Source organism: Erythrolamprus reginae, chromosome Z (genome assembly GCF_031021105.1).
Source record: "Erythrolamprus reginae isolate rEryReg1 chromosome Z, rEryReg1.hap1, whole genome shotgun sequence".
NCBI classification, from domain to species: domain Eukaryota; kingdom Metazoa; phylum Chordata; class Lepidosauria; order Squamata; family Dipsadidae; genus Erythrolamprus; species Erythrolamprus reginae.
This window is the reverse complement of record NC_091963.1, coordinates 106992648-107108287: the sequence shown is the minus strand read 5'-3', so window position 1 is coordinate 107108287 and position 115640 is coordinate 106992648. Positions and strand designations below refer to the sequence as shown.

Sequence of the window (115640 nt, the reverse complement as noted above, 5' to 3'; positions counted from 1 at the left end):
TTTACCTCAAAAAGGTGCTTTAAAAATTGGGTGCGTTTTATATACCGAATGTTGCCGAGGCCGCCTGGCAGACCCCGGCGGGAAGCCGGCAGCTCAGCCCCGGGATGAGTGGTAGCCTGCTTTTCCATGGCAGGACCGGCGGCGGCGCTCCAGAGCCTGAACAAGCCCGTCCCCCAGGACCTGCCCCTCCTGCCATGGAAAGGCAGCCAAGGGGGAAAATCTGGCAGGTCTTGGAGGACGGGCTCATCTTACTCCAGAGCACCGCCGCCGCCACTCCCGCCATGGAAAGACAGCTGAGGGGGAAAGGCAGGAGTTTAGCTGAATCTTTAGTGCTCTAAAACGGGGGTCTCCAACCTTGGCAACTTTAAGATTTGTGGACTTCAACTACTAGAGTTCCTCAGCCACCAAAGATGGCTGAGGAACTCTGGGAATTGTAGTCCACAACTCTTAAAAGTTGCCAAGGTTGGAGATCCCTGTTCTAGAAACACTCCTCTAAGGAGTATTTCTAGGTTTATCATCATCACCATCTATTTCCATGCACTTCATTTGTGAAAATGTCAAGAGAGGGGTCTTTGAAAACCTCATGGTATAGTACTAATATTATGGCAACCTCAGCAGGGAACTGTAATTGTAAATGATTCTATCCCTAGCCATTTCTGTGACTAAAGGAACAAGAAACAAAATGAATTGTCCTAGTTTGTTTTGTTTATTTGTTTGAGTTAGGGGTTAGGAGTGCAAGAGTCTTCAAACCTGGCAAGTTTAAGGCTTGTGGACTTCCATTCCCATTTCTGAGCTAGCATGACTGGTGGAGGAATTCTGGGAGTTAAAGTCCACAAGTCTTGAAGCTGTCAAGTTTGAAGTTTGTAAAAAGTGTACATGGTTTTAAAAAGTATACATGGTTGTAAAAAGTATCCTGCTACACTGGTATTTTATTAAACAATATAATACTACACCATTTGGTTCAGAATACTTTTTTCCTTGTTTCCCCCCTCTAAAATACGGTACCTCTCTCATTGTGAATGGCCAGCTGCCATCTCTCCTGGGACTAGACTGGTTTTCTGCCCTCGGCCTCACTGTTACTAGCATCCATGCTATCAGCGATGACACCTTGGACACCTTCACCTCTGACTTCACCAACGTTTTCAACCCTGGGTTGGGTAAATAAATGGGGCACCCCATTTCTTTTAATTTGGAACCCCAGATAGCCCCATCCATCTAAATTCAAGGCACGTTCTCCTGGTTCTGAAGTCTAAGGTAGACCTAGATCTATCACCCAAGCCATGTTAGAATCTATTGATCACTCAAAATGGGAGACCCCAATAGTAATCCCCTTGAAATCCAATTATAAAGCAACCCTTAGCAGGGCACTGCAGTCCAATTCATATCCAGTCCCTATTGTCCAACACTTCTTGTACTCCTTGGGCTGGAGCTCCGTTTTCACTAAGCTGGACCTTGCACAGGCCTATTAACAGCTGCCAGTGGATGACGCCACTGCCATGGCTCAAACTATTGTTATCCACTAGAGAGCTTTTAAGTGCAAGTGCCTCTAGTTTTGTTGAGTGTAGCCCCTGCCATATTTCAAAGCCTTATGGAGTGATTTCTCCAAGATTTGTAGGAGGGTGTGCCCTACTTTGATGATGTCCTCATCTCCTCCTCCAACCACTTTGACTTCATAGGCAAAGTGACGGCTGTGCTTGTCCATTTCTGAAAGGCTGGTCACAGACTGTGAAGGGACAAATGTCACATTGGGATGCCCAAGGTAGAGTTCTTGTGGTTCCTTAATGATTCTGAGAGTATTCACCCAACTCCCTTCAAAATTGAGGCCATTTGTCTTACCCCTCTCCCTTCCTCCAAGACCCAGCTTGAGGTTTTCCTGGGTTTACTAAATTTTTATTCAGTATTCTTCCTGCATGAGCCCCTGCATCATTTACTTGATACTAAATCTGCTTGGTACTGGGGACATTGCAAGGCTAATGCCTTCCAGGCTGTCAAAGACCTTCTTACTTTCAAGACCAACTCAGTTCAATATAGGATAGCCTTCCCTTCCTCTTAGCTTGCGATGCATCCCCTTATGTGGTGGGCACAGTCCTGAGCCATGTTTTGCCCAATGACTCATAGGCCCTGCTAGCATACTATTCTTGCACTCTTTCCATGGCTGAATTTAATTATAGCCAACTTGATAGAGAGGCCCTCGCTTGTGTTGCTGGCATCCGTAAATTTCATGACTATCTTTATTTTTTCCACTTGGTCACTGACCAATCAACTTCTCCTTGGGCTAACTGCCAACGACAAACAAAGGTCATACATCCTCTCCCCCTGCATATCCCGGTGGATTAATTTTTTTGCTTCCTATTCCTACCAACGGCACTATCGCCCCGGTCACATGATGGGCCATGCTCTGAGCCACTGCCCCTTGCCCCTTCCCATCATTGACCCTGCTTCTACAGCTCCTGTTTTGCTTGTTGGTGAACTCCATCTCCTAGTCACCCCAGCTGGTCTCATTGCTTCTCAATCAGCCTAACAACCCCATAATCTCTCAGGTTTTAGACTGGGTACGCAGGGGATGGCTCTCAGCATCCCGTTCTCCAGATTTCCATCCCTTCATGAGTTGACAGTCATGAAGGTTGTGTGTTGTGAGACCATAGAATTGCAGTGCCACCAGGACACATACTCCATACTCCACTGCTTACACAGGGGCCACCCAGGCATAGATCGCATGAAATTACTTGGCCATAGCTGATGGCTCAAAATGGACCAGCAAATTGAGGCCTAGTAGCTAAGTGCCAGGTTTGCCAACAGTCTAGGCCAGCACCATCTCCTGCATCCATATTAGACTGTGAGGATCCAAAAGCCCGCTGGTCCAGGCTCCAACTTGATTTGGCTGGCCCCTTTCATGGCCAGATGTTTCTAGTATTAGTGGAAGCCTACTAGAACTGGGTTGAGTTGGCTCACATGCCTATCACTTCTTCTGAGGCCATAATAAACCCCTAGCAGCTCTATTTGCCACCTATTGCCTGCTTGACACCCTAGTCACCAACAACAGGCTCCAGTTCACATCTGCCACCTTCCAGGTCTTCTTGGCACAACTAGGGGTTGACCATGCCACCACAGCCCCAGCACACCTGGCTGCTAACAGCTTGAGCATCCACTAAGAGCATGGTTTAAACTACATACCTCCTGGCACAACATACCACCTCATGCCAGGCAACTGGCTTCATCCCCGTGGAATTGCTTATGGGTCACCACCTCAGAATCCAGCTTGACCATTTACATCCTGGCTATGCCTTAGAAAAACAACCCCAAACTGCGACCACCAGTAGACAATTCCTGCCAGCAACCCTATCTTTGCATTAAATTTTGGGACTGGTCAGAAGTGGGTTCCAGTGCATGTGGCCCAACTAACTGGCCTATACTCTTATACGCTACGCCTGGAGGATGGTCAACTATGGCGGCGCCACATCAACCAGGTGCGCCATTGAGTTCCTTCTGATAATGCACCTCACCCATATGACCACCTAGAGGCTTCAAGTTATCTCACTCCACCTCAACCCGTCTCTCCACCCCACAATGTTAACGTTCCACCGCTTCACTCACCTGATGCTAGGACGTCTCCAGTGTCGGGCGGATCTCCTAACATGGTGGCATCCATGTTTCTGGTGGTTCCAGGGAGCTTTACTCTGCCTCCTCCTCCTCCTCCTCCTTTTTCAGCCACCATCCATCCTCCTACACTGCAGAAACAGAAACATAGAAGATTGATGGCAGAAAAAGACCTCATGGTCCATCCAGTCTGCCCTTATACTATTTCCTGTATTTTATCTTAAGATGGATATATGTTTATCCCTGGCATGTTTAAATTCAGTTACTGTGGATTTACCAACCACATCTGCTGGAAGTTTGTTCCAAAGATCTACTACTTTTTCAGTAAAATAATATTTTCTCATGATGCTTTTTATCTTTCCCCCAACTAACCTCAGATTGTGTCTCTTTGTTCTTGTGTTCACTTTTCTATTAAAAACATTTCCCTCCTGAACCTTATTTAACCTTTTAGCATATTTAAATGTTTCGATCATGTCCCACCTTTTCCTTCTGTCCTCCAGATTATACTTCATTAAGTCTTTCCTGATACGTTTTATGCTTAAGACCATTCTTGTAGCCTGTCTTTGGACCAGTTCAATTTTGTCAATATCTTTTTGTAGATGAGGTCTCCAGAACTGAACACAGTATTCCAAATGTGGTCTCACCAGTGCTCTATATAGTGGGATCACAATTTCCCTCTTCCTGCTTGTTATACCTCTAGCTATGCAGCCAAGCATCCTACTTGCTTTTCCTACCGCCCGACCACACTGTTCACCCATTTTGAGACTGACAGAAATCACTACCCCTAAATCCTTCTCTTCTGAAGTTTTTGCTAACTGCCAATACAATACTCAGATTGAGGATTCCTTTTCCCCAAATGCATTATTTTATATTTGGAAACATTAAACTGCAGTTTCCATTGCTTTGACCATTTATCTAGTAAAGCTAAATCATTTACCATATTTCAGACACCTCCAAGAATATCAACCCTATTGCACACTTTAGAGTCATCGGCAAATAGGCAAACCTTCCCTACCAAACCTTCCCCTATGTCACTCACAAACATATTAAAAAGAATAGGACCCAGAACAGACCCTTGTGGCACACTGCTTGTAACCAGTCGCTGCTCAGAATACTCGCCATTAACAACAACTCTGTGATGTCTACGCTTCAGTCAGCTGCAAATCCACTGAACTATCAAGGGATTAAGTCCAATCTTCACTAACTTATCTATGAGCTCTTTATGTGGAACCGTCAAAGGCTTTGCTGAAGTCCAGATAGACAATATCCACGGCATCACCTTCATCCAATACCTTTGTGACATAGTCAAAGAAATCAATAAGATTAGTCTGACATAATTTGCCTTCAGTAAAGCCATGCTGATTTGGGTCCAATAAGTTATTGTTTTTAGGTGCTGATTTATCCTCTTTTTGAGTAGAGTCTCCATCATTTTAACTACAACTGATGTCAAGCTAACTGGCCTGTAGTTACCAGCTTCTCCTCTACTGCCCTTCTTGTGGATAGGCACAATACTGGCCATTCTCCAATCCTCAAGAACATCTCCTGTTAACAGGGACTGGTTAAACAAATCAGTCAAGGGGGTAGCAATGACAAATCTGAGTTCTTTAAGAACTCTGTTCTTAAAGGACCCATCTGGACCCATTGCCTTATTTATCTTTAATTGTTCAAGTTCTTCTAAGACATCGGCCTCTAAGATCACTGGAATCCATACAACTGGAAGCAATCTATAGTATTATATTGTAATGTGTCTTTTGAGAAAACTGAACAGAGGTAGCTATTGAAATGTTCAGTGACCTCCTCATTCCCATCAATGTATGTATTATTCCCAATACTAAGCTTCATGATGCTGCAGTTTTTCTTCTTCCTATCACAAATATATCTGAAGAAGGTTTTATCCCTCTTCTTTACAGATTTGCAATTTCTTTCTCTTTTGAGGCTTTAGCAGCATATAATTATCTGTTTCGCCTCCTTCTATCTCATTTTATACACCTCTCTGTCAGCTATACTTCCAGACTCTTTATACCTCCTATAGGCAGGCTTTTTCTCATTGACTATAGACATTACATCATTGCTAAACCACAGCGGTTTTTTCTTCCTTTTACCTTTAGTTATTTGCCTTACATACAGCCCAGTGGCTTTTAAGATGGCCTTTTTTAATACAGTCCACTGGGTGCTCGCTCCTGTCATTTTATCCCTCCCCTTTAATTCATTATTTAAATATTCCCCCATTGCATTAAAATTTGTTTTTCTAAAATCCAATACTTCGGTTGCAGTGTAGGATTGCTCACAATCAGTTTTTACATCAGACCATTGGCTCTGACACAAGCAGCTGGCAAGTGGGAAAACAAAGCCCTGCTATTGGCTTAGAGACTGAAAAGGAGTTGTCAAACTGCTTGTTCTGTTCTGTTCCATTGGTGCTGAAATAAAGGTTGCTGTTACAGTTTATTTCTGAGACCTTATCCCTTCTTGTCAGCTGCTCCTTGCCCATTTAACATGTTTCCTTCAAGCAGTACAATGTTCCCCAGATCTAATCCCTTAAATCCGGGGTCCCCATCCCTTGTCAATGGACTGGGTCTGCAGTATGCCAGAAACCAGTCCACGCAAACAAGTGAAGCTCCATCAGCGGGATGCTGGCAGCACATGCCCCCTCTGGTCCACAAAATACCTCTCCCCACTCAACCAGTTCCTGGTGCCTTAAATCATCATCTCAATTCTCCTCTCTCTCCCTCCCTCTTCCTCTCTGTCTCCCTCCCTTCTTTCTCTCTCTTCCCATATGTGCATGTGTGTGTACAGTACTAGCCTCTGTAATATGTAGATAATTTTTGATTCCTGTTATGAGAGAATGTTATTTATCGTCAATATTGCAAACCAGAAAGGAAAGTGGGGCCAAAACTTTCCATATCCAGTCCACAGAAGCTAATTCTGCCTCAATTTTGTCAGAGGGGACAGATGAATGGGGCTGTTTTTCAGATGCTATTTATCAATGGATGTATCCAGATTGTGAAAGAGGCTACTCCACATTCTGTAACTTCTAAGCAGATAGTCCTCAACTTAGACCACAATTTGAACTCAAGATTTATGTTAAGTGAGACATTTGTTAAAGTTTTGCCCCATTTTACAACTTTTCTTGCCACCGTTAAGTAAACCACTGCAGTTGTTAAATGAGTAAAATGATTGCTAAGTGAATCTGGCTTCCCCATTGACATTGCTCGTCAGACCTTCACAAAAGGTGACCATATGACCGCAGGACACTGCAACCGTCATAAACAGGAACCAATTGCCAAGCATCCGAATGCATGCCAATGGGGATGCTGCAATGGCCATAAGTGTGAAAAATGCTCATAATAAGTAACTTTTTTCAACGAACTGTTGTTAAACCGAGGAATTACCTGTACTGTAAGCTGTTTTTTTTATAACCAGAGGAGGATAACATGTTACCATCGGTTTGTTATCGTTGCTTGAGTTCATTTTATTTAACCAGTTTTAAGATGCATGTTATATATGTTGAGCCAGCTTTGTTGATGGCTCTATAGCTGGTGCTAAACACAGATAACAATACGATACATAGCAAATAAATAGACTTCCGGAGATTCCCCCCCCCCCCCAAACGTCACCTCCCCTGCACGTGAACTAACGCGCAAATGCGTTTCTCCTGCTCCCCTTTTTCCCTGCAAAGACTGGCCTGCCTTCCTGCCTGCCTGTAGGGGGAGAGATGCCATACGAATTCGCAGTTTCGTAGGAATGGGAACCCAGACCCTTTAAATAAAAAGGGGAGAAGGTTACAGAAAAATCCAACTCTTTTTACCAGGAGAGAAATTATATATAGATATATTTAAATTTTACCTCGAAGGTTTGAGGCAACCTGCAAGATCTGAAGAATTCTATGGAATATGCCGAAGCGGAAACGGAAGCTGCGATCTTTATCTACCTGGTTTCTTTCTTGGTCTGAGAGAAAGGAGAGAAAAAGAGGCCGGGAGGTCTGAAGAGAAGCTGGTGAGTCTGCAGAGGCCGGACTATCTCCCTTTAAAGAGTGTGAGGCAGAAATTCCCCCCACGCACGCACGCCCTCCCCCATTTAAGGGTGACCTTCCCACTGCAGTGAATCGTTTAAAGATGTTTCTCCTTAGCTCTACTTCCTTCAGTCAGCCGAGATAATGAACAATTAATTGCAAGGCCAGCGGGGAGGGGGGCGAGGGGAGGAGTCTGTTGTTTTCTGCAAAAACGTCGGTTAGATCATTTAACGTCAGAGCCCTTGGTTTGGGAGACTGAGATATAGGCTAATCCCTTTGGCTTTATCTTTTATTTTTTTGCTTCTTACGGTATTGATTCAGATCCAATAAGCGGGTAGTGGACTGCGAGCTACTATCCCCCTGGTTCCTCGTTGGCAATATAATGTTTGAGTTATAGGTATGGTAAAGTTACTAGTGTAATCGAGCAGAACGCATCTTGGGTACCTTTAACTCGTTTTGAAAAGTTTTAAAGAGTTACCTGTTTTTATCCTATGCCAGCAAGCCAAAGGAACCGGGATACACAAGGAGGTTTCAATAGGTAGCATCTGAAGAATTAAGAACAGTGAAGAAGAATTGAAGTATTGAAGACCATCCAGTCTTATTTCTGCTATGACCTTTTTACTTTTTATGGTATTTTAAATTATAAAGTTTATAAACGTATATGATGTAGAGAGGGTTCACAAATCACCTAAGCCTAAAAGTAGTTGGCTTGGTTGCAGTTTAATGTGTTCGGTGTGTCTACATATCACAGTGTGTAAACATTATAGGTAGGTTTATTCATTAGCATATTTTTTTAAGTAGGTGTGGTTATCATGTTAATAAAGTTTAAGTGTCATCCAAATTCATTATGATTTGTAAAATCCAAAAGACCTGATCTTTGGCATGAGTAGCATGTAAATACCAAAACATGAGAGAGGAAAGTAAATGAAGCCATGAATAAACATTTTATTTTTAAGACTAACTATGGAATAGGAGGGGGATATTATTTTAAATATTATATATCCACATCATACAGTTTCTTTCAAATTAAACATTTCTGCATGGAGCAGAAAAAGTGTAAAAATACTAAACTGAAAAAGAAAAATGGCTAAAACTAGTTTAAATAAACTATCTCCTATTCTACTATGTCAGTATATACAACTTCATGCGTAACCTTTTGTTTTTCAAGTTTATCACTTCCCCCTCTGAAAATCTTATCAAGTTCAATCACAACTTTCCTGGTCTTTCCTTTCTTCATGACTTATTCTCTGTGCTACCTTTTGTTTATTGTGTATATTGTGTATATTGTCCTACACTCTTTCTACTGTTATTCATAGCACTCCATCATTCAGCATTCATGCATTCCGTATACAGTGATCCCCCGAGTTTCGCGATCTCGATCATTGCAAAACGCTATATCGCGATTTTTCCACCCGATGACGTCACTCCCTTCCTTTCTCATCTTTCTTTCTCTCTCTCTTTATCTTGCTTCTTCCTCTCTCACACTCTCTTCCTCCCTCTCTCATCTCTTTCTTTCCTTCTCTCTCTTTCTCTATCTCTCCCCCTCTTGCTCTCGAGCGGCAAGCGAGCAGCCGGGCGGGCGGGTGAACGGGCAAGCGAGCAGCCGGGCGGGCGAACGGGCAAGCGGGCGGGTGAACGGGCAAGCGGAGCGGGCGGGCGGGTGAACGGGCAAGCGAGCGGCCAGGCGGGCGGGCGAACGGGCAAGCGAGCGGCCAGGCGGGCGGGGTGAACGGGCAAGCGAAGCGGGGCGAACGGGCAAGCGGAACGGGCGGGCGGGCGAACGGGCAAGCGGAGCGGCCGGGTGGGCGGGTAAACGGGCAAGCAAGCAGCCGGGCGGGCGAACGGGCAAGCGAGCGGCCGGGCGGGCGGGGCGAACGGGCAAGCGAAGCGGCCGGGCGGGCGAACGGGCAAGCGGAGCGGCCGGGCGGGCGGGGTGAACGGGCAAGTGAGCAGGCGGGCGAACGGGCAAGCGGAGCGGCCGGGCGGGCGGGTGAATGGGCAAGCGAGCAGCCGGGCGGGCGGGCAAACGGGCAAGCGGAGCGGCCGGGCAAGCGGAGCGGCCGGGCGGGCGGGTGAACGGGCAAGCGGCAAGCGATCTTGGGGTTTCCCCTTTGCCTGGGCGGCGGGAAGACCCAGGGAAGGTTCCTTCGGCCGCCCAACAGCTGATCTGCTCCGCAGCGCAGCAGCAGCGAGGAGCCGAAGATGGGGTTTCCCCGTTGCCTGGGCAACGGGGAAACCCCATCTTCGGCTCCTCGCTGCTGCCGCACTGCGGAGCAGATCAGCTGTTGGGCGGCCGAAGGAACCTTCCCCGGGTCTTCCCCGCCGCTCACACGCAAACTCCACCATCTGCGCATGTGCGGCCATGGAAAAAGGGGCGCGCATGCGCAGATGGTGTTTTTACTTCCGCACCACTACATCCCGAAAAATCGATTATCGCGAGGGGTCTTGGAACGGAACCCTCGCGATAATCGGGGGATCACTGCTGCGCTCTTACTCTAGCACACAGACTTCTTAAGAATCCCACATTTCCACTGTGCTTAATGAGACTTATATGTCCCAGTCTAACAAAAGGAGTAAAAGCAAGTCATATACACAATCATAACATATACTATGTTTCTATATTTTGCACATCTTAAAATTTCTCCCTTTATTTTCCCATCTTTAAGAAAGCATTCACAAAGTACACAAATGCATTAGTATGTTTACATATAAGTTGCAATTTTCCTTAGTTAAATGCAACATTGTTTTGCCTTTAACCCTGGTATTCCCCTCAGGTCTAAAAGGACCAGAAATGAAGTTTGAGACCCTGTAAAAAAAATTTCCCTGCATGTCTGAAATTTGAAATTAGAAACATAGAAGACTGACGGCAGAAAAAAAAACCTCATGATCCATCTAGTCTGCCCTTATACTACTTTCTGTATTTTATCTTAGGATGGATATATGTTTATCCCAGGCATGTTTAAATTCAGTTACTGTGGATTTATCAACCACGTCTGCTGGAAGTTTGTTCCAAGGATCCACTACTCTTTCAGTAAAATAATATTTTCTCACATTACTTTTGATCTTTCCCCCAACTAACTTCAGATTGTGTCCCCTTGTTCTTGTGTTCACTTTCCTATTAAAAACACTTCCTTCCTGGACCTTATTTAACCCTTTAACATATTTAAATGTTTCGATCATTTCCCCCCTTTTCCTTCTGTCCTCCAGACTTTACAGATTGAGTTCATTAAGTCTTTCCTGATACGTTTTATGCTTAAGACCTTCCACCATTCTTGTAGCCCGTCTTTGGACCCATTCAATTTTGTCAATATCTTTTTGTAGGTGAGGTCTCCAGAACTGAACATAGTATTCCAAATGTGGTCTCACCAGCACTCTATATAGCGGGATCATAATCTCCCTCTTCCTGCTTGTTATACCTCTAGCTATGCAGCCACGCATCCTACTTGCTTTCCCTACCGCCTGACTGCACCTTTTTCACTAGTATACTAATTTGAACAGTTCTGAACACAATGATATGAAAATTGAAATGAAAAAATTAATGTTTATTTGTTTATTTTGCTCATCAACAACCCCCCCCCTTCGTTTTTGTGAAATTTTGTTCATTTTCATCTAGATTAGGCTGCAAAATCTTACTTTTTTTGACCATCACCATTATCTAAAATTCTAGCCGTCTATTTTTATTCTGATTTTCATTATTAGATTTTTTAAATGGTGAAAAAAGTAAGGTTCTATATTTAGGCAAGAAAAACAAAATGCACAGGTACAGTATATGTCAGTGATGGCGAACCTATGGCACAGGTGCCACAGGTGGCACGCGGAACCATATCTGCTGGCACGCGAACTGTTTCCCTAGCTCAGCCCCAGTGTGCACGTGTGTGGCAGCCAGCTGATTTTTGGCTCACACGGAGGCTCTGAGATAGCACTTTTGGCTTCCAGAGAGCCTCCAGGGAAGCCTTTGGAGCCTGGGGTTGGCAAAACACAAGCCTACTGGACCCACCAGAAGTTGAGAAAGAGGCTGTTTCTGGCCTCCAGAGGGCTTCCAGGACTGTTTTCGCCCTCCCCAGGCACTGAATTATGGGTGTGGGCACGCACTCTCTTTTGGCACTCAAGGAAAAAAAGGTTTGCCATCACTGGTATATGTGGTACATTGCTCAACAGTGGTAACTGTAAGAGGGATCTTGGAGTCCTAGTGGACAACCAGTTAAATATGAGCCAGCAGTGTGCAACAGCTGCCAAAAAAGCCAACAAAGTTCTAGGCTGCATTAACAGAGGGATAGAATCAAGATCACATGAAGTGTTAATACCACTTTATAAGGCCTTGGTAAGGCCACACTTGGAATACTGCATTCAGTTTTGGTTGACACAATGCAAAAAGGAAATTGAGACTCTAGAAAAAGTGCAGAGGGGAGCAACAAAGATGTTTAGGGTACTGGAGGCTAAAACATTTGAAAAACGGTTGCAGGAACTGGGCATGGCTAGTTTAATGAAAAGAAGGACCAGAGGAGACATGATAGCAGTGTTCCATTATCTCAGGAATGATCAGAAAGAAGAAGGAGTCAACCTATTATCCAAAGCTACCTGAGGGTAGAACAAGAAGCAATGGGTGGAAACTAAACAAGGAGAGAAGTAACTTAGAACTAAGGAGAAATTTCCTGACAGTCAGAATGGTTGATCAGTGGAACAACTTGCCTCCAGAAGTTGTGAATGCCCCAACACTGGAAGTTTTTAATCCAGTGTTGGATAACCATCTGTTTGAAATAGGGTTTCCTGCCTAAACAGAGGGTTGGACTAGAAGACCTCCAAGCTCCCTTCCTGTTGTTGTTGTTGTTGTTGTTGTTATTATTATTATTATTATTATTATTTTGCCGTTCATTTGCATTTTCACCTATCACAGTAATGTTATGAGCATTTTCTATTGTGACTTGATTTTAATGCTCCAATCCTTCCCCGCAGGGAGGCAGAACCAATTAGGAGGTTCTGCCCCAGATGCCTGATGGATTCAGAAGGTTTTCAAAGGGCGCTTGGGGTTTTACCAGATTCGCTTGTACACAGTTCAGCAGAGTCCCTTGCTGCAGCCTGGAATACGGTTGCGACAGAGGCTCTAGACCGAATTGCGCCTTTGCGACCTCTCTGTGGCAACAGACCCTGGAGATCTCCTTGGTTTACCGAAGAGCTCCAGAGAATGAAATGCCAGAAGAGAAGTCTAGAGAAGCATTGGAAGAAAACCAGATCCGAATTTGACTGAATACTTGTTGTTCTGTCTGGGTTCCCCCAGACGCCAACACCAACTAAAAAGAGTAGCCAGACACGCTGGTAAAAAGCAAAGTCATTTTATATCTTTGAAAACAAACACAGATAACAAAAACTGTTCTTACAAACTGGAAGGCTGTGAAGCTTCACAGAAGAGTCACGACGGCCAGACAATACAACAGGCTTCTTGCTGGCACACACACTACTGTAGATAATAAAAACCCACGCCTCCCCCAAGTTTTCAGCCTTCGAGGCCACAAGCCAGAATCAGAGACGCCAAGGATCGAAGCAAGGTCACAGGACTCCCAAAAGATAACTCTCCACAATACAGGAAGGGCGGGCCTGCCTTTTCAACCTTTCTCAGGAGAACCACACCCAAACCCAGCTGTTGCCTATTAGGGATGGAAATACCTGGCTAATTGTCCTCTTCGTTGTGCTGCCCTTCTCTGCCTCATATCTATGATGGCTTGTGCGTTCTCATCTAATGATTCCAGGCTACTCGCTGGGGAGAGCTCCCCCCCGGGGGGTCTCAGGCTGTTCTCCCTCCTCCTCGTCCTGACATTCCTCTTCCCCGTCTGCCTGGTCCTCCTCCTCCTCCTGTTCCTCATCCTCCCCCTCTGAGCATGGAGCCAGCAGAGTTCCAGCCGTTCCCTGAGGAGCCTCAGACTGAATCACAACACCTTGTAAAAGCTCATATTAAGATTTATGAAGTGGCAATCAGGTTGACAAGACTTGCATACAATGTCGGCCTGATTGCGTCTGCGGAATCCCTCCCAGCTGCCCTGTTTAGGGTGACTCATTCCCTCCTTAATCAGGAAAATCCTAGCAGGGTAGTGCTGCATTTAACAAGTTTTTCACAGATAAAATTGCTCAGATCTGGACTGATGTTGACTACAATTTGAACGCAGAGTCGGCTGACAACGAGTCAGTCGAGGTGACGGGCCTGTCTTTAGTTCACCTGTTTGGAGCGAGTTTGACCTGGTGACACCTGATTAAGTGGACAAGGTGGAGCTGTGAGTTCCACCACCTGCTTATCTCAGCCGGCAGGGAGGTGACACGGAGCTGGATCCAAGGGATTATCAATGCTTCTCCGTACTGAAAGAGCGGGTCCAGCAGTCACATGGGTTGCTTGCTGTCCAATCCGCATAGGACCAAGCCTTGTCTTTAAAAAGATTGCTGGATTCGCCCCTTCCCCAGAATTCACTCGGTCCTGCTACCGGCAGGACATGTGGTGGCTCAGCTCCTCTCAATAACACCTTCCCTCTTCGTTCTTCTTCACTTGGAAATAAGTAAATATTTCAATTGCCTTTATTTAGAAGCTTGCCTTCTCGTGCCAGCTCTACTGGGCTCGGCGCCAAGGGGAGAAGCCACGGTGTGGCTACAGCCAAGAATTTTGCAATCGCCCTGCTCGCGCTGCTGTCAGATTGTATTTATATATAAATCTACTCACCTAGGAGGTTATTACTGGCAAGTTAAATAAAGAAAAAGGGCTCTTTTTTCCTCCGGCAGTGTGGGACACTTAAACAAGCGCTCTTGTTCTTCTCCTGGACTTTAGTTGCCCCTCCATTTCCGTAAATTCAGTGGAGCGGTTTTTTCTTGGCGCGAAGACCCTCAGCGCCCAGTAATTCCGGCAGTTGCAGATCGCACACGTGCAAGCCTCTTGACGCCATTAAGACCACCGTGTGGCCCTAGAGTAGACTGAGACTCTCAGGCTTTTTCTCCTTGGCTAGGCCTCAAAACCAGCGTGCCTTGGTTTATTACTTATAATTAGTGAGGCCTGGCCCCTCTGTACTCATTGGCACGAACTCTGGTTTTGTCCAGATTGTCTTTGAGCTGCAGACGCTCCTGGGCCTAGGAGCTTGGGCCCCCCTTCCTCTTGGGAATTCTTCCCATTCATAGCTTCTCCTACCTTTTGGCTCAAGTCTTGTACCTGTAATTTGTTCAGGCCATGACTTCGTTTCCCAAGAGAGGCACTTCTTCCAAAGGTCGCAGGAAGAGCAGGCCTACTGGTGATGATATTGATACCATCCCCCAGTCCTCTTCCTCCTCTTCCTCGGGAGCCCCCCAATGGCTAGGGCCACTAGGGCTGAGAAGAGACGGGACCAAGCTCTTCATGAGGTCCCAAGTGCACGTTAGCCCTTCTGACCCTCCAGAGGCTTCTAAATTGCCTCCCTCAGGTGTCCTTGTGCTTTCCCTGGATGAGCCAAACCTAAATAGACCCCAACCTAATCTATGGGGCTTAGGTCCAGAGGAGCCAGATATTATGATGGAAGATCCCCCCGAGCCAAATCCAACCCAGGCCTTCAGGGTATCTCCCTTGCTACCTGCTCCTATTACTAGCCTTCCCCCAGAGCTCCAAACTATGTATTCTGCTTTATCTCAAGCCATTGATGCCAAGCTCTCGGCTATCAATGTGCCCTCTCACTCGTCCCCCTTCACACGCCCCCAGGCCTGTGAGTTCCTTCTCAACCTACACAATTCCATTTCAAGAACCAGACTCAGATTCCTCACAGGATGAGAACGAAGATGAGGACGTAGAGGACAGGGATGACCCTTTCCAATGCCTGTCAGAGGATGAGGAATCAGAAATCAAGATTCCCTCTCCTGCTACCATCTTTCTTTTTCAACTGTTCAAATCCCTTTTATTCAAGGCAAGAACAGCCACAGGCCTAGCTGGTCAGGACAAACCAGCTGATCCTTCAACAGCTCCGCCAGAGGAGAACCTCCCATATTTCATGGAGGAACAAGAAGATACTGAGGTCATTCCCATGCCTAAACTGTTCAGAGATGCTCTGCTTACGGTTTTAACCCCACTTCTAAAGACAAGAAGTTATATAAGTTTTCTCCATTTTATGAAGACCTTCTTGTCTGTCCCAAAGCGGATGAACCAGTAAAGATTCTACACTCTGTGGCAGCTATGCCTGGCGAAGCAGAAGAAGTGTTAAAACCCAAAAATAAACGCTTAGAGCAAATGCTCAAAAAGAGTTTCTTCGCTGATAACTGGGCTATTAGAAGTGCAGCAGCAGCATCATTCTTTTCCAGAGCCATTCTTTTGTGGCTTAAACAGCTTCAACAGCACATTCCTCCTGACGACCTACAGGGTCAACAGGACTTCAATAAAGTATTTGCAGCGGCCCAATATGTAGCAGACGCCACTTTGCAATCATCAAGATTTGCAGCAAAGTCGGTGGCTGCCTCCACAACCACCAGAAGACTTCTATGGCTTCGCCCCTGTCAGGCGGGAGTGAGGCAGAAGTGGCAGCTTGCCATGGGTCCTTTGAAGCGCGATCTTTTATTTGGTGACCTCTTGGACCCCCTACTCACAGAGACTGCTGATAGAAAGAAAGTTCTGGGGCCCACTACCAAGAAGGCCATCAAAACACAGCAGCCTTTTCGACGTCCCAATCGTCAACAAGATCAGGGGTTCACTTTCCAGAGGAACTCAGGTCAGTATACCTCTCGTTTTCACTCTCAAGCAGACAGGAACACTGGGGCAGAGGATCTTGTTTTCAAAGAGGCTCCTCCTCTTCCAGAGCCTCTAGAAAGTCCAGATGGTAATCTCCATTCTACTCCCATTGGGGGGCGTCTGGCTTGGTTTGCTTTCAGCTGGCGCCGTTCCTGTAAGGACCCCTGGGTTATCTCCACAGTGGAATGGGGGCTTTAGTTAGAGCTTATCTCCATGCCCCCTAAGCACTTCATATCCTGTCCATTCCCTAGATCTCCTTCCTCTCGCCTTAAAATGGAGGAAGCAATTCAACACCTTTTGTCCCTCAGGGCTATCCAGCCAGTTCCTTCTTCCCAAAGAGGTCTCAGTTTCTACTCCATCCTCTTCATGGTCCCTAAGACCTCTGGAGGATGGAGGGCCATTCTAGACCTTAAGAGATTAGATCAATATATAAAATATAGAAAATTTAAGATGCATTCTCTGTCATCCATCCTAGCCTCCATTCATCCTGGAGATTTCATGTCTTCCTTGGATCTTACGGAAGCTTATCTCCACATTCCTATCGTTAAAGGCCACAGACAATTCCTTCGCTTTACCCTCCAGGGCAAGCATTATAAGTATAGGGCCATGCCCTTTGGTCTGTCCCCGGCTCCTCGAGTCTTTACTAAGCTCCTGGGTGCCTTGGCGGCCCATATTCAGGCCACTCCCATCCACATTTTGTGCTATATGGATGACGTATTAATTCACGGTCCCTCTAAGGAGGGCACCCGTTCAGACCTCCAGATTAACTTCAAGAAAAGTCAGCTCCATCCTTCTACTTCTATTCAACACTTGGGAGCAATCATAGATTCTGATCTCTCTCCCAGGTCTTCCTTTCTACTGAGGGGAACATCAGTATCAAAGAGCTTATTTCTCAGGTTAAATCTCAAAGAAGGACTACCATCGTCACCCTGTCTTCCCTACTGGGAAAGATGGTGTCCTGCATTGGCATTATCCCATGGGCTCGCCTCCACCCCAGGGATCTCCAATGGCTTCTGTTGCCGTTCCAGAGATCGGAGAACAGCAACTCGGCACGTCTCATCTCCATCCCGACCACCATATTGAGATCCCTCTCTTGGTGGACCTCCTCTGCCCTGGACAAAGGATCTCCCTTCAGGATTCCAGACCAGTTCACCATCACCATAGATGCCAGCCTGACGGGCTGGGGGGCCCACACTCGGGGTCTGATAGCCCAAGGCACATGGTCAATGGAGGAGTCATCCAGACTCATCAACTGGTTGGAATTGAGAGCAGTGTTGTTAGCCCTCAAACAGTTCAAACCACACATCATCTATCAACATGTACTGATTCCCACCAACAATATGGCCTCAAAGAGCCACATCTGCAGACAAGGGGGCACCCGGTCCAAGGCCCTGATGCAGGAAGCCCTGAAGCTGGGTCTCTGGGCAGAGAAACATCTTCAATCCTTATGGGCCGACCATATTTCAGGAGTTCTCAGTGTGCAGGCAGACTGGCTCTCCCGGTCAACTCTGGATCCAGGAGAGTGGAACCTCCATCCGGACCTATTCCAACAGATCTGCTTCAGATTTGGTCACCCATCGCTAGACCTATTTGTGATCACGACCAATACTCAAATCCCTCGGTTCTATTCCAGGTTCCCATCCCAGGGAGCAGAGGCAGCAAGTGCACTCAGAAACCCTTGGCCTTGGGTTCTGCTTTACGCATTTCCTCCAATACCAATTCTCCCAGACATAATCCACAAGGTCATCCTCGAAAAGGCCCAGGTGATTCTGATAGCCCCTCACTGGCCTCGCCATCCCTGGTTCGCAGACCTGTAGCGGCTGTCCCTCCAGGACTCCTGGCGACTCCCCGTTTCAGAGAATATGTTGCAGCAGGGGGTCTCTCACCATCCAGACCCGGAATGGTTCCACCTCACTGCTTGGCTGTTATCCGGCGTGACCTAGACCTTCGGGGTTATGACCAGGATGCTGTAGAAGTAATCCTCAAATCCAGAAGAGTCTACCAACAGGATCTACGACCATACCTGGTCCAAATTTCACCAGTGGTGCACACAGGAAGGTCTCTCACCTCTATGTATTCCCATTCACAGAATCGTATCCTTCCTCATGAAAGGTTTTCATCAAGGCCTTTCAACCAGCACCATTCGACGTCATCTAGCGGCCTTATCTTTGGTCCTGCCAGGGCCACACAGACAACAACTTCGTTCTTTCCCTGAAATACAAGAATTTCTAAGAGGCATCTCAAACCTCAGGCCTCCCACTGTCCACAGATATCCATCCTGGGACTTACCTCGGGTTCTGCATTCTCTCACTCAAGCGCCATACGAACCCTTAATGTCATCATCCTTCAGGTACCTATCTTACAAGGTAGCCTTTCTGGTGGCAATCACGTTTGCCCGACGCATTTCAGAACTGGCGGCCCTTTCCATCCAGCAGGACCTATGCCAGTTCCATACGGACAAAGTAGTCCTTCGCCTGGACCCCACCTTTCTCCCAAAGGTCAGTTCCATGTTTCACAGATCCCAGGATATTGTGTTGCCCTCATTCTGCTCCAATCAGAACCATCATCTTTCCGTCAGGTGGCACACCTAGATCTCACCAGAGCTCTACAGATCTATATCCAACGAACGAGACCTGTTCGTAGGTCTGAAGCCTTATTATTCATTATTTTCCCCCTATTGTGCTATTTATATATTTCCGTATCTCCATTTCTTCATATATATAAAATGACTAAAAATGCCTAATAGAATACTTCTGTGATCAAAATTGGTCATTATAATAGTAGTAATAAAAAAAATTGATCTGTAGACTAGAAGCAGGATCTGAACATCAGTAATTTTGCCTCTCAATATTAATTTTATAAGATGCTTCTAATTTTTCTGAGAAAGAAGATATTTGATATATTTCATACTAACAATTCTTGGTTATAAATTATTCAGAGCTCAGAAACTACAAATAAGTTTACAGTTGTTTAAAATTATTTAAACTTTAAAATTTCAGTAAAGACTTGTTTGTACTTATGCATTATTTTCAATGTATATATTTTAACTATAGGAATTATTAATGAACTGCATTGGACCAACAGTGTAATAGATTAAGATAGACTTTATTTTACAGCATTTTGTTATTGCTCTTTTTCAGATCTAATTTCTTCTGGTTGAAACCTATACCTACCAAAATGTCAAGTAAGTTGTTGTTATTGTTTTTTAGTGTAACTAAGAATTCACATTTGAAATGATATAGAAGTTATTATTTGATAGTTCAGCATAGGTTATACCTGTGGGCAATCCTATATAAGAATAAGCTCCATTTAACACATTTGTATTCAACATATCACAATACATTGTAATGTGGCTTTTTTGGTTTTGTTTTAACCCCCAATTTATAACCTCAATTTGTTAATCCTCAATTTACAACCATTCATTTAGTGATATGGTTATAACAGCATTGAAAAAAATGACTTGTGATCATTTTTCAAACAACCATTTCAGCTCCCATAGTCATATGATAAAAAATCAAACACTTGTCAACTAGCGTATATTTATCATGGTAGCCATGCCCCAAGATCACATGATCACCTTCTGACAAGCCACGTCAATGGGGAAGCCAGATTCATTTAACACTTCAATGATTTACTTAACATTTGTGGCAAGAAAGATTATAAAATGGGGCAAAACTCACTAACAATTTAATAATGGGAATTTGGGCTCAATTTTGGTTGAAAGTCCAAGACTACCTATTTTTATTTATCAAATTTGTATACCATACATCTTGCCAAAGGCAATTAGTACGTGAAATTAATTTTTATGGACTATTCAGCAAATCAAGTTTTAATAAGCCTTTGTTTCAGACTATACAAGTAGTACTAAACTTACCGTACAACAATTCATTTAATTCAAAGTTACAATTGAACTGGGGGGGAAATGAATTCTGACAATTTTTTATACTTACAATCGTTGGAACATCCGAATGGTCATGTGATCAAAATTTGAATGCCTGTCAACTGGTTCATATTTATGATGGTTACAGTGCGCTGGGATCATGTCACCTTTTGCAGTCAATAGGGAAGCTGGATTCACTTAACAACTGGCAATAAAAGTCATGAAATGGAACAAAATACACTTAACAAATATCTCACTTAGCAACATACATTTTGGACTCAAGTGGTCATCATTAGTCAAGGGCTACCTGTATGTGAGCCTATTATTTCTAAAGAAGATGAATGCATGTAGTTCAGATTTAAATGTCAAATACACATCTAGCTCTCTGATTCTCCATATGCATAAGAATAGTCATAATGCTGTGACACATTTGGTAATTTTAAGTACAAAAAATGAGCTGATGTAATAACTAAATAACAGCAATAAATATGTAAATATGTAAAATCGTTATTTCAGTCATTAATTTTCATTTGGTCTATTGTATGCTTAAGTCTGGATTCAAGCTAGTTTAATGGGTTGGCTCTAGACATCAAAATAGATCTCCGACTTAGTCATCTCTAAACATTGTTATATCCATGCCATTCTTTTTCTGAAATCCATATATTGTTTTAGGATTTATTTATGTGGGCCTTGATGTGGACCACCATTTAAATAATCCTTTGTTTAATTACCCAATCTTTTCTTTTCTTTTTTGCAATCTTCCTTGAAATTTAAAAGTGTATTTGTACTTTTGCAAATATTTTGCAAAATAAAAGTTTGAACATTGTTGTTGTCATAGGCAGGCACTTGTGCAAAAATATTTGAACATTAATTTTTTGCTACCTATTAAATGAAGAATAAAGACAGAGGTTTAGAACTACAGTGGTACCTCTACTTACGAATTTAATTCATTCCATGACCAGTTTCTTAAGTAGAAAAGTTTGTAAGTAGAAACAATTTTTCCCATAGGAATCAATGTAAAATCAAATAATGCGTGCAAACCCATTAGAAAAGAAATAAAAGCTCAGAATTTGGGTGTGAGGAGGAGGTGAGGTGAGGGGAATAAAAAAAAATCCAAAACTTTAAGGCTTTTAAAAAAGGGGGGGGCTCTGATGTGATGAGGAGGAGCATGCGCCTCCCATACACCCAGCGTGAGGCTGCCTCCCATACACTGCGCCAGAGAGAGAAACCCAGGCGGGCGAGAGGGGGGAACCTCCCACTCCTTTCACCGAAAGGCAGCTGCTGCTGCTGCTACCTGCTTTCTCTTCCTTCCCATGCTGAAGGGCTCCCCTCTTCTCTCGCTCGCTTGCTTTGTAGCCGGCGCCTTTCCTTCACTGTGGTGACGCCTCAGTTTGGCTGAAGCTGAGTTGATCCAGCCGGAGTGAAGTGCCCCCTTTTGCCTTTCCGTGCCCAGACGCTCCAGGAGGCAATCTCACGCTGGGTGTGTGGTAGGCAGCATGAGGGAGTTACCACAGCAAAGTGGTTTATTCCCTCTCCAAGCGCCCAGAGAAAGGAAAACGCTCTGTTTGCTCTGGGCTGCCCAGAGCGAAGGGAGGGTTTCTTTTCTCTGGGCACTGGCAGAGGTTTATTCCCTCTTCAAGCGCCCAGAGAAAGGAAAATGCTTTGTTCGCTCTGGACTGCCAAAGCCTCCTTAAGTGCCACCGAAAGGCTCCTCTGGCAGCCCAGAAAAGCCCGAGATTGCCAGGATTAAAGAGGGAATGGCAGGAAACTAGCCGGGCCTTCCTGCCGCTCTCAAATTTCCTGGCAAATTTTTCTGGGCCCGGGTTCTTCAGTAGAAAATGGTTCTTAAGAAGAGGCAAAAAAAAATCTTGAACATCTGGTTCTTATCTAGAAAAGTTATTAAGTAGAGGCATTCTGAAGTAGAGGTACCACTGTATTCTACCTCAGAGGTTCAGAATATCTCTCCAAGGGCAAAGGAAAATAAATCATACCCTGTGTAAAAACTAAACATGTCCAATTACATGAGAAAAGAAGTGAGCGGAAGAAGACTAAGGTCTAGCAAGGATAATAAGTCCTGCATGTTTTTAATATTCTTGAATTTGTTTCATTCACTTCTCTAGACTTCAAGAATTGCACATGAATGTGAAATTCACAGCTTGGGCATTCCTATAGCAATGTCAGAATAATATGTTCTAGAATTGCATAGGTTTTTTTTAATTCATTTTGATTTGCTTTACAAAACCTAATTGGAAGCCCTGTGTTACAGTCCTCTACATAGTCATTTTCCCCACTTCTTTTTAAAACAGAACGGCCATCTTATGCTCCACCACCCACCCCAGCCCCCACAACTGTAAGTATGGAAGTATTTTTCCTTATTTTGCACACTCTGATTCCTGCTTTCATTTTCGCTCCACAGAGGCAATACAGGTGAGACATTTTATGGATCCTATCATCCAGTAAGTTAAAACTTTTCTTGAAATCAATACCAAGATGTTTTTGGAATCCTGCATTTTTAAAGAATAAAGATTTGACATTTCCATTTGTACAGAATTCAATCTCCATCTTAGGACATAGCTCCATTTGATATGATGTTTAAAGTTTAATTTTTAGAATTAGGTTATACTTTTAATTAAAATGAATTCAATGTTGACATAGCTCTAAAAAATATTAAATATAAATATATTGTAAAAAGTTGTGGCTACACTAATTGGAAACCAGAAAAAAATATTGTCTAAATAAGAAGCATGTATATTGGTAATAATAGGTCAGTTTTTTCCACTTACTTTTATCTTGTGTTTATTTCTAAAGGCTGAGAAATACGGGTTTTGTGAAAAAAATGTTTTATAACTGTTAGATAAAAGCAAAAAACACAAAATGGTATATAAAGTTTTCAGTCTTTAATTGAAATGTGATAGTTTTGTTCTAAACAAATAAGATAAAATTATTGAGTTAAAATGTTCAAATTTGCACCTACTGAGGAAAAGATGATAAAACAAGTAACCTGAAAAATAAAAAGCTACAATTAAATCGGGTTTAAAAATTCTCTTGTTTGTAGTTATCTTTGGGATGAATGGAATGGAGAAATTGTGACATACATGTAAACAATGTTTGCAGATTTGTTTTTCACCTGTATTTCTAAAGCAGTTTTCTTGAATAATGATTTAGGTATTCGTCACCTGATTCTTTTTCTGCATCATTTTGTTGTTAGTTGCAAAGTCATGTCTGACCCATCGTGACTCCATGAACAATGTTCCTCCAGGCCTTCCTATCCTCTACCATTCTCTGGAGTCCATTTAATCTCACACCGACTGTTTCAGTGACTTCATCCAGCCACCTCATTGCCTGTCACCCTGTTCTTTTGCCCTCAATCTTTCCCAGCATTAGGCTCTTCTCCAGTGAGTCCTTCCTTCTCATTAGGTGGCCAGAGTATTTGAGTTTCATCTTCAGGATCTGGCCTTCTAAAGAGCAGTCAGGGTTGATCTCCTCTGGGACTGACTGGTTTGATCGCCTTGCGGTCCAAGAGACTTGCAGAAGTGTTCTCTAACACCATAGTTCAAAGGCCTTAATTCTTTGACGCTCAGCCTTTCTTATGGTCCAACTTTCACAGCCGTAAATTGCAACTGGGAAAAACGTAGCCATGACTACATGCCCTTTTGTTGACAGGGTGATATCTCTGTTTTTTAATATGCTGTTTATTTTTGCCTTAGCTTTCCTTTCCAGGAGCAAGCGTCTTTTAATTTCTTGACTGTGGTCTCCATCTGCAGTGATCTTGGAGCCTGGAAAAATAAAATCTGTAATTACCTCCATTTCCCCCCATCTATTTGCCGGGAATTGGGAGGGCCAGATGCCATGATATTAGTTTTCTTACTGTTGAGTTTCACGCCAACTTTTGCACTCTCGTTCTTCAACCCATCAAGAGACTCTTTAATTCCTCTTCATTTTCTGCCATTAGAGTATTACCATCTGCATATCTGAGGCTGTTGATATTTCTCCAGGCAATCTTAATTCCAACTTGTGATTCATGTTTCATTTTAGAATAGTTAAAAAAACTCACTAGAACAGAAGCATATACAGTGGTACCTCGTGATACGAACCCCTCGCCATACGAACAATCCGAGATATGAACCCAGGGTTTGAAAAATTTTTGCCTCTTCTTCCGAGCTTTTTCCGTCTTACGAACCCGCCGCCGCTGCTGAGAAGCCCCGCCGCCTGGCTGTCGCTTTTTGAAACAGCCGGGGGGCTTCTCAGCGTCCTCCTGAACCCAAACGCCAAACCCGAACTTTATTTATTTATTTAATTTATTTTATTATTTAGATTTGTATGCCGCCCCTCTCCGCAGACTCGGGGCGGCTCACAACAAAGTGAAACAATTTACAACAAATCTAAATTACAGTTTAAAAATATTTTAAAAACCCCATTTTCTAAACAAACATACATACAGACATACCATTCATAAATTGTATATGCCCGGGGGAGATGTCTCAGTTCCCCCATGCCTGACAACAAAGGTGGGTCTTAAGGAGCTTATGAAAGGCAAGGAGAGTAGGGGAAGTTCTAATCTCCGGGGGGAGTTGGTTCCAGAGGGTCGGGGCCGCCACAGAGAAGGTTCTTCCCCTGGGGCCCACAAACCGACATTGTTTAGTTGACGGGACCCGGAGAAGGCCCACTCTGTGGGACCTAATCGGTCGCTGGGATTCGTGTGGCAGCAGGCGGTCTCGGAGATATTCTGGTCCAGTGCCATGAAGGGCTTTAAAGGTCATAACCAACACTTTGAATTGTGACCGGAAATTGATCGGCAACCAATGCAGACTGCGGAGTGTTGGTGAAACATGGGCATACCTAGGTAAGCCCATGACTGCTCTCGCAGCTGCATTCTGCATGATCTGGAGTTTCCGAACACTTTTCAAAGGTAGCCCCATGTAGAGAGCATTACAGTAGTCGAACCTCGAGGTGATGAGGGCATGAGTGACTGTGAGCAGTGAGTCCTGGTCCAGATAGGGCCGCAACTGGTGCACCAGGCGAACCTGGGCAAACGCCCCCCTTGCCACAGCTGAAAGATGGTTCTCTAATGTGAGCTGTGGATCGAGGAGGACGTCCAAGTTGCAGACCCTCTCCGAGGGGGTCAATAATCCCCCCCCAGGGTAATGGAAGGACAGATGGAATTGTCCTTGGGAGGCAAAACCTACAGCCACTCCTTCTTATCCGGGTTGAGTTTGAGTCTGTTGACACCCATCCAGGCCCCAGCAGCCTCCAGACTCCAGCACATCACTTCCACTGCTTCGTTGACTGGACATGGGGTGGAGATGTAAAGCTGGGTATCATCAGCGTACTGATGATACCTCACCCCATGCCCTTGGATGATCTCACTCAGCGGTTTCATGTAGATATTAAATAGCAGGGGGGGGAGGACCGACCCCTGAGGCACCCCACAAGGGAGAGACCTCAGGGTCGACCTCTGGCCCCCCACTAACACCGACTGCGACCGACCGGAGAGGTAGGAGGAGAACCACTGGAGAACAGTGCCTTCCACCCCCAACCCCTCCAGCCGGTGCAGAAGGATACCATGGTCGATGGTATCAAAAGCCGCTGAGAGGTCAAGAAGCACCAGGACAGAGGATAAACCCCTGTCCCGGGCCCGCCAGAGATCATCCATCAATGCGACCAAAGCAGTTTCCGTGCTGTAACCGGACCTGAAACCCGACTGCTGGGGACCTAGATAATCGGCTTCTTCCAATGACCGTTAGAGCTGGAGTGCCACCACCTTCTCAACAACCTTTCCCATAAAGGGAAGGTTGGAGACTGGACGGTAGTTATTGAGTACGGCTGGGTCCAGGGAAGGCTTCTTGAGGAGGGGGCGCACGAGCACCTCTTTATAGGATGATGGAAAGGATCTCCTCCCCAAGGAAGCGTTGACAATCTCCTGGACCCAGCTCCGTGTCACCTCCCTGCTGGCCGAAACCAGCCAGGAGGGACACGGATCCAGTAAACAGGTGGCGGAACTCACAGCTCCAATGGCCTTGTCCACTTCATCAGGTGTCACCAGATCAAACTCTTCCCAGACAGGTGGACAAGTACGGGCCCCAATCACCTCGACTGACTCGTTGTCAGCCGACTCTGTTTTCCAATTGGAGTCGAGGTCCGTCCGGATCTGAGCGATTTCATCAGCGAAAAATGTGTTAAAGTCCTCGGCACTACTCTGTAAGGGCTCCCCAACTCCCCCCTGGTTAAGAAGGGAGCGGGTCACCCTAAACCAGTGATGGGCAACCTTTTGAGCTTGGTGTGTCAAAATTCGCCAAAAAACCAAGCATAACTCGGGTGGTGTGTCACCTTGAGAAAAAAACACTCTCACTCTCTCTCACTCTCTTCCTTCCTCTCTCCTCTCTCACTCTTTCTTTCTTGCTCTCTCTCACTCTCTCTTCCTTCCTATCTTCTCTCTTTCTCTCTCCCTCTCTCTCTCTCCCTTCCTTTCTTTCCTTCTCTCTTCCTTCCACTTTTTTCTCTTTCTCTCTCTCTTTTCCTTCCTTCTCCTCTTCCCCTCCCTCTCCCTCTCTCGCTTTATATTTATCTCTTCCTTCCTTCCTCTCTTCCTCTCTGTCTCTCTCCCTCTTGTTCACTTTTCTCTTCCTTCCCTCCCTCCCTCCTTCTTTCCTCTCCTCTTTTCCTCCCTCGCTTTCCCTTCTTTCTCTCCACATCTCCGGCGGGCAGCCGGCTTTGCTGACCGGCACAAGGCTCAAGCCAGCTGCCCGGGAAAGCCCTGTGCCGGCCAGGAAAGCCGGCTTTCCGGGAAAGCAGCGCACTTTTCAAATGCGCTGCTTTCCTGCTGCAACTCTTTCCTGGGCAGATTCAAGAAAACTGGTCTGATTCAAGAAAAAGCTTATCAAGGGGGGGGTGGGGGTTGTAAAAATCTAGATACGAGCCGCCAAAGGAGGAAGCAAACGGCGCGACATCCACACAGTTCTTTTTTCGGACTCTCTTTTTTGCGAGCGCGGCATGATTTTTTTTATTACAAATTAATAACCCCTCATCCTTTACGTTTAAACCGGTAAGGGTTTACCTTAGCACCGGATCCTGTAACAGCTATAAGAGGAAACGGCAATTAAGTTATTCCTCCCTCCCCGATGCGATCGACCCAAGGGGAGGGACACCGTGCGCTGCTTGTGGAGGGAAAGAAGCGAAGGAGGGGAGGGGAGGTTGGAGTAGATTTCCTGGCGGAGCGATATTTGTTTACGGGATGAGCAGTTTAATGTAAGCAAAGTAGGACCCCCGGGTAAATAGCCCTGGGAGTGAAATTAAAATTGCAACTGGCACAATTTTTTTAAAAGCGGTGCAAAGCAAAATTAAGGGGAGAGGAAAAATAATAATAATAATTGCGCTTGCTGTACCTGCTTGCAGTCGGTGGGAAATTGGAAAGCGGGGAGATTTGCATCTTGGCCACTCCCTAAAGCTCCCCGTTTCTCGGCGGCTGCGTGTCACCGAAAATGGCTATGCGTGTCAGTGCTGACACACGTGTCATAGGTTCGCCATCACTGCCCTAAACAGAGCGGCCGGGCGGGATTCCGCTGATGCAATCAAGGCGGCATAATACGCGCATCTTGCCGCCTTGAGCACCACTTTGTAAGTCTTAATAAAAGCTCTTGCAAGTGTTCGATCGGATTCAGACTTACTCTTCCTCCATCACTTCTCTAGACGTCTCTTCTGGCGTTTCAACTCCCGGAGCTCCTCGTTGAACCATGGAGCTCTACGGGGTCTAGCGCCACGGAGAGGTCGCAAAGGCGCAATCCGATCAAGAGCCTCCGCTGCAGCCTTGTTCCGGGCTTCCGCAAGAGACTCCGCCGAACTGTGGACTAGTGCATCTGGAATAACCCCAAGCGCCGTCTGAAAGCCCTCTGGGTCCATCAGGCGTCTCGGGTGGAACATCTTAATTGGTTCCGTCTCCCTGCGGGGAAGGATTGGAGCCAGGAAGTCAAGCCGTAGTAGAAAATGGTCTGACCATGACAAAGGCAATACTTCTAAGCCCCTTAGTCTCAGACCATTGCTCAATTGCTCAGAGAGGAATACCATGTCGGGTGCGTGTCCTCTCTCGTGAGTCGGACCCTGTATTACTTGAGTCAGGTCCATGGCTGTCATGGTGGCCATGAACTCCTGTGCCAGTCCAGAGGCTTCGCCGAGTGACGGCAGGTTGAAGTCCCCCAAGACAATAAGTCCGGGGAACTCCACCGCCAACCCGGCTACCTCCTCGAGCAGCACAGGCAGGGCTTTTGACACGCAGCTGGGAGGCAGGTACGTGAGAAACAAGCCCACCTGCACCCGCAATCTCTGGAGCAATGAGTCCACATAGGCAAAAGCTCTCCCTGGCTATAATAGCCACTCCTCCCCCCCTTCCCTGAGGTCAAGGTTGATGCCATATCTGAAACCCAGCTGGGCAAATTTCAGAGAGAGGAACTCCTCCCTCTGGGCCCAGCCAGGTTTCAGTAATAAATGCCAGGTCGGCCTCCTCATCCAGGATTAAATCCCAGATGAGGAGAGCTTTACTTACCACCGACCTGGCATTAAGCAGCAGCAACCGGGTTTGGCATTCAGGAGGCCGCCGAGAAGCCCCCCCAGCTGTTTCAAAAGGTGACAGCCGGGCGGCGGGGCTTCTCGGCGGCCTCTCGAACGCCGAACCCGGAAGTTCGGCAAAAGTTCGGGGTCAGCATTCAGGTTCAGGAGGACGCTGAGAAGCCCCGCCACCCGGCTGTTAGCTTTTCAAAAGAGCCACGGAGCTGTCAGGCTCTTTTGAAAAGCTAACAGCCGGGCGGCGGGGCTTCTCGGCGGTCACCCAAACCTTTGCCGAACTTCCGGGTTCGGCGTTCGGGAGGCTGCCGAGAAGCCCCCCGGCTGTTTAAAAGTTCGGATTTGGGTGGCCGCCAAGAAGCCCCATCGCCCGGCTGTCGCTTTTTGAAACAGCCGGGGGGCTTCTTGGCATCCTCCCGAATGCCAAACTCGAACTTCCGGGTTCGGCGTTCAGGAGGCCGCCGAGAAGCCCCCCAGTTGTTTCAAAAGGTGACAGCCGGGCGACGGGGCTTCTCGGCGGCCTCTTGAACGCCGAACCCGGAAGTTCGGCAAAAGTTCGGGGTCAGCATTCAGGTTCAGGAGGACGCTGAGAAGCCCCGCCGCCCGGCTGTTAGCTTTTCAAAAGAGCCGCGGAGTTGTCGGGCCGGTCAGGAGGCTGGAAAGGCGGTGTAGAATCCCAATAGGGAATTCCATGGGCGGAGCTTTGACATCACAAAGACGTCCTTCCTGGCCAGCCAAAACGTGGACTCCAGGAAGGACGAATTCTGGGTTCGGCGTTTGGAAGGCTGCCGAGAAGCCCCCCGGCTGTTTAAAAGACGACAGCCGGGCGGCGGGGCTTCTCGGCGGCCTCCCAAACGCCAAACCTGGAAGTTCGCCAAAAGTTCGGGTTTGGGTGGCCGCCGAGAAGCTTTTTGAAACGGCCGGGGGGCTTCTGTGCATCCTCCCGAACCCGAACGCCAATCCCGAACTTCCGGGTTCGGCGTTCAGGAGGCCGCCGAGAAGCCCCCCTGCTGTTTCAAAAGACGACAGCCAGGCGGCGGGGCTTCTCGGCGTCCTCCCGAACGCCGAACCCGGAAGTTCGGCAAAGTTCGGGTTTGGCGTTCGGGTTCGGGAGGATGCCAAAAAGCCCCCCGGCTGTTTCAAAAGGTGACAGCTGGGCGGCGGGGCTTCCCGGTGGTCACCCAAACCCGAACTTTTGCCAAACTCCTGGGTTCGGCATTGGGAGAACGCTGAGAAGCGCCCGGCTGTTTCAAAAGGTGACAGCCGGGCGGCGGCATTTTTTTGCTTTAATTCATTTTACATTGTTTCCTATGGGAAACACTGTTTCATCTTACGAACTTTTCGCCTTACGAACCTCCCCCAGGAACCAATTAGGTTCGTAAGACGAGGTATTACTGTGCTTAATACCAGATATTGGGACAAGAATCTTAAATTTGCCCATTTAAAAATATTTCACTTTGTCTTCACCAAAGAAACTTGTTTTTGAAATTAATGAAATTTGAAATATAGTGAGATAAACAATATGTATCATATCTGTAGATTATATTTAAATTGTCAGTGATAATAATTTCTAATGTCATATATTCTTCCTGCAGCTGTGTTAAAACTGTAGCTCACCTAAGTAAAGATAGTCTTCAACTTACAATAGTTCATTTAGTGACATTGGAAGTTACAACTGCACTAAAAACATGATTTATGACCATTTTTCATCCTTACCAGCATTGCAACTTCTCCTTGGTCACGTGATCAAATTTCAGACACTTGGCAACTGGCTCATATTTATGATGGTGTCCCAGGATCATGTGATCCCCATTTATAACTTTCCGATAAGCAAAGTCAATCGGAAAGCCAGATTCACTTAACAAGCATGTTATTAATTTAGTAACTGCAGTGATTCACTTAACTTTGGCAAGAAAGGTTGTAAAACGAAGCAATGTTCGCTTAACCAATGCAACATAAATTTTGTGTTCAATTGTGGTCATGAGCTGAGGACTACCTGTATCATTTTACCAGTGCTGCAGCCTCAGAAAATTTAGCATATACTTCATTATTTATTATTCAGAATTTCCTATCGCTTGCGTGATTTTCATTCTTTTGATAAAGAATAGTGAAGCAGTAGGTAGTATTATTGAGCAGCTGAAATATTCTAATGCTGAGGATTCTAATCCTGTAACATTTATAGACTTTAGGAGATATCTCAGAAAAAGATCTCTGTGATTTTCCTTTTTCAATCACTTTCTGCTTTGGTTTTTGAGAAGCACCCAGACTGATCTCTTTGATGGACTTGAATTGTACAAGCAAGTTCATGTGAAAGAGAGTGATGGTTTTATTTATTTTTAATAAGACAATCTGCAGGTCCCATGTGATCTATCTGTCTATAGAGATAAATTATTATAGAACAGAATTCTTTATTGGCCAAGTGTGATTGGACACACAAGGAATTTGTCTGGTGCATAAGCTCACAATGTACATATAAATAGCAAGTAATAGGTCATAGATCATAAGAAACCAATAGGGAAGGTATTACTGGAGAATATATATTTTATTGCTGCTCCTATTGAATAGTTTAACAAACTAATCACACAATATTTTTCTCTGGATATAGGTACTATTGACTTGATATCTATTTGAGCTTTTGTCACATTACTGATATAAATGTAGTAAGTAACTAAAAGGAAGGGCTTTTTTCTTTACAGAGTCTTTCCCCAATAAGCTTAACTAAATATTTTAAATATTTTTACCAGAAAATAAATAAAATTAATTCTCTTTTGCCTTTTGGTTGCTCAATTGAATTTTTTTTCCTATGCTATGGGATTTTAATTAGGTTTCCACCCCAAATACAGATAGGCAATTTGGAGGAGGAGGCGGAGCTACTACTAAGATGGCAGAGAAGCAGCAACTACTCTAAATAGTTTCTCTGGAAAAATTTTCTTTATCATTATATTTTTATTTCTTATCACTTTAAAATTATTGTTTTGAATACCACCTTCCGTTGCCTTATTGGATGCCTCAGCACTTAGAAGGAGTTGAGAAAACTCCAGGATATTCTTAATCATGGGGAAAAGTAAGAAGAAACATCCTACCCATTCTGCTACACGAGCTGTGTCGAACGGTAAAAAACAGCAGAAAGCCAAAAAGAAAAAGAAACCAACTCGTGTAAGTATTCTTATTCCCTCAAACTCCTCCATTGGATATGATATTTTAGAATGGGATTTACAAGCAGAGTTCAAAAGTCAACAGCTTGAAAACCTCTCCTCCTCAATGGAACAGAATTCTCCCTCCTTTGAATATATGCTGCAATCTGTTCTGCAGCTGCACAGTTATTGCAGGATGAGGGAGGATGTGAATATTAACCTGATAAACCTAAAGAATGAAAGCGTAACTAACTTTATAACCCAACAAAACAGTGCTTTCTGCCTTTCTGTCTACAGTTAAAATCAAAGTGAACTCCTTAAAAGAGATTTTTCTAAAACAATCCTGCTGAAGCACAGATATTCTACCCCAAGTATTCCAAAAAGCAGCCAGAAGGAAAAACATGGGCAACCTTACCCCAAGGAAAAGAGAAAGGAATTATCAGAGAGCTGATTACTCCTGCGGGAAATAGTGAGAAACAAGTATCTGGTGGGCTTGTAACTAAAAGAGAGAGAAAATTAAATTGTAATACCATCCACAACTTAAACAAATCACCTTACAAATATTAAATAATGGGCTAAAAAGTTTGCTGGGGAACAAAGAAACCAATTAAAGCCAGTTACATGCTGTGAAAAGTAACTGATTAATTTTACAGAGGGCTGAGAGGTTTTCATCTATAAAAGCTTAGAGAAAGTTTTACTTACCTTTATGGAGATCACAATTCTCAATATGTTGTTTAAAATGAAGTGTTTTCTTCATACTTTTTCAGTCTTTCTAAAACGTGCTCAGAGGAACTTGGCCCACTCCTAAGCAAATCTGGACAAGAGAGTATTGCCACTTTAAAGAATAAATGTGACCACTGACATGAGATAACCTCAAGGACACTTTAGTGCTCTCCACACTCCCCCTCCCCAAAGAGATCACTGCCTATGCAAAAGCTGTTTTACCTACAGCAAGACACAGGTTACATTTGGGAGAGAATAAATATAAATATATAAAAATAAATATATAAATATATAAAAATAATTAACTCTTTATATAAAATTAACTCTTTCCAGAGTTAATTGAATCTGAACCTCCCAGATTCAGAACAAGTTGATATTGAAGACTAGACAATTTGAGAGAACCTCTAGTGGCAACATGTAAAATAATCACACCTCTAATTGATTCTGTTCGGTCAACAAATTATCTCTTTATTTGTGATATAAATCATTATCACTCTCAGCGGTTCCTAGCATTGATTGAGGAAGACATCGTGCTGGTGTGAACATCCATATTTCAACCACTTTAAATACTAAGATTATGTCAATAGACCTATCTTATAACCTTTTACAAATAACTATTGGCAACTTAACTGGAGAGAAATTGCTTCTCATTAATTTTTATATATTTCCAAACATCCATTCACCATGTGCTTTGGAAATTTGGGGAAAAGTGAAAAATTACATTAGGGTATTCAATTACATTTTTCCACTGTCCATATCATCATTTCAGAAGACTTCAATATCAGACTAGGCCCAAATTGACAATCATTCTCCAAAATTCCATGCAGACCACCCACCCACCCCCAGCCTAATTAGAGAATCTAAAAACTACAACAAAGACTTCAGGGGTTTTCAGATATTGTAGATGTTTTATAAGCTGTACCTGTAAATTTTGAATAGCACTATTACCGATTACTGGCAGAACGCTTGTATTGTCAGGAATAAGTCCCTCCTTGCTTCAATATATTCCGACATCAAGAAATATATCTTCCCCAGTTCTCTTATTTCATATTGACAGTTGTCTTGGGAATCAACATTGTCCTGTCCTCTTTGTTGCCCCTTTTCTGATTTCTCCCATTCTGTCTAAAGATATCACTAAAAAACAAATATGAACAAAAAAACCCAGTTTGTTCTAGTGGTTAGTTAGAAAGTGGGAGATTGTGAGTTCAAATCCTGCCTTAGCCATGAAAGCCAGCTGGGTGTTCTTCAGCCAGTCACACTCTCAGCTCAACACATCTCATGGGGTTGTTTTAGAGAAAACAGGAGGAGAAAGGTATGTTTAATATATTCTTACTGCTTTGGGTTACTTGTAAAAATAAGAAAACCAGGATACAAATAAATAAACAGGTCAGACAAGGAAATCCAAATGCTCTCTATCAATGAGGTACTTCAATTCCACTTCAACTACATACAATTATTCTGGATGACAAGTCCACTGACTAGACTTTGCTACCTTATATGCAGCTATTGTACAGTAGTTCAACTTCTTCAGCTACTGTAATTCTCTTTACACATCCATCTGGCAGTAATAGGAACAAGAGCTCCTTTAATTATTTGATAGTGTTTACCATGCAGCCAGAAAACAACAAATTTCCTGTTTTGAAGAATATAAAAAGAATCCTCTCTCTAACTCAACTCAAGATTTGTCCCTTTTAAAGAGAAAATATAAAAAGGCGAAGAAGCAGGCCGTGATACAGTATTGGAACCAACTAATTTCTGGTACTGTTCTAATAATTCATCTCTATTCTGAAAATGTATAGGTCTTCAATCTGCTTGAATTATCATCTTTTATTCCTGCATCAGTTTGGGAAGATCATTTCAAATTGTTGTACACAGAGGAAAAACAGTCTTACTCAAAGAGGGAACTAAAAATACTTTCTTGAGCCACTGGGCAATCTTCTCTAAGCTAGATATCTCAAGTCATAGAACCATCTGAAAATTCAAAAGTGTCTTATCCTTAACTACAGATTCAATACTCTCCATACAGCCATTACTGAAAGAAAATATCACAAAATTATCTACAGAGACTGTTTTCCTGCAGTGAAATGATAATTAAATCAACGGAACTTGTTAATTTTTATTGCCCTCTCTGTGCAAGTGCTTATCAGGAATTATTTCCATTCTTTACTGAATATTCTGATTTTTTTTATTTGTTTATCGGAAAGATGTTATTGGATCAATCTGATTTATTTCCTTGACTACAGCCAAGTATTGATCTATCTATAGTATACAGTGCACTGTAATATTAACACTAACTCTTTTGAGATATTTTAAGATAACAGTATTTTTCTTTTTATGATAATTAATTGTGATTCTTGTGTTTTAATTGCAGGTCTATTGCTGAATAAAGATTTTACTTGATTTTGTTACAGCTTACAACATTATATATATAATGCTGCTGTATTAATTGTGTTTTAAAAAGAGTAAAATGTGCCTCAAAAATTGTTTAAAAGTGTAAAAAGTTGAACAAGTAAACTGAATTCTATTAATATAAATAGCATGAAAATGTTTTATGCTTAACCACTTTATTTCTTATGATATCATATTTTCTAAATATGAAAAAAACCCTCTGAGCATTTCATCCCTTTGGATATGTGGATGTGTGCTGCAGGGAGGTTGGCACAGGAGTTGCCAGATGCTACATTATAGATTTGAAATATATGGATCAAAGATTAGGTTTCCTTATTTTCTAATGTATTGAAAGCATTTTCATTTGGCTTAGGTGAAAATCTCCTAGGAGTTTAATTAATATGACTCTAAGATTAGAGTAATTAGTAAAAGGGCAGACTAGATGGACCAAGAGGTCTTTTTCTGCCGTCAGTCTTCTATGTTTCTATGTTTCTATGTAATAATTGTTAATGTATTGTATACTACCTTGTCTCCCCCAAAATAACCATCATTTGTAATAAGCCCAATCATGCTTTTGAGTTCATGGCAATAAGGCCAAGCACTTATTTCAGGGTTCAAAAAATATAAGACAGGATCTTATTTTTGGAGAAACACTGTAAATGTAAATTTTTCTACTCAGAGAGAAGAGCAGCCATTAGAGTGTTGTTGATGACACTTTATATAACCTAACACATTATTCGACTTACAAAGTAATTTAGTATTCTTTGTTCCTACTCTGGATATATTTCTTCCTATTCAAATTGGGAAGAAAACTTTTTGTCCAAACCTGTGGGCTACAAATCCAGCTGGTAGAAGGAAATGGTAGACACAAGAAAAATCATGTGACTCCAAGGTTGTTAATACCATAAAAACTGTTAGCTAACCATGCCTTCATCTTTCCTGCAATGTTGTGCTTTGTATCATATTGTTTTTACAACACAGTTCAGTATTTGTACTACATTGTATGTTTTAATATATATACATTATTTTCAATTTTTAACAAACATTGAATGTTACAGTGTGATATAGCAATTAATATTTAATTATAGGCATATAATTATAGGCATATTTTATAGAGGGTTTTCTTTTTAATTTAGATATTCTTGGGTTCTGTTGAATTTTCTAAACAAGGTAGCATGTTACACAGAGATCTGATCTGAACATAATACCCAACTATATCTCAGAACTCTGTAAACTCCTCCCCATTCCCTAATCTGATCTTTGAAGAAAAACAGTATTTATTTTAACATTAAGTAAATCTGAAACCAAGACACTCTTCTTTATTCCTAACTATGCTTATGAACAGATTAGTTTTAAGTTGTTTCCTTTTTTTAAGAAACAGTTTATTTAGGTTCAAATATAATAATAAATTATTAATTATTGAAAGCAAAGAGGACAGGGTGCTTATTGCTGAGGCTCATTTTCGTAATAGATTTGTATTCTAAACCAGAAACTACTCCTTCATTTTTGTCTTCTAATTTCTTTGATTCAGTTCTGTTTTGTATAATTCCTATTTCCCTTTTTTCCCCAATATATGTTAAGCTTCAGATAGCTTTTAGCTCAATATGTATCGACAAATTATGTAGCACTGAGAAAAAGCTACATTTTAACAGTTCTTTTTATAAATATTTTTCTCTTTGAGCCAGTGAATCTTTATTCTTCCCTCTTTTTTGCTCAACCATCAGCACCATCTTTGTATTAACTGGTTGCTCTATTATTACCAGTTTGTTATCCATAGAGCAATATGGGACTATTTCCCTTTTTTTTTTCAAATTTATCGTTTCTTTCATAATTTTTACATATCTAGTTTAAGGCAAGCCAGCATGGCATATATAAGAATAAAGAGCTGCAACAGAATGGGAAATAATACGAGGTGAAACTATATACTGTGGTACCTCATGATACAAACCCCTCGTGATACGAACCTGGGGTTTGGAAATTTTTTGCCTCTTACGAACTTTTTTCGGCTTACGAACCCACCGCAGATTGCAAAATGGTGCTCCGCTGGGCGCCGCCGCCTGGCTGTCACCTTTTAAAACAGCCAGGGGGCTTCTCGGCGTTCTCCCGAACACGGACCCGAACTTTTCGGGTTCGGGTTCGGGTTCGGGAGGCCACCGAGAAGCGCCGCCACCCGGCTGTCACCTGAAACAGCCGGGGGACTTCTTGGCGTTCTCCTAAACGCCGAACCCGGAAGTTCGGGTTCCGGAGGCCGCCGAGAAGCGCCTGGCTGTTTCAGAAGGTTACAGCTGGGTGCCGCCGCTCGGTGGAGCGCCGTTTTTGCGATCGGTGGCGGCGTTTTCGGCTGATCTGGAGGCTGGAAAGGAGGTGGGGAATCCCAATAGGGAATTCCATGGGCGGAGCTTTGATGTCATGAAGACATCCATCCGGACGTCTTCGTGATGTCAAAGCTCCGCCCATGGAATTCCCTATTGGGATTCCCAACCTCCTTTCCAGCCTCCAGATCAGCTGGAAACGCTGCCGCCGATCGCAAAAATGGTGCTCCACCGAGTGGTGCCGCCCAGCTGTAACCTTCTGAAACAACCAGGCACTTCTCGGCGGCCTCCGGAACCAGAGCCCGAACCTCTGGGTTCGGCATTCGGGAGAACGCCAAGAAGCCCCCCGGCTGTTTCAGAAGGTGACAGCCGGGCGGTGGGGCTTCTCGGTGGCCTCCCGAACCCGAAAAGTTCGGCTTCAGGTTCGGGAGTGCGCCGAGAAGCCCCCCGGCTGTTTTAAAAGGTGACAGCCGGGCGGCGGCGCCCAGTAGAGCGCCATTTTGCGATTTTTTTCTTTTTGCACGCATTAAGCACTTTTACATTGTTTCCTATGGGAAACAATGTTTTGTCTTACGAACTTTTCACCTTACAAACCTACTTCCAGAACCAATTAAGTTTGTAAGATGAGGTATTACTGTACAGTGATCCCCCGACCATTGCGAGGGTTCCGTTCCAGGACCCCTAGCAATGATCGGGTTTTAGCGAAGTAGCGCTACGGAAGTAAAAACACCATCTGCGCATGCGCAGATGGTGTTTTTACTTCCGCAGCGCTAGCGAGGAGCCGAAGATTGGGGGCCGCGCGGCTGTTTTAAAACATCGCCGCCGGCATGGGGGGCTTCCTAGCAGCCCCCCAAACCCGGGTTGGGGGTCCGGGGGGTGCTGGCAAGCCCCCCATGCCGGCGGCGACGTTTTAAAACAGCCGCGCGGCTTCCCAATGAGTCCCGAAGACAAACGCGGAAGTTCGCCTTTGACGTTTGTCTTCGGGACTCATTGGGAAGCCGCGCGGCTGTTTTAAAATGTCGCTGCCGGCATGGGGGGCTTGCCAGCACCCCCCGGACCCCCAACCCGGGTTTGGGGGGCTGCTAGGAAGCCCCCCATGCCGGCGGCGACGTTTTAAAACAGCCGCGCGGCTTCCCAACTGAGTCCCGAAGACAAACATCAAAGGCGAACTTCCGCGTTTGTCTTCGGGACTCATTGGGAAGCCGCGCGGCTGTTTTAAAACGTCGCCGCCGGCATGGGGGGCTTGCCAGCACCCCCCCGAACCCGGGTGGCCGGGCGAGCAGCGAGCGAACGGCGGGTGGCCGGGCGAAGGGTGGGCGAGCGGCGACGGGCGGGCGAGCGGGTGCTGGGGGGGGGCTTCTCGCCCTCCCGCCAGCAAGAGGGGGAGCGAACGGCGTGGGCGGGCGAAGGGCGGGCGAGCGGCGGACGCGCGGGCAGGCAGGCGGCGGACAAGCTGTTCGCTCGCGGCGCGAGCGAACGGCGTGGGCGGGCGAAGGGCAGGCGAGCGGCAGCGAGGAGTTTCCGTGGGCGGTGGGGAAACTCCTCGCTGATGCCCGCCGCTCGCCCTCCCGCCAGCAAGAGGGGGAAGACCCAGGGAAGCCGCCCAGCAGCTGATCTGCCCGGCGCCATCTACGCATGCGTGGCCATAAAAAAAGGGCGCGCATGCGCAGATGGTGTTTTGACTTCCGGGTTGAAAAATCGCGATTTAGCCCGTTCGCAATGATCGGGATCGCGATACCCGGGGGATCACTGTATTTAGATATGGAAACAAGCCTTAATCACAGTTGCAGATTCTGGAAAATTCAATAATATGCTGACCCCTGCAAATATAAAATATAACTGTTACAAAATAAAAGGAACAGATAAAATTACTCATGTCATTGACCTTAGAAATAATTTGTTGTTCATAATTATGGTATATGACATGGATGCTAGATATATGAAACACCAAATGGAATAAGTTTAAATAAACATAAATGATAGTGACAGAGGTGTTTTGTCACAGCAAAAAAATCTGTTAAATTGTTAAAGTAACTATATTTTTTGAAGTGTTCACATAGCTGCTTTGAAAGTGATTTCTGGTTTTCTGTGCATGCTGTACAAAGATAACATACCCACTGGCTTCATCAACAAAACAAAGTATCAGCCATCAGGAATCAGGAGAATAAGTTGATTATTCCATTTAATGTATAATTAAATTTAGCTAACTTTAAGAGGAGCCAGCCTCATATTCTGATGGTATCTTCATAGAATTCAAGAACAGAAATAATGGCCTTTTGCAGTGGAAGTATTGATTTTGTGGACTATGATGGCCAATGGATGGATGGATGGATGGGCGCAGACAGACAGATAGACAATCTTTTTTGCTTTAGTCAAATTGGGAAGAGATTCTCATTAAGTATATATTAAATATTCCAGTTCCTTGTTGAAATACCTTTAATATAACAGAAAGAGCCAGCTTGACATAGTGTTTAAGGTGATGGACTGGTACTAGAGGAACTTGGTACCAGTGTACTTGCATCCATGGACATCACTCATCGTCTATGTAGATTCTCAATCATCCAAGTCACGGTTGTCCCAAAGGTGCTTTTTTGAAATGGCCATCCTTGAAGATGTTTCACTTGTCACTCAAGAATCTTCTTAAATTTCAAAGAACAGAACTGAAGACGCTTCAGAAGTTGTCCTTTGGAGGAAAAATACCTTTGGGACCTGTCACTTGTTGATTGGATCAGTCCGTATCTCTCAGCCCAACCTGCCTCTCAGAGGGGGGCCCTGTTGTGGGGCCAAATGGGAGGAGGAGAATGGAATGTAAATGAAACATAGTTCCTGTATATGTATGGGGTATTTAAAAGAGCCAATGAAAGGCATCTGAGAGGAGGAACTGAACAGTATCAAAACAGAAGGCATAACTGGGCGAACAAGCCTCATTTTAACATGGGTGATGTGTAAAAAAAGAGATAAGGCTTTGTTCATACCAATCTTTTTGATACTGTTGGCCCCTTGAGAGTGCCTCTGATTTTATCTCTGTCCCCCCCCCGCCCCATCCATTAAATAATTCTGTCATTTTATTTTATTTTTTGCCTTTCCGAAATGTGTCACAACACTGGCATTAAGTCACCTATTTGTACATAAATTATTAATAACTTTTTATCAGTATCTGCGATAAATGAATTTTTATGCAATTGCTTTCTCTTAGGAATATACTGTATTTTTTGAAGTATAAGATGCACCTAGGTTTTAGAGATAGAAAACAAGGAAAAAAGTATTCTGAACCAAATGATGTAATAATATATTATTTAATAAAATACCAGTTAGCAGAATACTTTTTACAACCATGTACACTTTTTACAAACTTCAAACTTGACAGCTTTAAGACTTGTGGACTTCAACTCCCAGAATTCCTCCTCCAGTCATGCTAGATGAAGAAATTAGAAGGCCAAAAAAGCCCATTTTTTGTGAGAAACAGGCCATTTTTCACCTGTTTTTTTCACAAAAATGGGATGGGCAAGGGCCCTGCAGACAGCTCTTGGGGACTGGAGGAAGGCAAAAATTGAGGCATTTTTGCTTTCCCCCAGTCCCTAAGAGCTGTCTGCCGTTTCCCCAGACCCCTTCCTCATACCATTTTTGCAAAAAAACAGATGAAAAACAACCTGTTTTTCGCAAAAACAGTGGTATTTTTGCCAGTATCCAGGGACTCTCTGCAGACAGGAGGGTGGGGCTTCAGGACAGCAAAAATGGCTGCATTCGGTATATAAGTTGCACTGACATTTCCACCCTCTTTTAGAGGGGTAAAGGGTGCATCTTATACTCTGAAAAATACGGTACTTAGAAAATTATGCAAATAAGAAAAATCTATGTATGGCAGAACTGATAGGATTCTAAGATACATTCCTACAAGTCAGAATAAGTACATCATGCTGAGTTCTGGATTGACCCTTTTAACTCACCTTGGGTAATAACCAATAACCAATAAATTAGTTTGCTACTGGTTCGCTCACATGTGCACAACACTTCTGCACATAGACAGAAGCATCCTAGGTGGGTGGGTAGAGCCTCCTGCCATTTCTGGTTTGCAGTTTTCTAACTTTGAGAACAGTATCAAATATTGTTTCACATTGGCTCTCAGATGTAAGAGCAGGGGTCCCCAAACTTGGCAACTTTAAGACTTGTGGACTTCAACTCCCAGAATTCTCCAGGCAGCAAAGCTGGCTGGAGAATTCTGGGAGTTGAAGTCCACAAGTCTTAAAGTTGCCAAGTTTGAAGATCTCTGCGTAAGAGAAACTGAAATATTTACCAGCCTCTATGCAATGTGACATTTGTGGCACAGTATACTTGCCTTAGAGATTTCATATACTAATTAGTGTGTCTCTTGGAATCATTGTCTAACTGATTGTTCTGTGTCAGATCTCCTTTTTTGAGATGTTTAAGATAAGAGTTCTTTTGATCAGACCCTTAACTCTTAGAGGGAGCAAAACCTATTCATGGACAGAATTATTTTCTAAATGCTGTGGAAGAGAAACTGGCCTGCTTCCTTCCTGCACAGTAAATGTTAAAATCATATTATGTGTAATTGTGTACGTGTGCTGAACACAAACTAGCTTCCTCTAGAATTGGTTATACATTGTTTAACTTTTAATTGCTAGAGATAAAACAGTGTGTTCATGTTGGAAGCTTTGAAGTTATGACTCTAGAATTCGTAGTGGCAAAATATTAAAGAAAAAAATTCTTGTTTTCTTGGCAGATTTCATGAAAATTTACTATCTTTGAAGAGGGATCTAGCTGCTGCAACACCTCATTTTGCTTGTTTAAATTTCTGATTGTTTTGCATGCTGTACTGCAAACCATTTTCATTTTTATGTGTTCTCCTCGTTGGGACTCATTTCTCATTCGTGTTTTTGTCTCATTTGTTTCCATCAGCAAATGCCCAGCACACCAGGGTTTGTGGGATACAATCCATACAGCCATCTGGCGTACAACAACTACAGGCTGGGAGGGAACCCGGGCACCAACAGCCGGGCCACGGTAGGAGAATCAACTATTACATCATCCGGCAAACAGCAGGAAGTGACCAGAAATGGCTTTAGAATTAGGTTTTTTAAGTCTTAGCAAAAAAATAACTGGTGGTTTCTTTCCATTTGTCCCCAATCTTTTTCTTTTCACTAACTTTTTGATAGCAGCCTTTTTATTAGTCAGTCGGAATGGGCATCAAGTCAGTTCATTTGTCAGAAGGAACACAAACAAAAACATTTTTAAAAACTGTTTTTATTGACCACCTACCATTGGCAAGATTTTTTTCCTCTGATCATGAAAGCAGCTTATGCGTCAACCAGCAAGTAGTTAAATTTGGAAATCGGGTGAGAAGGTAACATGATGCAAAGACCTGTGTAAATCTTTAGATGAAATAGAGCAAGAAGGAGCTGTGTATGTGAGTATATAAGGAAAGTCACACACAAAGATTAATGAAAGAAACAAGTCTAGAACCAAAGAGAAGAGTTACAGTAGTTCAGTAGTTACAGAATGGATTTTTGAAACTTGAAAATTGCAAAATTTTGTCCAAGATTAAGTTTGTTGAAGTTGATGTCTTCTCTATCCAAACAGTTTGGAAGTTGACAGTGTTCTAATATGGGCAGAGAAAACCATCCCTCTTTGGCATGGAAACAAGTTGGATTTTTCCTATTATTAGTTCAGTCAAATACTGATATATTAGTCTGCAATATGTCTGACTGGGCATGTTCTCAATTGAAAGTTTTCTCATAAGAAACTCTGTTCAGAAGACACCATAGAGTGTTACATTCTGCCAGGTATTCTCTTAGTGTTCAATCAATAGGTGAAGCATACTACTGCCTATCCTTAGTTATTGCTTCAGTTTCAGACATAGTGGCTGGATTAATTGTTTGGTGCTTCCTCCTGTAATTAATGTTCAGAAGGATAGTTATATTAGTATTTGTTTAAAAAAAGTATACCTCATCAACTAGCAAATTTATTATTGCATAAACCCTTTTTCTTTTTCCATTTTTTGGTTTTTTTGCTGCAAAAACAATAACATTACAAACTTACAAAAATAAACAGTATAAAAATGCATAACAAAAACAAAGCAATTATTTAAATTCTGAAAACATTTAATAAATGACAAAAATAGAAAAAAAATCAAATTGTGTAAACCTCTATGGATCAGAGTCCACTGTCAGATACATATAGATTGTTAATAAAATGTGCTCTGATTTATGGCAGGAATAAAGGTATTAATCTTTAAGATGCTTCACAACTCAACCCTGACAAGGCGGAGTGGCTATGGGTTTTGCCTCCCAAGGACAATCCCATCTGTCTGTCCATTACCCTGTGCGGGGGAATTATTGATCCCCTCGGAGAGAGTCCACAACTTGGGCATCCTCCTTGATCCACAGCTGACTTTAGAACATCATCTTTCGGCTGTGGTGAGGGGGGCATTTGCCCAGGGTCGCCTGGTGCAGCAGTTGCGGCCCTATTTGGACAGGGAGTCACTGCTCACAGTCACTCACGTCCTTATCACCTCGAGGTTCGACTACTGCAACGCTCTCTACATGGGGCTACCTCTGAAGAGTGTTCGGAAACTTCAGATCGTGCAGAATGCGGCCGCGGGAGCAGTCATGGATCGTCCAAGATACACCCATGTTTCGTAAACACTCTGTGGGCTGCACTGGTTGCCGATTAGTTTCCGGACACAATTCAAAGTGTTGGTGATAAACTATAAGGCCCTGCATGGCATCGGACCAGAATACCTACAGGACTGCCTTCTGCTGCACAAATCCCAGTGGGTTAGGTTAGGTTAGGTTTATTGGATTTATATGCCGCCCCTCTCCGCAAACTCGAGGCGGCTCAGTGGCCGATTATGTCTCTCAGAGTTGGCCTTTCCAGGTCCCGTCGACTAAATAATGTCATCTGGCAGGGTCTAGGGGAAGAGCCTTCTATGTGGTGGCCCCGTCCCTCTGGAATCAACTCCCCCCAGAGATTCAAACTGCCCCCACCCTCCTCGCTTTCCGCAAGACCATAACGACCTATCTATGTCGCCAGGCATGGGACAATTAATGTATCCCCTTTTCTGACTATTAAGAGTTATGTGTGGTTGTGACTGTATTGTAGTGATAGTTTTTAATGATAGCAGGTTTTTAGTCATAGCTTTTAATTATTAGACTTGAATTGTATTGTTTTTTGCTGTTGTGAGCCACCCCGAGTCTTCGGAAAGGGGCAGCATACAAGTCTAATAAATTATTATTATTATTATTATTATTATTAACTGTATGGAATTTCTTAATACCATAAACAGCAAACAGAGGATAGAATCCTGTTAACAAATGCATTCATGTAGTTCCTTCATATCTCCTTATAAGAACTGTATACATTTGGATTTAATTAAAAACCAGTAAATATGTATTATGTTAGACACTAAGAGAAAAAAGTATACAATTTTTGTTAGTATCTGCAGTAGTGTAGCTTGGTCATAATTTGACTGTGTCCATTGGAAAAAGTCTACAAATTAGCAAAGGATCACTATTGATACCATTATATAAGTTATATTCCTTACTTGAGGAGAAACTTTAATTCTGATTCTTTTTTTTACCTGTAAAGGATATTACTTTCAAACTGTTCATGTCCAAAAATAACAGATTGTGGTAATTCATTAACCATTTTTCAAAGTAAAAGACTCAGGCTGAAATTCTAATATTTCACCTTTAATAAATAAATAACAAAAAGATCCAGTTTAGACCTGTGAGTCAGACCTTCTCTGGTAGTTATTTTCAAGGAAATTGAAAAACTCTAATTTACTAATATGGAAGAGCCTTCTTTATATTCTTCATGACCAGAAAAGAACATTTATATTCAGAAATAACAGATTCAGAGGTTGCACATAATAATCATGAGTACTCCCTTTCATGTGTTAACTGTAGCCTCATGTGTTCTTACCTGGTTCATTACTATAAAGATGAATGAATTAGGATTTTTTTAAAAAAAATTCTGATCCAAATTATTTTAATATCAGGTTCATATTGGAAGACGGTTTTATTTCTTTCACAAATTTTCATTGTATATACATATAGTAAACATTCTGAGCTTTTTCTACAATGTGTGTTTCAATTTGGGTTTATGCTTTTATAAATTCCTATTGCTGCTTAATTATTAAGTTGATTTTCTTGAATGTTTTCAGGTCCATCTTTATATATTTGTGTGTGTAACTGTACATTTGCTAATGCATACATCTCATAAACATGTTTGTGTTTCATTAGATATGATCTATGCCCCACAGCTTAGTTCATGGAGAAAAGCTTGTCCTTTTATTTTAAAAATGAGCTTCTCAAATATTGTAGGCATATACATGCAAAATATTTTTTGCATTTGTATTATCACAACGGAGTCATAAATGACTAGATCATTCAAAACCTAAGATCAGTGCGGTGATCTATGTCTGCATGTTTAAATCTTGATCTTAGTCTCTATAGACTCCTCCCAAAAGAGCTTCATGTATTTTGAAGTATGGTTAGAATTTTGTGTATATATGCTACCTCATTAATCTCTATGTGGAAGGTAACATTGAGTCTAAAAAATGCAGGCATGTATCTGTTTCCTTTGTTAAAGTGAATAAGAATCCTTGACTTACTGTTACTGTTAAGGATCTCATTTTATAGTGAATACATTTTCCAGAGTAGAGGTATTCCATTACTATAAAAAAAAATTGGAAAAATGATCTAGGTGAATGGATTTTGCCTAGAAATCCATACACCATTCTCATATACAGACAATTGTACTGCAGCCAATGCCAATGCTGCAAATACATTATTTTCGTATTAGATATCTTATGATGTTTAAAAGGGGATATTATCTATTATCCATTAAGACGTACATATTTCTTTTAGCTATTCTTTTTCCTTATTGAGTGCAGTGAAAAAACTTGATGTTTCTACAGATCTTTTAGCAACATTAAGTTGCTGAAGTTTACTCATTATGTAAAATTTCCACTTGGATAATGCAATTTGGACTAACAAAATATTCAAGGGAGCAACCTTGAAGAAATATCTTGCTCTGATAAATATTTTAAAGGTTTCTCCAGTAATGGAATAAGGATAATTTAGGTGATCTTGGATGGAAGTGTTGTATGAGTAACCATAATTGGGACCAGTACTATCACTAAGCAATGCCATCATTAAGTGAGCTTTATAACCTTTCTTGTCATGACTTAGCAAATCAGCATAGTTGTTAACAGAATATGACTTCCCTCATTGATTTCTCTTTTTTTGATCGCCCTGGGAGGTTTTAGATGGCAACTATGAGATCTTGGTATGCTGAATCACCATAAATACAAAGCAGTTATTAAGCACCTGAATTTTGATCACTTTACTGTTGGGATATGATAGTTGTGTGAAAATTGGTTGTAAGTCACCTTTTTCAGTACCATCGTAACTGCAAACATTAGTTAAATGAATGACCATAAATCGAGGGATCCTTGTATTCAGAAATACCAAGGAACATTCATTCGACATAGAAGGTCAAAATATTATTTATGCCTGGGAAGTAAGATAATATTCAGAAGAAACTCAGGTAAACTCCTTCCAAATCTAGTGAGTTATAAACTTAGGGGAAGTAAAACACAGATTTGTCAGATTCTGTTACTATGGCTATCTCAATAAAGTACAGCTCTAATCTTCCTGTGAAGTTGATCTGATACGGTCTACCTAATGGGACTGAGATTAGTTTTCCAAATCTGATTCCTCTTCCCTTCCCTTCCACCTTTCTTATGTCCAAGTACAACAGGGGGCATTTACTTGATTCATTTCCTAATATTATCATGTTTCCTATGGTGTAAAAAATATTTCAATCCTCTACATAATAGTTCTTGCATATTTCTGTCAAGAACATTTCCCCTTATTCTTTACAATTCCATTTCAGTCCTTTTTACTGTCCTTAATCTATCTTTTTTCTTTACCCTGAGGTTGCATTCACTCTTGATCATTTTCTGTGCTACCCTGACTATTCCATAAAATACTTTTAATATTCTAAAGTAAGAATGGCAACTAGATGGCCTAAAATGTTGCTGGGTCAGAGTAATTTCAATATTGAAAAGTGGTGCAAATTGAAGTTTAGCAACATATGCAGGCTATAGATTTCTCACTGTATTCAATATTTTTTTATTTTCCTGTATTTACTGCAAAATCCATATCATATTATCCAACAATGATTCCAGTTATTTTCAGAAGATGGTATAGTAGGCATAAAATTAGACAAGTCAGAAATTCATATCAATTGCAGCTGTTCACCGAGACAATAATGATTATCTGAAAACCTCCTTCTAGAGGATTGCAAGATGTCTATGTCTATCAGGACACAAGGCCACAGCAATTGAGCTTGAAGAGGACATTAGAACTAATTAATCTGCTGTGCACATGGACATATAGAAACACTGAAATAATACAGACTAAAGTTGCTATTGGAATTCAAACTAGAGTTAAAAATGGAGGTATGGATATAACCTTAGGTATTTAGTACAAGTATAATAACAACTGCTCTCATTAGGACAGAAAATTGGACATTTTGAGTTATGGAAGGTAATTGGGCTATTGAAAATTGCTGTTTTAATGCAGAATCTTTGTCAAGCCATATATTTATTGAAAGTTCAAAGAGAAATATTATAGCATTTTTTACTCTGCATATATGAAAATATATTTGTTCTGGTGAGAGTTAATAAGTGTTAACCTGGACCTCTGATATCTATATATTATATAAGCAAATGCCTCTTTTGCAGTAATTTGAAATGATATAACCTGTTCATTTTATTTGGTTGTTCCTTAGGCATCATCGGGTATTACAATCCCCAAACCCCCAAAACCTCCAGATAAGCCACTCATGCCATATATGAGGTACAGCAGGAAGGTGGGTACAAAATATTTGGTCCTGAATAAAGGTCTGCCTCATCTTAATCTATTTTATTATTGTTTTAAAACGTGTTTGAATTAAAAAAGCAAACCTGTTACTATAGCTTTGCTTATGTTTTTTTTCCTTAAGGAATATATCATTGGCTCTTCCTTTCACAGTGAAGGCAATAGCAACCTACCCAAAATGGAGGGGAAAAAATAAGTTTCACCACAGAATGAAACATGGCCACCATACTCTCGGGGAGAATGAAGACCCTTTTTTATTGACTATTTTTAAAAATGCTTAAAGCATACTACTGCTTCTTCTGCTAACAAGAATGCATCGGGTGCCTTATTGACAAAATTTTCTTTATTAAAAGTATCCACTTTCTGTGGCAAAGCAGGATTGGTGCAACCCTATAACGGGACTTTGCAATAGTGACAGTAGGATCTATAATGTCTTTAAAAGATGTTTTTGTTTTGAGATTCTCTTCTTTTGTTTTAGGAAGAGGAAATAAGGGTGTAGTGTCACGCCCCTTCTTTTTCCTTTTCTTGTTTTTAATTCGCTGGCTTTTTTTTTCCTGATAAAAGAGCTTAGGTCTTACGGACAGCACTTTATCCAGTCCAGTGTCAAGGAGGGACTAAGTCCAAAGGAGGACTGTGGTGTTACCTGCTTTTCTGTCTCTGGTTCTTTAAAAAAAAAAGTTCCATCCATCACCTGTCTTAAGACAAAAGAGAAGAATCATGTGCAGGATTTAAGGGAGAGGATGCTGTGACAAGGATGCTGTCAATAAAACCAGGCAGTGGATGATAAATGTACCTCTTGCCTTCCCACCCCAGAGAGAAATAATGAAACAGTGGACATAGCCCAAAATAACTGTCTAGTATAGCCTTGCTTTGAAAGGACCGTGGTGGTGATATTAACAAAAGATGTGTTTATTTTGTAAGTAGTTAGCAGGAGCTTTATTACAGATGTTTTTATTAAGGTCTGGGACCAAGTGAAGGCGTCCAACCCTGACTTGAAGTTATGGGAAATTGGGAAGATCATTGGAGGTATGTGGCGTGACCTCACTGATGAAGAGAAGCAAGAATACTTAAATGAATATGAAGCAGAAAAGGTACACAGAAGAAATCTCCCTCTCACTCCCAAATGACCCTGGAAGTCTGTCTTTCTCTTTCATACACATAAACCTATAGTAAAATAAAATTTAAAAAGACTGGTTCTGGAGGAGGTCACTTACAGGCTCATGTACAGGAGCATTATTGAGGAAAGAAAACCTGAATCAACTTTTGCTGTGCAAGGCCAGATCCACTAAATAATTTTAAGGAGAGAGTGATAGAATCACGATACTTTGGATGATTTGAAAAGAGCCCAGCTTGAGTCAAAGTTGCCTACTCTCCCTCTCTGTCCCCAACTGAACATCTAAGCATAAAGGCACCTGGAAATAAAGCACAGCTAATGAGACTCCCATCTTCCAGTTCCTCCCAACGTCATATTCCCCTGTATTTCCCTTTGCTGTTCATTAAATATGGACACGTTTCCGAAATGTTTAAATGCAACCCTACCCTGCTTTTGGCCGTGAGACCCTTGCAGAAGAGAGCAGTTGAGTATCAGTAAACAGCCCTGAGGTATCTGTCCCTTGCTTCGTGTGAAGTTGTCCTTGTGTACTGTGAGGATTTCTTAATAATTTGAAATTCCTGCAGTTAAGGGAGATGGGATTTGTTGTATTTTTTTTTGTTTAAAAAAATTGTGTCTGTCAACCTGTAGATAGAGTACAACGAATCAATGAAGGCCTATCATAATTCACCTGCTTACCTTGCCTATATCAATGCCAAAAGTCGTGCTGAAGCTGCACTGGAAGAGGAAAGCCGGCAAAGGCAATCCCGAATGGAGAAAGGTGAACCTTATATGAGCATCCAGCCTGCTGAGGATCCAGATGGTAAGCAAGAGCAGAAGAAATAGTGTTTCTGGCCACAAAGAACAGCTTCTTTTTACTTGGCAATGGAATTTTTCAGGATTCAGAAATCAATATTTTATTCTCTTCTTAAAACAACGTGCTAGGGAACCCTTTGTGGTTTGGGGGGGGGAATCTATAAATATTACAATTCTTAGTTTGGGATCTGCACATAAATAGGATGAAGCTGCATAAAACAAAAGTAAAGGTATTAAACTTTCATCAAGTATTGTTTAGCAATCTGTTACATATTTATTTTTATCCCATCTTTATTATTGCTTTATATAACTCAAGGAAGCAAAGATTCATAAAACTGAAGTCAGTTTTCATGCTTAAAGCAGGACCAGAACTCAGCGTGCTTTCTAGCCTAGTACCTTAACTATTAGACTAAATAGTTCTTACATGAAAGAACATAGTTCTATCATCAAAGGTTGAAAATTTAAGATGTCTTCTTGCATGAATATTTGTCCCCAGCTGGATTTAATTAATGTACTGCTTAGAAAAATACTTATTCTAAGCATCTTGGTTTTTGCAAATTTTTGCAGACTGGACATTTTTGAAAAATAAACTTTTTCACTGGCAGCTACAAAGGAAGTTGCCTATTGAATAGAGATTTGTAAAATTGTCCCAAGGGATTGTACAAGAGAATAAACTATGTATTCACTTATTTAAAGACCTTGAGTCTTTTTCATAAGAATTTGAGAACAGAATTGAAATGTACCACAAAAATAGCCAGATCAGGTCAAGAAATCAGAATATTCAAAGAAGTAAGGAGAAAGTAATTGAATTATTAAGTATTTTTTAGTTAATTTTTTCAGTCCCCTAGATTCTTTGTCCAAGCCAGTTAAGGTCAGATGAATTGTTTGAAACTTTAATAAATGTTTTATTTTTGTATTTCAGATTGGGGTGAAAGTTGAAACTGATACAGTATAGCTTGCCTAAGCCACCCACTGAGTTCTCACAGTTGACTAGCAAGCCTTCCAAATTACAGCTCTTGCCCTAAATATAAAATGGAAGTTCTTCATTTACATTTTAAGATATATTTGAAATAAGATACCCAGATTTATATTGGATCAGTCATCTATGAATGTCTGAGTAGAATTGCTTTTTAAAGTTTTCTCTGTATAGATCCAGCAGCTCTGCTTCTAGATGTCATCTTTAGTAGTTTTTCTCATTTTCATGCCTTACAAAAAGAAGTTGAGTCCCAGAATTCTTTGCTTTAAAAAGCAGTACCTAGTTGTAAGAGGAGCTGTTCATCTGCAAAGATATGAATCTCTTAACCCCATCTTTCCTTTTCTGTTAGACAAGGTTAGGATCATTGTCTTTCTTTTTTAAATCACATTTTGGAATAAGTTCAACACTGAGGGTAAAAATCAGGGAGACAGATTTATTTACCTTTATGCTGAGTCATATAACCATGGTATATTCCTATCTAAAGCAGCAGTTCTCATCATGGAAGATTCAGAAAAATAAGTAACCATACATAGCTTATGAGAGATATTATAAGCAGTCATTGAGTAGTAACTCAGTGATCATATATCTCCTTATACTTTCCAACCTTTCATTGACTTCATCTTTTGCTATACACTACCAGAAGTTCAAAGGCTGCACATCTCTGCCCCAAGTATTTATTGTGTGACTCCCAGAAGCTGCTGGTTTTCAACAGTTATCATGATTGTTCATGCAATCAGCCAGATGTTTAGATAGGATGTAGCATTTATATCGTCCTATCAAATATTTCCTAAAAATCTGGGTAGACAAATATTTTTTTTTACTAAAGATATCATTGCAGATAAATATACTTCTGTCAAAGTAAAGCTGCCATTTGCTGGTGATGATTTTCTGTTTCCAGATATTTTATATTTTGCAATTCTCCGTACTGAAGGAGCGGGTCCAGCAGTCACATGGGGTTGCTCATGTCCAATCCGGTGGAACTGAGCCTAGTATTAAAAAAGCTTGCCGGATCCGCCCCTTCCCCAGAATTCGCTCAGTTCGCATATCCTGCGGTTGTATTGTGATAGCTCGTTCAACATTCTAACACCTTCCCTTCGATCTTTCCTTCAAAAAGTAGTAAGATTTATTGTCTTTATTTAATTACTTGCACTAATTGCGCCAGCCGTTTAAAAGAAAAAAAGCGGCTCGGCTTTTTTCCTTGGGAGAAGTTGCGGTTTCGTTTTCCCCCGGCGGTTTTGCCGGTTACGATTCCTGCGGCCGCTTGTGGATTCTTCTAATCCTTTGGCCTGGAGGTCCTGGTGCAAGTATTTATCATTGAATTATTGATTATTTATTGTATACAAATATTTAAGGGCTTATAAAATACCTCCTGCGGAGTGAGACGCCTTCTAGTCTCCTGGACTTAGTCGATCGCTTTCCCTTAAGAAATTCTACGGAGCGATTTTTTCGGCGCGAAGGCCTTCGCGCCCTTTTTTAAAATCTAGGCCTCTCGTGTTGGCCTTCTGCCAGCCGCGTAGGCCTCAGTCCACCGCGTGGATCCGGGAGCGGGCCTTGGGGGTCCCAGGCTAAATTCTCCACCGGCTAAGCCTCCAACCAGAGTGCCTTGGTTTACTTAATTACAAAGTTTAGGGAGGCTGGCCCCGCTGGATTTGGGGGCACGAACTCTGGGTTTGCCCAGATTGTCCTCACGTTTCAGCAGCTTCGAGGCCTCGAAGCAGGATCCATTCCTCTTGGGAAGTCCTTGAAATCTTCTCCTTATAATTCAGTTATTGGCTCAGCCTTGTCTTCTGTTAATTGTCAGACTATGGCTACTTTTCCCAAGAGAGGCACAACTAAAGGTCCCAGAGAGGCCAGGCCTACAGGCGATGAGATTACTAGTATCCCCCAGGCCTCTTCCTCCTCTTCTCCAGGGGCCCGCCCCTCGACCAAGGTCACCAGGGCCGAGAAGAGAAGGGACCTAGCCCTACAAAAAATTCATGACAAATCAGCAAAACGTTTGAAAGTGCAGGCCCAAGTAATCAGTAGTCAAGACCCACCAGAGGCCTCTAGTCTGCCTCCTTCTGGGGTCCCTGTGTTATCTCTGGATGAGCCAAACCTAGACAGACCCCAACCTAACCTATGGGGCATAGGTCCAGAGGAACCAGATATTATTGAAGATTCTCCCCAGCCAGGATCCTCCCAGGCCTTTAGGGATTCTTCTGCCATTTCTGCTGATATTTTCCAGTTTACCTCCTGAGTTCCAATCTATTTTTGCTGTGTTGTCCAAAGCCATTGATGCCAAACTCTCCACCATCAATGAGCTTCCTTTACCTCTTCCTCCTTCTCGTTCCTCCCGCCCCTTGGGTTCTTCCCCAGCGGTCAGAGCTCCTATTCAGGATGATTCAGAATCCTCCCAGGATGAATATGAGGATGTAGAGGAGGATGAAGACCCTTTTCAGGGCTTATCAGAGGATGAGGAATCCCAAATAAAGGTCCCTCCTCCAATTACTATTTTTCCTTCTCAACTATTCAAATCTCTCCTCCTCAAAGCTAGAATTTCTACGGGATTAGCGGCCCAGGAGAAACAAGCCTCCACTTCCACTGATCCCCCGGAGGAGAATTTACCTTACTTCACAGAGGAACAGGAGGATAACGAGGTAATTCCTATGCCTAAATTGTTTAAGGATGCCTTACTCAAACAGTGGGATTTTCCAGCCTCTGGCCTTAATCCCTCCACCAAGGACAGAAAGTTGTATAAACTCTCCTCTTCCTATGAAGAGCTTCTATCTTTTCCCAAACCAGATGAACCTGTCAAGATTCTTCACTCGGCAGCGGCTGTGCCAGGCGAGGCGGAGGAAGTCCTCCGCCCAGAGGACAAGCGCATCGAGCAAATGCTCAAAAGAGGATTCGCCGCTGATTCCTGGGCCATTAAAAGTTCTGCAGCGGCCTCCTTCTTCTCCAGAGCCATGCTGCTGTGGCTTCGCCAACTTCAACAGCACATTCCTCCCGATGACTTGAGAGGTCAACAAGACTTCAACAAGGTCTTTGCAGCTGCCCAGTACGTGGCTGATGCCACCTTGCAATCTACTAGATTTTCTGCTAAGTCTATTGCAGCTTCTACAACGGCAAGAAGACTCCTATGGATTCGCCCTTGGCAAGCGGGAGTTCGCCAAAAGTGGCAGTTATCCCAGGGCCCCTTAAAGCGCGACCTTCTCTTCGGTGATCTTCTGGATCCACTCCTCACGGAGACCACGGACAAGAAGAAGGTTTTGGGTCCAACCACGAAAAAGGTTACCAAAACGCAGTCCTTTCGTCGCCCAGGGCGCCAGCAAGATCAAGCGGCTTCCTATCAGAGATCTCCAGGTCAGTATTCCCCCCGCTTTCGTTCCCAAGGTAGGAACTCCAGGGGTAGAGGTTTTCGTTTCCAAAGGGGAGCTTCCTCTAACAGGGCTTCAAAAAAACCTAGATGGTAATCTTACCTCCATTCCCATAGGGGGTCGCCTAGCTCATTTCGCCTCTAATTGGCGTCTCACCTCCAAGGACCCTTGGGTCATTGACACTGTTCAAACAGGCCTTCTTTTAGAATTTATTTCTCCTCCCCCTAAACGTTTTATTTCCTGCCCTTCTCCCAGGTCATCCTCAGATTGTAACCGTATGGAGGAGGCCATTTCTCATCTATTATCCATCAGAGCCATTCAACCGGTTCCTTCCGGTCAGAAGGGCCTAGGTTTTTACTCCATCCTATTTATGGTTCCAAAGTCCTCCGGAGGTTGGAGAGCCATTTTGGATTTAAAGAAACTAAACCTATTCATCAAATATAGGAAGTTTAAGATGCACTCCTTGTCTTCTATTTTGGCCGCCATTCACTCGGGAGATTTCATGGTCTCCTTAGACCTCACTGAGGCCTACCTTCACATTCCTATAGCCAAGTGCCACAGAAAATTTTTACGTTTTTCCTTTCAAGGCAGGCATTTCCAGTATAGGGCGATGCCATTTGGCCTTTCCTCGGCCCCTCGGGTCTTTACAAAGCTCTTGGGGTCCCTGGCGGCCTATATCCGGGCGTCTCCCATCCACATTTTATGTTATCTTGATGATATTTTAATTCATGGGAACTCCCTAGAGAGAGTGAAAACAGACCTTTCGGTCACCATGTCAGTCCTTCAGGACCATGGGTTTTCCATCAACTTTGATAAAAGTCACCTCCAACCTTCCACTTCCATTTCTCACCTGGGATCCATTATTGATTCAAAATCCTCCCAGGTTTTTCTCTCTCCCGAGAGAAAACTCAGTATAGTGGAGTTAATTTCTAACATTTTATCTAATCCTTCTGTATCCATAGTTACTCTATCTTCCCTTTTGGGGAAGATGGTGTCATGCATAGGCATCATTCCCTGGGCTCGCCTTCATGCTAGGGAACTCCAGTGGCTACTGTTGCCTTTTCAGAGATCGGGGCACAGCAACTCAAATCGACGCATTGTCATCCCACTGAGTGTTCGCAGATCCTTCAAGTGGTGGAAGTCTCCGGCCATGGACAGAGGATCCCCGTTCAGGTGCCCGGATCAATTTGTCATCACCACAGATGCCAGTCTATCGGGATGGGGCGCCCACGCCCAGGGGATGATAGCCCAGGGCACGTGGTCCCCGGAGGAAGCTTCCAGGCCAATCAATTGGCTAGAGTTAAGAGCCGTTTCCCTGGCTCTGAAGCATTTCTCTCCTCGCATTCCCAACCGGCACGTTCTCATTCTCACCGACAACATTGCCACAAAAAGCCATATCTGCAGACAGGGGGGCACGAGATCCAAGGCTCTCATGAGGGAGGCCCTCAAGTTGGGCCTTTGGGCGGAAAAACATCTCCAGTCGCTCCTAGCCGATCACATCTCGGGGAGTCTCAACGTCCAGGCGGATTGGCTATCCCGAGCAACGATAGACCCAGGAGAGTGGAACCTCCATCAAGACCTGTTCCATCAAATCACCCTCAGATTCGGCCTACCAGTCCTGGATCTCTTCGCGACCAATGCGAACGCCCAACTCCCTCGCTTCTATTCCAGATTTCCATCCCCGGGAGCGGAAGCAATCAATGCCCTCCGGAGTCCATGGCCTCCAGGCCTACTCTACGCATTTCCTCCAATTCCAATCCTCCCGGACGTGATTCACAAGGTCCTCACCGAGAGGGCCCGAGTAATCTTAATCGCCCCTCATTGGCCCCGCCGGCCCTGGTTCGCGGATCTCCAACAGCTGTCCGTCCAGGACCCTTGGCGACTCCCCGTTTCGGGGGATATGCTGCGGCAGGGGGCCTCTTTCCATCCAGACCCGGAGTGGTTCCACCTCACCGCCTGGCTGTTATCAGGAGAGATTTAGAACTGCGTGGGCATGACCCCGATTCAGTGGAGGTCATTTTAAAGGCCAGGAGGGGCTCGACCAATCGAATCTACGACCACACGTGGTCCAAGTTTCACCAGTGGTGTCTACAGGAAGGTCTCTCCCCTCTGTGCATCCCCATACACAGAATTATTTCCTTCCTTATGCAAGGCTTCCATAAAGGACTTTCCACCAGCACCCTCCGGCGTCATCTGGCAGCCTTTTCATCTGTCCTAGGGGGTCCCCGCAGACAGCCTCTCCGATCCCTCCCTGAAGTTCAGGAATTCCTCAAGGGCATAGCCAACCTCAGACCTTCCAAGGTCCACAGGTATCCATCCTGGGATTTGCCACGGGTTCTCCATTCCCTCACGCAGGCACCATACGAACCCCTAAAATCGGCGTCCCTCAGGTACCTATCCTTTAAGGTAGCTTTCCTGGTGGCTATTACCTCTGCCCGACGCATTTCGGAGCTGGCTGCCCTCTCAATCAGGCAGGACCTTTGTCAATTCCATCAGGACAAGGTAGTCTTGCGACTGGACCCCACCTTCTTACCCAAGGTCAGTTCCATGTTCCACAGATCTCAGGATATTGTCCTACCTTCCTTCTGCCTCCAACGAGACCATCCCTTGGCAATTAGATGGCACACCCTGGATCTCACCAGAGCGCTGAGAATATATATCCAACGCACAGGACCCTTTCGGAGGTCAGAAGCACTTTTTGTAGCCTATCATCCCAGAGTCATGGGGGCCAAAGTGTCTTCAACAGTAATAGGCCGTTGGATCAGAGGGACTATATCTAAGGCCTATGAGTCGGCCTCCCTCTCAGTTCCAAGGAACATCACTGCGCATTCCACCAGGAGCGCAGCCACCTCGGCCGCTTGGGCGACTCAAGCCCCGTTGGAGGAGGTCTGCAAAGCAGCCACTTGGGCCTCGCCAAATTCCTTCATCAGGCACTACAAAATTGATTCTTACGCTTCAGCGGACGCTGCCTTCGGCAGAAGGGTACTCCAATCCGTTATCTCACACGATAGCAAGCTAATCCCACCCTAGGGACCATCTATTGGGTATGTCCCATGTGACTGCTGGACCCGCTCCTTCAGTACGGAGAATAGGCGTTGATTGCTTACCTGAACGCCTCTTCTCGTACGGTGAGCGGGTACAGCAGTCACTTCCCGCCCTTGTATGTGTCTTCTTTACCTTTCTATATCTTTCTTCCTCTAACAATGAGAGTTGAACACTACAGAGCTTCACAACTGAGCCTAGTCTATGGATTCGCGAATTCTGGGGAAGGGGCGGATCCGGCAAGCTTTTTTAATACTAGGCTCAGTTCCACCGGATTGGACATGAGCAACCCCATGTGACTGCTGTACCCGCTCACCGTACGAGAAGAGGCGTTCAGGTAAGCAATCAACGCCTATTTTCTCCAGTTTTTTATCTTCTGCTGTACTGCAACATCCACTATATAGATTTTTTTTCTTTACTATCAACTTTTTTTTAAAGTTTCAGATGTTATGTAGCAGATGTTTGTCTATTTGATTATGTTGAATTCTAAAGCCCCATTATTTTCATTCTTTTATTCTTTTATCTATTTTGTGGTTCTTGCTTTCAGGCAAATGGTATTTTTGCAAATATTCCAATACAGTAATACAGCCTCATGATACGAACCTAATTGGTGCAAGGAGGAGGTTCGTAAGACGAAAAGTTCGTAAGATGAAACATTGTTTCCCATAGGAAACAATGTAAAGTCAATTAATCCGTGCAACCAAAAAAACCCCCACAAAAAAAAAGGCTTTCGGCGACTGCTGGGAAGCCGCGCGGCTGTTTTAAAAGGTCGCAGCCGGCCTGGGGGGCTTCCCAGCACCCCCCCGAACCCGGGTTCGGGGGGGTGCTGGCAAGCCCCCCAGGCCGGCTGCGACCTTTTAAAACAGCCGCGCTGCTTCCCAGCTGTCTCCTGAAGCCGAACGCCAAAGCCGAACTTCCGCGTTCGGCTTCGGGAGACAGCTGGGAAGCGGCGCGGCTGTTTTAAAAGGTGACAGCCGGACTGGGGGGCTTCCCAGCAACCTCCCGAACCGAACCCGGGGTTCAGAAAATTTTTGCCTCTTCTTACGAACTTTGTTCGAGTTACGAACCGGCGTTCGGGAGGCTTCTGGGAAGCCCCGCCGCCCGGCTGTCACCTTTTAAAACAGCCGCGCCGCTTCCCAGCAGTCTCCGAACGCCGGTTCGTAACTCGAAAAAAGTTCGTAAGAAGAGGCAAAATTTTTCTGAACCCCGGGTTCGTATCACGAGTTGTTCGTAAGACGAGGGGTTCGTATCTTGAGGTACCACTGTACATCATTTTGTCATTTTTTTTCTAGTTAGTCTATGTGATTTTCTTATACCAGCTAACTAGGTCCAGTATTTCTTTTGCTTCTTTGCAGATGTAATATTTGTTTTCTGTTTCTTCCTTCTTAATTCTGGCTTTGTATACATGTTATCTTAAGGTGCAGTTGTGCATATCCAGAATTAGCTCCTCTTCTCAGTTTTCCTTCTCTTAATCATTACCAGCTCTTGTTATCTTCTTTGCCTGCTTTTTTAATGTACTGGACATATTACACTTTGCTTAACCATGTGCCTTTTCTATTGTCACTTGGATTCTCTTGCAGGTTTGCTCGATCTTTCTAGTACTGTAGTAAGTCTCTATAGTATAATAGCTTCAGTGCATCGTCATTGTCATTCAGATATTCTTTAATGCCCCCCTTTTTTTCAACTGTCTAATGTACTTATAACATTCCATACCTATCTAATTCCCTTGGTAAGCAGAGTCTGTCAACGTTGCTGTATGACGAAGGACATGATTCAACATTGCTGAATGATGAAAGAAAAATTCTAGTCTTCCTATCCAAGATTTTTAGTTTAGGTCACTATTCCAGCTGTGTATCTAAATGACTGGAATTGTCTTGTGCCTTGATGGGATTTTTTCCACTGAATTTGACTTAAAGATCTTTACTTTTTGTATTCAACACTAACCTTCTTTACTTTGTTATGCTTGATGTTGTCAGCCTGAAGGATGCCCAGATATTTGTAGGGATCATTTTCATCCAAACTTTAGTTAGTATTTCAGTAAGTCATCTTGATCCCTTCAGTTTTTTGTAGTTTTCCCTGTTGATGGTAAGAGTGGCACTTTTGGTCAAACCCAATTTTTTAATTGTATACTTGGACTTGTTGAGCAGCAATTCCATTTCAGATGGGTTTTTTTTCCATACAACATCAGATTGTCCGTATAAAGTAGCCAGATTAGCCTAGCCTATGTTTTTGAAATTTTATAGCCATGGCATGACTTGTTTTGTATTGTTAACAGAGGAATCAGTATAATGACAAACAGTTATGATTCACTTGAAAGATTCATATATTAATTTTAACGTCTCTCAATCTTTAACTATTGATCAGCAACTGTGTCTTTCACTGAGCCATTGAGCTTTATGATTATATCTACGAATAGGCCAATTTGCTTTCAGCACTGAATTAGTAGAGCTGCTTGGTGTCTTCTCTTAAGGTTCTTCCCCAATTGTCTTTCTTTTATTAGACTTTTACTATCAGCAGAATTTTTACTATATTCTAATCCTACCAAGAGTTCATTATCGCCTGCATGAAAAATCCTTTTTATTGAAGATTTTTAAATGAGTCATTTTCTTCAGTTACTACATAGAATCCAGATATCTTGCCTTAGAAACAATTTGTTTAGAGAAAGATTCTCCCCCCACCCCAGTTTTGTGATAAATGTCATGGGTATCTTAATTCTAAAACTTATAATCTTGCTGCCAGGATTCAGAACTCCAGTTTCTGGGTGAGAGAATCCTTGAATTGTATGCTCATTTAGAATTATTACGATGGGCTGTGAGGGCATATAAATATGATTTGCCCTCCCAGATATCATTTCAAAAGTTAAATTTAAGTAAAATATAATGTGGATTAGCAGATATAGTATCCCCAGATATAAATATCTCTAGCGTAGTTAGCTTTTCAGTTCTTTTTTTAAAACATGGGGTTCATTGGCTGGAGGGATAAACTAAAAATTCAAGATTGCTGCTCTGAGACACTTTTTCAAAAATAGTTTTGGAAAAGACCAAGCCCATATGTACTGTTTTTCATTCTGTCTTTTGAAAAACACTTTGGAGAGATTCTTTGACTGTTAGCGCTTTGATGTTCATGGTTTTGACAGGAGGAAAATGGGTGGCTATGAATTTGCAATTAAGTTCATTAAGTAGCTATTTTCATAGGGAACGATGTCACATAAAGTGTGAGAGCTTGTTATGCAGGATTCCTGTAGCCTTCCCCATTCATCTTTAAAATGGTGACTCACAGTTTAAAATATCAAATCAAAATATTAATTATATAAAAAAACTTGTGTATATAGTAAATATTTAACAAAGTACATTTTTTATATATAAAATATAGTTCATTTCTCCCAATACTCATTTTGCCATTTCTAATATTGGGGTAAATCACTTTAATTTTAAACTAACTTGTAACTGATATTAACAAGTTATTATAAATAATCAGCTGCTGCAAGCGGGTTAGTTAGTTTTGTTGTAACATCCTAATTAGTTGGTGGGGTAACACCTTGAGTAGTTGATGCAGTTGATGTATGCAGATTAGTTGATGTTTGCAGATTAGGGGTGACATCCTGAGTAGTTGTTGCCTGTAGACTAGTCATCAGTTTTGTAATGTATGTCTGTGGTATAATATCCCGGGTTTTGGTTTGACTCTGAGTTTGTGGTCTGGCTATGTGTTTATGGCGTGTGTCAGTTTGCTCTGTGTGTGTGTCAGAGGGGTGTGCAGCAGTTGGAGGTGCCGCCATGGTTTGACTTCTGGGTGGTGGTTGTACTCGTCAGATGTTACATCTGACTAATCTACATACAATCAATTGCATCAACTACTCAAAGTGTTACCTCAGGATGTTACAATACAGCCAACCAACCTGCTTGCAGCAGCTGAGCCAGCACTCCACACACACCACACTAGTGTCTATATAGGGATGGCAGCTCAGACCATGCTTTGTCCATCCTAGCCTGAAGCCGAAAGCACCAGCGTGAAGGTGATGAGTGGGACTTCATTGAAACATTGCCAAGATTCTATCAATCTTGCACAGGAAAGGACCTGAGTATGGCAAGACCTACATACCTAGGCCAACAGGCAGTTTGGCCTGTTATAGAAGTTCTTAATCCAATTTATGTGTGTGTGTGTGTATGTGTATTATGTGTGTGTGTGTGTATCAGCAAAAAAACATGTGACACACACACACACACACACACACACACATACATAGAGAGAAAGAGAGAGATTGGATTAAACATTTAAAAAAATTCTATGCCCGCTGGCCTAGGAATAGACTTCAAAGAGCAGAGAACAATTTGCTTCCAAATTAAACTTATACGGGATTTAATTGATTTCATCTAATTAAAAATCACTTACCTTTCCCATATGGAAAAAAGCAGATATTTAGAATGAGAAATATTGTATATTGAAACTTAATATAGTTCAAGAGAAAAACTAAAGTCCAGTTACCATAATCTTCACTATGGTTCATGCTGGTCAAATTCAAAAGCTCTATTGTCTATGCTTGGCCATCTAAGAGATAAATTGGATTGTTTGCCTCCATGTCCCAACTAGGTTATCTCTGATGATTTTGCTGGATAGATTAAATGTAACATTAGAAATTTGCAAGTTGCACCTTTTTTCACCCATTATGCCACAAAACATGTGTTTATATAGTAATAATTACAATTTTTCATTTAATGATGACAATTTTTCATTTAAAATAATTCTAATCCCTTTCTGAGTGAACAATTATGTGATTGAAATTTAGGGGTTTAATAACCAGCAAATATTGAGAACTGTTACAGAATCCTACAGTCATGTGATCAACTTTTGCACATTTCATAGCCAGCTTCTGACAAACAGTCAATGGATAAGCCAGCAGTAAAATAATTAGTTGTAATAATTAGTTGGATGCCTCACTTAATAACTTGTAGTAACTCATTAATTGACCAAATAATGCCATAAGTCATTCACAGTAACATTATACTTTGTGTACCAATTTCTTCCACTAAATAATGACTATCTATAATTGAATTTACACTTTAATTTATCTGCATATATTCATCAATCCCACTGGATCAGATTCCGTTCTATTATATCTCTTATTTAATTTGTTTACATAGACAGTTAACATATTTCCTTTGTTTGTTTCATTTGCTAATTCATGTTCTTTATCATGTATTTCTCTTACATATCAAATTACAATCTTCCATATGTTATTGTCATCACCAAATAGACACGTATATTGATCTGCACTACTCACCATATCTTTGGTCAATCAAGATTTTGACGAAATATTGTTTATTTTTGATAAAATATAGGCCAGGTTATTACCCTCGGACATTTTTATGCTGATTAAAGCATTGCTTGATAATAGTATGGACTATTAGACAGTTTTAATTAATATAGCATATTTTAATATGACACAAGTACAACCGAACCCTACTTTTACTCCAAATATATTCATACTATTCTATACAATTTCTGATTAGAAATTATTTTACAAGCCATGTATTAATGTCTGCAAGTCTTTGATACATGCAATATAATAACACACACTCAGCATGCATCCTTAATCTATTAAAGCTATTATTCAGTGAACTTCTCTAGTACATGAAACCAACTATTTTATCTTTGCAGAACCCAATCATTCTTTGGTAAGGAAATTAAATTTTACTATCATTATTTAGTAGCCTGTGTGAATGTATAATTTACTTGTATTTTTATTTTGCAAATGTCAAATTCTGAGACATCAGACATTCAGAAAAGAAGCTGAAATATTTTTATCAAGGGGATTAAATTGATAGAAAGGAATAAAGGAACAGAATAAAGTTTATGTCAGGATTATATGGTCATCACTGAGCATAATTTTGTTTCAGATTATGATGATGGATTTTCTATGAAACATACTGCTACTGCCCGTTTCCAGAGAAACCATCGCTTAATTAGTGAGATCCTGAGTGAAAGCGTAGTCCCTGATGTTCGATCTGTGGTTACTACAGCAAGAATGCAAGTCCTCAAACGCCAAGTCCAGTCATTAATGGTTCATCAGGTAAAATATAAGCACCAAATGGGTGGGATGAGGTGAGGTAGGATTTAGGAAGAGTTTATTTAAGGGAATGGATCCAGAATCATAAATGTAGTTCACCTATTGTGTGATAATAACTGCAAGACCATTGGATAGATTTTAAGCTAAGTTCAGATCTTTTTATAATGTCTTCCTCCAATCTTTGAGGCTTTTAGTTCCGTAAGCCTTTAGCTCACAACTTTGCTATTCCAGGTTGACTTTACTGCAAATGTTGCAGTTACATAAACCATATTTGAAACTGATTTGTTTTAGCAAGAATCAAAGGAATGTTTAGTCTAAGTCACATATGAGACAAAATATTTTTTTCAGCAGCATCTTTGCTGCTTCCCCTTAATCAGACTGTGTGACTGCATAAAGCGCAACTGACGTATAAATTGACAATTGGTAAACCGCAAGGATGCTTATGGAGAGATAATTCAGAGTAATATGAATTCAGCAGCAGTAACTTTCCAAATGAAATAAATTATTATATCCAACAGACATATGTATGCAATAGCACTTCCTCCCCTATTTTATAAAAGTTAATCTGTCAGTTTGTTGGTACAGGTTCTGTCAGTGATCAGAACATGCAAAGTGAAGAAGAAGCAGACCATTTTTCTTCTTATAAAATAACTAGGGGTTTCAGGGGGAGGGGAAGTTCACTAATTGTTTTGCATTTTCTTTATTCCCAGCATGAAGGATTGTATATCTTGTCCACTATTAACATTTTCATATTGTCCCATTCTTTTCAAATGGGCATTTTTGGGGGTAAAACCATGAATATTTCTGCTCATAAAGTTCACCTCTCTGACTTGCTTTTGGGAGAGGGATAAAGAATGAGGTCTCACCTAAGTATCTTAGAACAGGGATCCTCAGGCCATGGGCTGGTATGGGTCTATGGCTTATTAGGAATTGGGCTCACAAGCAGCAGGAGAGTGAGCAGAGATTCATCTGCACATGTGCAGGATCTAGGTTGCAAGCAAAACATTCCCCCCTCTCCCCCAGCCCAATCCATGGAAAATAGACTGTCTTCCAAAACTAGCTCCTGCTTCCCAAAAAAGTTTGGCCCACTGCTTTAGATGATTTTTTGGGGGAGATAAGGTATAACAAAAAGGTGTGGATTATTCAAATATTTCTGTATATTTTGTATCCTGTCACAAAAATGTACCTATTGAATTACATGAAACAAGAAGCTGCTGCTTTTAAATAAACCGCCAAACACTTATAGCCTTTGAGTCAAGTTTCTACTTTACAATTTGCAAAGTATTCAAGATTTGTTGTGTTGCAAAAAATAAATTCAATTCCACTTTTTCAGCAGTCAAATATATCATTATATTTCAAATAACATATATTTGCTTTTTCATATAATACTTTCATTTTCCCTTCTACACAGCGTAAACTTGAAGCTGAACTCCTTCAAATAGAAGAACGTCATCAAGAAAAAAAGAGGAAGTTTTTGGAAAGCACGGAATCCTTTAACACTGAGCTTAAACGGGTAGGGTTCTCTAGAGCATCTCTGCTTTCACTAAACACTAAACCATTGTTGGTTTATATATTGCCAACCCAACCGTTATGGACAGAGTGCTAACACTATTGAATAATTCTTGGAGCGGGGGGGTGGGGGTGGGAATAAAATATCACTTCTGCACCATTGCTAATTTTAAAATAAAAGAAGTACAGGCCAAAAAGTCCACAGCTTTTCTAACCAAAGCATTAAGCTGGAAATAGTTGGCTTTTCAGATTTTTGAACTAGAATATCGTGACTAAGAAAGAAATTTAAAACAGTTGACAGATACCCATGCACTCCGTTTTCACCACATTATGTATTTGGATATAACTATTTCACCTGCCATTTGATGAGCAAGTTCAAATGATTGAATAGGGTCAAGTAGAAAAATATCAAGAAAACGATTTCAAATTAACTTTCTGGTCTCATTCGATAATTTACATTTTCCTTCTCTTTATCTTCAGTAGGGAAATATTGCATTTCGTGCATTCACATCCTTTATTTGAGACCTGAATACAGTTTATGTATTAAATGCTGCAAGACCAATGATAGCATTTATTATATTTGGTGAACTTCCTTATGGATACTTTTATAATTCTGAATTTTAACCTATTTTTGGAACTCAGTGATACACTTCGATTTAGACATGTCTGAGAGGACATTGTAAGCAAACTGTTGAATTTTCTTAGATCAGAAATAACTTAGAAATAATTTATCTGTAGATACTATAACATTGTATAAACTATCAAAACCAGTTCTGAATTGTTAGCAAATTGAATAGTTCAATTTATTGCATTCAGTAAAGCCATATAAATGCAATACTAAAAGTATTGTAAAATGAATAGTGTTGACTAAGATTTACAGATTACTTTAGATTTATAATTTAATCACTGAAGAATTTTTCAACAGGTTTGGACCTGTCTGATTAGAAATTTCACTATTAAGTTTCTTCATTGTCTGGCATGTGGTTTAGCCTCCTTTGTTCCTTCTCCAAATTCTATGTTCTTTTGGTACTTGGCTTTTCCAATTTGCCATGATATATTTGGCACAGTTATATTGTTTATAATAAAAATGATGCATTTGTTGTTTTGGAATTAGAGTATATGGGACAGTAAATGTTAGAGAGTCAAGCTAGAGATGTATGGTTGTGTTTTCAACCTCTTAACACTTGTGCAATTTTAGTATAGAGTACTACAATGATTTCCCCAAAATAAGACATCCCCTGATAATAATCAGGCTTTTGAGTGTATGGCAATAAGGCCAAGCACTTATTTCAAGATTCAAAAAAATATAAGACAGGGTCTTATTTTTTGGGAAACACAATATATCATCATTTTCTAATGAACTTTTTTTTTCTTAAGTTAATACGAGTTAAAATATAGTTTATGCAAGGAGTATTAAATTGGCAAAGTTGACATACTGCCTATGCTGTAGATTGTGAAGTTTTGGTAGAATAAGATTTGAATGGTGGTACAGGTAGTCCCCGACTTAAAACCATTCATTTAGTGACTGTTCAAAATTATAATGGAACTGAAAAAGTGACTTATTACTGTTTTTCACTCAACTGTTATGTCATGTAATCAAAATTTGGACACATGGCAACTGTGTTTATGACAATTGCAGTGTCCTAGTATCCTGACAACAGGGTCCTGGCATCACCTTTTACAACCTTCTGACAAGCAAAGTCAATATGGAAGCCAGATTCATTTAATTTAAAGCAATGATTCACTTAACAATTGTGGCAAGAAAAGTACTGTAAAATGGAGTAAAATTTCTTTAATAACTGTTTTGCTTAGTAACAGACATTTTGGGCTCCATTGTGGTCATAAGTTGAGAACTGCCTATAGTTGAATAGGAAAATGTTCTGATAGGAATTCTGAATTGAAATGTATCTTATTTCTTCCCCTTCTCTTGTTAGCTCTGCAGCCTGAAGGTAGAAGTGGACATGGAGAAAATTGCAGCAGAAATTGCACAGGCTGAAGAACAAGCCCGTAAACGTCAGGAAGAAAGGGAGAAAGAGGCTGCAGAGCAAGCTGAACGCAGTCAGGCCAACATGGTCACTGAGGAGGAGCAGACAACCAACAAGGCAGAGGAGAAAAAAGAAGAGGGAACTCCTCCCATGGAAACAGGTGATTGGAGTATGCAGTGATCATCAATCATATATTAGAGATGAAAAGAAAATAGTGCCTTTGAAAAGATCTTTGGGGAAAATTAATTTAAAGGAAGACAAGTTTATAAAGTAGACACTTTTTTCAGCCATGTGCATTGCATGTGGAGATTTGTTTTCAGAAATAGTTCTCTTGCTTTCATAGATATCAAATAATCAACCTTATCTTTTTCAGAGATGATATTTTTTAAAACCTTTATATTTTCAATAAAAGTAGAAAATTGTGAAGGGCTCCCTGACATCATAGCCTTCTCCCAATGCCTAAGAAGCTATAAGTTCATTTCAGAAAAGTGGAATTTGCCTTAATTCAGATGGACAATTTGGGACAAGGGAGAAGACCACTCTTCATGAATGGGTGTATCTTGTATCTGTTTAACATCTGATTTATATCTCTGATCTCCCCAGTAAGAGCTGTTTCCAATTTACTAAATTATTGAATTTGGCTGTATTTTAATATACCTGTATTCATTTAGCAGCGTTGCAATAACACTGAAAAAGTCTTCACACTTACACTACATCATTACATCCCCAAAATCACATAATTAAAATACAGATGCTTGGTAACCAGCATGTACGTACAATGGTTGCAGTGTCCCAGGATGATGCAATTACCATTTGCAATCTTCTCAGCCAGAAAGCAAAGTCAGGGGGGAAGATGGATTCACTTAATAACCCTATGGTTCACTGCAGTTATTTATTTAACAACTATGAGAAAAAAATGATCATAAAATTGGAGGTGACTCACTTAACCATTTTATTTAACAAAGGAGATTCTGGTCGCAATTGTAACTGAAGTTGAGGACTACACACACACACAAACACACACACACACACATATGTGAGACAGAATGGTCTGCAAAAAAAAAAGCATTGAAATAACAAGATGTATGCCTGGCTCCCTTTTTTTAATCTGCCAACTATTCATTTTTTGTCTATCAGTTCTTGAAAAAAGTTCTAGTAATTCAAATTTAGAGACTCACAGCATTTCTGTGTGTGTTTGTGTCTCTGGGTGTGACAGAAGAACCTCCTCCAGAAGAAGCTATTGAGAATCAGCAGAATGGTGAAGGGACGTCAACTCCTGAAGACAAGGAGAGTGGGCAAGAAGGTGTTGAAAGTATGGCAGAGGAAGGAACAAGTGATAGCAATACTGGTTCAGAAAGCAATAGTGCCCTAGCTGAAGAACCCCCAGCTGACCCAATAACTTCAGAAGATGGTGAAAAGAAAGAATAAAAAAAAGAAAAGTTACTTCTTTCCATATAGGTCTTCCCTTTTTCAAAAGATTCATGAATTGTAGTGGTGTTGAGATGTATGCCGTCATTAGTATTGTTTTTTGTAGGTTGTTCCACAATATAATCCATCATTTTTAATCTATATAAAACATAATCTATATAAAACATAACATAATAATTATTGAACAATATGATTTATAAGAATAGCATATTTCTTAATTTAGCTTTTTGATTCATTTTGTTATTTTCTTATATCTAAGCCTTTGAAAAGTTAAAGTTAACTTGTTCTTGGTTGGTAGTGGACCACTTAGGGTGAGATTTGTGTATTCCGAATGACAGCTTCTTTTAAACCTGATCAACTTATAGAAACTCTAGAATTTAAACAATTGCTCATTTTTAACAAAGTGTCCCATTTTTACTATATCTAACTACATTGAACCATGAATTTCATTCAAAATCAAGTTTTCTGCCTTTCCAGAATACTTTTTAAAAATATTAATTTTAAATTTATAATAAAAATAGTATGTTTAACTTCACAAAAGAAAAAAAGCATCAAAACAAGTACAAAAAAATCATAAGATGCCCAATTCTCCTTATAGTTCTCTGTTTTGGGATCTATAAAAGAAAGACACCTGCACTGTTGCATATGATAAAGACTTTCATCTTAAAACCAACATTGATAAAATGATATTCCTAATTTCTATAACTCCTAAACCCCCAAAGCTTTCATCTGTTGTTCACTGCATAGCTTACTTAATTGCTTTATTATTTTTTCTCCCTTGCAGCAATTTAGGTTCTTGTGCAAGCAGAACACACATTCTCCCAAGGCACATGACTCTTTACGCCATTCTTATCCAAAATATAATTGCATTATTCACCTTTGTTATGTTCAGAGTAATGTGGGATTCATTTTTGAGAGCTCTCTTCCCACCCCCTGCAAGAAAAATCCCCCAATACTCTTTGGTGCCTTGGTTGACAATGATTTTATGTGTGGTAGAACATAACTCCTGGCAGTTACTTAAAACTTATCAAGCTTTTCTCCTTCACATCTGTAGCAAACAGTAAAAGTATAATGTATAATATCACTAAACTTCACTCTGACAATGGAAGGCCGAAATATTTCATGTAGTTGTCCTTTTAAGTATGAGCCATTGAAGTTTTCCTTTAGGATTAAAATCCCCTAGGAATTTAAGTAAAAAAATTGTAACTTTAACTAAAGAAAGGCACTAGGTTTCGTAGAAATTTCCCAATCCATTGTTGGTTTACAGATTTGTAATAGCTTTTGTTTAGATTCTCTCTTTTTTACTCTGTTTATTCAAAATGTTTTTGATATAATAAACCAGTATTTGTTTTCAAACAGTGAAACAACTGCAATAATGTATACTTGTCTTGGACACATTGATGGTAAAGTGCTATTTTCTGGCAAAGAGAGACCTAGAACAGACTAGAGAGATATTAAAAAATGGAATTCCTTGCAGTAAACCAACATTCATTAGTGTTAGTCCTGGGACATGATGGCAGGGGAGAATATATTTAAAATATGTCCACTCAGTTCAGTGAGAAATTGCTGTAACCTCATAGTTTTGGTTGAGCCAGAACTATTCACTATTGTGAACAGTTTACTATTGTAAAATATTTTCAGTATTCCAAATAAGTATATTTGTTTTGCATTTTTAAAATTTGTTCTTTGCAGAAAAAGGTTTGTATATGTTGCAATAATTTTCTCTCATCTGTTCCCATTTGTCTTGTGTTGACAATGCATCAGCCAAATCTGATGCGCTCTGCAAAAGCAACCTTTTGGAATTCTATTCCAATTACTGAGTGGTCTAGTAAGTAGTGTCCATAATATTAAAACACATAATTTAAAAACACTAAGCAAAACCCTAAATATTCTTCCAACGAAATGTTAGGATCATAGTTATGTCCCATTATACACCTCAGTATATTTTTGACATCTATGTCAAGAGAACCATTTAAACCAGCAAAAACTCGCATCAGTGTAAATATATAATTTGTTCGTTTGAGGTAAGAATATAAGCATCTTGGTTGCAAATGCTTTCTAACTTTGGCACAGTGTCTTGGCAATAAGATAAATGAGTTGGAAGAAAAAGAGATTGGATTTGCGTAACACACTTCAAATGATTATTAAAATACCCATTTTCTTGGTTTGCACAACACATTGAATCATAAATTAACCAAACAAACCAACATGCCAAACCACAAAAGAACATGATCACAATTAAGATTGAGAAAGCTTATACTATTGTTTGAATATATTCATTAAATATAAACTCACAGTTAAGCTATGTGAAACTACCTACAGAATGAGATAGATACATAGAACAGCAGTGACTCTAAACCGGCAAATAAGGGCTTTGATCTTATAGTTGAATTCTGTTTTGTGGATGCAGGATTCATCCACATTTCTGAAATTCTTGTTAAGACTCTTCTGTACCTTCTTAAATTTTTTCAAGCAGCAGGCAAATGCTTTGGTGCAGTAACCCTGAAAATCATGAGACTGTCGCTGCAAGATGCATATTTCTTAATGATGACTTCAATTTGTTTAGTAAAAGATTGTGTCAGGATGCCCAACCTAGATTACATTCATTTTTGCCTTACCAAAAACAAGTACTAGGGTAATTTGTGTCCCTCCACCTACTCTAACTTTCTTGCCTCACTTCTTTTCCCAAGAACCTCAAGGCAATGTACATAGTTTCTTCACTCCATTTCTAAACAATTGTGTAAGGTTAGACTGTGAGAAAGAATGAATAACTTGGCCCAAGATCACTCAGTAACTTTCATGGTGGATTAGGAATCTAAAATTTGATCACCCATAGTCATAGCTTGATACAGTAACTCATTCTTTCTTAACCCGAATTCTTGGTAACTCCTATCATAATGGTGGCTGCTCATGAAGAAAACTTTAGCCCAAAATAACAGAAGGAATGCAGATCAATGAAAGATGCTCTAATCGCTGTACTATGCTATTCTCCTAATTTTATCGATGCAGATTAATTTTTGGCTATAGCTAGGTTTGAAATACTTTCTGTTCTGTAAGAGCCTTTAAAATAGTTGTATCATTTTGCACAATTGCTCCTTGAAAGTTGGGTGTGGAGTAAATGATTTTTTGTAAGTACCTGAGGCAACTTTCAGAGTGTGTGTGTTCTTACATAAAACCCAGAAGGAATTGGCTCCTGAAGACAGTTTAAATCCATGCTATCAAAATTTCATTAACATTCTCTCCACCCAAGGCTCAAGTAGTCTTGTTCCAACATGTTCCTGTTCTATCCTGGCTTCACCATCTTCAGGTGTGCACAATATGGGTTTCTGTTCCTGGTTCTCTTCCCCCCTTCCCTTCCCTCCCCTCCCCAAATATGACAGTCATATAGGAGCCAGATGAAGTTTTGTATTAACATCAAACTAGTCTGAAGTATCAAATTGGATAAAAGGGAATTAAGAACAAATGATAAATTAAGAGTAATTTAGAACATTTGTGGTTTTGCTGTAAGGGTTGAAACTGGTTATGTTCAATTATCCAAGATCAAAGTGAAGATTTACGTGGGAAACTACGGAATCTTATATATGATTGTAATCCATTGATTCCCCCCCCCCCATGCTTAATGTCCAGAATTAAATATGCTTATCAAATTATTGATTTTTGATAATCTAGAGCAGTGATAGCATAACTTTTTTTCCTCAGGTACAGAAAGTGTGTGTGCAATAATGTGCATGGACGGCGCCAATACCCATAATGCAATTCCTCACCTGCTGGGCGCGCTCCATGCATATGCGCATGACTCCTTCCGCACAGACCCCACCCCATACTGTCCCCCACGAATGCCTGTACAGCTCTCATTTTAGTACTAGCAGCTCTCCATGAGGCCTGGAACTAAAAAACGACCGTTGGGGGTGAGCGCCGCACCCTCCCCTACTCCCCGTTTTTGTGCTAGCAAGCCTCCCTAAAGCCTCCTGCAACTAAAAATGGGCCATGGAAGCCACTGCACCCCCCATGCGCATGCGCATTCAACCCCTACTCTCATGCATGCGTGACTCCTTGCATATGTGTGCACCCTCCCAGCAGAGAACCAAAAATCAGCTGGCCAGCAGGAGACTCGCAGGTATGTGTGGCGGAGCTGACCTGAGTGTCAGCTCACATGCCCACAGACATGGATACGCATGCCACCTGTAGCACATGTGTAGCCACCTGTAGCCACCTAGATCACCATCACAGATCTAGAGTTTCCTTGACATTTCTTAGGATATTTTGACGATAAAAGAACAAGATCAAGGGGATGGATAACTGGTCAGTGTGAAGATTTACATTGTTTCAAAATAGGGTGTTGAATATATATTTTTGTTTTTGAATAAATGTTTTGGAAAATGCATCCTTGAATGCAAACTGATATTCATGATACTTATATGATTTCTGAATTTCAAAATAACAAAAGTTGGAAGGGACCCTGTAGGTCATTTAGTCCAAACTCACCCATCCACCCAAGCAGCAGACCAGCACCATTTCTGACACCAGTCCAGTCTTGAAAGTTTTCAGTGAGGAAGCTCCCCAAACTTCTGAAGGCAATTTGTTCCATTGGTTGATTGTTCTCACTGTCAGAAAATATCTTGGTTGAATCTCTTCTTGATCAGTTGCCATCCATTATTTCTTGTCAAGCCTTCAGGTCCTTTGGAAAATAGCTTGACCCCTTTCTCTACGACAGCCCCTCAGATAATGGGTCACTGCTGTCATGTCTACTGGTCCACTCTTTACTAGACTAGCCATGCCCAGTTCATATATGTTTTTCATATGCTTTAGCCTTCAGTCTCCTAATCATCTTTATTGCTCTTCTCTCTACTCTTTCTAAAGTCTCAACATGGTTTTTTTATGGTGTGTTGACCAAAACTGGATGCAGTGTTCTAGGTGTGGCCTTCTGCTTCTATATGTTTCCAAATAATTTTGGAATGCAACAATATATTTTGCTTATTTAGAGCTGATTTTCCTCCTTTCATGACAAAGTAATTCGGCTGTTTTGGAGATATGATGCTATTTTTCATGTCCATGTTGACTATTTATTTATTTATTTATTTATTTATTGGATTTGTATGCCGCCCCTCTCCGTGGACTCGGGGTGGCTCACAACATATATATATGTGAGACTAGGATAGATCTATTTCGGCCTTATTTTGGCCTCATCAGCTAGCCATACCCTCACTGGGACTTGAACCTGCAACCTTTGCCTTGTAAGGCAGAGAATTAACCTCTGGGCTACAGTATCCAATCCCTTCAGTATATACATACATACATACATACACATACATATATGGGTTGGGCTGAGAAGCAAATAGGGAGCTGTGATGTTCCTTCAATACTCCAGGGTGATTCGACACAAAAATATGCAACCCTTCCCTGGTGCAAAGCTGAGGATAATTCTCTGCCTTACAAGGCAAAGGTTGCAGGTTCAAGTCCCAGTGGGTATGGCTAGCTGATGAGGCCAAAATAAGGCCGAAATAGATCTATCCTAGTCTCCCTTAATTTTCAAATTCAGCAAAAAAACATGTGACATATATATATATACATACATACATACATACATACATACATATATATATATATGTCACATGTTTAAGCTGAATTTGAAAATTAAGGGAGACTAGGATAGATCTATTTCGGCCTTATTTTGGCCTCATCAGCTAGCCATACCCACTGGGACTTGAACCTGCAACCTTTGCCTTGTAAGGCAGAGAATTTTATATATATGTATATATATATATATATATATATATATATATATATATATATATATATATATATGTGTGTGTGTCAAATGTTTTTTTTTTTTTTTTTTTTAGCTGGAATTTTAAAATTAAGGGAGACTAGGATATATATATATATATACACACACACATACATACATCTCTCTCTATATATATGTGTGTGTGTGTGTGTGTGTGTGTGTGTGTGTGTGTGTGTTTTCGTAGATTTTCACGGGTATATGTATGTAGATTGTTCTGAGTTCGGGTTTTGCCCTGTGTAATATTTTGCATGTCTATGCGACATTTCGGTGAAATCACATTCACCATCATCAGGCTGAAGTTTTAAGCTTCATTCCATATTTACAACAACACGAAGCTTAAAACTTCAGCCTGATGATGGTGAATGTGATTTCACCGAAACGTCGCATAGACATGCAAAATATTACACAGGGCAAAACCCGAACTCAGAACAATCTACACACACACACACACACATATATATATATATATGCATGTTTTTTAAATTATGGGTTTTTAGCTTTCTAATTATTAAATTTGTATTATATATTGTTTTCTGTTGCTGTGAGCTGCCCCGAGTCTGCGGAGAGGGGCGGCATACAAATTTAATAAATAAATAAATAATACATCTAAATCCAATTAACATAAATAATTAATTTAAAATATTCTCAAAAAGTTAAACATTTAAAAATCATTCATTCAAATGCACATCACAAACATCCTACACATTCAATGGCCTGAGGCCATTGAAATAAATTTTTATATTTTTACAAAAGGCAAGGAGGGTGGAAGCAGTGTGAATCTCTGGGGGGAGCTAATTGCTTGGCTCCCTAATTTATTTCTTAGGCCAGTGTTATATTATGGAACCATTTGCCATCATCTTTATAGTAGGCAACCTACTGCACCCAATAATGTTTGATCCTTCCCTCAAAAGCCAATTACAATTCTCAGTATTTAAGTTAACATTTTTTTCATTTTATTTTGAGATTACTAAAGCTGGAAGAGGAAGAGAGAATTCAATTTATGAGGCTTAAGAAAAAATGATATGACATATCCTCGTTTTTGCTTTAATTTTTTTCTTTCTCATTAAGTCTGTTATGACAAGACATATATGGAATACTCAGCCAAATTTTAAATTATTGGTCATCCATAAGCTACTGAGAAAACACAGAATCTCAAAAGCATACCATTAATATTTTTTGACAAGGGCAAGAACCAGAAACTTGAAAACTTCAAAGTTACTGTACTCACCTAAGGATACCTCTACCACCAGCAACAGCTTGAGTACAAAAGAAAGAAGACAGAGAACCTAAAAGATTACTATTTCTTAAATATACTCTGTCTTTAAGTAAATAAACATTTGAAAGTGCAAATTTCAAACTTAGTACATGCTGGAAATTAGGTGAATTTTGAGATGTTTCTTTGCATTATTCTTCCATAGATTGCAATAATCATTTGTGGACCCATTTTGGGGGGGGATAATCTAGGGTTGAAAGCCAGATAAATTATTAGTTGGGGGTTGGAGGGATTGTTTCCCAAACTTTCATGTTTTAATCATCAATCTTTTACAGAATTTCTACACAGGAACCTCTATCAAGGATACCATAGCACCTCACTTATAGTATATGCATCACATTCGTTCTTGAGATTATTATCCTACATAATTTACATTTCTCCCCTCCCTTAATCTCATTTTTATCAGAACACTTTGGCTGCCTATAATATGAATATGGCCTTAATCAACCTTTAAAGGAGTACAAAATACTGAAGTTTTAAGGGTCTCATTTCATAAGCAACAGCATTCCTGGAAAATTATTCTCCTTGGCCTCTTAATTTATTACATTGCATAAACTTAAAAGAATGCAAGGAAAAAGGAAAAAAGGTTCAAAATGCAGCATAAAACATAAGTAAGAACATCGTGAAGGTGAATTTGAGGACACATTCCCCATTCTCCACATTCTTTCCTCCCTCAATTGCTAACCACTATAATATGAATGTTACGGTTTTCATGTAAACAATGGGGTTTTTGCTCATATCGGTTTACATAATTTCATCTACAGTTGCTTTTCTTAGAAGCCATAATTCAGATGCCTGAATCTGCCTTGCAGTGTAATGTGTCATCTACAGAGAATTCCTGCTTAAACATGGTTAAATGTCTATTATGAATCTATACAGTAATTTAATCAAGAGCCAGTTTGGCATTAGTGGTTAAGACTTCAGGTTAGAAGGAGACTGAGTTTAATCCATATGCCTTCTTGGGCATGAAGCCAGTTGGGTGATCTTGGCCAGTCACATTCTCTTAGCCCTGGAAAGGAAGTGATGACAAACCACTTTGAAAAGTCTTACCAAAGAAATCTCTGCAGGGATTTTTCCAGGCACTCTCCAAGAACCAAGTCTAACGTTAGGGCACAAAACAAGGACATTTATCAGAGCATTTCAATATCCTAGAACACAATGTACTAGATCTCTTAAAGTGTCTGTTTTAGAAAAGCATGGCATCAAAGCACATTCAAATAAGAAATCATTAAATTCACACATTTTAAACTGTTTCAAGCAATTTTAGAAGGTCTCAAGAAACAAACACTTTAATGCAATTTCATGTACTTGGTAATGTACAGCTATGATCTGTACTTTAATCTACTTAATCAAACTGTCTCCCAACATTCCAGATCACTACCATCAATTTCAACCTTGCATCAGTCTAGGTACTTTAAACATCTGATGACATGAAAGAAGGTACCAGATTCCTTAATTTTTGCTATCCTAGGATAACAAAGCTCTCTTACAAGATCCCATAATGGGCTTTCTCCTGCATTTGAAACTGTGAGGTGTTTGTACTTAAAAAACTTCTGATCTACTTGGTCAGGAAAAAAAGCAATTCTTTTGGAAGACTGGATGCCTTATATAGACTCTATACTAAAGCAAGAAGAAAATACAATTTATTGGTTTGATAATATTTTAAAAATGAATTAGGGGCAAGAGAAATTTATAGAATATACAAGAGGAAGAAAGAATGATAAAATTGTAATCTGTTAATGTCAGAAGTTTAATTCATAATTTTAATTTATTTTCTTTTGCTTTTTTAGATTTATCGTTTTATAAAGTTCTCAATAAATATAATTTTTTAAAAAAATTGAGTCTTGGCTCAGTAAAGAGATGCCTTGCATCTATTTCCTACTTTTATGCATCCTGGAGTGGAACCAGCCTTCAGAATGGATTATCTTCGACCAATAATCTGGAGGATCGAGTCAGTCATTTGCATAATTGCTAGGATCTGCCCTGTAGAACCCCAGATATGACCCGATCCTTCCAGAGAATAGGTCATGGTTAATTTCATTCCCTGAAATCTTTACTTTTCTTTCCATTCTTTAGGTCATAGTTAATTTCACTCCCTGAAATCTTTACTTTTCTTTCCATTCTTTAGGTCATAGTTAATTTCACTCCCTGAAATCTTTAGCATAAAGTTTAAAATAGAAAGAAAGGTAACCAAATAGCTCAACCCTTGCATTGCTGCTGAATCCAAACAGCTCTTCTCAGGGCTTTAAATTTGCATGGCTAAGGAATCCAACTTTTTCCTTCCCTCTTTCCCTGGAGAAAGAAATACAGCTGAAAGGCAAAATAACAGGAATAGAACAACTAATAGGGAAATTCCCTTGCCCCCCCCCCCCCCCCAATCCTTCCACGTTCCCACCGGAGAGTGATAAGGGGAGCCTGGATAGAGATCTTTCGTATTTCCTGCATTCAGGCCACAAGTAAGCACAGAGGAGAGAAACAGTCACCGCTGAGTCTGCTTGCAGTCACTAAGTGGCCATAGGTCCCTCAGAAAGGTCATTACCCCCCTTTCCTCCCTCGAGGTCTTCGGCTCACACACAAATGAAAGGAGAGAACAAAGGCACCACCTCCTGAGCCTGTTGGGAGCCTGGATGTGAAAGGTGCAGGCAAGGAGAGCAGCACAAAAGAAAGATTTCTTTCCCTGGTGACACAGGCAGAGGGTTTCCAGGAGTTTGGGCTCGAATTCACAGGCAAACACAATACGGTACCCTCTCCCCCACAAGGCCACATGTGTCTCATAGGGGGCAGTCATACTGGGGGAAGACCACGAGGCAGGGCAGGGGGCTGCCATCTAGGAATAGGACCTAGGACCTCACTGGGGGATCAATGGCTTTAGAGAATCACAACTTTTCCAGACACCCCCCCCCTCCCCGGGAGAGGCATAATCAGACAGGCTCTTATCAGATGGAGATAGAAACATAGAACTCTGACGGCAGAAAAAGACCTCATGGTCCATCTAGTCTGCCCTTATACTATTTTCTGTATTCTATCTTAGGATGGATATATGTTTATCCCAGGCATGTTTAAATTCAGTTACTGTGGATTTATCCACCACGTCTGCTGGAAGTTTGTTCCAAGGATCCACTACTCTTTCAGTAAAATAATATTTTCTCATGTTGCTTTTGATCTTTCCCCCAACTAACTTCAGATTGTGTCCCCTTGTTCTTGTGCTCACTTTCCTATTAAAAACACTTCCCTCCTGGACCTTATTTAACCCTTTAACATATTTAACTGCTGTTCTGTTCGGGTCGTATGTGACCCGAAGCCAAGTTTGAGTCCCTGTAAAAAATTTTCCCTGCATATCTGAAACTTGAAATTCCATGACTATTTATCATTTCAGGGGTTCTCTCTATGAGAATTTTTTTGGGGGGGTGGGGGGCTTAGTTTTTGCTGGGCAAAAAAAGTTACAAATCTTATGTTCCCGGGTCACCCTGACCCGGACCGAAAACTCTTCATTTGCAGTGCTTATGTTTGGTCTTTTTGAAAGCTTTTTTCACTTGGAAAGTAGTCTGAACATTTCTGCACACAATGATATGAAAATTGAAATGAAAAAAGTAAATCTTATTGGTTTATTTTGCGGATATAATGCACGCCCCCCCCGTTTTTGTGAAATTTTTTTCAATTTATGGATAGTTTTGCTTGCAAAATGCATTCTATTTTACTAAAGTTGGTGTGAGATTGGTAGCTTGAACATTTCTGAATATAAGAAAAATATAAAGGAACTGAAAAAAATGATTCTTATTGGTTTTTTAACATCAGAAATAAGGCCTCCCCCCCCCCCTTGGCTGCTTGCAACCATTTTCACTTTTTATTTTTTTATGCTCCAAATCCGAAATATTCTTTAAAATCTTAGGCATTCATTTACTCAATTTAACAATGCTGATCATCAAAAAATATTTTTGGGGTGGTGGCTAATTGTTTTCTGGGCAAAAAAAAATCATAACTTTGAATCTGTTTCTGTTCGTATGTGACCGGACCAAAAATAATTTTTTTAGGTACTTGAATTTGATCTTTTTGAAAACTTTTTCAACTGGAAAACTAGTTTGAACATTTATGAACATAATGATATGAAAATTGAACTGGAAAAATTGAGACTTATATTTTTATTTTGATCAAAAAGCCCCTCCTCCCATCCTTTTTTAATTTCGTGTCAATTTCTATTTTTTAAGGCTACAAATCCCTAAGGAATTTTCCCCCAAAAGGTTTGATATACTAAATTGAACATTTCTGAATATAAGAAAAATATAAATGAACTGAAAAAAATGGTTCTTATTGGTTTATTTTTGCCACAAAAGGGCCACCCCCCCCTCGGCCTTGCTGTGTGCCATTATTGTCACTGTTTATACATATTTGTCTAGAAATATTTGGAATATCCTTTTGAAAATCAACCACATTGTAGCCAGAGAACTAATTTTATGAAACAAATCCATTTTACTAAAAAAAAGTATGTAAGTTTGAAATTAACAGCATAATTTTTATATAAATTGAAATAATTGAGGCATACTTTATGTGCAAAATAAACCAATATGCATCAATTTTTCCAGTTCAATTTTCATATCATTATGTTCAGAAATGTTCAAGCTACCAATCCCACACCAACTTTAGTAAAATAGAATGTATTTTGCTAGCAAAACTATCCATAAAGTGAAGACTATTTAAAAAAAACAGGGGGGGCGTGCATTTCATCAACAAAATAAACCAATATGCATCAATTTTTCCAGTTCAATTTTCATATCATTATGTTCAGAAATGTTCAAGCTACCAATCCCATAGCAACTTTAGTAAAATAGAATGCATTTTGCAAGCAAAACTATCCATAAATTGAAAAAAATTTCACAAAAACAGGGGGGGCGTGCATTATATCCGCAAAATAAACCAATAAGATTTACTTTTTTCATTTCAATTTTCATATCATTGTGTGCAGAAATGTTCAGACTACTTTCCAAGTGAAAAAAGCTTTCAAAAAGACCAAACATAAGCACTGCAAATGAAGAGTTTTCGGTCCGGGTCAGGGTGACCCGGGAACATAAGATTTGTTATTTTTCTTAAACAGAACAGCAGGGTTAAATGTTTCGATCATGTTTTCCTTCTGTCCTCCAGATTATACAGATTGAGTTCATTAAGTCTTTCCTGACACGTTTTATGAGATTGGGTCTCTTTCCCAGAGCATTCTTCCATCCAATCAGAGGAATCCTCAAACTGGTCCCAGAAAACCTCCAAGGGCCTATCTAGAACAATGAAGTAAGCTGAGGAATGGAGGGACAGAACCTTGCAGAGAATATGCAAGAAGGCTCAAGCAATTGCATAAGCAGCACAGGGTCCGAGAAGGGGACCAGGAGATCAGTGTGTGTGGGGGTCCCCTGGCATTAGATGCTGCCAATCTCCCCAGATCCAGGGGGGACATCTGGGAACCCACAGATCACCAGGAGGCATGGGCAGTTCAGGGGTTTAACCAACAAGCCCCAGCATTACAGCCATCTCACATCGCCCTGGTTTCAGATAATATAAGGCCCCTAGTGCTTTGGCAGATAACTTCAGACCCTCTTCAAGGGGAAAATCCCCCACCCCTCCTTTGCATCCTCTTCCAGGGTCCATTCTAAAACCTCTAAGCGGAGACTGCCATCTAGTGGAGATTGTTCAGAGGATTCCTCCAAGGAAGGGGCCCTTAGTGGTTCCAAGGAAAAGATTCAAGAATCAAGTTGAAGGAAATTCCAAATGGAACCTGTCAGAGGATGAGGGCATGACCACAGATCAACCTCCGTCCATTGGTCTATTTCCCCCAGACCTTTTAAAATCACTTTTGTTCAAGGCCCGAGCAGCAGTGGCATAAAACTGCCTTCTCCTTCCACGTCTTCTGCTGCAGAGGACCAGCCTAACCAACGCTTCTCAGAGACAAACCAGAGGTAGATATCACCCCTATTCCCAAGCTCTTTGTGGAGGCAGTGGAAAACCAGCAGGCATCTCCTGCAGCTGTTCCTTCATCCTCATCACAGGACAAAATATTTTTAATGTGGCCTCTAAACTATCTGACTTCTTTCTGTACTGTGTTCAGTTCTGGAGGCCTCACCTATGAAAAGATATTGACAAAATTGAACGGGTCCAAAGATGGGCTACAAGAATGGTGGAAAGTCTTAAGCATAAAGCGTATCAGGAAAGACTTAATGGACTCAATCTGTATAGTCTGGAGGACAGAAGGAAAAGGGGGGACATGATCGAAACATTTAAATATGTCAAAGGGTTAAATAAGGAGGGAAGTGTTTTTAATAGGAAAGTGAACACAAGAACAAGGGGACACAATCTGAAGTTAGTTGGGGGAAAGATCAAAAGCAACATGAGAAAATATTATTTTACTGAAAGAGTAGTAGATCCTTGGAACAAACTTCCAGCAGATATGGTAGATAAATCCACAGTAACTGAATTTAAACATGCCTGGAATAAACATATATCCATCCTAAGATAAAATACAGAAAATAGTATAAGGGCAGACTAGATGGACCATGAGGTCTTTTTCTGCTGCCAGACTTCTATGTTTCTATGTTTCTATGTTTCTAGTAGTAGATACTCCAATAAGAGCCTTACACTCATCCACATCAATTCCAGAAGAGGTAGATGAGATGCTGTAGACAAGCACATAGAGCAGGCTCTGGTTAATACATACCAGTCAGTGGCATGGGCCATTAAATCGGCAGCCACTTCTTCCTTCTTTGCATGTATGTGCTGCCGGGCACAGCAGAACCTCAACAAGATCTTCGCAGCTGGTGGACTCCACTCTTCAATCATTCCGCTTTGCAGCTAGGGCAGTGTCTTCTTCTGTAATGGCATGTAATGGTTCAAGCGATGGCAAGCGGGGTTTGCCACGGGGTTTGCCACGGGGCCAACCAAAGGTGGATTATCTTTCGGAGAAGCATTGGACCCATTTCTTCAGAATGAGATCAGTGACAAACTAAAGATCCTCCCAGGGGTGACAAAAAAAGCCAATGGTCTCTCCCTTTTGTGTCACTGACCAGTGCTTCTCTTCTTTTCGGGCCCCAGGTCAGTATTCCTCCCATCAGAGAACCTCAGACAGGGGAGACAGGGGAAAGCAGTTCCATAAGAGTCCACGGAGAGGGGCAGCATACAAATCCAATGAATGAATGAATGAATGAATGAATGAATGAATGAATGAATGAATGAATGAATGAATGAATGAATGAATGAATAAGCAAGCAAGCAAGCAAGCAAGCAAACAAACAAACAAACAAACAAACAAAACACCCATGCTGGGCCTCCTCATCCAGACCCTTCTGAAGGGGCAGATGGTAATTCCCTCTGATTTTCAATCTGAGGCAGGCTGACCAAATTTTGGCCAGCCTGGGATTTCTGAGTACAGGAAACCATACGCAGGGGCCTCATGTTGGATTTTTCATTTTCCCCCCCCCCCCCATACACAAACTTCTCCATCCGCTGCTCTATTTCTCAGATCCCATCTAGACGCCATTTGATGGAGGAGGCTACTCAGCATCTGATGACTATCAGAGCCATCCATCCAGTCCCCCAAAAATAGAGGGGGTGGGGTTTCTACTCCGTACTCTTTGTGGACCCTAAGATATTGGAGGGCTGAAGTGTTGGGGATGGATTTTAAAGCAGGACTTCAGCAGGCAGGAACCATAGTGAAAACAAACTTTATTTTATAAACAGAAAAAGTTCATTGAGCCAGCTGCACTTTATCAAGCAGCTTCTAACAAAAACATGGCTACAAGCACACAAGAAGGTTAGATTAGAATGTGCTCGCTCACATAAGCAAGCGTATATATATATATAGGAAACAGAGAAAGATAAGGATTGTGGGAGTGATGTAAGAGGGGGTGTGATCAGAGCAAATAAAGAAACACAGCAACACTTTAACTAAGGAAAGTCTCTGTTGGCTGGCAATCTCAGCGTGACACCCCTTCTTTGGCAGTCAAAAGTCTATATCGTTACTTAATGTATAAGACATTCAAGATGCATTCTCTCACCTCCATTCTCACCCTGATCCGTCGGAATGACTTCATGACGTTAATAGAGGCATACTTCCATGTCCAGATCTTCAAGCCCCAGGAGATTTCTCTGTTTTTGTTACCATCAGGATCACTTCCTATACAGCGCTCTCCCCATTGGTCTTTCCTCAACCCCTCAGGGTATTCACTAAGATCATGTCAGCATTAGTGGCCCACCTACACACCATACACACCAGAAGAGCCCTCCACTCCTCCACTCGAAATAGAATACCTTACGAGACTAGACTTTCAATCCTGGGCCTAGAAAGCCTAGAACTAAGACGCCTTAAACAAGATCTAAGTATTGCCCACAAGATCATATGCTGAAACGTCCTGCCTGTCGGCGACTACTTCAGCTTCAAACACAACAACACAACAGCACACAACAGATTTAAACTTAATATTAACCGCTCCAAACTTGACTGTAAAAAATATGACTTCAGTAACCAAGTTGTTGAAGCATGGAAATCATTACCGGACTCCATAGTGTCATCCCCAAACCCCCAACAATTTACTCTTAGATTATCCACGGTTGACCTATCCAGATTCCTAAGAGGTCAGTAAGGGGCAAGAACAAGTGCACTAGAGTGCCTTCCGTCCCCTGTCCTATTGCTCTCCTACCGTGTTTCCCCGAAAGTAAGACAGTGTCTTACTTTCTTTTTATCCCCAAAAGCCCCACTATGTCTTACTTTCGGGGTATGTCTTATATTGTTAAAGGGGCACTGACAGCTAAAAAAACTGTGTAAAATGTGTTTTTTTAGTGTATATGCATTTTAACTTCTGTGACGGGCGGGGGGGGAGGTTTCTTTGGAATAGGGACGTGCCCGAGTAAATTTGCAGAGGCGGCAGTGACAAGTGCAGGGGACGGCGCGGCGACGTATGGAGAGGGGGACGGTGCGGACGTGGGCAGGAGGCGGCGCGCAGCTAGATGAGAGGGAGGCGGCAATACCCCCCGTGTTTCCCCAAAAGTAAGACATATGTCTTACTTTCGGGGTACGGCTTATATTAGCCGACCCCCCTGAAACCCCCGATACGTCTTACAATCGGGGGTGTCTTACTATCGGGGAAACAGGGTATATCTCCTATACCTTTCTTCTATGCCTATATCTCTTCTTCTATTCTTTCATTGACATGTTCTATTCCTATATCTTCTTTTCTATTCTTTCTTAGATATATTTTACTATGAGTATCTCCTCTATAACCTTCATCATGTATTTTACTATGTGTATATATACCCACTAAAACCCTCATTGTGTATTAGACAAAATAAATAAATAAATAAACAAACAAAAAACAAACAAACAAACAAAAAACAAACAAATAAATAAATAAATACTGGTGCACATTAACTGTTACCCGGATGACAACCTAGTGCACATGCCCTCCAGGGAACTAACCCAACAGCACCTAAGCATTGCCATAGCTTGCCTCCAGAGACATGGTTTCTCCATTATTATTATTATTATTATTATTATTATTATTATTATTATTTTATTTATTGGATTTCTATGCCGCCCCCCTCCAAGGATATTAGCTTGGAAAAGAGTCATCTATCCCCATCCAGCATCTAGAAGCAATTATTGATTCAATAGAGGACAAGGTTTATCTTTCCTCTGACAGGCAGAATAGCATTACACAGATGGTCAATCAGGTATGGAATGAAAGTCTTCCTTGGACACTCTTTTTTCTCTTTTGGGGGAAGATGATCTCATGTATAAACATCACTCCTTGAGCTCAGCTTCACGCCAAGAAACTCCAATGGTTCCTGCTGCCCTTCCAGAAAGTGGGACAGGGTACAGCTCACATCAAATTTGCCTCTTCCCGCAGGTATACAAATCCCTGTCCTGGTGGATATCCTAGCTATTTCCTTGGGAAGCTCCTTTCAAACCCCTACCAGAATGGTAGTGACAACAGATGCCAGTCTAGTGGGCTGGGGAGGTCACTGTTAGGGGTCCAAGGCACAGGTTCAGTGATCAATCAAGAAGCTTCACATTCAATCAACTGGTTAGAGCTAAGAGCTGTCTACCTCACCCTCAAGCATTTTTGACACCTCATCACAGGATCCAATGTCATAGCGTTGATGGACAACATATCCACAAAAGCATGCATCAACAGCAGGGAGGACCTGTACCAGGTCCCTTCAGTCAGAAGCCAGGAAGATAGGGCTGTGGGCAGAGAAACATCTTCTCTCCCCAACCTCAGACCACATCTCGGGAATTCACAATTCGCAGGCAGACTGGCTCAGCTGTGTTCGAGTGGATCAGGTGGAGTGGCGGCTCTATCCAGGTCTATTCCTCCAGATCTCCCAGTGATTCGGAAACCTTCCCATGACCTCTTTGCAACCCACAAGAACATTAATCTACCAAGGTACTTCTCCCGCTATCCCTCTCCAGGAGCAGAACAGGAGAACGCCCTCTGGAGCCTATGGCCAAAGGGCCTCCTATATGCATTTATTTATTTATTTATTTATTTATTTATTTATTAGATTTGTATGCCGCCCCTCTCCAAAGACTCGGGGCGGCTAACAACAGTAAAGAAAACAATGTAACAAATCTAATATTAAAAAATAATCTAAAAACCCCGATTTAAAAGACCAATCATACACACAAACATACCATGTATAAATTGTATAGGCCTATGGGGAAGGGGGATATCTCAATTCCCCCATGACTGATGACAGAGGTGGGTTTTAAGGCGCTTGCGAAAGGCAAGGAGGGTGGGGACAACTCTGATATCTGGGGGGAGCTGGTTCCAGAGGGTCGGGGCCGCCACAGAGAAGGCTCTTCTCCTGGGTCCCACCAAATGACATTGTTTAGTTGATGGGACCCGGAGAAGGCCAACTCTGTGGGACCTAACTGGTCGCTAGGATTCGTGCGGCAGAAGACGGTCCCGGAGATATTCTGGTCTGATGCCATGAAGGGCTTTATAGGTCATAACCAACACTTTGAATTGTGACCGGAAATTGATCGGCAACCAATGCAGACTGCGGAGTGTTGGTGTAACATGGGCATGCCTTGGGAAGCCCATGATTGCTCTCGCAGCTGCATTCTGCACGATCTGAAGTTTCCGAACACTTTTCAAAGGCAGCCCCATGTAGAGAGCATTACAGTAGTCGAGCCTCGAGGTGATGAGGGCATGAGTGACTGTGAGCAGTGAGTCCCGGTCCAGATAGGGCCGCAACTGGTGCACCAGGCGAACCTGGGCAAACGCCCCTCTCGCCACAGCTGAAAGATGTTTCTTTAATGTGAGCTGTGGGTGGAGGAGGACGCCCAAGTTGCGGACCCTCTCTGAGGGGGTCAATAATTCCCCCACTTCCAATGATACCAGAACTCTTTCAGAAGCTTCTGTCAGAACAGGGGGAGCTCATACTCATGACACCATTTTGGCCTCAGCGGGCCTGGTTTGCAGACCTCTAAGCACTCTCGGTCACACAGTCATGGCAATTGCCTCATTCAATGGACATGCTCACTCAGGAAACCCTGTGGCATCCGGACCCAACTTGGTTACAGCTGACTGAATGGAGACTGAGTGGAGCAACCTAAGATGCCAGGAATACAAACAGGACATTATCCTCATTATGCAGGCATCTCGCTGCCATCCACCAACCGCATCCACTCAGCTACATGGAAGACTCTCTGCACATGGTGCTCCAAGGAAGGACTCTCCCCAGATCACGTTCTTCTCCCTAAGATATTAAGATTCCTAAAACATGATCTCAACTGGGGCTTAACCACGAATACCTTTGCAGGCAGACACCAACACTTTCAACAATATAAATCACTCTCTCAGTTTCCAGCCATCCATCGATTCCTCAAGGGGACATCCAACTTATTCCCACCAGTAATCCACTGATACCCAACCTGGAGTCTCTCCTGCTTGCTGAAATCCCTCATGGAACCTCCATATGAACTGCTCTGAGAGGCCCAGCTAAGATACCTCTCAATTAAGGTAGTCTTCTTGATGGCCATCAGGTCAGCCCGTTGTATCTCCGAACTGAAGTTACAGCTGTGCATTTTCTAACTAGAAAAGATAACTCTGCAACTCTATCCTTCCTTCATCCCTAAAGTAAATTCAGTTTTCCACAGATCACAGGAACTCCTTTTGTGCTCAGCCAGTACATCCCCCTGAGCAGCCTGGACATGTGCAAAGCCCTCAAGATATACCTAGATCACACCAAGGATCTCAGAAAGATGGAAACGATCTTCATAGGCTTCCACCCTTGATTCCTAGGAACATAAGCATCGTCAACCATATAGGGCACTGTATCAGGAGCGCAAAGCTTATGAACTAGCAAATCTTTCAACCCCAACGGCCATTACAGCTCATTCCACCAGGAGTGTAGCCATGTTCGCTGCCTGAAACACACAGGCATCACTTGAAGAGGTTTGTCGAGGGACAACATGGGCACAATCATCTCAGTTCATTCCACACTACAAGATAGACTCTTAAGCATCAACTGATGCTGCCTTTGGCAGGAGAGTTCTACAGCAAATAGTGGATATTCATGAGAGTGCAAAGTCACTCTACTCCTCTCCCTGGGATTTCTGTTTTGGTAAGTCCCATTCTTCCTTCCAAATCTACTGATCCTATCTATCTATCTATCTATCTATCTATCTATCTATCTATCTATCTATCTATCTACCGTGTTTCCCTGAAAATAAGACACTGTCTTATATTAATTTTTGCTCCAAAAGTTGTGCTACGTCTTATTTTCGGGGGGTGCCCTATATTTCTCAAATAAGACAAATTCACAGGCAGAAAAGCTGGCACCCCCAAAGAAAGTGTACCATACAGTACACTGATTACGATATGGTACCTGTCAGTATGGCACCCACTCACACAAACGACAGCACTTATATGGTATAACAGTATACTGTACTCCCGCTATTGCAGCTTCCGGCCACCAGAGAAACTACAGTCTACGCACTGTAGTGGAGACTGTAATGGCAGTGAGACAGCAGTAGACTGTGTCTGCTGTACTGGACGGTACAAAGCGATGGAAGGGGCCAGTTGGGGACGCCACATTATTACGGTACCGCTATGAACAGCTTTGAATGGTACCGTATGTTTTTCCACTGTACCGTATGTAAACTTGACTACGCCTTATTTTTTGGGGGTGCCTTATATTAGCAAATTCTGCAAAACCTCTAACATGCCTTACTTTCGGGGTACGTCTTATTTTTGGGAAAACAGGGTATCTATCTATCTATCTATCTATTTTGTCAATGCACAATAATACACAATGAAGGTTATAGAGGATATACTTGAGTAAAATATATTATAGAAAGAATAGAAGTGAAAATAAAAGAATAAAATATATCAATAAGAGAATAGAAGAAAAGATATAGAGATAGTAGATACTATATATGAGATATGGGAGAGACAATAGGACAGGGGATGGGAGGCACACTAGTGCACTTATGCACGTCCCTTACTGACCTCTTAGGAATCTGGAGAGGATTTCTGCATGAAATCCAAGAATTTGGCAATATCTGTAGCCCAGATTTCTTAACTGCAAGCTTCTGCCTTTTATTCAACCTCAGCTTTTCATTTTCAACCAATATCTTTCTTTACAGCAAATGTTAATTAACTTCAATTACTGAGAGAGATGAAATGTTTCACTGAAAAGGGTGTGTAAGAAAAGGAGAGAAAATAACACATTTTTTTCATTTTCCCACAATAGAAGTGATGAAATAAAGTGTCCCAAACCACCTGAAAACTGCCTGGATGAAATTATCAAGTGAGTGGTTAAGCCGTTAGTCGCCAAACTTCAGTAACACAAGATCAACCTGTCAAATGAGTCAGAACAGTATTCGTGCTGATAATGGGCTGATGTTATCATAGCTATGGTTAAGATTATCATAAACACAGACACACTCTGTAAGGCCTGGCATGCAATCGTGGTGCCTGTCCCACATCAATAGTCTGGTATTTTGTAAGGCACACCTACGCCAGGTAAGCTTATAGGCATGCAGGTGATACCAGCCCCAAACGTTAGTACCCAAACAAGGAAATATAAGGATTGAATTTTCTGGCTGGTTAAATTCCCCCAGGAGCCAGACAGACTCTGGAAAATTAAAAAGCAGGACATGAAAATAATAGCCAAATTCTATCTATTCCATCAATAACTGGCATTGGGAATCAAATGAACTCTCAGTATTAAATCACTAAGACAAATTAAGCCGCCATGATTTATCCTTTCCAAATTCAATATAATCAATGGCAAAAAAATCAGAACCAGTGAGCATTATTTTGATTGGAGGAGTTTAGTAATGTTTCAAGTCAAGAATAGTTCAATGGCTGACTTTGAAGAAGCTCTTCCAGCCTACACAGGATTGTGGTTAGGATAAAAAAGGAAGGAAACGAACTATATACGCCAGGGGTCCCCAAACTTTTTACACAGGGTGCCAGTTCATTGTCCCTCGAACTGTTGTAGGGCCGGACTTTTAAAAAAAAATGAACAAATCCCTATGCACACTGCACATACCTTATTTTAAAGTAAAAAACAAAATGGGAACATACTATTTAGGGGGGGGGGAAGAAATCTGAAATTCATATATGTTTATGTTTTGTTTTAAATTTTCTTTTGTTAACATCTGATTGGCTATACAAGGTTTTCTTGGTTTATAGAAAAATGTATAAAGAAAGAAGGAAGCCCTTTGGCATAATGATTAATAAGTTAGAAATATAATTGGTGTTGTACTTTTGAAGGAACATTAAGGAGAGAATTTAATTAAAATAAAAGTATGTACCTGTGCTCCTGTCACTCACCCACGAGCCGGATAAATGGCCTCAGCGGGCCGCATGCGGCCCACGGGCCGTAGTTTGGGGACCACTGATATACGCTTTAGAGAGCTTCAAAAGATTATAAACACAGATAGGCCTCATTCTACAACCATTCATCAAAGTTATAACAGTCCTGAAAAAAGTGACTTATCACTAGTGTTGGGCGAACAGAACCCGCACAATTTGGGTCCGTGTGGACTTTGCAGTGTTCGGCATGCCAAACATGAACCCGAATTTTTTTAAAACTTCGGGCAAAATTTGGGGTCGCATTTGGCATTCGGTCGCCTCAGCTGGCCAGGAAGTGACGTCTCCTTGATGTCAAAGCCCCGCCCCCGGAATCCCATTGTGGGGAGGCTGGGGGAGTGGGGGGTGGGGATTCCCCTCTGTCTGCCACCGCCCCCATCCACTTTGATGTCGGAAGGAGGATGGGCGCGCGCGGTGTGTGTGGGGAGCGTTTCTCCATTGGGAAAGTAAGATGGTGGCAAGTTTCTCGGTGGGGACCACCTCAGCGGCAGCTTTAACGCATCGAGAAACTTGCCACCGTCTTACTTTCCCAACGGAGAAACGCTCCCCACACACACCACACGCGCCCATCCTCCTTCCGACATCAAAGGGGAGGGGGGCGGTGGCAGGCAGAAGGGAATCCCCTGCCCCCACTCCCCCAGCCTCTGCACCAAAAGCCAGGAAGTGACGTATCTGTGATTCCCCTCTGCCTGCCACCGCCCCCTCCCCTTTGACGTCGGAAGGAGGATGGGTGCGCGCAGTGTGTGTGGGGAGCGTTTCTCCGTTGGGAAAGTAAAACAGTGGCAAATTTCTCAGCACATTAAAGCTGCTGCCGAGGTGGTCCCCACCGAGAAACTTGCCGCCGTCTTACTTTCCCAATGGAGAAACGCTCTACACACACACCGCACGTGCCCATCCTCTTCATCCTCATTACCCGCAAACCCCATCCCATTCCTCGATGACCGCGACAGCTTTCCCCCCCCCCCCCTTTATTATTATCATTTTTTCCTTTACCTGCAGGAGACCGTGATTTGAGGAGTGGGGGGTAAGGGAAGTGGGTGTGGAAGACCGGCTTGCTCACTTGCTCTCCTGCTGGCTGCAAAGACAGGAAGGCATGGTGAGGTGGCCGCGGGCTGCTTTGGCAGAAGATGGGAGGGCGGGGCGAGAAGGGTTCAGCGGGTTTGGGTTCCACGAACTTGCCCGAACCAACCGCCAAGTTCACATGACCAGCCAAACCTGAATTTTGTTGGGTTTGCCCAACACTACTTATGACTGTTTTTCACACTTACGACCTCTGAAGCATTCCTATAGTCATGTGATCAAAATTCAGATGCTTGGCAACTGACTCATATTTATGACTGTTGCAATATCCAGGCCATCATGTGATCACATTTTGCAAACTGGCAAGCAAAGTCAATGGGGGAAGCTAGATTCACTTGCCAACCGTGTTACTAACTTAACAACTGGGGCAAGGAAAGTTGAAAATGTAGCAAAACTCAGTTGATAACTGTTTCACTTAGGAATAGAAATTTGGGGCTCAATTGTGGTCTTAAGTTGAAGTTGAAGATTTACTTGTACAATTAACCAGACATTGTATAACTGACTGTTTTGCTGGTTCTGTCTTAAATCTCATATCCTGAGTCTATCAATTTTACCAGTGTTCCCTGCAAGTTCACCCTTTTCAAATGAAGTGCTTTTCCAGCCATGTTGGATTCAAAGTTCCCTCTAATTTTTTTTCAGGGTGGGCGGAAAAGTATAGTGTCTGAGCGGCAGTCCCCTTGGGACTGGGCGGCATAGAAGTACAAACAAACAAACAAATAAATAAATATAATAAATCTCTTCTTTTTTATTAAAAGAAATTAATAATAAAACAAAACCAAACTCTATTACTATTAAAACTAAAACAACTAGCAAATTCAAAAACATAATTATTAATAAAAACAGGTGAGGGCTGGGGGGTTTTTTCTCTGTTATTATTTAAGTGCTTTTAGATTAGATTAGATTAGATTAGATTTATTGGATTTATATGCCGCCCCTCTCTGCAAACTCGGGGCGGCTCACAACAGAGTAATATGCTTTACCATATGCTTTAAATCAAGAGTCACTTCTCTCTCTGTTTCTCTCTCTTTCCTGTCATTCTCTGCCTCAATCATTTTCTCAATTCTCTTTTTCCCTCCTTTTTTCTATCATTTTTCTCTCCCTCTCTCTTCCTTCCACTCCTCTCTCTCTCTTGCTTTCTTTCTCTCTCTCACTCTCTCTCACTCCCTTCCTCTCTCCTCTCTCACTCTTTCTTTCTTGCTCTCTCTCACTCTCTCTTCCTTCCTCTCTCCTCTCTCTCTCTTTCTCTCTCTCTCCCTTCCTTTCTTTCCTTCTCTCTTCCTTCCACTTTTTTCTCTTTCTCTCTTTTCCTTCCTTCCCTTCTTCCTCTCCCTCTCTTTCTCCCTCTCTCCCTTTATATTTATCTCTTCCTTCCTTCCTCTCTTCCTCCCTTTCTCTCTCCCTCTCGTTCACTTTTCTCCCCCTTCCTTCCCTCCCTCTCTCATTCTTTCCTCTCCTCTTTCCCTCCCTCTCTTTCCCTTCTTTCTCTCCATGTCTCTGGTGGGCAGCTGCCCGGAAAAGCCAGGAAGGTCCTCCTGCCCCCCCCCAGCCGAAAACACAATGGAGGTCTGCCACCACCAGCTTGAGCCTCCCGTTGCTTCACCCTGCCTGTCATCCTCCGTTGTGTTTTTTGGGGGGAGCGGCAGGAAAGCCCTGTGCCGGCCAGGAAAGCCGGCTTTCCGGGAAAGCAGCACGCTTTTCAAATGCGCTGCTTTCTTGCAACTCTTTCCTGGGCAGGGAGTAGGGAGGAGGCCACTCCCCCCCCAGGAAAGAGGTGCAGGAAAGCAGCATGTTTAAAAGGCGCACTGCTTTCCCGGAAAGCCGGGTTTCCTGGCCGGCACAGGGCTTTCCCGCCGCTCTCCCCCGAAAACACAACGGAGGATGAGAGGCAGGGCGAAGTGGGGTGGAGTAACAGGAGGCTCAAGCAGGCAGCCTCTGCGCTTTTCTTTCGGTGGAAGAGGAGGAGAGGGGGCGGATCGGGCGGGCGGGGGGCAGCGCCTTCTACTGCCGGCGCCTCCCTGCCCCCCCCTGCGGGCTGGCAGGGGAATGGGGAGTGCGTGCCCGTGGAAAAGGGTGTGCGGGGGGGTATTTTGGGGCGTGCGCGTGCTCACGTGCGCAGCTTACAGGGAACGGTGGTTGGATTACAATTCCCATAAATCTCAGCTCATCCACCTGTTGATTAGGGAATGCAGATGTGCAGACTATCACATTTGGAAAGCAGTAGATTAGGGAAGACTCTTTTATGATTATGAATGTTACAGTAGAGCAGTGCTTCTCAATTATTGTCTGTTATGCCCCCCTAGGAAGAAACAAACATTTCGCACCCCCCCTTCAACTCTCTGATCTGGGCCCCAATGGAATTTTAGTGTTAATATCTATTATTTTACTTATTATAAGCTGCAAGCAAACTGTTGGCTGTGGAAGGCTTTTCTACCCACTTACTTGGGAGTAAGTCACATTGAACTCAGTGGAGCCTCTTTTCGGTTAGCCAGGCATAGTCTACCGTGGTTAGAGCCCTCTGTTGACATGCCAGCTTAATCAAGCCGATGTTTTGGGGTCATTGGACAGGCCCGTAAATGCCGCCTCTACCAGGCACTCACAGCAAATGGTGTGGAAGGTGGCTTTATGGTGTCGTTCAAAGCTTTCACCTAGCTGCAGAGGATGTTCTTCCTTGTCCAGCAGCAGGTTCGTCACACCATTCATGGCTACCGTGGCACCTGCCAAGAACCACAAGAATCCACGCAGCTGCCCCGCCTCACCTAGCCATCTCTTCCAGGCTTGGAGCAGCGTTCAATTGGGAAAATACTTCCCATCTGGGGGACCACACATATTCCCCAGGATCATATGCCCCACCCCTGGCATTGCTTCGCACCCCTCCCCGGGAGGGCCCACCCCACTATTTGAGAAACACTGCAGTAGAGACACTGTAACATTCTCCCAATTTTACAATCATTTTATAATATAATTCTAAGCTTTTAAATATTTGAATGGTAAAGTTTTGTGGAAAAGAATACTCTCCATCCTGCATACACCCTCCCTTTAGATACTCTTTTCTCCAACTTATGCAGCTCTGCAGCAATACAATATTTGAAATCCAGGTTCCATTTTAATTGATAAAAAAACATTTTTTCTTATTTTTCCATCCTCCTCTTGGCCAGTGTTGAATGAGTTGACTTGATTGTTAGATATCCTACCAACATGGTATTTGAGCCAGAACAATGTGGCACTCTCTTAGTGGCTTTGTAAGCAGGATGGCAGAGAGAGAAATGTTATCAGCTGAGAACAATTGTTTTTAAGTAGGGATGACCCAAAAATATTGCCTCCAGAAGCAGGGGATAATGCATAGGATCTCTCCCCAATTCCTCTCCAGCAGCAATGCCACTTACCTTCAACCAGATCCCTTACCTATATCATAGGGCATGGGTAGGCAAAGTTGGCTCTCCTATGACATGTGGACTTTAACTCCCAGAATTCCTGAACCAATCATGCTAGCTCAAGGAATTCTGGGAGTTGAAGTCCACATGCCATAGAAGAGCCAACTTTGTCTACCCCTGTCATAAGGGACCCGGGTCTTTGGAGAGGGGCGGTATACAAGTCTAACAAACAAACAAACAAACAAACAAACAAACAAACAAATGATGTGCTGATCTCAGAGGCTGCCTATATTAGCAGATGATGTAGTTCCTTAACAAAGCAAAACATGAGGTCCATTCCAAGGACCTCTTCAGAGCAATAATAAGGCAACAGGAAGATTGTTGTGCACTTTGATCCAATGAAAGAGCTGCTCTAAAAAGTAAACCAGAAGGATATCAGGTGGTGGCATCTTGGTCCCACTCAGCTGTCATCTCAATCCACCACCTAAAGTAGGCATTTAATCACTTGGGCCAGCCCATCTTTTAGCATCATTGCTAAAAACAGCACGAGTCAAAAAGAGGGCCATGAAAATATTTACTGTCCATTTATATTTATATTTATATTTTTAATATTCATATTCATATTTATTAGATTTCCGCCCTTCTCCATAGACTCAGGGTGGCTCACAGCAGAGTAAATTCAAAAATACAATGAATAAGAAATCTAAACTTAAAAAATATAATCTAAAACTCATTCTAACCATTCTAATTGTTGGCCAGAGCTAGGTATAACAGTCAACTGCCCCAAGCCTGCTGGCAGAGATAGGTTTTAGAGCCTTTAGAGGAGGGTGGGGGTAGTATGAATCTCTGTTCCAAAGGGCCGGAGCCACCACAGAGAAGGCTCTTCCCCTAAAGCCCTGCTAGACGGCATTGTCTGGTTGTCTGGTTGGTGGTTGACGTGGCCTGGAGAAGGCTGACTCTGTGGAACCTAATGGTTGTTGGGATGCATGATACCTCCTAGACATAAATTGGCGGGACCCAGGGGAAGAGCCTTCTCCAGAGATTAGAATTGCCCCCACCCTCCTCACCTTTCGTAAGCTTCTTAAAACCCACCTCTGCCATCAGGCATGGGGGAACTGAGATATTCTTTCCCCCTAGGCCTTTACAATTTACGCATGGTATGTTTGTATGTATGTTTGGTTTTATAATAAGAGGTTTTTTTAGTTGTTTTAGTATTGGATTGTTACATGCTGTTTTTTATCACTGTTGTTAGCTGCCCCGAGTCTACTGAGAGGGGCGGCATACAAATCCAATGAATAAATAAATAAATAGTTTCAACTCCTATCCTCAAAATGATGCTACAGGACACTGCACACCAAGACAACTGGACACAAGAACAGTATTTCCCCAAATGCCATCACTCCGCTAAACAAATAATTCCCTCACCACTGTCAAACTATTCACTAAGGCTGCATTATTATTACTATTAGTTTTTCTCATTGTTCCTATCACCCATCTTCTCCCACTCATCTTCTCCAACTTATGACTGTATGACTGTAACTTGTTGCTTGTATTCTTATGACTTATATTGATATTGTTTCCTCATTGCTTATTTGACCCCTGTCACAATCATTAAGTGCTGTACCTCATGATTCTTGACAAATGTATCTTTTTAAAAATGCACACTGAGAGCATATGCACCAAAGACAAATTCCTTGTGTGTCTAATCGTACTTGGCCAATAAAGAATTCAAAAACATTACTTTTTCCCAAAAAGCCTGCTAGGTGGCGATAGCACAATACTCTTGATGATGCTTCACATCATTAAAACAGCTTCATCCCCATCTAGTGGCATAAATTTATTGCTGGGACACTTATTGTTGCAGACAAAAGTTCATTGAGAGCTAGTAGAGTCCAGGCAGTGGAAAAAGGAGTATTTTTCAACATAGAAGCAAAGAAGATTGATGGCAGAAAAAGACATCATGGTCCATCTAGTCTGCCCTTATACTATTTCTTGTATTTTATCTTAGGATGGATATATATTTATCCCAGGCATGTTTAAATTCAGTTACTGTGGATTTACCAACCACGTCTGCTGGAGTTTGTTCCAAGTATCTACTACTCTTTTAGTAAAATAATATTTTCTCTTGTTACTTCTAATCTTTTCCCCAACTAACCTCAGATTGTGCCCCCTTGCTCTTGTGTTCACTTTCCTATTAAAAATACCTCTCTCCTGAACCTTATTTAACCTTATTCAACCGTGACATGTTTAAGAAGTGTGGACCTACAGCCAGAATTCTATTGATTTATTTTATTTATTTAATTTGACTTTTATGCCACCCAATCCCAAAGGACTCAGGGTGGTTTACAGCAACAATATAAATACAAAACGATTAAAAAAGGTCAAATTTAAAATCTAAAAAATTCTAAAACCCTAACTTAAAAACCCATAAATTAACCAATCACAGCAACATGCATACTAAACATTCATTTATGTTTTTCTTCCCCAGGAAGAAGCACATATCTTAAAGTTGCAGGTTTTAGTCCAATTTATATCCCAGACTAGTTGTCATGGGAAAATGGGAGGAAAGAATGCTCGGTATGCCACTTTGAGCTCTTGAAGGAAAGGCAGGATAAGAAATAAATCTCTTGACTGATTTGTGTACAGGAAAGAGTCATTGAACTGAATTGGGAGATAGAGAAGGCTTAACAGATGGATATCTTATAGCAGTGATGCCCCACCTATGGCATGTGTGCCACAGGTGGCACGTGGAGCCATATCGGAGGGTACACATGGCATTGCGCAGATTACTTACGGGATCGCCTTCTGCCGCATAAATCCCAGCAGCCGATCAGTCCCACAGAATTGGCCTTCTCCAGGTCCCATTGACCAGACAATGTTGTCTGGCGGGGCCTAAAGGAAGAGCCTTCTCTGTGGTGGCCCCAGCCTTCTGGAATCAGCTCTCTCCAGAGATTCAAACTGCTCCCACCCTCCTCGCCTTCCGCAAGAGCCTTAAGACCTATCTATGTCACCAGGCACGGGGCAAATAGCACATGCCCCCCATCTGACCATTAAAAGTTATGTATGGTTATGATTGTTAATATTGATTGTTTGATTGTGTAATATTGATTGTTTTTTAAGATAATGGGTTTTAGTCATACTGTAGTTTTAAATATTAGATTTGTACCTATATTGTTTTTATTGTTGTTGTGAGCTGCCCCGAGTCTCCAGAGAGGGGCGGCATACAAGTCTAATAAATTGTTATTATTATTATTATTGTTGTTGTTGTTGTTGTTGTTGTTGTTATTGTTAGCCACCCCGAATCTCCGGAGAGGGGCGGCATACAAGTCTAATACATTATTATTATTATTATTATTATTATTATTATTATTATTATTATTATTGCCCTATGTCAGCTCCAGCATGCATGCATGTGCTGGCCAGCTGATTTTCAGCCTTGGGGAAGGCCACTTCGCCCTCCAGACCCTTCGTGAGGCTTCCCTGAAGCCTTTGGGGTGTGAAAAACAGCATAACAAGCAAACCAGAAATCACCCAACCAGGCATCAGTGAGGCTTTTGCGCCTGCACAGAGGCTGAAGGGGATTGTGCACATGTGCAGGTGTAGTGCAGGGGCTGCTCATGCATGGGTGGGAGAGGAAATGGGTGTGGGCACATGTATGCACACTGGCACGTGCACACACACTCTTTTGGCACATGAACCCAAAAAGATTTTCCATCACTGTCTTAAAGCCTTTACCCCTAAGCAGCACAGCACCTTGGGCCACCGTTTATAGCAGCTTTGAGCTGGAATCGTATCAAGGTTTGATCAAGGAAGCCAGTATCACACAGACGTCAGTACAAAATCAGAACCTCCATCTGTCTTTATATTATTGATTTTCTTAAGACAGTCTCTCTTTGCACATTTTGTCCTTCTTCACCCTGAGATCAGCTAATAACAAATGGGGTCTCTGCCTAGAGTTCCTCCCTTTCTTTCTCAACCTTCTGACAGTTCCTCACACAGTGTCCATAGCCCTGATTTAATAAATGCACCCAAATGACTGGGTTCATATCGTGTTAAATTGAAACCAGACCATTTTGATCTGGGTCACACTAACATAGTGAATACATTCCCATATCTCAACGAGCCAGGGTTTGTGTTTAAAACAGCCTGTTCACACATACCTATGAAACCGCCTTCTACCGCATGAATCCCAGCGGCCGATGAGGTCCCACAGAGTTGGCCTTCTCCGGGTCCCGTCAACCAAACAATGTTGTTTGGCGGGCCCCAGGGGAAGAGCCTTCTCTGTGGCGGCCCCGGCCCTCTGGAACCAACTCCCCTCAGAGATTAGAATGGCCCCACCCTCCTTGTCTTTTGCAAATTACTTAAGACCCACCTTTGTCGCCAGGCATGGGGGAGTTAAGTGATCCTTTCCCCCTAGGCTACTACAAGTTATGCATGGTATGTTTGTGTGTATGTTTGGGTTTTTTTTAAAAAAAATTATTTATAATAAGGGTTTTTTAGTTGTTTTTATTAATTGGATTGTTCATGTTGTTTTACCACTGTTGTTAGCCGCTCCGAGTCTGCGGAGAGGGGCGGCATACAAATCCAATTAATAATAATAATAATAATAATAATAATAATAATAATAATAATAATAATAAACTGTTGTTAGCTGCTCCGAGTCTGCGGAGAGGGGCGGCATACAAATCCAATTAATAATAATAATAATAATAATAATAATAATAATAATAATAATAATAATAATATATTCTATATACCCAATGATGATGAACCTATGGCATGGGTGCCACAGGTGGCAGACAGAGCCATATCTGCTGGCATAAGAACCACTGTCCTAGCTCAGCTCCAACATGGATGTGTGGGGCAGCCAGCTGATTTTTGGCTCGCACAGAGGCTGGGGGGGGGCATTTTCTGCTTCCAGAGAGTCTCCAATAGGATGGAGGAGGACGTTTTTACCCACCCTGGGTTCCAGGGAAGCCTTTGGAGTCTGGGGAGGGTGAAACATGAGCCTACTGGGCCCACCAGAAGTTGGGAAACAGGTACTTTCCAGCTTCCAGAGGGCCTTCGTGGGGTGGGGAAGCTATTTTTGCCCTCCCCAGGCATTGAATTATGGGCATGGGTACTTGCACATGTGCGATAGCGCATGCGCATGCTCTTTAAGCACCTGAGCAAAAAAAGGTTCACCACCACTGCTATGTACCACAAATCATTATGCCTCATTTTATATATAATAGCTAAAATACATTACATTAACCTTTAGCACACTAACATATTGGGGGGGGGGGTTAATAAGGGAAATTGTTCCAATTGTTTTTAATGTGTATACTATGATTTCGTAAATGAAATCATATTGTGATGGAGCAATTATTCAACCATATAGCTGCTGACCAAGCCTTTTACGCGTTTTGCAAATCAACACATCTAACAGGTGGTAGAACTGGTCTACGGAAGAGAACGAACAGAAAAAGGAGCTTCAGCTCATCACCCTTGACTGGATGATTTGTGCATGTCACACTGCCATAGCAAACACCTTGTACTATGCAGTAACCGCAAGCCCTACCACAAAGGATCCTATGCAAAATTGTTTCTGTTGACAGCAAATATATCAGAACCTTCCCTTTTGGGGGAAATAAGAGATTTAAAGCAGGGATAGGCACCATGAATTATTATTATTATTATTATTTTTAAAAACCAACTTCAGTTGACCTAATCATGGGGCTGCTTTTTTGGATTTTCCTCTTTCTCATGGCCTCAAAATAGTTTCTGCTTTACCCCAAAGTATAAAGTGAGGATATATCGATAAGAGATATAAGAAGTCACAAATGGTTATACCAAAACCATGATTTATAGTTTTGTCAGACACCAAGATAGAAATCATTCAAGCTGAAACACAAGGATGTCACTAGTGTGGTCAGGCGGTATGAAAAGCAAGTAGGATGCTTGGCTGCATAGCTAGAGGTATAACAAGCAGGAAGAGGGAGATTGTGATCCCCTTATATAGAGGTGGTGAGACCACATTTAGAATACTGTGCTGGAGACCTCACCTACAAAAAGATATTGACAAAATTGAATGGGTCCAAAGATGGGCTACAAGAATGGTGAAAGGTCTTAAGCATAAAACGTATCAGGAAAGACTTAATGAACTCAATCTGTATAGTCTGGAGGACAGAAGAAAAGGGGGGACATGATCCGAACATTTAAATATGTCAAAGGGTTGAATAAGGTCCAAGAGGGAAGTGTTTTTAATAGGAAAGTGAACACAAGAACAAGGGGACACAATCTGAAGTTAGTTGGGGGAAAGATCAAAAGCAACATGAGAAAATATTATTTTACTGAAAGAGTAGTAGATCCTTGGAACAAACTTCCAGCAGATGTGGTTGGTAAATCCACAGTAACTGAATTTAAACATGCCTGGGATAAACATATATCCATCCTAAGATAAAATACAAAAAATAGTATAAGGGCAGACTAGAGGGATCATGAGGTCTTTTTCTGCCGTCAGTCTTGTATGTTTCTATGTTTCTATGCACAAGAAATCATTCTGATATGGTCTCAAGTTTTCTGCAGACGGCTATTAAAGCATAGAATTTATTTTTAAAATGTAATTTCCTAGTCCAGGGTTTCTCTAACCTGCTCCATCCCATAGAATGAGATGGCAACCGCAATTCCAAGCTTAAATGGCTGATGATGTTGCAGTCCCAAGAAATTAAGGCAGTGCTAAGTTAGAGAAGAGGTGAAGAAAATCTCTTTAACTGCTGTAATGACAGAAACCAGAGTCAAGAGGAAGTCAATTAAGTAGGAAGGATTTATTGGTTTGCCACTCCTTAGCACCTGGCAAAAATAAAGAAAACAAGGCCACCATCTACATATATGTTTCCTCTATCCTCCGCTCTTCCTCTGCTTTCGTTCTGACAGCAGCTTGTTTCACCTTTTCACAGCACTTATGAGGTAGTTTTAGTTCGAAGAGGTCTCCTGTTTATGACTTGTGGAAAAAATGCAGCCACACCTGAAGCACTGAGAGGCTGCTAGCGCTACCGGTTCACTCCTGACAGTGGGCACGCATGGGCATCTGGCGCAGGCACCCGACCCAGAACGAGATTCAGCTTCTGTGTGTATGTGCGCAGAAGCAAAATCTCACGTGAGGACGCTCGCACACGTCAAATTTTGGCAAATTTTGCCGATTTCTTTGTTTCCATATATGTGCAGAAGCAAAGACAGCGCATGCAGCATTGTTTTTACTAACTAATCGGTGTTATGGTTGGCTCTGGCCCAGCTCCTGCGTCAGGGAATGGGGAGGTGGATGCAGGGGAAAATTCAACATGTCACAGGCCTGTGTTATTGCCGACAGAATCAGTTCAGAGTTTAGTTTCCTCGGACGAAGAAGAAGGTGGGAGTGACTCGGCAGAGGAGGGCTTGGCACACAGCCCAGGCAGTCAATCTCCCTTATCTTCCCTTGATTCAGATGATGACATTTTGGACCCTCGCAAGCGCATAATTATGCGTAGAACAGACCAAGTAAGAACATATTACAGGAAATAAGGGAGGCCCCCTGTGTTTGGGTGGGGCTCCAGTAATTAGGGCTGCTGCTAGCAGCATGTGGGTTTGGCCGTTATGGAAGAATATCTGATCAGAGTTCGTCAGGAATCCTGTGTTTTCTGGACTTTGTTGCTTTTTCACGCCTTGGAAAACAAAGCAGAGCAACGTGTGTGTGTGTGTGTATGTGTGTGTGTCTCACTTCCTTGGAAGAAGAAGGGGTGTGAAGTTTCTTAATGAGAGCTTAAGGGAAATTGTACAGACTACCTGGTTGTTTTGGGAAGAGTGTTCTTTGCAATACAAAAGGAGTGCTTAGTTTATTTTGAATTTTGTGATAAAGAACATTGTTTTGAATTTTCAAACGTGTGTGTGCCTGAAATTTGTACCCTTGAATTTTCAGGAGGCTCCTATCAGAGAGCCTGGCAGAACAATCGGTGACCCCAGTCGTACCAGCTTTGACCCATTACTGATCTGAAGTGTATATGGATTCCATATCTAGGGGGCTTCTACAAAGAAGACGGAGTCAATCTATTCTTCAAAGAACCTAAATAACCTGATCAAGGAGAGAAGCACTCTAGAACTAAGAATACATTTCCTGACAGTTAAAATGACTTGCCACCAGAGGTTGTGGGTGCTACAACACTGGAGATTTTCAGGAAGAGATTGGACAATCTTTTGTCTGAAATGGCATATGGCCAGTGAAGGGCTACCAAACTTTTTACTACCACACTGTGTGTGTAGCTTATGCAGGACGCCCTGCATTTTCTTTCAACGTTTTTCAGTGCAAATTGGGTGCTCTGGGGTGGAGCTCCATTTTTGCTACCCGACTGCGTTCCCCCCCATCCGGGCAGTAGCCCACCCCTGTATATAGCTGTGATGGCAAACCTATGGCATATGTGCCACAGGTGGTACACAGAGCCATATCCGCCAGCATGTGAGTCGTTGTCCCAGCTCAGCTCCAGTGTGCATGTATGCACCAGTCAGCGGATTTTTGGCTCGTGTGGAGGCTCGGGGAGGGGGGGTGCGCTTCCAGCCTCCGGAGTTGGGTGGATCATTTTTGTTCTACCCAGGCTCCAAGAAAGCCTCTGGAGCCTGGGGAGGGCAAAAAACGGCCCTACCAGAAATTGGGAAATGGGCCGTTTCCAACCTCTGCAGAGCCTCTATGAGGGGGGAGGGGCAGGGGAGGTTGTTTTCGCCTTCCCCAATCTCAAAGGTTTAGTGTTTCCTATCTAGGCAGAGGGTTAAACTAGAAAACCTCCAAGGTCCCTTCCAAACTTTTTCATATCCAAGTTAAAATAATATCCAGCAATCCTTAAAATGGCAAAACACTATTATTATTATTATTATTATTGTTGTTGTTGTTATTGTTATATTGTTATATTGTTATATTGTTATATTGTTATATTGTTATATTGTTATATTGTTATATTGTTATATTGTTATATTGTTATATTGTTATATTGTTATATTGTTATATTGTTATATTGTTATATTGTTATATTGTTATATTGTTATATTGTTATATTGTTATATTGTTATATTGTTATATTGTTATATTGTTATATTGTTATATTGTTATATTGTTATATTGTTATATTGTTATATTGTTATATTGTTATATTGTTATATTGTTATATTGTTATATTGTTATATTGTTATATTGTTATATTGTTATATTGTTATATTGTTGTTGTTATTATTATTATTATTATTATTATTATTATTATTATTATTTATTAGATTTGTATGCTGCCCCTCTCCGTAGACTCCGTAGACTATATCAACAAAAATTTGTCTCCTTCCCAAATCTGATTAACTTTACCACAAGCACAGCCCAAGTAACTTGTGCTGTCCTTATTTACATTGTTGAAAGCACATGGAGGACAAGGATTGTGGATTCCCTCAGATTTCTCTATCAGCCTTACCAGCCAGAAAATACACATAAAATCAATCACTTTAATATGGAGTGAGAAAGGAGAGGTGGAGGAAAAGAGTTTTGAGAAATAGCTAGACTGGCAGGTATAACCACCAAAGTTCTCTTTGATTTGTTGCAAACATTTTGCATAGATGAGTTCAAAAGCAGAGTTCAGTTGTTTCGGGATAGAGGTTTAGCATTAACTCCATGTTCAAACAATAGCTGATAAACAGAGAGAGAATTGTATTATGAAGCAATGGGAGAGAAAGCTGACTTTTTCTTTTCCATTTATCTATTCATCTGTATAGCTTTTATTCAGTGACTTTTGAGCCAATTTAGAGAAGAGAAATACAGTGGTCCCTCAACTTTCGTGTGGGATACGTTCCAAAACCGCCAGCAGGAGTCAAATTTCCGTGAAGTAGAGATACTCCCTTCCTTCCTCCCCCTCCCTCCTCCATTCCTGGTTTTACTTACCCCCAGATCCCGCAGGAGCAATGGGGCAGCAAGCTGGAGGCTTTGCTGCGCTCTAGGGCGCAAGTGGTGGCAGCAGAGGCTGGAGCAGAGGCCATAGTGGCAGGAGGCAGAAGACATGTGGGCCACCAGACAGAAGACATGTGGGACCCCAGACAGCTGAGAGGCCCGGTGGTGGCAAGATCTGCAGCAGTGGTGGCGGCAGGGGTCCCGTGAGCCTCAAAACAACTGAGGGCCCCAGCGGCAGTGAGACCAGTGGTGGCGGTGGTGGCTGGGGTTGCATGGGCTGCCACACAGCTGAGCGGTAGTGAGATCAGCGATGGCGGCAGTACCATTTCCGCGTGGGCCACCGAGCAGCTGAGATGGCCCAGTGGCGGCGAAATCGGGTGGCTGGGGTGGAAGTGGAGCTTTCTTTAAATAAATTTTTAAAATAAAAAAATACCATGGGTATACCACACGATCCCAGCGACCGATAAGATCCCACAGAGTTGGCCTTCTCCGGATCCCATCGACTAAGCAATGTCATCTGGCAGGCCCCAGGGGAAGAGCCTTCTCTGTGGTGACCCCGGCCCTCTGGAATCAGTTCCCCCCAGAGATTAGAACGGCCCCCACCCTCCTTGCCTTTTGCAAAGTTACTTAAGACCCACCTTTGTCGCCAGGCATGGGGTAACTGAGCTACCCTGAGAACATATAGTTTTATGAATGGTATGATTGTACTGAATGGTTCTTAATGATGGGTTTTTTTAATGTTTTGTTTCTTTTTAAATATTGGATTTGTATATTGTTGTGATTGTTGTGAGCCACTCCGAGTCTCCAGAGAGGGGCAGCATACAAATCTAATACATTAAATTAAATTAAATTACTTAGTGAAGTGCTGAATTTTAATTGCCACACAAAAAGTAATGTATCATTTTATTTATTTTTCCTAGGGCAGTTTGCCTGACTGCTCTTTAGAAAGCTGGATACTAAAGATGAAACTCAAATACTTTGGACACCTAATGAGAAGTAAGGACTCACTGGAGAAGAACCTGAGATTGAGGGCAAAAGAAGAAGAGGACAACAGGAGGTGGCTGGATGAAGTCACTGAAGCTGTCGGCAAGAGCTTAAATGGAGTTCAGAGAATGGTAGAGAACAGAAAACAATGCTGAAATCCAGTAGTAGCAGCCACTGGTGGTTCGCAGAACTAGTAGCGGCGGGAGCACAAGGCTTTGTCCATCCAACTTGATGTCGCCATTTTCTTGTTTTTCATCCTCTGCGCATGCATAAAGCTTTCTACACATCGCAGAGGGTGAAAAAAGTGCGTATGGCAGTAGTGTTGTGTATGCACAAAATGTGCACTTCTGAACCTGTAAGTCGATTTCACCGCTGACAGGAAGGCCTGGAGGAACGTTGTCTACGGGGTCGCAAAGGGTCAGACACGACTCTCAACTAACAACAACACAGCCTATAATAATTCACAGTATCACTCATAAAGACAATAGTATTTTGTGTTTGTTATAAAACAAAAGAAACCCAAAACAAAATATTAATTTTTTTAGCCCACGTGAGATTTCACACTAAGAATATGCAACTTCCTTTATTTATTATTTATTTATTTTTTATTTATTATTAGGGTTGAAAGGGACCCCGAAGGTCATCAAGTCCAACCCCGTTCTCAAGCAGGAAAACCTACACCTCCCCAGCCAGATGGCAGTCCAATCTCTTTTTGAAAATGTCCAGAGTTGGGGCATTCACGACCTTCGCTGGCAGGCCATTCCACCGGTTGATTGCTCTGACTGTCAGGAAGCTCTTCTTTATTTCCAAGTTGAATCTTTCTTTGGTCAGCTTCCACCCGTTGTTTCTCGTCTGGCCCTCTGGTACCCTGGAAAATAGTGTGACCCCCTCCTCTCTGTGGCAACCCCTCAAGTACCTGTATATTGCTATCATGTCCCCCCTGGTCTGTCTTTTCTCAAAGCTATCCATGCCCAGTACTAGCAACCTCTCTTCATAAGTCTTGGTTTCTAGTCCCCTGATCATTTTGGTAGCTCTTTTCTGAACCTTCTCTAGAATTTCTATGTCTCTTTTGAAGAGTGGTGACCAGAACTGGATGCAATACTCTTTGTTAAAGAGCTACACAGATATGTTCCATGTTTCAAGAATGAAACTACAAAGTGACTAATCTATTACATGTGTTCCAGTGCCTTTAGTCACTGTCAGACTTAAAATATTGAATTTGGTCCTTAATTCCATCTGGTTTGGAAAATGGAAAATGAATGCTGATAAGCTGAAAATAGCCTTTCAGGATATGCCTTTAGGATATTGGAAGTCCCCCCCACCCCCCAATCCCAGGATAACTAACTGTTTTTGGGTAAGAGGCTTAGAAGTGATACCTTAAAAAGTTGAGAAGAAAAAATTATGGCTCATATTTAAGTCATGTCTCTCTGCCAAATCATATTCTCGGGTGGAGTAAGGGAAAGTTTCTAGACATGCAAATTTTGTTTTATCAGTTATGGAGGTGTTATTCAGTTGCAGTAGGGACTCCCCCAAAGCCAGATAGGGAAAAAAACAAAAAACCCAACAGTGTTGAGTTCTTGTACTGAAGAGGCAAGAGGCAGACTTAGGACTTACAGCTCTTTATTAGATGTGAAATGAATCCAGCAAAAGGCCACCCTGGCAAGCTCTTTTCAAACAGAGACTCAGGACCTCGGTGTGTCCCATGGCCTTGCCTGGCTGGTGGATTAGTCTATAGGAGTAGGAATAGGCAGCCAGAAAAATATTCCAGCGAGTCAGTCTTGGAGAAAGAGAGGCTGGAGTGGGCCTATCGCCAGTAATGATCCCTAATAAGGGTCTACGGTTTGGGACCAGCTCAAAGTCTTGGCCAAACAGATACTCATGTTACTGTTTAACTCCAGCCATGGTGGCAAGGGCTTCACGATCGAATTGGCTATAGCTCTTTCAATGCTAGAAAGTGTTCTGGAGAAAGTGTTCTGTCTATTTCCATTCACAGGGGGAGCCTTCCAAGAGCACAGTGATGATTAGCTTCTCATTCTTCTGAGTGCTCGCCTGACCCACCCTGGTTTGGTTTGCTCCAGATGGTGGAGTAGCCTACTCATTGTGCCAGTCTTCCCTATTCTCGTCTGGGCTCACACAACTGGTTGTTTAGCCCAGCATCTCTGGTGGGAAACTGTGGTGGTAACAGTGGTGCTCTACAGGCCCTTGCAACATGACCTTGCTTGTTGCATCTATGGCAGATGGTGTCTCGGAATTGGCAGGATATTCATGGATGCAGTCCCTCACAACTGAGGCATATCTTCGGCTTGTGCACCTTGATTCCCTGGCACCAGTCAGTCCTGAAGACTTTCTCATCTCTGCTGAACACTGAGAAATTCCCCACTTTGGCAGCTGTATACAGTGTCCCCTCAATTTTCGCGGGTTTGAACTTTCCGAAACGTCTATACCACAATTTTTCAAAAATATTAATTAAAAAATATTTCACGGTTTTTCCCCTATACCATGGTTTTTCCCACCCGATGACATCATACATCATCGCCAAACTTTCATCTGCCTTTAATAAATATTTTTTTAAATAAACTTAATAAATAAACATGGTGAGTAATAATCTAAATGGTTGCTAAGGGAGTGGGAAATTGTAATTTAGGGGTTTAAAGTGTTAAGGGAAGGCTTGTGATACTGTTCATAGCCAAAAATAGTGTATTTACTTCCGCATCTCTACTTCGCGGAAATTCGACTTTTGCAGGTGGTCTCAGAACGCATCCCCCGTGAAAATCGAGGGAACACTGTAATCCCAAACGAACATGATCTACACTTGAACTAGTTGAAAATGGAATTGCATTCCATTTGACCTGGAAGTAGACAGTAGATTGTGGGCATGGCCACTTGAACCATATTGATTCTTTCTCTATTAAAATCCACTTTATACTTAGTGAATCTGGATTCAGATTATTAATTAATTAACGTAATACAGTCTCACTAAAATCAATGGGGCTTAATTTGGACCCTTGATTTCCACCATAGAAGAATTTAAATTCAATTGACATAATGCAGTTCAGACCAATTGGGTAGATTATACTTTCTATCCATTTTTATTTGTTTTGTATACTTTTACCATATTGAAAAATTATAATGAAAATATATTTTTTTAAATAGATATTATTTATTGGAAACATAAAGAGAGGGTTATTTATTTGTTACACTTTTCAAACAGCTCTAACTTCACCGTTTTCCTGGCAATGAAAATTTGCCACTGCCTTCTTTCTCTCTCTAAGAAAGAATGACTGGCCTAAAGTCAGTTGGGTTCCATGCTGAAGGCAGGGCTAGAATTCAGTCTTTAGTTTCTATTCTGGTGCCTTTTAATCACTATATCAAAGTTGGTTAGGCTGTCACTGATTAAACCTGGAGAGAAAAGTATACTTGTAGATTAGATATTTTTATAGTTTCCTGATAAAACTTTTGGTGCATGTTGATAGATTCATTTCCTGCAAGTGGTTTTCTTTTTTCTTCTTTTTTTTCAGAAAAAAAAAACTAGAAGATAATAGAAAGGCATATTTTGCAAAAGCAGGTGTACTGTGGTTAAAGGGAAAATCAATTACTGCAGCAGTAAACTGCTAAAAGCTCTGAATAATTTTTTTTAACTGTGACAGATAAAGAAAAGGGCAAACAAAACCACATTGGTGCATAGAGTGTGCAGAATGCAATATAAATCTTTCTGTGTCATTCCATGGTGAGATGATAAAATCATTTATGCATATCTATACCATTACAGTTATGCTTTTTATAGGAACAGAGGCAAGGTGCAAAAATATTGGCTCACACCTTTCCCTAAAAGTATCACAGAATTCCTCAAAACTAATTATTTCTTGCATTTGGCCGCATTATCAGAGTTTAATTGTTTTGGTGACGTTGTCACACTACCTGTGCAAAAATATTATTTATTAAATTACAAACATTGCTTGATTTCTATCCATTTTATACCACTTTTAGGGACTGTTTTTTAAATGATCAGTAATGAGCAGAAACGAGACTGGTGGTGCGTTGAGATCATCTAGAGCCATGAAGGCAAACCTATGGCATGTGGAATGCTGAGCCATACATGCTGGCACATGAACCATTGCTATAGTTTATCTACAGATGATTTTTGGCTTGCGCTGAGGCTCTGGGAGGGCATCCCGGCCCCACTGGGAGTCGGGAAACAGGGAAGCAAAGGGTGACGTGTGTGGGGAACAGGGCAGTGGGGAGGTCACATGCACATATGGGGTGGGCTGGAGAATAGGGACATTGAGTTGTGGATGTGGGCACACACGCACGTGCGATAGCGCATGGGTGTGTGCTTTCGGCACCTGAGGGGAAAAAAGGTTTGCCATTATTGTTTTAGAGTCTTAATTTTGACAACTAGCAGGGTTTCATTTTGTTTTGAGGTATCGCTTTCCAAAATAATAATATATATGTATGTTTGTATTTGTATTTGTATTTGTATTTGTATTTGTATTTGTATTTGTATTTGTACAGTATTTGTATTTGTATTTGTATTTGTATTTGTATTTGTATTTGTATTTGTATTTGTATTTGTATTTGTATTTGTATTTATTTGTTTGTTTATTTGTTTATTTGTTTATTTATTCAATTTTATGCCGCCCTTCTCCTTAGACTCAGGGCGGCTTACAACATGTTAGCAATAGCACTTTTTTTAACAGAGCAAGGCTATTTACCCCACAATCCGGGTCCTCATTTTACCCACCTCGGAAGGATGGAAGGCTGAGTCAGCCTTGAGCCGGTGATGAGATTTGAACTGCTGACCTTCAGATCTACAAGTCAGCTTCAGTGGCCTGCAGTACAGCACTCTACCTGCTGCGCCACCCCGGCTCATTTATTTATTTAATTAAAATTTATTTAACAAATTTACGGTATATGGCTGCCCAACTTGCTCAAATGATTATTTGAGCAAATGACTATGTTTACAGAAACAAAATCCCAAATATAAAACAATTCCCACTCTCCTGGTAACAACAATCAAATAAATCACTTGATGGATTCTGTATCAACCTCAGGTCCCTAGGCCCATTGGCAAATCATGGGAGAATATCAAGTATAAGACCAATCTTACCTCTGCATGGATGATGTTCCACAAGAAGGGCATTATTAGATTAAGGTGATGAGATGTCCTGCTTTTGGCAGGACAGTCACAATTTGTCGCGCAACGTTTTTTTAAAAATCCCGATTTTTTTAAAAATCCCGATTTTTTTAAAGAATGAATGACAAGCTAGGGAACTTCTCCCATTGCTGAGAGAAAGGAAGAGCTTTATTCCCTCTGGATGGCTCAGTGTGAATAAAGCACTTCCTTTCTCTGGGCATTGGGAGAGGGAATAAACTTTTCCCACCGCCAAGAGAAAGGAAGCACTTTATTCGCTCCGGATGGTTCAAGAATCAAGAAACCCGCCCCCACCCTCACCCCATCAATGTTAAAATCTTATATTGGAGAAAAGACCCTTCTTTCTTGTTCCATTGGTTCAGGAGTGTCAAACTCAATTTCTTTGAGAGTTGCATCAGGGTTGTGTTTGACTTCAAGGGACCAGGACGAGTGTGGCCAGTTCCATGTCACTTGAAGGTGCTTGTGGTGGCCTGAATGCTCAGCCAGCAAAAACAGGTTCCTGTGCTCCAAGAGGCTGCAAGCCTGCAACGGTCTCTTGCAACCCCGGATCTGGCTCCTGAGCCTTGAGTTTGACACCCCTGTACTAGATGTATCTCCCTAAGAGAGGGGAATCCATAATATATCCTACCTTTCCACTCTGGTGGGATGGGAGTGCCTAACTCCACTGATTCAAAACTTGACATGAAACGTTTATGCAGCTATTCTGTTTTACTCATCCTAACAAACTCCATCTCAAAAGAGGGAAGGAGGGCATGTGTCAGGGTTTTTTTTCACTTTGCCCCTAGAAAGCCTTGGCAAACCCCATAATTCCTTTTAAACACCTGATACAGGACTCATATTACCTAACAATCTATACTTATACTATACTCTACAATTTATACCTTTCGAATTCTGGAAAATATCAATGTTATCTTACCCAGATCATCGAAGAGGCTTTGTGAATAAACTAACTTCCCCACAATGTTGGAAGAACTCCAAATGTTCTTGTGACCAATTCAGCCTTTGTTAGCTGTAAGTGGATGTCTTTGAGCTATTTCCTGTTCTCAACAATTGGCTTTATTCCATTTTATTTTATCTATTTCATTTTACTCCATACCCTTTTCTTAGAATTATTTCTGAGAAGCTTGCTCTTAGAAAACGAATATCAAAACAACCTTGATAGAGAAAAAGAAGAAAGGTCTTGAACAAGCATGTCCCAGGAAAGCCTCAGAATAACTGAAGACTGACAAGCTTATGTTATCTGTGGACCAGATCTCAGTAAACGGGAATGATTTATTCACTTTAAAGTGGTCCCTAAATTCAATAGGACGTGAACTTGGAGATTTATAGAGCAATAGTAAAACAAATCCCCCCATTCCTTGAAAACACCCACACTGTCAGATAACCTATAAAACCACTCAGGCGCAGAAGACCTGCACAAGAATTTAACAGCTGCTCTCTCAATCTGAACTGATGGCAAAACAGTCGTTTTTTTAGAACAGTATTTTTTTACACCCATTAAAAGAATTGACATTCTTTACAACCTTATAAATCCTCTAACTGCAGTGTAGTTGAAAACCTATACCCTATAGATGGGAGCAGGCCAATTTATTGCTCCAGGTGGCAACCTGAAGCCCCCTTGATACCTCATCTCTCTCTTATGTCATGTTCTACAACAAAATCAAAGAAGGCTAATATGAGAAACATTATTACTGATTAAGACAAAGGTACTTACTGCAATTCAACCATTCTAATTTGTGCCAATTGTTAAAATCCCCCACATGGATGCAGAAGATTGGCTCCCTAACTCCCTTACTTGAGATTGGCTGCAGAATCTTAATTAAATTTGAAATTTCAACTATTCTACTCTTGCTGCTTGAAAAATATTTTTTTTCAAATTTGTTCATATAAGTTGTTGTGGTTGCGGTTGCTGTTGCTGCTGCTGCTGCTGCTGCTTTTGATAAAGTATCTGAAATTGATACCGTGTTTCCCCGATAGTAAGGCAGTGTCTTACTATCTTTTTACCCCCAAAAGCCCCACTGTGTCTTACTTTGGGGGTATGTGTTATATTGTCCCGGGCACCGGGGCCGGCTCGTTTTCGGGCTTCGGCCCGGGCGAGGCCTCTTCTCCTCCGGGCGGGCGGCGTTAGGCGGCGTTGCGCGGCAGGCCGTCGGGCCCGGCCTCCATCCCTCCTGCACCGTGGCGGGGCCGGTCCGCGATGCGCGTCCTGGGGGCACCCGGCTGGCCGGCTCCGGAGGCTGCGGCTCTTCCCGCTGCTGCCCAACGCCGAGGATGCCCCGCGCCCAGCCCAGCTACGGAAGCAGGCAGGCAGGCAGCCCCAGGCGCGGCGGGGAGAGCAAAGGTGGCTTCGGCCCGGGCGAGGCCTCTTCTCCTCCGGGCAGGCGGTGTTAGGCGGCGTTGCGCGGCAGGCGCGGCTGCCCGGAGGAGAAGAGCCCTCGCCCGGGCCGAAGCCGCCTTTGCTCTCCCCGCCGCGCCTGGGGCTGCCTGCTCTCCCCGCCGGGCCGGGCCGGGCCGAAGCCGCCTTTGGTCTCCCCGCCGCGCCTGGGGCTGCCTGCCTGCCTGCTGCCGTAGCCGGGCTGGGCGCGGGGCATCCTCGGCGTTAGGCAGCAGGCAGGCAGGCAGGCAGCCCCAGGCGCGGCGGGGAGAGCAAAGGCGGCTTCGGCCCGAGCGAGGCGTCTTCTCCCTCCGGAGCCTGCCGCCGCCACCGCGCTTCCTCCGCCGGCCGAGGAGGCTTGAAGCTGGACTTGTCCTCGGCGCCGATGTCGCTGAGCTGCAAGCGTCCGCCTTTGGACGTCTCTGTCGGCGTTGGGCTTGCGCAGGAAGCGCAGTCGGAGCTCCCGCTCATGCCGCAGGCAGAGCCGCGCTGTTTCGGCCAGGGCCGCCGCCTCGCCCGCCGAGGACAAGTCCAGCTTCAAGCCTCCTCGGCCGGCGGGGGAAGTGTGGCGGCGGCGGCAGGCTCCGGAGGGAGCTCGGGCGGTGGCCGCTCCGCCGCTTCGGCCAGGACCGCCGCCTCGCCCGCCGGGTGGCCCAAGCTGGCGGTGGCGCGAGCTTGGGCCACCCGGCGGGCGAGGCGGCGGCCCTGGCCGGAGCGGCGGAGCGGCCACCACCCGAGCTCCCTCCGGAACCTGCCGCCGCCGCCACCGCGCTTCCTCCGCCAGCCGAGGAGGCTTGAAGCTGGACTTGTCCTCAGCGCCGATGTCGCTGAGCTTCAAGCGTCCGCCTTTGGACGTCTCTTTGTCGGGAAGCGCAGTCGGAGCTCCCGCTCGTGCCGCAGCCAGAGCCGCGCCGCTTCAGCCAGGGCCGCCGCCTCGCCCGCCGGGTGGCCCAAGCTCTGGGCGCAGCGCACCACCGCGCACAGCTCCCTCGCTTTTACGTAGTACCGTGTTTCCCCGAAAGTAAGACATATGTCTTACTTTCGGGGTATGGCTTATATTAGCCGACCCCCCTGAAACCCCCCATATGTCTTACAATCGGGGGGGTCTTACTATCGGGGAAACACGGTAGATTGATTGAATTTATAGGCCACCCCTTCTCCCAATGGACTCAGGGCAGCATACAAATCTAAAACAAAGATACAAATTTAAGATCCCAAATATTAAAAAGCCATTCATCCATAGTTACTTATCTGTAACTACTAACACACTACTGGCTGGAGCAGCGTGTTATCGCTCAACGACCCCAAGCCTGTCAACACAGCCATGTTTATAATGCCTTTCGAAAGGCCAGGAAGGTGGGGACGGTGCAGTTGATTCCAGAGGACTGAAGCCACCATAAAGAAAGCTCTTCCCTGTGGCCCTGCCAGCCATCACTGCTTGGCTGATGGGGCCCAGAAAGAACCAATCTTGTGAGATCTGACCAGCCACTGGGACGTGTGAGGCAGAAGATGGACCCATATTTATCTGGTCCTAAACCATGTAGATCTTTATAGGTAATAACCAATACTTTAAATTGCATTTGCAGACCAATCAGAAACCAGTGCAGCTCGTGGAGTGATGGAGTTATATGGGTATATCTAGGTAAATCCATAACAGCTTGCATGGCTGCATTCTGGACTAACTGAAGTCTCTGAATGTTCTTTAAAGGTCAATGGTATCAAAAACCACTGAGAGGTCAAGAAGCACCAGGATAGAGGTCAACACAACCAAAGCAGTTTCAGTGCTGTAGGTGGGCCTGAAACCAGACTGGTAAGGGTCTAGATAGGACCACAGGAGCACCACCACCTTCTCAAGAAAGGGAAGATTGGAGACAGGATGATAGTTATTCAGAATAGCCAGATCCAGGGCAGGCTTTTTGAGGAGAGGGCACACCACTGCCACCTTTAACACAGGCAGCAAGAATCCTTCCATCATCAATGAAGCATTGGTCACCACCTGGATTCAGCTTCATGTCACCTCCCTGCTGGCCAAAACCAGCCAGGAGGGACATTATTATCATCATTATTTATTAGATTTGTATGCTGCCCTTCTCCGAAAACTCAGGTTGGCTCACAGAATACAATACAAAAACAATATGTGTATAAATCTAATAGTTAAAACTATAAGCTAAAATCCCATTACATTAAAAAAAAAACAGTCAATTAAATCAATCACATCCACACAATATTTATTGGTCAGAGAGGGGGAGCATGATCTAACTGCCTCATGCCTGGTGATATAGATGGGTCTTAAGGGTCTTGCGAAAGGCGAGGAGGGTGGAGGCAGTACGAATCTCTGGAGGGA

The 115640-nt window shown here is 42.2% G+C and overlaps 1 protein-coding gene across 6 annotated transcripts; it reads left to right on the top strand.

Annotated features, from left to right (window-relative positions):
- Positions 1 to 7485: 7485 nt before the first annotated feature.
- Positions 7486 to 69849, top strand: SMARCE1 (SWI/SNF related BAF chromatin remodeling complex subunit E1). 6 transcript variants are annotated; one of them, XM_070726379.1, is made up of 11 exons: positions 7486 to 7590; positions 19463 to 19506; positions 22509 to 22552; positions 42230 to 42334; positions 48131 to 48211; positions 49179 to 49310; positions 49961 to 50132; positions 63394 to 63566; positions 64975 to 65076; positions 67007 to 67217; positions 68277 to 69849. In XM_070726379.1, exons 2-11 carry the CDS (start codon positions 19500 to 19502, stop codon positions 68483 to 68485), a joined length of 1236 nt encoding a protein of 411 aa, XP_070582480.1. In that variant the 5' UTR covers positions 7486 to 7590; positions 19463 to 19499; the 3' UTR covers positions 68486 to 69849. The 6 variants fall into 6 exon arrangements, with proteins under 6 accessions (XP_070582480.1, XP_070582478.1, XP_070582479.1 ...); XM_070726377.1 differs by having other exon boundaries at positions 68274 to 69849; XM_070726378.1 differs by lacking the exon at positions 7486 to 7590 and adding an exon at positions 7981 to 8003 and having other exon boundaries at positions 68274 to 69849.
- Positions 69850 to 115640: the final 45791 nt, after the last annotated feature.

What these genes read in the sequence shown, in the direction of transcription:
- SMARCE1 (XM_070726375.1), top strand. Translation starts at nt 31,810, where the DNA reads ATGGGGAAAAGTAAGAAGAAACATCCTACCCATTCTGCTACACGAGCT. An exon ending in ATGAATATGAAGCAGAAAAG is followed by an intron (nt 49,311 to 49,960) that starts GTACACAGAAGA and finishes GTCAACCTGTAG; the next exon opens with ATAGAGTACAACGAATCAAT. An exon ending in AACTCCTCCCATGGAAACAG is followed by an intron (nt 67,218 to 68,273) that starts GTGATTGGAGTA and finishes TGGGTGTGACAG; the next exon opens with AAGAACCTCCTCCAGAAGAA.